Source organism: Sorex araneus, chromosome 2, assembly GCF_027595985.1.
Source record: "Sorex araneus isolate mSorAra2 chromosome 2, mSorAra2.pri, whole genome shotgun sequence".
NCBI classification, from domain to species: Eukaryota; Metazoa; Chordata; class Mammalia; order Eulipotyphla; family Soricidae; genus Sorex; species Sorex araneus.
Window position 1 is genome coordinate 289,027,944 of NC_073303.1, and position 144,179 is coordinate 289,172,122.

A 144,179-nucleotide genomic window follows, 5' to 3' on the forward strand; every position below is an offset into this window, starting at 1 on the left:
TCATGCAGTAAACACGAATAGATTTGGCCCATGTAAGAAAAAACTTATGAAGTTTTAATACTTTTAAGGAACACAGAAGAGTTTTGAGCTCAAAATCTCTTAGTTCCATCACTGCAAATAATCCTAAAAGAAAACAGAGAAAAATCAATATTCACTTACTAAGCGCGTCTAGAATAGGCATGGCTTAGTGCTAATACTACAAGGTATTCATCTCATACAGACTTTACAATCTGGTAGGAAAATGAGCTGCATAGATTAGTAGCTACACTAAGTATAGAAAGTAGTGTCCCTGGAAGGAAGAAATCAAGTACTACCAGGGCTCTGCTTAGGGTGAAGGGAGGATAAAAAGAAACTGCATCGAACAAAATGAAAAAGAAAGCAGAGTATTTATTTATTTGTTTATTTTTTATCTTTTTTTTATTTTAATGAATCACCGTGAGATACAGTTATGGACTTACACAGTTTCGTGATTACATTTCAGTCCAACAATGTTCAAGTATCCATCCCTTCACCAGTGCCCATTCTCCACCAACTGATGTTCCCAGTATCCCTCCTGCCACCCCCATCCCTTCTGAATCCCTGCCTATGCGGCAGGCACATTCCCCCTTACTCTGTCTCTCTCCTTTTGGGTGTTATGGTTGCAGTATAGGTACTAAGAGGCCATCATGTTTAGTTCATAGCCTACTAAGAAAGTAGAGTATTTAAGGAGGAATTTGTGCCTGTCACACGGAGGGAAAAACATGGGGACAAGTCAGCAGAGGGTGTGTGGAATGGAAAACAAGTGTTGCATGAGGCACGATTTTGAAGAGTACAAAAAGACACATAGGAAAAGTTTTATATAATTGTGCTCAATAAATGTTTGCCAGATGAATCTGTGCATGAAAACAATGAGTTAGTAAACTGTGATTGTGTTTTGTGATTTACATTTCCCACCATATATGTTTTAAAAAATTGCAAATGAAGCTGATAAAGGCCAAGAGAAGTGAATGATTCATACAAAGTGTAAATCGGTGGCAAAGCTGGACCCTGATCGAACTCCTTGCTCATGACTTCAAGGTCTCCTTCACTACATAATTCCTTTTCAAATCAGCCTTTGACTGAAATGCCTGTATTCCAATGTAAGAAGAACACTGAATAGATAAAGGAAGACTAGCACTAACTTGGAAATTTCATCATCCAAGGCACTTATTCTGAATACTTACTTCCTGACTGAAGCAATGAGAAATTAAAAATGAAAAAGATGGTATTCTTTTACGTATGGTCTCTTGAATAAAATAGTCTGTAAAGAGAGACCCATGTAACACTGACTGAGATAGTATAGTAATACTTCAAATACAGAGATAAGTGAGGAAATCCACCAAAAAGTAGATGAAGATTTTGAGAAGGGATGGAGATGTCTGTGATCAAATAAATCTATATTATATCTAAAGGATCACTGTATCACTGTCATCCCATTGTTCATTGATTTGTTCAAGCAGGCACCAGTAATATCTCCATTCATCCCAACCCTTAGATTTTAGCAGCCTCTCCTTACTTGTCTTTCCCAATGATGGGGAATGAGACCTGTTATTGTTACTGTATTTGGCATATCGAATATGCCATGGGGAGCTTGCCAGGACAAGCATACTTATTTTTCTCAGCCTGACTTATTTTATTTAGAACAATGCCCTCATCCGTGTTGTTGAAAATGGTAGAATTTCCTTCTGTTTTATAGTTAAATAATATTCCACTGTAAATATGCTCTAGACTTTCTTTATCTATTCAACTATTATTGATGTTTATTAACATTTTGATTATTATTCCTCTTACAGTTACTCTAAATAATGCTGCAATTAAATAGAGAATATGAATAGCTCTTTAGGATAGTCATTTTATTCCCTTTTGATAAATAACTAGAAATAAAATTCTAAGGCATATGGTAGCTTTGCTCTTAACATTTTAAGATATTTTTCATAGTGGTTATGCCAATTAATGTTCTCTCTGTGTGCACAGATATACCAATTCTCTATCATTCACAGGCTTATTAATTTATTTTATTTTAATACTATCCATAATAAAGGTGTAAAATTGATATTTTTTTAGTTAGCTTTGCATCCCTTTGGCAAATAGTGAAGTTGATCATTTTCTCATAAACCTATTGGCCATTTCTAAAATCCAATAGCAGGTAGTCTCATGAAGGTAGTCACATGAAGTAGTCTCTGCTTTATGATTCCCACTCTTGCCTCCCCTAATTTCTGGACAATCCTCCCTTAATCTTATCATAATCGTTATCTAAATCTGGACCTGGTAGGCAACTTCTGGACTGGCAATCAGACGGTAAAAGGTGTCCTGTTTCACGGCAGTCAAAGTCTGTAGGTCCCTAGAACAAAGAAGACAGTAATCGCTGAAAATCAAGTTTATTTCTTCTTCATACAGTGTCTATTTCCACCCCCTCATGGCACGCAGGGACCAAAAGGATTGCATCGGTATCCGAGTCGTGATCCGCACTCTCCTCATAATCAATACACATGACACAAGACAGATACGATGCAGTGGAACCGAGGGAGCTTCTGCAAAACTGATGCCAATCATTTCCTAAGGTCTTACATTAGGCTCCTCCAGGATGGATGATCTGCTCCCTGCCTCAACCAGAGCAAGGAGGAAGGCCCCCGTGATGGATGACAGCTAGGGGATTATCACCCTAAAGAAGGAGAATTATGTAGATCTCTCACCACTGCTATCACATTGTCATGCACGGAGATTCAGCTCAACCCATCATCTCTAAAAATGTCCATTTTTAAAGCACTTCCATTTTGTGGGATTAACTGCCAATGTAAGTGGCACCATGAGAAAATTAATTACGCCTGGGTGAACTTTCAGGACATAACTCACAGAGCTGCATTCGTCAAAACAAATGACGCAAACTTCAGATGCAAGCATGACTCTGTGAACTATGAAAGGATTTCAGCAGGGTAAATAGTAAGTACCATTCCAAATTCAAGGATTTGAAACAGTCTGGTCACCCCAGAATTACCTAAGCACCATTAAAAGAAAACAATCTCTGCTCAGGGAAATAGCCCAGGGTTAGGGGCACATGATATTCTTGCCAAAGGACCTAAGTTCTGTCCCTAGCATTGCATGGCCCCTAGAGCACTGTTAGGTGTAATGCTGAAAGACCCTGAGCACTGCTGGCTGACTTCTGTATCTCCCCACACCCTGGGCCTAAGTGTGAAATACCACTAGGCCTTATCAATGAAACATGTGACAAGACAGGAGAGAGAGCCCTCCCCAAAAGAGAACTCTGAATTCACTTTGAATAGATATGTTTCCACTACAAAAAAAGTTTTGAATGTAGGAGATTCAGAAGATAGTGGAGTGATGAGAGAAGGACAATTACTGGAAGTTTGAAGAATATGTCAAAAGGATAATGGTGTTAGAAATATCAATTTTTTAGAATTCTGATGAAGGTTTAAATATAGTAGACTTACACTTGTTTTTTCCACTTATCTCACAGGATCTTCAGTATATCGTGCTGTTTTTGTACATACTATGTGTTGAGAGAATGTATCCAAATCTCTCTATAGAATTCTTTTTAAAAAAAATATCGGGTGGGGGGGCTTTTGGGACCACACCCAGCAGTGCTCAGGGGTTACTCCTGGCTCTGAACTCAGGAATTACTCCTGGTATGTTTGTGGGACCATATGGGATGCCAGGGATTGAACTCTGGTAGGCCTCATGCAAAGCAAATGTCCTCCTCGGTGTACTATCACTCCAGCCCCAACTTTCTACAGAGTTCTGAAGACCGCTGATTTCTAGGTCTTGGGGGAATAATATTTCGTCTCAAGACTCAAGCCAAATTCTTAGACAATGACAGGAGCTCAGTATACCTTTACAGGCTGCATTTGGAATGAAAATCAGATGACAACTGAAAAATGTAGGTGGGCTTAAACACAAGCAACATCCCAAGGGATTCCCTACGTTCTTTTAGCGGCACAATTTACTTTACCAAGGATAATCCAAACTGCTCTGCTCTGCTAGGAGCAGAGATCCTCTGCCTGCTTCCCCTAGTCTCCGGTCACCCGGGGGTCACACCCATATGCCACCTCCTGCTAGTGCTAGAAAATCTCCTCATCGGCCACCCTCCAGAACTCACGGCTGCTTTTCCCAGAAAGGAGCAAAAATTGAGTCTCCCATAACCATGCCACAGGACCACGTGCCAGTGGCTCTTTCCACTCGGGAGCCCCAGAGGGGGGTCGGGTGAGAGTACTCACCGGCCCAAGGGACCCAGCCCCAGCAGCTGATCTCCACTACCCAACCTTTGCCACAATCCAGGTCACGTTCTACATGCTCGGGCCGAGCCTCAAGCATGAATGAACATATTCCTGTCACATCATAAGATACTTCCTACCAATTTTCATAAAATCATAGAGGGAAATATATGTATATTTATATAATAATATAATCATAGAGGGAATAGTACACACACACACACACATATATGTATATATACGGGCCAGAGAGATAGTACAACAGGTAGGGTATTTACCTTGCATGCAACATACATGGATTCAATCCCTGGATTCCTATATGCTCCCCAAGCCCAACAGGAGTGAGCCCCCTACCATACCCTCAACACACACACACACACACACACACACACACACACAGTAAAAGAAAAGAAAGACTCTTGAAGGAATACTGAATATGAAGTCTAGAGAAACTAATGCTGATAAAAATAAATTTTAACAATTGAGATTTTTTATTTTCTTATTTTCTTTGCAAAATAAATACATTTTAAGATGTGGCAATATTTTTAGGAGTATGGCCTTCACCTTGAATCCAAGTTTACATAGAATCAGTACACTAAGAAAGAGTTTCCTGACCCCAGACTTCAACTTTCATCTGTATTTCCATTGTTCATCCACATCCTGAAATTATAGGAAAATCATTGACATGGATGGCGTTAATCTACAAATTTAGTTAAATCATATTTTACGACTTCTCTGATTTGCTCAAGCAGGCACCAGTAACGTCTACATTATGAGACTTGTTACTTTTTTGGCATATTGAATATGCCACGGGTAGCTTGCCAGGCTCTTCCATGTGGGCGGGATACTCTCGGTAGCTTGCTGGGCTCTCCGAGAGGGACGGAGGAATCAAACCTGGGTCTGCTGCGTGCAAGGCAAATGCCCTACCTGCTGTGCTAGTGCTCCAGTCCAGGACTTCCAGAATCCCACTAAATAAGAGGCCATTTTATTCTGTTCCCAGAAATAGTCTGTACAACACAAAATAAGTTGTCTACAATAAACTTACAACATTTTTTTCTTTATGTGAACCCAAATTAATATTGGTCCCATTCTCCTGGGTTTAGTCTGTAAGGTCATTGCAGCCAACGCTCCCTCTGAATGTTGAAGGCTCCGCAATTAATCTTTTTTGCAGAGACTTGAAAGCATTTAATGGAAGGTCAGAAACTAAAACCAAACACAAGTACAGCTTGGGGACAACTTGTCCCGTGCTCTGCAAGTTGTACCATTGCACCTGCTCTCCTTTACCAAGACTCTTCATTACCCCTCTTTCTCTGATGGTTTTTCCTTCTCTTCTTTCCCCCTGTCATATTACCTCCATTCTTTCTCTACCCTTCTAATATACAGATTTGACTTTTATTTATTTTGTTATTTTCTTATGTTTTTTCAACTGAGTGACCATGAGGTACATAGTTACAAAGCTGATCATGATCAGATTTCAGGCATACAATGATCCTACACCCATCCCTCCACCAGTGTCCATTTCCCACCACCAGTGATCCCCGTTTGGCTGTTAGATATTTTCCAATATCCAATTGGAATATGTGGGTAACTTCAATACAATATTTGTATGTCCAGCAACTTTTCAGGTACCCACAGAAGTGCAGAAACAAAACAGGGTTTGATTCAAATAAGATCAATTATTGTTTCTCAATCTAAATAAGTTGGATGGTACTAAAAACACAGAGAGGAAGAGTCCATGTGGTTTAGATTTGTCAAATATGGCAATTTTCACTATAAAATCAGTTAATACATCTATAGCACTTATAGTAAGACCGTGCATGATGTAGGAACTCCAAATTATTAATTTTCTTATCTCTGTAATAACAATAAACACTGACTGTGCTGGTTGGTCTTACCTAAATAATCGGTAGCAGAGTTTTTCACCATAGATTAAAACACTGAGTGAAGATAGGTGCAGAATCCAGCTAAGTCACCATGTGAGTCGACTGAGTAATATTCCAACTCTGCACACACAGTTTAGCAGTGTATATGTAATGGGTCACTTTAGAAAACATATAATTTAAGTATTTATTTATTGTTGTTGGGGGGGGCACATCTGGCATTGCTCAGGGACTATTTCTGGCTCTGTGCTTGAGTGACTTCTGTTAGTATTCAGGGGATCATATGTGATGCTGGGAATTGAACCAGGGTCAGCCACATGGAAGGCAAGTATCTTACCTCCTTACTATCTCTCCAATACTAACTAATGATTTTAAAAGAAGGAGAATATCAAGAAGTAAAAAGAAAGAAAAGAAAATCAATTTAAGAAAACCAACACCAAAAGAGAGAAGTCACAATCTTTACAAATGTAAGTGAATAATTCAAGAAGAATTAATGAAGGATACAGAGGAAGGCATTTTAGATGAATGATTATGTCTTAAAGATAACTGAAGAATATATAGCCTTACTTACTGGGACAATGTTCCAATTTCTGGGTATTAGCATAAAAGTATTTGAAAGAATTGTGTTAAGAGTCTCTTGCCCCTGCGCCTGGCTGTCTTCACTGGGGCCCCTCCGAGGGGGTGGTTTTCAGTTTCCATCCCTGCCCCAAGCAGAGCCCCTGCTACCAAACACCCAAAGACCTCTGGAGCCTAGCCATAGCCATACTCAAGGCCCCTCTCCACACATCTGGATGAGCCTCATGCATGAAGGTACCAGCAGAGGAACCCAGGTGTGTGCAACCCCGGGCTGAGACCTCCAAGCCTACTCAGATTGGGATTGGGCCTCTCCGGCCCAGATCCCCCATTTTCCAGTAGCTAGACGGTCACACCCAGGGACTGCCCCAGCTCTGTGTAATCCCACCAACGACCAACATCCAGAGACTATAAACACAAAATCCCAGAAGCTATCTGACATCTTATAGCCTCATTCTCCCTCTCGGAGACCTTGGCAAGCTACCGAGAGTTTCCTGCCCCTATGGGAGGGCCTTGAAAACTCCCTGTGATGTATTCATATGCCAAAACCAGTAACAATTAGGGTCTCATTCTCTTGACCCTGAAAGAGCCTCCAATGCAAAACCGTTGGAAAAGACCAGTAAAGAGAGGCTTCTAAAATCTCAGGGCTAGGACCAATGGAGACATTACTGGGACCACTTGTGAAAATCGATGATCAACAGGATGATGATGATGATGATGTGTTAAGTAAGCACAAAAAAAATAATAATTGCATAATATGCTAGAAACAGTGATGAGTAAATTAAATGAGTAAATGTAAATCTAAATTATAAATAAATAATGTTGTGTGCATATTTTTACAAATTTCATAACTAAATTTTTGCAATTAAAAAGATTAGATAATGTAAAATGAAAGGTGGCATAGAAACAAAAGAAGAAGGAAGGGGAAAAAATTCAAAGGTTTGTGTCTCTTAGGAGAGAACACATGTATTTAACTCTAGATACAGGGGCCAGAGTGATAGCACAGCGGGTAGGGCGTTTGCCTTGCACGCGGCCAACCTGGGTTCAATCCCTGGCATCCCATATGGTCCCCCAAGCACCGCCAGGAGTAATTCCTGAGTGCAAAGCTAGGAGTAACCCCTAAGCATCGCTGGGTGTGACCCAAAAAGCAAAAAAAAAAAATAACTCTAGATATAAAACTAAATATTTTTAATATATAGGTCTTATAAGAATTAGCTCATTAATATGGGCTCATTAATATGAAACTCTAAGGAAAAATAAACATAACTCATGATGACAAAGAAGCATATATCATGACATAAAGCATTTCAATAGCAATAGTTACCTACCTGGAATTGGAGAGGGACATGGAGGATAGAAGATATATTTGTGAGAAAATAATAAAAGATAAATTTTTGCATGACAAAAAGTATTATATGTATTGAGATGATTAAATGAATATTCAGAATTGTCTAAATTCATCAAAATATGTCTTTAAAGTGGGTATTTAATATTTATGTATGCAATTCACTAAGGTTGATTTAAAAAATATACAAATCACCCATTTACAAAAGTTGATGCTGAGGGGCTATAGAGATAGCACAGTGGGTAGGGCGTTTGCCTTGCACGCTGCCGACCCGGGTTCAAATTCCCAGCATCCCATATGGTCCCCTGAGTACCACCAGGAGTAATTCCTGAGTGCAGAGCCAGGAGTAACCCCTGAGCATTGCCAGGTGTGACCCAAAAAGAAAAAAAAAAGTTGATGCTAAGTAGGGGAGATAGTATGGACGTTAAAGGACATGCCTTGCATGCAGTTTATGAGGGATTAATCTGTGACACTGCAATATTCACAAAACATCTTTAATGTAGCTCTGGAGGCTTCTGATCACATCTGGGTATACCACTGGGGACCCCAGGACCATCAGGCCCCAGTATACCCCAGTATAACCTTGTTAGTTCCAGTAATCCCCAGCTCTGTGTGCTTGAGGTTGCCAAAAGTCACCAGAAGTGAACCACAGGTCCAACAAGTACCACTTGGGGGCAGGGCAAAAAATACACTTAAATATAAAATAAATCATTAATATTTATTATATACAAATAAATAATGAAGTTTTAAAAACACTAAAAGAAGAAAGGTGGTGGGGGAATGTGATTAACTTGGGAAATATCACTTGTATCACTTGTTATCACTTGTCATACTGTTGCTCATTGAATTGCTCAAGCAGACTCCAGTAATGTTTCCATTCATCCCTGTCATGTGTGCTAGTGTAGCCCAATGGCGTATGCTTGCTCTAGGAACACGAAGAGTCTCAAACCGTTCATTTAGGATCTTGAGGAAGAAGTCTGACCATCTCATAGGTGGGTGGCCACGTGTTCTTTTGACATCCCATGGAATCCAGTCGGTAACAGCTCTAGTCAACAGTTGTCTCCAAATCGAATTACATGTCTGGCCCATCTGATTTTCGACACCTTGGCAAACGAGATAGCAGTCCCTGAATCTCGATCATCGATGGAGGTCGAAACTCCGGATTTCTTCTCTCACTTGAGTAAAATGTGATACTCCAAGCATAGCTCTTTCGATTCCTCTTTGGGATACCTGAATAGCGTTGTCATCCTGTTCTCATAGGGCCCAGGTCTCTGAGGCATATGTTAGTATAGGAAGAACAGTGCAGTCGAAAAGATGTGCCTGAGCTGGAGGTTCTTCATCCTCTTAACCACTTCTTTGATGCTCTTGAAGGCGTTCCACGCCAATCTCAGGTCATTCACGTTGAGTTTTTTACCTAGGTACACATAACTACTGCATTCAGAGATGTCTGTACTGTTGCCAGGTCATTCACGTTGAGTTTTTGACCTAGGTACATTGAGGGTGGCACTGAAGAGTTTTGGTGAAATGGTATCATCCTGCCGAACCCCTCTCTTTACATAAATGATTACTTCCTTGTAGAATGGTGAGATCCTGGTGGTGAATCTGTAATACAGCTCTCAGAGGATCTTGATGTACTGAGTTTGAACACCCTGTTTGGCTAGTTTGGCTAGGGCTTTGATGACCGCTTCAGTCTCAATAGAATCAAAGGCCTTCTTTAAATCGATGAATGTTAGACAGAGCAGCATCTTGGACTCGCAAGAAACCTCAATGAGCTTGGTCACCGTGTGGATATGGTCCATCTTGCTGAATCTGGGAAATATAAGAGAGGTAAAATAGCATTAATGCATCACTGTTTTTCTAAAGCAAAGATTTAGGAATTTATAATAATTCCTATAACCCCTACAACAATTTCAGTGAATTAAGAAAGATTATAGCCATTCTAACTTTGTTGATGAGGACACTGAGCAGAAGGATTTATATTGCTCAATGTCAAACATCTGGTGTTTGACAAGAAAGCCAGTAATCCATATAACGTTCTGCTATACTGCTTTTAATATAGGTAATATGAAGTGAAATAGAGGCAATTGCAAGTCTTTCGTTGATCAAAACAAAAGAAACAATGATCATTTGAAAGTGAGACGCTAAGAAGTTTCAGTGTTTTGCTTTTTATAAAAATGGTGCTTAAAGACCAGGGAGATAGTACAGGGGTGAGGTTTGATTCCAGGTAGATACAGTCTCTTTGGTGTTGTTGGATGTAGCACTGGATGTCCCTAAGCATCTTGTATGTGTGTGTGTACTTGTGCTAGTTAAGATGCTAAAAAATAAGCTGTATTGTTAATATAACATACAAAATCTAAGATGATAATTTTTTGAGTATCAGAGGAATATTTTATGAATAAAATATAAAATCAACCAAGAAAATTAAACTACTCTTAATTATTTATGCATTTAATTGCTCAAATTCATAATATAGAATACATACAACAGAACAGATATTTATTGAAATATTTTAGTAATTTCTTTCAGTAACTGAGTTTTTAGGTCAATCAAAAACAAAGACCTGAAGAATTCAACCAGAAATTACATATTATTTTTTTTTGTTGTTTGTTTGTTTTTAATTAGAGAATCACCGTGAGGGTACAGTTACAGATTTATACACTTTTGTGCTTATACTTCCCTCATACAAAGTTTGGGAACCCATCCCTTCACCAGTGCCCATTCTCCACCACCCGTAAACCCAGTGTCCCTCCCACCCTCCCCAATCCCATCTCCCCCCCCACCCCACCCTGCCACTGTGGCAAGGCATTCCCTTCTGTTTTCTCTCTCTAATTAGCTGTTGTGGTTTGCAATAAAGGTGTTGAGTGGCCGCTGTGCTCAGTCTCTAGCCCTCATTCAGCCCGCAACTCCCTTCCCCCACATAGCCTTCGACTACAATGTAGTTGGTGATCGCTTCTCTGAGTTGACCTTTCCCCGGAACGTGAGGCCAGCCTCGAAGCCATGGAGTCAACCTCCTGGTACTTATTTCTACAGTTCTTGGGTGTTAGTCTCCCACTCTGTTATTCTATATACCATAGATGAGTGCAATCTTTCTATGTCTGTCTCTCTCTTTCTGACTCATTTCACTCAGCATGAAACTTTTCATGCCCATCCACTTGACTACAAAATTCTTGACCTCCTTTTTTCTAACAGCTGCATATTATTCCATTGTATAGATGTACCAAAGTTTCCTCAACCAGTCATCCGTTCTGGGGCATTCAGGTTTTTTTCCAGATTCTGGCTATTGTAAACAGTGCTGCGATGAACATACATGCGCATATGTTGTTTCGATTGTACTTTTTTGCCTCTCTGGGATATATTCCCAGCAGTGGTATTGCTGGGTCAAATGGGAATTCAATATCTAATTTTTTGAGAGTCGTCCAAATTGTTTTCCAGAAGGGCTGAACCAGTCGGCATTCCCACCAGCAGTGAAGAAGGGTCCCTTTCTCCCCACATCCTCTCCAACAGCGGTTGCTTTTGTTCTTTTGGATGTGTGCTAGTCTCTGTGGTGTGAGGTGGTATCTCATGGTTGTTTTGATCTGCATCTCTCTGATGATTAGTGATGTAGAGCACTTTTTCATGTGCCTTTTGGCCATTCGTATTTCTTCCTTGGTAAAGTTTCTGTTCATTTCTTTGCCCCATTTTTTGATGGGGTTGGATGTTTTCTTCTTGTAGAGCTCAACCAGTGCTTTATATACCATTGATATCAACCCCTTATCTGATGGGTATTGTGTAAATATCCTTTCCCATTCTGTGGATAGTCTTTGGATTCTGGTCACTGTATCTCTTGCGGTGCAGAAGCTTTTTAGTTTAATGTAGTCCCATTTGTTGATCTCTGTTTTTACTAGATTGCTTAGTTCCGTGTCACCTTTGAAGATACCTTTATCTTCAATATCGTGGAGGGTTTCGCCGACCTTGTCTTCAATGTACCTTATGGTTTGTGGTCTAATGTTGAGGTCTTTAATCCATTTTGATCTGACTTTTGTGCATGGTGTCAGGTCAAGGTCTAAACCCATTTTTTTGCATGTGGTTGTCCAGTTGTGCCAGCACCATTTGTTAAAGAGGCTTTCCTTGCTCCACTTCACATCTCTTGCTCCCTTATCAAAGATTAGATGGTCATACATTTGGGGTTGTGTGTAGGGATATTCCACCCTGTTCCATTGGTCTACGGCTCTGCCTTTGTTCCAGTACCATGCTGTTTTAATTGTTACTGCTTTGTAGTAAAGTTTGAGGTTGGGGATGGTGATGCCTCCCATCATCTTTTTCCCAAGAATTGTTTTAGCTATCCTTGGACGTTTGTTATTCCATATGAATTTTAGGATTGCTTGATCCATTTCTTTGAAGAATGTCATGGGTATATTTATAGGGATCGCATTGAATCTGTATAATGCTTTAGGGAGTATTGCCATTTTGACAACATTGATTCTCCCTATCCACGAGCAGGGTATATGTTTCCATTTCCTCATGTCCTCTTTGATTTCATGGAGTAGCGTTATGTAGTTTTCTTTGTAAAGGTCTTTTACTTCCTTGGTTAAGCTGATTCCGAGGTACCTGATTTTCTGGGGCACGATTGTGAATGGGATTGCTTTTTTCATGTCCCTTTCCTCTGCCTCATTGTTTGCATATATGAAGGCCATGGATTTTTGGGTATTGATTTTGTAGCCTGCAACTTTACTGTATAAGTCTATTGTTTCTAAGAGTTTCTTAGTAGAGGTTTTAGGCTTCTCTAGATATAGTATCATGTCGTCTGCAAATAGTGAGAGTTTGATTTCTTCCCTTCCTATCTGGATGCCCTTAATCTCTTTTTCTTGTCTAATAGCTATCGCAAGTACTTCCAGTACTATATTGAAGAGGAGTGGTGAGAGTGGGCATCCTTGTCTTGTGCCCGATCTCAGAGGAAAGGCCCTTAGTTTTTCCCCGTTGAGGATAATGCTTGCCGTAGGCTTGTGATAGATGGCTTCGACTATCTTGAGGAAAGTTCCTCCAAACCCCATTTTGGCGAGGGTTTTCATCATGAAAGGATGTTGGATCTTGTCAAATGCTTTCTCTGCATCTATTGATATGATCATATGGTTTTTATCTTTCCTTTTGTTGATATGCTGGATTATGTTGATTGATTTCCGAATGTTAAACCATCCTTGCATCCCTGGGATGAATCCCACTTGGTCGTGATGTATGATCTTTTTGATGAGCTGTTGGATCCTATTTGCTAGTATTTTGTTGAGGATCTTCGCATCGGTGTTCATCAGGGAAATTGGTCTGTAATTTTCTTTCTTAGTGGTGTCTTTGTTTGCTTTTGGTATTAGGGAGATATGTGCTTCATAGAAACTGTTTGGGAGAGTTCCTGTTTTTTCAATTTCCTGGAAAAGTTTGAGGAAAACAGGCAATAGGTCTTCTTTAAATGTTTGGAAGAATTCGCCAGTGAAACCATCTGGGCCTGGGCTTTTGTTTTTGGGGAGGTTTTTGATTACCGTTTCAATTTCCTTAACATTGATGGGTCTATTCAGGTATTCCAGGTCTTCTTTCTTCAGTCTTGGGAGATTGTAGGAATCAAGGAATCCATCCATTTCTTTTAGGTTCTCCTTTTTTGTGGCGTAAAGACTTTCAAAGTAGTCTCTAATGATCTTTTGAATCTCACTGGTTTCTGTTATGATGTCCCCCTTTTCATTTCTGATTCGATTTATTAGAGTTTTCTCTCTTTCTTTCTTTGTGAGACTTGCTAGCAGTTTATCAATCTTATTTATTTTCTCAAAGAACCAACTCTTTGTTTCATTGATCTTTCGGATTGTTTTTTTGGTTTCGATGTCATTAATTTCTGCTCTAATTTTTATTATTTCTTTCCTTCGGTCTGGTTTGGGGTCCTTTTTCTGGTCCTTTTCTAGGGTCTTGAGTCCTGAAGTCAAGCTATCTATGTGGGTCCTTTCTTCCTTCCTGAGGAATGCTTGGAGAGCTATAAATTTTCCCCTTAACACGGCTTTAGCTGCGTCCCATAGGTTTTGGTAGCTCGTGTCTTCATTCTCATTTGTTTCTAAGTATCTTTTGATTTCTTCCTTGATTTCCTTCTTGACCCACTCATTGTTCAACATGGAATTGTTTAATTTCCAGGTGTTTGATTTGATTTTCCGTATTTGTGGGTGGTTAGCTTCTATCTTCAGCGCATCGTGGTCTGAAAAGATGGTTGATACAATTTCTATTTTTCCGATTCTATTGAGGTATGTTCTGGGGCCCAGTACATGGTCTATTTTTGAAAATGTTCCATGTGCACTGGAAAAGAATGTGTATTCTTTCTTTTTGGGGTGTAAGGCCCTGTATAGGTCTATTAGGCCTCTCTCTTCAATTTCTTCATTCAGGGTCAGTGTTTCCTTGTTGAGTTTTGTTCTTGTGGATCTATCTAGAGGTGATAAGGCCGTATTGAAGTCTCCGACTACAATTGTGCTGTTAGTGATGTCCTCTTTGAAGTCTGTTAGGAGTCGTTTTAAATATTTAGCCGGTCGTTTGTTAGGAGCATATACGTTTAAGAGTGTGATTTCTTCCTGTTGTACATATCCCTTGATAAACAGAAAATGACCTTCGCTGTCCCTTTTGATCTTTTTCATCCTGAAATCTATGTTGTCGGATACCAGGATGGCCACTCCAGCTTTTTTAAGGGGGTTGTTTGCTTGGAGGATTGTTTTCCATCCTTTGACTTTGAGTCTATGTTTACTCTGTTTGTTCAGGTGTGTTTCTTGCAGGCAACAGAATGTTGGGTTTAATTTCCGGATCCATTTAGCCACTCTGTGTCTCTTGATAGGTGCATTTAGGCCATTGACATTGAGAGAGATGATTGTGATGTGGTTTTGTGTCATCTTTCTGTGGGATTTGTTGTTCTTATGGGGCTCCTCCTTGTCTTACAGTAGCCCCTTTAGACCTTCTTTCAAGATTGGTTTTGAGTCTATGAAGGACCTGAGCTGTTGTTTATCCGAGAAGTAGTGTATGGTTCCTTCGAGTTTGAGTGAGAGTTTAGCCGGATAAAGTATTCTTGGTGAGGCATTCATTTCGTTGAGTTTTTTCACTATGTCCCACCATTGTCTTCGGGCTCGGAGGGTTTCTTCTGACAGATCGGCCGTAAATCTGAGGGGTGCTCCTTTGTATGTGATTTCCCTCTTTGACCTTGCTACTTGTAGAATTGTGTCTCTATCTACAGCATCCGCCATTCTGACTATGATATGCCTTGGAGTCTTTTTATTTGGGTCTCTTTTTGCTGGCACTCTTCGGACTTCTTGTATCTGGACGCCTGCCTTCTCCAGCTCTGGGAATTTCTTAGTGATGATGTCTTTGACTATGTTTTTTTCATTGGGGTTATTTCCCTGTGGTTCTGGTACTCCAATGATTCTTATGTTGTTCCTCTTGAAGTCATCCCCCAGGGCTCTGATTCGCTCTATAGCCATTTTGAGGTCTTTCGCCATTATTTGTTGCTGTCTGTAAGCTTTCTGCAGCTCATCCTCAAGCTTGCTGATTCTGTCTTCGGCTGTAGTCATTCTGCTGTTGAGGGCATCTAGTGAGATTTTTATTTCATCTACCGATTGCTTTATTTGTGAGACTTCGGTTCGAAGGTTTGAAATTTCTGCTCTCATTTCTGCTCTCATTTCTTCCTGTATTTTCTTGGTAGACCGTTCCAGCGCTTGATTCATCTCCTCCCTTAATTTATTGGATGTCTGTTCCATAGTTGCTTGGAGTAGGTCGACTCTCCTCCATATTTCCTCTCTGAATTGTTTATCTGAGAGGTCGTAGATGTTGGGAGACTCTTTTGAGGTTTCTAGTATCTTTTCTTCTCCCTCTCTTCGTGGAGGGGATTTTCGCTGTTTCTTCATATTGTCACGGAAGTGCAGAGTTGGAACCTTGTAGTTATTTATTCCTCTTCCTTTTTTTGGGAAGAAGGGGCTCCGATTGTGCTAAACTTCCCTTATTCACTGATAGCTTTTATACTGTCAGCCTAAGCTAATGGCTATTTTGCGTAAATGTTTGAGATCGCAAAAGTGAGTTTTCAAAGGAATACACAGTACGGATTGAGCTGAGGTAGCAAAGAATAACTGCGGCCGCGTTAGCGTTGGCCGCTCTGAGAGGAGGCCACGCCCACTTTAGACCACGCCCACTAAGACACAGGCCACGCCCCCAGTGTCTTCCTGTTGATGGGGGGGACGTGCGCAGTTACAAGCCGGTTCGGGAGACGGGGTGCGCCGGGCGAGCAGGGAGTGACATCAGAAACTCGGGAGACAAAGACGGCAGCGGGAAGTGGGGGAAAGGGAGGGCGTGGCCGAGGGATGGTCCTCGTACCTGATGGACGTGCGCAGTTACAAGCCGGTTTGGGAGACGGGGTGCGCCGGGCGAGCAGGGAGTGACTTCAGAAACTCGGGAGACAAAGACGGCAGTGGGAAGTGGGGGAAAGGGAGGGCCTCAGGGAGTTCTTTGAAGGAATGAATTCTATCAATTGTGGCCAAAGGAGAAGGCATGGAATGGTAAAAAAAAAATGAGTGCGGCCGCGTTAGTGGCCGCCGCTCCGGAAAGAGGCCACGCCCACTTTTTAGGCCACACCCGCTGAGATGAGGACACGCCCCTAAGCAGCAGAGTGGGGATTGGTCAGGATCCGACGGCGGCGGCGGAAAGGTGCCAGGCAGGGGCTTCAGGAGAAGCCCCGAGCCGCGGCGGGCAGGGGGCGGGGAGGGGGCTTCTCCGCGCTGAGGCAGGCTCTCCAAGGGATTGCCTGTTTACCTGCAGGATGGAGATTGGTCAGGATCCGACGGCGGCGGCGGAAAGGGTACATATTATTTTTATAAACTTCATATATCCACAAATATAAACCATCTACTGGACCATAAATGAAACACAATAAATTCTATAAAACAAAAATAGTAATTATGATGATGATGATAATGATTTTGGGCAATATCTTATGATGCTCAGGGGTTAGTCCTGATTCTGAGTTTAGGGACCACTGCTGGTGAGGCTCAGGGAATCATATGGGGTTCTGGGAATTAAACTCTGACTGGCCACATTCAAGGCAAGTGAATCCCTGTCGTACTAGCCCTCAAGCCCCAAACAATAGTTACATAAACCTTTTGCTGATCATATTGAATGTTAGAAATTAACAACAAATGTTTTAAAGATGATATCCATAGAAGTCCTTAGTATCTTTTTAAATAATCTGTAATTTCAATTTTTTTAATGAGAATAAAAATTCTACATGCTGAATCTTGTGACTGTCCCTAAGCTAGGGAGAGAACACAGGTGGATAGGGCATTTGCCTTGCACACGGCTGACCTAGTTCAAGTCTCCATCCCTCTCAGAGAGCCCAGCAAGCTACCGAGAGTATCCTGCCCACACAGCAGAGCCTGGCAAGCTACTAGTGATATATTCGATATGCCAGAAACAATAACAAGTCTCATAATGTAGACGTTACTGGTGCCTGCTCAAACAAATCAATGAACAATGGAACAACAGTGCTATAGTGCTACAGTGCTACAGTCCCTAAGCTAACAGAATTATACTGAAAGAAATCCAGGTTTTAAATATATTCAATAACAAACAAGAAAATACTGAAAGTAAGTTTTATATGAATCCAGTTAAATTTTATAAAATAACACTAATTTCAAACACTGTAAAATCCTTTCCATCCTTCCTTCCTTCCTTCCTTCCTTCCTTCCTTCCTTCCTTCCTTCCTTCCTTCCTTCCTTCCTTCCTTCCTTCCTTCCTTCCTTCCTCCCTTTCTTTCTCCCTTTCTTCCTCTGTCTTCCTCCCCTCTCCTCTCTTTCTTCCTTTCTTCCTTTCTTCCTTTCTCTCTTTCTTCCTTTCTCTCTTTCTTTCTTTCTTTCTTTCTTTCTTTCTTTCTTTCTTTCTTTCTTTCTTTCTTTCTTTCTTTCTTTCTTTCTTTCTTTCTTTCTTTCTTTCTTTCTTTCTTTCTTTCTTTCTTTCTCTCTTTCTCTCTTTCTCTCTTTTCTTCTCCTATAAGTATTTGCACTGCAGTTAATAGTACTGTTGCTGATGGGTTTCATATATAACACTTTACGACCTTTCAGTACTAGCTTCTCCTCCAACTTGAATGCTTCCCTCCACCATAGATGTTCTGCCTCCCTCCGTCCCCATCCTATTCTCCAGCCCCCTTGAAAGGCATGTTTCCTACTGAATACCAGTTTTTGTGCTCTTTGTCTCCAGTGTCTTCATTCCTGTAAAATTATAATAAGAAAAAGAAAAAATACACCTTAAGAAAGGCAAAACAAAAAGTGTATTACCAATATGAAAGAGGTTTGGAGACATTAAGAATGTCTCCAAAAACTGGGTAAGTATACATCTTAGAAAAAACCGGGTAAGTATACATCTTAGAAAAAAACTGGGTAAGTATACGTCTTAGAAAATGTGATATTTTCTAAGATGCTTTGAAATATTATTTCAAAAATCTTGAAATAACCTTAATAGTCATGAAAAAAATGAAACATCATGTTGACAATGAATGACATAATAAAAGTGAAGATACCATCATTGAAACTTGTCTTTACGGTAATTCAAACCAAGGAACAATTGATTTATTGGATCAGTTTACAATTGTTACATTGATTTACTTTATTAAGACAAAAAAAAGATAAAATCAAATTTCTATTCTAACCATGAGATTGCTGTTTTCAACTAGCTTGCTGAAAGCAGTAACTATTTCTTCTTTTAAACTATTCATCATGGAAAAGTTTTCATTCTTATTTCTAGGCAGTAAAAGTCTTTTAACTATAAGGTCATGGGTGCTATTCTTGAGCTAGCAAGAAATCTACAATCCCTATCCCAGCATTAATATTTACTTATATTTGTCCACTATTTGAAGCCCATATTCCAGATGATATGAATAGATTAAAGAAGTCTATTCCCATTTATTATTGAGAGAAAAGAAAACAGTAACGTAAACCTTGAGCCCATCACCAGTCACCAACTTTCTTTTATGTTCAAATCTGTTGAAGCAGCAGTCCCAAGTTTTCGATGTTGAAAATATTTAATGCTCCAGTAAGTCCTTGGCAGGTGCATTACTCCTTTATACACTGCATATCCTCTAAGCCATGCCTCCTGTAAAATGGAATTTATATATACCCACTAATTAGTGATGCCTGCTATTTCTTATTTGAATTTTTATTTGAACAGGAGCAGTAATATTTGACAATTTATGTGCTTTGGGATTAAATCTCACTCCACATTGTGTCCTCATTGGTTGAAAAAATGTTATAATGATGTTCTCACAGGATGGCTATAATATAAAATCACGTGAAAAAAGGCCTGCAGCTGTGTTTGGCAACATGTGTGCACACACTATGTGTGTCTACTAGTTAACATATTTACTATTTACAAAGGATTAGAAATGATAGCATAAGATTGTTTTTCTTTGGGGAATACAAAGCCTCTCCTGAAACATCTGTGTAAGATCAGCGTTTGAATTTTTTGTAGAAACTTTGTAGGCTGTTACTCAGTACCTCGTTCGTTCTGCCAGACATTAGATAATGTGATAGAATTTTAAAAGACAGAAAAGCCACAGCCTTATAAGTCTGAACTGATATCTTTTTAGACCACTTTAAAGTACTCATACTGAGAAGTTGGAGTAGAAGGAGAGAGAGGTTTAAAACCAATGAAGTAGAAAGTCAGTCTGGAAAGAATGGATGAGAAGAAATAGAAACCCTAGTTAAGTAATAGCTTTCTCTATGGGATTCTTAGGATTGAATTCATCTCATTGAAGCAAAAGATTCTTTAATTAGGCTGAGGAATATTTGAATACAAAGCAAGGAAAGCCCTCAGACTTTCTTCAAATTTTTGTCAGAGGAGAGTACAAACAAATTTACGAAGACTTATGAAGAAGGAAAGTCAAGAAGGAATTCAGAGCCAAAGTTGGGTAATAACATAATGAAATGAGTCAGATAGAGACAGACATAGAAAGATCGCACTCATCTGTGGATTATAAAGTAGCAGAATGGGAGACTAACACCCAAGAGTAGTAGAGATAAGAACCAGGAGGTCTGCCCCACAGCTTGGAAACTGGCCTCACATGCTGGGGGAAATGGCAGCAGAGATAGAGAAGGGAACACCAAGTAGAGAATGTTGGGAGGACCCACTCAGGTCGAAAGATGTGTGCTGAAAGTAGACTATAGACAGAACATGATGGCCACTCAATACCTCTATTGCAAACTACAACATCCAACAGGAGAGAGAACAAAAGGGAGTGCCCTGCTGCAGAGACAGGGTGGGGTGGTAGATATTGGGGTGAGGGTGGTGGGAGGGATACTGGCAACATTGGTGGAGGAGAATAGGCACTGGGGGAGGGATGTAAACAAAATGCAGACATGAAAGTTCATAAGTTTGTAACTACCTCACGATGATTCACTAATAATTTTCTTTTTAAAAATAAAAGTAAATAAATAAATAAAATGCAGTTGATTTTAAAGACATTTCCTGTGTTGAGGAGGAGATGGTACACGGGTTAAGGTGAATGCCTTGCATAAAAACAACAGGCACCGCAGCTTTCCCCTAGAATTTCTGGCTGAGTTTAGGCCCCAGGAGGGGCCCTCAGTTCTGAACAGAGCTTGAAAGGCCTCCCGCAAATGAAAAATAAAAGATGTCTCCTTATTTTATGATAGAATATATCTGAAGAAAAAAACATTTTTTTATTTAGAAGGTCTTTATAAATTCAAATTCATTGATTGTTTCTATTTGACCAATTTATAAAGTTAAATTACTATTCTAGATTGAGAGTGTGTTCATAGAGAAGTTTAGTAATACAATAGCAGTGACACTATTTACTGACTGTGCCTGATTATGTTTGTCTCCATCAGAAAGACACTGATAGATGATGCAGCCATCCTTATGATACTGATGTGGAAGTTAAAGATGACAGAGGTGATTTGATGACTGTCCTGTCACAAATAAAAACATTCCTACAATTCTATTTCTAAGATTTGTCACTGTCACCTTAACATAGGTACTTGGAAACCACTTGTTCAATTAACAATAGAATAGTAACTTTAGGAGGTAAATAATGTTAAGTCTGGTAGGGGCCTTTCAGGTTAAATCTAGTGGCCTCATTTCTGAGACCCCAAACCTTAGATTAAAGGAAAAATGACTGGTCTGAGGCCATGAAATTAAGTCTGTGGCAATATAAAAAATGAAAATTTGTCTCCTGATCCATCCCTGTTTCAGATATTTCTGAGGGCCTTGGACGGACCAAGAAGCAGCCCCAGGATATAGCCAGTCAGCTACAGTGACCACAGGGGACCTATGCTGGCCTTCCCTCTTCTCTGGGCCATGCTAGGTCTCCTCCGCTGCCCAGAAATCCCACAGGACAAACCCTAATGCTGCTTCTCCAGCCTCATTAGAACCCCAAATCCAAGCCAGAGTCGTCAGAGTTTCCAGGCCTCTGGCTCCAAAGCTCTACTGGCTTTCGGGCAGCATCAATTAGAAGTGCTCCTCCCAAACTAAGTGTCACCCTTGGTCACTGGGCCCCAGCACTTCTACTCGTGCCAAGAATATCACAAAATATTTTTAAAACAGAGCCGCCAGCTTATGCCTGCCTTCTCTTACCCCTCAGCCCGGGCTAATAATAGGCATTCAGGCCCTGTCAATATAAAAATAAAAGAAATGAGCCAGGATATCTTTTCCCTTTCTCTCGTCTCTCTCTTTTATTCAAGCTCTGTGCACATAGAAACTCTCTCAAATACTGGTAAATACACGTTACTCTGGGTGTGGTGTGTGTTGTGTGTGTGTTGTGCAAATGCAGTGTGGATATTATAAGGAGTCAAACATTCTGATGTGCTTGGAATTAATCTTCTGGTCTTTTTGTCAGTGCTGCAGTGAATGGCTGCCACAGCTGCATTTATAAACGTTCTGATCATTGAAGTTTACCTCTCTGAGTGCAGAAATTCAAGGTCAATTATAAAGCTTGAACAGAATTTGGTAGTGAGTGGCAAGGCACCTGAGGGCATGTCTTTGTTGATTAAGTTAAAAATGCCACCGGTCTTAAATTGGATTTAAGAGGGATTCCACGAATAGGGACTTGTATAAATAAATTCCAGAAAACTTCCTGTAACTTCATGTTAGACTAGACAGAATTCACCAACTATTGTGTGGTCCTTTACATGTTTCTGGAGATTGTCTTCCAGAAGAAGTACAGCAAAGAAAATTAATGTCAAGAAGGTGCACAACAAGTAAAGAAACGTTGCGTGCCGTTTCATCTTTTCTTGACTAGGCTTCCCCCAAAAAAATCCATGTAAAGTTCAGAGAGGTAGTTAGTGACTTGTCCTAAAGCACTTAGCCAGGGATAAAAGACAAGTTTCACTACAAAAAGTATGTCTTGTATTCATACCATTTTCCATATAGAAGAAGACACATCAAGTTTTCACCTTGCATGTGCCTCGTCACTTATTACTGTTAGGCTTTTCCCCGAGAGGTCGATAGCTGTATGGTCAATTGAGCTGAGGTCAGGTAGAGTGCTTATTATCAGTGGTATTCTATTTATAAATGAGCTTAATCCTTTCCTAAATCGATTCTGAGATCAAAATAGAAATGAGTTGAGGGGATGGAGAAATAGAACAGTGCGTAAGACATTTGCCTTGCATGTGATCAACCCAAGTTTGATCTTTGGTACCACAGATAGTCCACAGAGCACTGCTAGGCGTAATCCCTAAGCACAAAGACAGGAGAAAACCCTGAGCACAGCCAGGTGTGTCCCAACCCCTCTCCCAGCCAAATAAAAAAGACAAATGGGGTTAAATACAAATGAATCTCAGGTAAATTTCAACTTTTATAAATGCATAAAAACATTACAAAATAAGAGTTCCATCAATATAGAATTATTTCAAAGGGAACCAGAAAAATATAAAGTCATTAGTATTTTATAACATATCAAAGAGCAAATAACAAAATAGGACATTACATTGAGCATGTGTGATGTGATGGGTTCATTCAATGTTGAGAAATACATCGTTACATTAAAGGTTATTTGAAACAGTGAGGATATTTTTATTACCGAGTGAAAGAGAGTAAACCAAATATGGTGTTTCCTGTTTCAATATATTCAACAACTTTCCTTTATGTTTGATTGCTTTGGGATCACACCTAGTGGTACTCAGGGTTTACTCCTGGCACCATATCCAGGAATTACCCTCGGTAGTGCTCAGGGAACCTTAAATGGTGACTGAGATAGAGCCAAGGTCAGCCATGTGCAAGGCAAGTGTACTACCTCATACTCTCTCTGATTCTGATTTTTCTGTTTTCTTTAACATTCTAATCTATGCTTTGTGTTTCTTGTACTCTTTTGTTCAATTTTGAGTTTTCAAATGCCCATTATGTGATTATATATTACCATTTGGACAGCATTGCCTGTACCTGCATGATATTGACTCCTTGGTGTTCCCTGTTTTATCTTTTCACTTTCCTTGAAATTTTACTTATTTTTCAATATTTGTATTATACTTTGCCCCCTTTAATTACTTCTCTTTTAGCGATAGCGCAGTGCATAAGGAGTTTGCCTTGCATGTGGCTGACCCGGGTCCGATTACTCCGCCCCTCTCAGAGAGCCCGGCAAGCTACCGAGAGTATCTCGAATGCGTGGCAGAGCCTGGCAAGCTACCTGTGGCGTATTTGATATGCCAAAAACAGTAACAAAAAGTCCACAATGGAGATGTTACTGGTGCCTGCTCGAGCAAATCGATGAGCAACAGGATGACAGTGACAGTGACAGTGATTGAGCAAATTGATTCTATGAAGGTTCTGATAATATAGCTATTTCAAGCATTACGTGCCCCAACAAAAATCTCACCACCAGAGTGGTCTTCCATTCACCAATGTCCCCAGTTTACCACCTACTACCTCAGCCTTCCCCTTTGCAGACACAAATAAATTTACTCCATATTATTTGTTATAACACAAAGGGAAATGGAATTATCCAATCCTTGACCAACAATAGTCGATCTGTGATCATTGTTATATCTCACAAGGATGTTACTAAAGTCATTGTTTAAAGATCCATTGTGCTGGTTAATGGCATTGAGTCTTCTGTGTTATTGTTTAGGCTCATTGAACTCAGTGGTCTCCTATTCAACCTTCCCATTAAATTTCCACAATCCTACTGGGCTGATAATATTATGAAATGTTGAGGTATCATGTGATCTAGGAGCTATAGATCTGGGACAATTTGATGGCTTGGCATTTTAATGAGGTTCAGGTGGGGTGCTGGGCTATTTCTATGTTGGAGACTGTTGAATGTAGTGATGGGCTGATATGTCTTCAGGCAGAAAGGGGAATCCGCCATCCCCCATTCTGAGAAGGCCCCATAGTTCTCAGTTCTGACCAGTCTACCTGGGAAAATTCGGCGGTATCATATTCTATTGGAGATGTGATGCTGGGCTGTCCCAATGACTTCTCTTTCACCCTTTGTCTCTCACATGGTCAAGAACCTTACCCAACAATAGTCTTGAGTTCTTGCAACAATCCTCTCTCTGTGGATTCTTTTCCCTCATTTGTTCACATAACTAGCTCATGATCTCCAAAGCCACAGAGCCACTTCTTTCAACTATGATCTTGTAATGTTCCATCATTATTTTTCTAGACGTTTTATGTTCATACATTGTCAGTATCTCAAGTACAATTCACATAAACTGTCTTTTCTTCCCAGTTCATCTTACTCATGACAGTTCTTCTAGTAATTCAGTCTGAAAAATACGTATCCATTTTAAACTCCTTCATGATATATGTCTTCTATAATTTGAAAATTTTGCTAACACTTGCTGTGTTTATTCCTATCCATACCCGCTGACATGATATTTAAAATATTTGCTGGACTGTGTGTGAATAATTACTGTGACATCCTGTAGAGCGTCTCTGTGTCTTGTTTCTTCTCATCCCAACCAACATTGTGTTCTGACAGAAATTCTTCTTTTGACATTGTTCTCATCATATATATTACTCCTGTACACAAATGCCTTATTCTGTCCAATGTTTAAGGTGTACCATGCTGTCTATTGTTAGAAATCCATGTGACTAGAGTTTAATACCAATTCTACTAGCATATACTTCTGAATATGCTCAATGTGGTCTTACTTTAATGACATGGATAATGTATTCTGCTTCTTTGTTTGTCCTCATTGAGGTTCCACTTTCTCCAAGGGCCTCATTCTTATAACTCCATGTCTCAAAATTTAATAACTTTAAAGGCCTATTCCATGTTCCTTTTTTAAAAAAAAAAGGAATTTCTGTTGATCAATTGTCAAGTTTACTTTCAGATGTTATATCTTCCTTTCTTCCCTCTGCATCGGTGTTATAGAACAAGCCTTTCTTACACTCCAGATTTTAGGCAGTGCTGGTTTCTAGAAAGCATAGAGAAGGTTCCAATGGTGTGCAGAAGACAAGTTACAGCTGTACTCACACAGCTGCCACATACCAACAACCTGATGCCACTACCTCACAACTAAACTCTGCAAAATGCGAAACTGCCAAAAATTTCAGGTACACAGGTCTTCATGCTGAGAACTCTGAAGTTCTCTTGGAGTGAGGGCAGGGAGCCTATCGCCTCTCACTTCCCCCATACTTCCTGAAGCCTTGGCAGCCACACTCACATCCCACAACCACGTCCATGTAAACTCTGGGACCAGTTAAATATTTGGTAGTTTCTAGAATGCATAATCACACTCACAGACACACACACACTTCCAAATTCTAAAATACTGACATCCCAGTAGGAGCATATCAGATTAGATGAGAAAGTAGCATAGACGCCAACTAAGCTCAATAATGACAAAAACATTTAACATGGAAGGCTCAACTAGAAACAAACATCTCAGTAAACCCTCAGAAAAGGACTTACTGATCCCATGGTGAGATGTAATAAATTTCACAAATTTTCTTTTACTGATGCATTTTTTTATAATTCCGTTAGCCATTGAGTTGTAGCAAGCAATATAAAATAAATTGTTTTGTGCCTGCTAAGGTTGCAGGTTTAGGGGCTTGTTGGGAAAATGGGAACAATGAAGGAGGAAAAGTTACTGTGTTAGTGAAATGACAGTGACAACGACAGATTAGACAAATACAGTTCTTTGTGAAATACTGTTTTCAAATGTCATATTAATACATAAATGTAGAGCTGTTTAACTATGGGTTACAACCATGTTTTTCTACGTTTGAAATTATAGAAAATTTCTCTGATTTAAGTATCAGATTGTACAATAAAATCAATGCATGAGAATTCTAGTCGCTCCATATCATCATTTACATTGACATTGGCATTCTTCTTGATTTTTTTGTCATTTGTAGTTTATTGTGCCATGGTTTTAATTTATAATTAGTACATAATGCTTAATCATGTGCTTCTAAGTTACAACATAATCTTTTATAAAGTGCTTGCTCATTTGCATAAACAATTTAAATCATTCACTGATGTCATAGCTTATAATATATAACTATTAATTTGATCATTTTTATCATTTGGTCAAGAATAATCTGTCCCGAATACTCATTTTAGATTTTCTATGATATATTTGCCAAGATGGTCCACGTGTGTCTTTTGGAACTGAGTATGCATGTTTTGCTTATTATTTACCTTATCACATCCAGTATTCATCTAAGCATTTAATTATTTCTTTTTTAGTAAAGTACAGTAACTTTATTTGGAGAAATTTACTCCAGAAATATAAAGAGAGAAAAAGAGAGAAATACATGTTCAAGAAAAACATGGGCTTCTGCAGAGGGATAAAAGCCTGATCTATGCATCTGAAAAAGGGGAGAAGGAGGAAGGAGGAAAAGATTATTATGCTAGTGGCTTCACAATAAATTTCATACAGAACCATTAAAACCCCTCACTCAGGGCTGGAGTGATAGCACAGCGGGTAGGGCGTTTGCCTTGCACGCGGCCGACCCAGGTTCGATTCCCAGCATCCCATATGGTCCCCTGAGCAATGCCAGGGGTGATTCCTGAGTGCAAAGCCAGGAATAACGCCTGTGCATCGCCAGGTGTGACCCAAAAAAGCAAAAAATAAAATAAAATAAAACCCCTCACCAGTCAGCTGCTCAAGGTGATGGGCCTATTTGGCTTTATTTGAAATAGTTCTTGGTAAAAAAAATTTAAGTGACAGATGATAATATGCATATTTTAAATATATAAGCAACATTTGATCAGCAACCTGCATCTTGCTGAAAATTGGTCAATCGAAGGCAACCATTCAGAGTCCATTACAGCTGAATGGGACATTAGAGCTCAACTCAGACAAATCAGTTCATGTTCTAGAAGATAAAAATCTGAATCCCAGAAACTTAACCAGTTTCCAGACAACAAAACCAAGTAATTTTATTTACAATCAAATGTCTCTTCCACCATATCATGATGTCTTTAGAGACAAAAAGGGCTCTCATCTCATCAACGTTCTAAATTACAAAAGGAAATTCAAATGTTGTTGATGTATACAAATATTCAATGGAAAATAAAATACCAAAGAAAGACTGTTTGCAGTCACTTGACAAAAGTATGAATATGAAACCAAAAAAATCTGAATTTGAGTCCTAGCACTTTCACTCATTAACTCTATGGCTATAAACATGCTATTTTATCGTAATGGTTTTAATGTTCTCCACAAAAACTTGAAATGAAGACCATAAAAATGTCGCCATATTCAGAGTGCAAACTGAGCAGGGGAAATGTCTCGCTGTGGCCCAGAACCAGAAGCTAGAAGTGGCAGCCATAGAATGGGCAGTCATAGAATGACAGGATGCAAGTGTTCCATGCAGAATGGATAACACATATTAGGCTCACTGCTTGAGGTTAGGAATTTTCTATATGTGGAGCATCTTCATGCATAAAGGAGAACAAGGGCAAAAAGGCTGCCAATTTTATCCCTGAGGCTACTGTTTATAGGAAGCTGTGAACTGAAGAAAGTAGGACTACAAAAACACAGCTTGATGTGGAAATGAGCTAGACAACCCACTGAGCCAATGATTGAGTCTCAATATATCTAAAATCACAGTACAGCTGAACCCCCAAATGTCGTTATAAATGAGGCTCGGGACTGGGGACACAGGGCGGTACTTACAGATTCATACAAAACTGAAAATCTACTGACCAGGGAGGAAGAGAGACCAAAATATTCCTTCTCACTCAAAATAAGCCAATTGATCCAAATTTTACAACTGGTGAAGAAATCTAGAGCTAAGAATGATAACCAATGAAGTCGGTAGTCAGGTAGATAGGGAAAGGGGTCCCATGATAGTAACTAGGGCATTTGCCTTGTAAGCGGCCGACCTGGGTTCAATACCTCTGTTCTTCTAGGAGAGCCCGGCAAGCTACAAGAGTATCCTGCCCACACAGCAAAGCCCGGCAAGCTACCCATGACATATTCGATATGCCAAAAACAGTAACAATAAGTCTCACAATGGAGATATTACTGGTGCCCTCTAGAACAAATCGATGGACAATGGGACAACAGTGCTACAGTGCTAAGTAACAAAATCAATAATCCCCAAAGTTGCAAAATCTACCTTGTGAACACAAGAACTAAGGCCTGATAAGACCTTTACTTAGTAGCAACACGGACTCAAGGAAAGCTGGACTCTGCTCTGAAAGAACTTCCAGCAAGAATAAAGTCCAAGAAAGAAACAAATACCAAAGAACACCATCAACCACTCCCAACTCTACCCCCCTTGACAAACACACTAGCAACGGACTCTTAGCTAGCTAGAAATCCCCACTTGGGGCAGCTTGGGAAAACGCTATAAAAGTGAACTTGAACAAAAGAAGCATGTGCATATGCTACCGTGTGTTGCCTGTGCCCATGTGTTGCTGCCAAGAGCATGTGGTGCCTGAGCACATATATTGCCCATATCTTCCCTCTTGAGAAGTGGACTTTTGATATTTTAATTCTGGGATGTGCACTGGGGCTGTCTCTCCACTCTGGAGAAGCCCTATTCTCACTTGAGGATGTTGTTCTCTCTCCCCCCCCCCCCAACCCATCCTCAAAACTTCCAAATAAAACCTGTTACACAGCACTGCTTATCTCCTCCTGAAATTCTTTTCTGTGAGGGTAACTCAGGGGCCTGAAAGACCAGGGTTAGGGTCTAGGACTAACTTTTCCCTGGAGCAAGGCTCACAGTCCTAGATTTTCCCAGCATTTCCGGGTGGCAGAGGTGGATAGAGAGGAAACAGCAGATTTCCTTCTCAAGGCTGCTGCCTTTCTCCTCCCCATTTCACATAGGTCTAATGGGAACCGCACTGACAATCAAATAAAATTTTAAAAAATCAAACATTTATAATTGTCATCAATGTGAAAGGGTTCCATTTGAACAGGTCAGACTTGGGGGGGAAACTCCAAATAATAACAGTAAGTTTTTGTTGAAATATTGAAGGTTCTTAATGTAACAGCCACCTCTGGACTATGAGCTAAGCAAAAGCCCCACGCTGGCCAACGTGGCGTGGAGTACACCATACTATGAGGCGCAGGAAGGGGGATGAGGGGGAAAAATTAAAAAAAAAAAAGGAAAAGGAAAAAGAGAAAAAAAAAGAGAGAGAGAGTTATGTCAACTATAGTGAGTTTTGTGTTGAATTATGGAATGTAATCAAGGTAAAGAAAAAATGAAGTGAAATTCATTAGTTATACAGCAGGGGGTAGGGGGTGGGGGCGGGGGGTAAACTGGGGTTTCTGGTGGTGGAATTTGGGCACTGGTGAAGGGATGGGTGTTTGAATATTTTATAACTGACATATAAACCTGAGAACTTTGTAACTTTCCACATGGTGATTTAATAAAAATTTAAAAAAAAAATCAAACGTAGATTTAGCCTTTGTAAAATTGATTTTAAAAGCAAATATAATAATAACTTTAAAATAATCTTAGCAATAAGTAAAGGAATAAAATAAAATCCAAATATAGGACAAAATATAAATAATAGATATGACAGTAGGATCAATAAATGAACATAGCAGAAGAAAAAACATGCAAAGATAAATAGGGAAATGAAAAAACAGTTTGAAAGAACAGTTAAGAAACATGCAGAATAAATAATCATAGAACTTGCACATTAAAAAATAGAGTAATTTTAAGAATAAAAGCACTGCAAATATCATTATGAATTAATAAAGACAAATATTTATCAAGTGCATGATAATAAATTGCAGGACCTGAAGAGCAATAATGAAGGTCAAATTCTACAAATAACAGTTACAATGATCGCAGATTACTCATCAGCACAGATAGATTACAAAATTATAAAGTGATATTAAAAGCACTGAAAAATTATTTGTCAATTCAGGATTTAATCCCAATTAATCTATCAGTCATGCTTAAGAATAAGTCTATAATATACAGTAAAAGCAGCATATTTTTATAAGCATAAAAAAGTGCAAAAGAGAATAGAGTACTTAGTTAAATTAGAGTATACATAATTTTTATGTATTTTGATGAGAAGAAGAAATAACATACATTTGTGCTTTTTTCCTTAAAAAACAGAAAGTAAGTAAGTTGTTTATTCATGGACCAGGGATATAGTTTAGAAGCAGAGTACTTACCCTGCACGTTTGAATCCCTACTTTTAATCCTCGGCACCAAACACACATTGTTTAGTTACAAGGACCATAAAAGGAGGGAAAAAAATGCTTCTATGCATATATTTTTGGCATATGCAAAACAAATATAATCATGTTAATAATCTGAAAATTCAAATCATAAAATTAGATCAATAAGAGTAGAAATGGAAACACTAAAATAACTACAAACACAGAGGTAAGTGATTACCCAAGATATAATATAACCAAATTAAATTGAAGAGAAGGAACTATTATAGTAACTTCCGATGCTATAGATTATCTAAATTTCTTCTGAGGAAAAAAATATACAAGCAAACCTTGGCTATTTTTAGTTGACTTCTTTTAGTAATATGATTTGTGCCAGCAATATTAAAGATATTTTCTGTGAGACAGGATTGAAGAAGAGTAAATATATTGATATTGTTGTGAACAGGTACTGAAAGAAGAACGCCTCAGTTTTGCCTTGCCAGCTGCTGTGAGCAGTCCCATTTTTTACTGGCCTCATGCTGCATTTTTTAAATTAATATTCAAATTAATTTTTAATAATTTATTTATTTTTAATTAGTGAATCAATGTGAGGGTACAGTTACAGATTTATACATTTTTGTGCTCATGTTTCCCCCATACAAAGTTCAAGAACCCATCCCTTCACCAGTGCCCATTCTCTACCACCAGTAAACCCAGCATCTCTCCCAGTCTCCCCAGTCCCGTCTCCCCCCACCCCACAATGCCACTATGGCAGGGTATTCCCTTTTAATCTCTCTCTCTCTCTGATTAGGTGTTGTGGTTTGCAATAAAGGTGTTGAGTGGCCATTGTGTTCAGTCTCTAGTCTATATTCGGCACGCATCACCCTTCCCCTGCATGACCTCTGACCACATTTTACTTGGTGTTCCCTTCTCTGAGTTGCCCAGAATGAGAGACCAGCCTCCAAGCCATGGAGACAACCTCCTGGTACTTATTTCTACTAATCTTGGGTGTTAGTCTTATAGTCTATTATTCTATATTCCACAGATGAGTGCAATCTTTCTATGTCTGTCTCTCTCTTTCTGACTCATTTCACTTAGCATGATACTTTCCATGCTGATCTACTTATATGCAAACGTCATGACCTCATTTTTTCTAACAGCTGCGTAGTATTCCATTGTATAGATGTGCCAGAGTTTCTTCAACCAGTCATCTGTTCTAGGGCACTCGGGTTTTTTCCAGATTCTGGCTATTGTAAACAGTGCTGCGATGAACATATAAGTGCAGATGTCATTTCGACTATACTTTTTGGCTTTTCTGGGATATATTCCCAGCAGTGGTATTGCTGGGTCAAATGGGAGCTCAACCTATAATTTTTTGAGAGTCATCCATATTGTTTTCCAAAAGGGCTGAACCAGTCGGCATTCCCACCAGCAGTGTAGAAGGGTCCCTTTCTCCCCACATCCTCTCCAACAGTGGTTGCTTTTGTTCTTTTGGATGTGTGCTAGCCTCTGTGGTGTGAAGTGGTATCTCGTGGTTGTTTTGATCTGCATCTCTCTGATGATTACTGATGTAGAGCACTTTTTCATGTGCCTTTTGGCCATTTATATCTCTTCCTTGGTAAAGTTTCTGTTCATTTCTTCGCCCCATTTTTTGATGGGGTTGGATGTTTTCTTCTTGTAGAGTTCAACCAGTGCTTTATATACCATTGATATCAACCCCTTATCTGATGGGTATTGTGTAAATATTCTTTCCCATTCTGTAGATTGTCTTTGTATTCTGCTCACTGTATCTTTTGCGGTTCATGCTGCATTTTTAATGTTCCTGTGAATATCTGGGTTTCTTCTGCGAAAAAGGGAAGTTAACAATTCTCCAACATCAAAAACTTCTGCCACAGACCTTAGACTCATGAGGACACTAAGAAAATAGGCAGTATCTGAGGGTTGGCGAGATAACACAGCGGGTAGGGCATTTGCCTTGCATACAAATCTACCGGGTTCGATTACTCTGTCCCTCTTGGAGAGCCTGGCAAGCTACTGAGAGTATCCCGCCTGCACAGCAGAGCCTGGCAAGCTCCCCGTGGCATATTCGATATCCCAAAAACAGCAACAAGTCTCACAATGGAGACGTTACTGGTGTTTGAGAGAGCAGATAGATCAGCAACAGGATGACAGTGATACAGTGTTACAGTGATCTATGGTAAATGACCAGACTACTCTGTAAAATCCTTGCAACAGTTTTGTCAATCTGAAACACAAGGAGCCAGATTTTCATTGAAAGGGCCCATACAAAGAGCCCTTAGGTTTAACTTCCCTGCATTCTCTGTTTTACAAAGACCCAGTTTTCTTATAACCCCCCCAAAAATAATAATCTGAGTTAACTTGATTCTATACTAAATTCCACCCCAGTTGGGGCCCACATGGGGTGTTTTCTTCACTTTCCCTTTCTCTTTCTTTCCAATAATCTGTGGTGGTAGATTCCTGTGTCCATCCATAGTTCTCAGGTTCTTTGATACTTTCAAGAATAAACATATTGAGTAATAAAGATGCTCAGACTCAGAGTTATAAAATGGAAGTGTTTATTGAAGAGTAAGTAGAAGAGAAAGAAACTCCCAGCAGGGGATAAACTTAGTATAGGGCTAAATTACCTTGTTATCTCTTAATTAGCTTGGCTCTTTGGGTCACACCCGGCTATCCTCAGGGCTGACTCCTGGCTCTGCACTCAGGAATCACCCGTGGCGGTGCTCGGGGGACCATATGAAATGATGGGAATAGAACCCGGTTGGCTAAGTGCAAGGCAAACGCCCTACCCACTGTATTATAGATCCAGCCTCTCTTAATCAGCTTTTATCGCTTAGTCTCCTTGACCCTAAGGTCTGGGGTAAAATCGATGATTTTGGATCATTGTCAACTTCTCTTTTATAAGAAAGAACCCAGGATTTTTTAGGAATGTTAAAAATGTAGGATAGGGTCAGTCAAAAATGGGACTGCTCATGGCAACTGGCAAGGGGAAACTGAGGCTTCCTCTTTTGATACCATTCCCACAATTTTTTTAAAAACCTCTTAGGAAAATAATTGAATTGAGAACTGGACAAGGGTAAGATTTAAATATTTTGTTATAGGAGATCCGGAGCAGCTGTGCGCAAAAACGACCCTTCTGCTCCTTAAAGACTATGATTCGGGAGGTCTACTAACCCATTTTGGCACAACAGTGGCTTCTTAAAGAAATGCATCTGGACTGTGAACTGAGCTAAAATATCAGAAATCCAAAACCCTGCGGCTGCAGCCGCGCAAGCTCATATAATCCTCATTCTCAGCAATGGAAAACAAATTATCAAATGATGCCTTTTCAGCAGGTTTGATTGTTGGGGGAAAATTCCAAATAATAATAGTGAGTTCTCTGTTGAAATATTGAAAGTATTCAAAGTATAGAGAGAATAAAGTGAAGATCATTAGCCACTCAGTTGGAGGGATGGGTGTGGGAGGGGGATATATTTGGGTTCTTGGTGGTGGAACATGTGCACTGGTGAAGGGATGGGGGTTTGATCATTATATGACTGAGACTTAAACCTTAAAGCTTTGTAACTTTTTTCATGGTGATTCAATAAAATAATTTTTTTTAATAAGGATAAATATTTTGTCATATATAAAAACTGGCAATCGGGGCTGGAGAAATAGCACAGCGGGTATGGCTTTTGCCTTGCACTCAGCTGATCTGGGTTTGATTCCCAGCATTCCATATCATCTCCTGAGCACCACCAGGGGTGATTCCTGAGTGCAGAGACAGGAGTAAGCCCTGTGCATCTCCAGGTGTGACCCAAAAAGCAAAACAACAACAACAAAAATGACAATCAATGGAGGAATTTTAAAAGCTATGCAGAAAGGGAAAACCTCTATGGTAAAATCTGCTTAAAAGGGTTCCCATTTCGAAATCTTAAATGGAGAAAAAACAAGGAATGTCTGCAACTCAGAGACTGTCAGCAACAAGAGCCTGTCTTACTCCAGAGAAGATTCTAAAATAATCATTTTGAAAGAAAAAAATAAATATTGGGTAGTGTGTACATCAAAAATAATAACATTAAAGTTGAAGATAAATTTAAAATCTATAGATAATATGAATAACAAACAGGTATATGGATAGTTACAAATGTATCAATTATAGAGGCAGCTAAGGAGAAAGATAAAGGAGAGGTTTATTTACAGACAAATGTCAATTTAAAAAAATTAGAAGAAATTATAACTTGAAAATTAAAATATTATTGCCAATCTTGTAAATTTTAGTGAAAAAAGCAACAAAGTATTATGACTAGAGAAACAAGGAACTAGGTATATTATAGAATATAAACATATCAATATAAATTACTTATATCACTGTGGGCATATATCACTGTCATCCCATTGCTCATTGATTTGTTCGAGTAGGCACCAGTAACGTCTCTCATTGAGAGACTTATTGTTACTGTTTTTGGCATAGTCAATATGCACGGGTAGCTTGCCAGGCCCTGCCGAGCAGGCGAGATACTCTCGGTAGCCTGCCAGGCTCTCCAAGAGGGGCGGAGGAATCAAATTCGGGTTGGCTGCATGAAAGGTAAACGCCCAACCAGTGTGCTATTGTATAAATTACTTATACATTTTTAAAAAATGGGAAGTAGTGCAGAAGTCAAACACTTTACAAATAATCAAAGTTAGCTTTACCAATGAAGGATAGCAGACATGATGTACTTTTGTATATGATGCCCCAAGAATGGCATGCATATTTTATAGAGTAAATAAACCTTGACAACATATATGTACTTATCATGGAAGTCAGAGGAATCTATTTTGAAGGCAACTATACCAAACCGGCACAAAGGCAAGAAGACCTTTGACACAAAGGACCCATTTTTGGAGCCTAGACAGCAATCGAGATGCAGAATTCCAGGCGCAAGCACAGAAGAATGCCTGGGAAGAGAGACACCAGGGAAGCATAGACAAAGGCTGTGATGAGAACTCAAGAATGAACCACCGAAGTTCAATGTTTTTCCCCAGGAAATGCCCCATTAACCCCTACTTGTGTAAGGAATGTTTAACCTTCTCCAAAATGCCACACTGGGCTCTTGCTACTCTGGGGAAGCCTGTGCTCTCTCTTGGGTACACATCTAGATGTATCTCTCTCCTTCCTTCCCTTTATTTCCCCAATAAACATGTTTTATTCCAAAAATGGAAAGGAAAAGATATAACACCAATATGCAATTCATGGACATGTGTTCAATCCTGAACTGGGAATAAAATGCAGGGCTATAAAAGACATTGTAGGTCAGATGACAACTCTATTGTCATCTATTTATCTATTTGATCAGTCAAATAGATAAAAGTGTATCAATGTTAAACATCCTCAAGACATTTATGGAAAGGGGAAACTTCTTGAAAGACAAACTTATTTATTAAGCATATTCCTCCATGTACTTGAAAGTCCAAATTCAGTGGGAATATTAAATATTTACTTTTCTCCCCTTCATCACTGTCCAGTTTGCCTCATGTTCAGCACCACAAATGTTACATTCCCTGATCACTACCCCTCAACTAATTGCAGCTTAGCTTTACTCCTCATGCATATGCCAAATAGAGAAATGGTATCAGACTCTAACATTCCGTCAACAGCATGAACCCAGCTCCAGGGAGACACCTTCATAGATATCCAGGTCCTGCCTGTGTTTGTGGAATTGAAGCGATATTGAATTGAACACATAACTCATTAGCAGATTCTGAACCTTAGAAACCTTTATAATGTTATAATCCCACATCATCATCTGAAGTTCAAACGAATGTACCTCTAGGTTCATGAATTTATTGAAAGAAGTGCAACATCTCTGCCTCTGAATACGCCGAGGCTAGTAATATGCCCAAAGGTGAGATACAGATGACTCATAATAGTTTTTCTTCTAGAGAGATTATTCCATATTCACAAAGGTAAGCCACCATGAATGTTTTTGGTTGTTCATTTTTTGCTTGTTTGTTTTTTTCTGTACCTATGTGCTTGCTCATTCAGTAATGTATGTGTGCTCGTGTCAGAACAAATGCCCATCAGTGTACTTGTGGGTCTGGGTTATCACAACTGTGGAGGTGTCTGCACATCACCATTTAGATAAATGTCAGCACTTCTCTGTGTTCATGACATAAATTGCACATTGCCAAGTGTGAAGTAGAAGAACAATGTATCTGTTAATGATCCTCTAATTGTAAGTGATAGAGAACAAAAATTAAAATGGTTTAAGTGAAAAGATTTATTGGTTCATTTAACTGAATTGTCCTGGGTTAGCTTTAAATTTCTTTGTGATGAGAGAAAGTGGGGAGCAATAGACATTGGGGAGGGTTCCTCAGCAGACATTAATGCTGTTGAACTCAGGAATACCTGAGTTTCCCTGACCAGGAATCCCTGATCAGCTGATGTAGGCAATTTCACTAAGGACTTGCCTTTTCTTATTTTTAGTCGAGTTTCTTCTAGCCAAATCCTGGTGTATGCAAGAAGTCTTATCATGTCATCATGTATTTGAACCCAGAAATTGGTCTGGGGATTTATGATTCCTAGTAGCAGGTTTCTCTTTATCCTGTTCACCCTCAGTTTTGTGCTCTGTGTCTTGACCAGTCAAAGGCTAATTTGAAACAATGCTTACTGGAGGGATTCAACTTCTCCGAATCCCTAATTCAATCTCCTTCTGTGCTTCTTGGGTCACTGCCTTTGTTCACACTAACTGCACTCTGCAGAAGAAGTGTCTGCTTTTCCAACGCTGTAAGATTCGGGAATACCTTCAGTACTCAGATTTCAACTTCTAGGCAGAAAAGACTTTCTTAGAAAAACCTGTATTGTTTCTCTTTTTTGCTGTTTTTTCAATCTAATTTCCATTGCAACTACTGATTCTCATGCAGATTTTAAGAAGGGACCACTATGGCAATGACAGTTGGAAATGATCACTCTGGACAGAAACTGAATGCAGGAAGTAGGTAAAGGGGTATACATGATCACCTCTCAATACCTGTACTGCAAACCTTACTGCCCAAATGAAAGAGGGACAGAGACAAAGAGACAGAGAGACAGAGAGAAAAACAGAGAAAAGAAAAATGCCTGTGATAAAGGCTGACTAGGGGCTGGGGGTGGTAGGAGGGAAACTGGGGACATTGGTGATAGGAAGTGTACACCGATGAAGGGACCAGCATTGGAACATTGTATGATCAAAACCCAATCACGAAAAACTTTGTAGCTATGTATTTAACAGTGGTTTAGTTTTAAAATGAAAATAAAAAAGTAATACAGAGAAAATTGTCAATTTCCCCATTACCTCTCAGTGGCGATATTTTACAAAATTATAGTATAAAATCCATACCATGATATATCACTGAATCACTGTCATCCCATTGTTCATTGATTTGCTCGAGCGGGTGCCAGTAATGTCTCCATTTGTCCTAGCCCTGAGATTTTAGCAGTCTCTCTTTACTCGTCCTTCTCAACAGTGCCACATTAGAAGCTCTTTCAGGGTCAGGGGAATGAGAACCATCATTATGACTGTTTTTGGCATATCGAATATGCCATGGGGAGCTTGCCACGCTCTGCTGTGCGGGCAGGATACTCTCAGTAGCTTGCTTTGTTTTATAGTCTCTGGATCTTGACCGTTGATGGGATAACATGGCCCCAGGGGCAGTTTGTGGGTGTGACTGCACCTAGATTCTGGAAAATGGGGGATCTGGGTAGAGGAAGCCCAGTCCCGATCCAAGCAGGCTTGGAGATCTCAGCCCCAGGTTCCACACACTTGGGTTCCTCTTCCGGTTCCTTCATGCATGAGGCTCATCGAGTGTGTGGAGAGTGGCCTTGAGGATGGCTGTGGCTGAGTTCTGAAGGTCTTTAGCTGCCGGGGCTCTGCATGGGGCAGGGAAGAAAACTCAATGAGCCCCCCCTCTGAGAGGCCCTGGTAAAGACAGCCAGGCGTGGGGGCAGGAGACTCTGCACCATGATATGTAATCTTCCAAATCTTATTTGTATTGCCACAATTTTAGTTGCAATTATTTGTGTAGGGTGAGGTGCAGATCATGAATGAAGTATGTATGTATATATTTATGAAATGATGCTCAACATCATATGTCACTAAGGAATTATAAATTAAAATATTATATTATAGTACCACTCTACTAAGAGAGTTGAAGTTAAAAATATTAACAGTATCATATAGAAGCAGGCTGGTATATAGGGAAGAGCCCCCACTGCAATGATTTCCTGGGAAGTAATAAAACCAATATCCCCAAGGCTGCAAAAACTCATCTGTGGACATAGTAACTTATAAGGCCTGATAAGACCTGGAACGAGAACAGGTCAGAAAAGGTTTGATTCCCTCTCTGAGAGAAGTTCCAACAGGAAAAAAAAAACAGGGAAAGACTATCAGAGAAGAGCATCAGCTACTCTCAACTCTACCCCTTGATAACCATCCTAGAAAGAGTCTCACCTTGATAGAAAAAAACCACCTGGGTCAGCTTTATGAAAATCCTATTAAAGCCAACTTGAATCAAAGAAGCCTGCCCATATGCTGCCTGACCCAATGTGGGGCCTCTGCACATGTGTTGCTATCAAACAGATGTGGAGACCAGACACTTGTGTTGTCCACATTCCCCCTCTTGAGATGTATACTTTCATATCTAATGTTGGGATGTGTACTGGGGCTCTCTGCATTTGGAGAAGCTTACCTTCTCCCTTGAGCATGTTACACTCTCTTTCTCTCTCTCTCTCTCTCTCACTCACTCACTCTCTGTGTCTCTTTTATCCCCCCTCCCTCTCCTTCTCCTTCCTCAAATACTCCAAATAAGATCTATTTTTCCACTTCACTGCTCACCTCCTGAAATTCTTTTCTGAGTCAAAGGCGAAGGAAACCACAGGTCTAGGTAAGGTCTAGGTCTTACTTCCTGATCCAACCTGAGTCCACAACTCCGTGAGGAGTTGGATGTGGGGATTAACTACCGTGCTGCACAGAAAAACTGGACATCAGACACAGCTTGACGGTAGGTCTGTGCCATGTAGCAGCCCGTAGCTTAACAGACTTTATCAGTGTTTGATTGCCATTCCCAAGGTGGCAGAAGTGGATTCAAAGAAAGAAACAGATCCCGTCTTGAGGCTGCCACATCTCTCCTTTCAGCTTCATATAAGTCACCTGGGGACCTCACCGGCATCAAAATGCTGGTGAGAATATAGAAGCAGGAACTCTCATTCATCGCTGCTGAGAAAACAAAATGGCAGACAGCTTAGTGGTTTCTCTATTAAAGGTGCCTGTGGCCCGTGCTCTAGGTCAGCTGAGCCAGTAGTTCCCTACAAAGACCTGAGGATGTGTTGCTTTTCAGGCTCTGTGATACCATGGGATTAGCCCAACCACCCAATAGGGCTCAAGGACCTCCAGGGCCATGCTTGTCATGCTCAGGACACCATGTGGTATTTGGGAATTGACAGAGGTAAGTCACATACAAGGTATTCTCCTTGTGTGATAGTATAATGCTAAACAAACTCTTACCATACAATCAAACAACCACACTTCTCTGTATGAACATTACTTGGGGATGCGGCTAAGATGTTTTTAGTGGATTAAACACATAAAATTCAAGGGGTAAATAAAATGTAAATAAAATGTAATACATCCATATGATGGAATATTATTCAGTTTTAAAAAATGAGTTATCGAGCTAGAGACATAGTACAGTGGTAGGACATTTGCCTTACATGTGGTCAAACCAGGATTGATCCTCAACACTCCATAGAGTTTCTCAAACCCCACCAGGAGTTATCCCTGAGCACTTCCAGGTGTTACCTCCCCTCTCCTCCCCACACGCAATCAATTATCATGCCTTGGAGAGGCACGGAGAAAGCTAAGTAAAAGAAATCAATTTGAAAGACTGCATACTTTATATCAATTATATGAAGTTATGGAACATATCAACCCATGAACTCTGTAAAAGTCAAAAGAACAGCACAGGGGAAATTCAAGGCAAAGTAATATGTTTGATATTACAGTGTTGAGAGAATGTTATTATACATTCGTTAAAACTATTAACTGTTGTGTTCTAAGACTGAACTTTAATGCAAACTATAGAATTTGAATAATGACAAAGTGTTAATATATGTTTCTATCCTCTCCTCAGGCATGCTGATAGTGCAGGGTGGGAGAAGGGAGTTTGTCCATATTCTCTACTTTCTGCTCAGTACTGCTGAACCTCAACATACTCTGAAAAACAAGGCCTATTTAAGAAATTTTCTGATCATGTTTGTAGAAATCTATTCCCAGTTGCTCTGTTCTATTTCATTTACCTATCTCTCTAAATGAAAGCCACCATGTACGGATTGTTAAAATATATCTCTATATTAGATATAATGGCTACTCTCACTTTGTTCTTTTTCAGATTATTGTAGATATTCTAAGGTTCATGTCTCACTATGTTAATTTTAGGACAATATAGTCCATGCCTATACCAGATACAATTGAAACATTGATAGAATTTGATTTTAATCAGTGGATAAATCTGGGAAGAAATAACAGCTTTGACTTAGCTAATTTATGAATATAATATGCCAAACCATTCATTTAGATCTACTTGATTACTTTCATCAACATCTTAAAATTTTATCATAAACATTATGTATCTATTTTATTAAATGTGTCTACTTCTTTTCTTTGGAGTTATTTTAATTTTAATCTCTGCCTGTCCTTTGTTATCATAGAAAAGTATAACTGGGTTTGAGAATTTTTATCATATATATGCACATATAAATATATAAATATATATATTCTGCAAACTTGTTGAAGATGTACTAGGAGATCAGGAAATAGGAAATACTGTTTTTTGTTGTTTATGAAAGGATACAAAGAATACTCTCAAGGGGCCAGAATGATAGTACAGCTGGGAAGGCTTAGTAAATATTAGTTGTTATTATTGCTATTGTTAAGACATTCTTATGTTCTGGAAGCTTGGAAATGTATCTTGTAGTATTACAAATCCATGTATAAGTTCATACAAATTTCAGACATTAGAAAAATGAACTTTGAAAAGACTAAATATCCTAGATTATAGACCTAGTGACAGAGCCAAAATCTCTACAGATCTGTATCAAGACACTCTAAAGAGTCTTAGAGACTTGGGGCTGGAGCCATAGTGCAGCAGGTAGGACATTTGCCTTGCACGCAGCCGACCCGGCTTCGATTCCCAGCATCCCGTATGGTCCCCCAAGCGCCTCCAGGAGTGATTCCTGAGTGCAGAGCCAGGAGTCAGCCCTGAGTATTGCCGGGTGTGACTCAAAAAGCCAAAAAAAAATTTTTTTAAAAAAGGAGTTTTAGAGACATGATGCTAATACTCAAAGGGGGGAAATAAATATTCCCACCGAATTGTTGTTATTTAAATTAAACTTTCTCAGTGTGAGTTTGTTGCATCTTGCCTATAAAAACCATATGGGTCTTTAGTATATATGGGTCTTTTTCATTGCCTGAGTGTGCTTTCTAGCTAAAATATTTTAAGGTCCATGTCACCACTTTAATCTAAGCAGAAAAATTATAAATCATACATTTATTCTCCAGACTTACTGGGAAAACCCAGGTGTGTGTTTTTAATACAGATGTTGTAAGTTAGCAACACCTTTGGGAAATCACCTTTACAGACAGCCACTGTCTTCCAAGGAAGCACAATCTCTAAAAAATCAACACTAAGAATTATTCTTTCTTAAAATTGTTTTATAATGCATATCTTCTTATTGGGAATTTTAATCTGTACATACAGTATTAGTCATAATGGTGCTTCAATAATTCCAAAGTTACTGAGCTAGTAGGGTGTTTTGTGTTCCCCACAAAGGAACATACACATATTTATAAATACATTGAATAAAATATGTTCAATTTGGTTGGGTATTTGGTGTTTTTTTACAATAAAAAGTTGTTATTTTTTAGACTTTCTAACATACTAGTAATATTTATGGCTAAAAATTACATTGTGGAGACTTTCAATGATTTTTGATCATGCTCTTTGATGACAAAGAAGAAATTCTTTGGTAAACTGGTCAGATAACACTTTAAAGTAAGCAAAATATAGTAAAATTGTCTTAAGACACCATTTTAAATCCTTTATAGCAAATATTAAATTGTTATTTGAGTTGACTTAGATCATATGTAAAGGACTTTTACTGGCCAATAATTGGTGAATTTCATTTTTCAGGTAACAGAGTGAAAGTCAACTTGATTATACAGTTATACATGCATACATACAAATACATACACACATATATGTATATATACATACACACATATGTGTATGTATGCATACACATATATATGCTTCAGAAATGAGCTAATATCTTTCTGTATTCAGAAATGAGCTAACACCTTCCTACCTTTAATAACAGGTCATTTTCTTCTGATGCTTTATTTATTTAGCTTTTTGTTTCAGCAAATGATTTGCCCACATTTGTGAACATCTTCCTTGTATCAAGAGTGAAAAGCAGGAGAGTGGGTGAACAATTTGCAGGATGTTATGGGCTTGTGCAAACAATGTCCCAGAACATGAAAAAAACAATCATGGTTCTGCGGCAAAAGCATTTTTTGCACGTGCTGTCTTATTATCATCTCTGATGATTTTCCTTCTTTTTTATTGCCTTTTGTCTAGACAATATAAAACTGCTGGAAGTTTACAAAATGATTTCCAATCCAAAAATTGTCTTTTTCATGTTACAGCCCAGAGGGGATATTTTCCACTTTAATGATTTAGACTTGAATAGATAGGGTACCAGAGCAAACACAAGCATGCACCTTATGGCGAGAGCATATATCATGTGCTGGCAACACAAGCAGGAATACGCCTAGGGCCTTGAAAGCCACTGGGTATGGAATAATTTTGGATTCAATCACTGGTTCGCAAAGAACATTTTCTTACTCAACCTGTGCCATGTTCCCAGCAACTCCCTAATCCTAATGGACCTTAGAGAGTCTAGAGAAAGCATGATAGATGTGATGTCAAGCCATTAATTTACTAATGTTTCAAGAAGAAAGCAAGAGTGATTAATTCTTACACTTCAGAAATTATCCCCCTGTGGGGAGAAAATACCTCAAGATGCTATTGGAAGAGTAAAGGATATGTGAGGGCAGAAAAATCACAGGCACTTGGGATTGTATATCTTCTTCTATATTCACACAGCTTTGAGGCCCTCTTAAAGTTATGTCATCATGTTGATTAGTAGTCCAAGAAGCAGAGCCCCAGAGGAGTGGGAATAAGCAAGAATAAAAACATAAATTTCTACTCTGGCCCAGGACTTAGTATTCAAGCTGTTTATCTGTCAACACTGTGAGAATGTTTAAACCATTTCAATATGTACTGTGTGGACCCCTACCATGTTCAAAATCCCCTACTAGGCTCTGTGGTGGGGGATCCAAAAGGATTCTTAATGTCAAAGAACTTAATAACTAGCAGGGAATTTAGCACATGGATCAAAATAATTATGTTTCAAAGAAAAATCATATTATCACAGAGAAAATCATAAGAGTGAGAGATTCTTCAACAGAAGGGAGCCTTGACACTCCACTCATGCAACTCAACACTTATTAAGGCCAATTTGGACTCTATAGGAAGACTGGCACCTAAACGAAGGAAAAATAAGTTTCAAGAAGACATGAAGTATGCTGGCTTGATTTCCTTTCCCTTCTGGTCCCACTTCCCTGCCGTCCTTCCAATAGCTTTTCGTAAAACTTGTGTAAAACCAACTTTCGTATCAATTTTTGTCTTAGGATCTGCTTTGCGAACCCCAGTCTAAGTGGAGAATTTTAGGAAGGTTTTATGAAAAAGATGAAATGTGAGGTGACAGTAGGAGGCAATTCTGATCTGACAGTGATGTCTTCTATTTGGAATTAGATGTCATCCCACAGCTAATTGGTAAACTTGGAGAAGCACTCCCTAATTCTGGCTTAAATATCTATCTAATGTTAATTTGGTCCAAAGAAATCATTTAAATAAATCCCTGGTAATATTTCACTTGAAAAGTTACTTTCATTAGGTAGATATAAATTTAAACATATATGTGTTTGATTATGCATTCATTAATTAACTTAGCTTGATATCAATTTTTATTCTGTATCTTCTTATTCTTTGCCAAAAGACTTTAATCTGTATTTTTACAAAAATAAGTAGATAAATTACCTGGACTCTAAGTTCTTTCTCTTCTCATATATAGGGGACTTACTAGATACAATCTTTTTCTTATTCAATACTTATTCCATTTGAATTTAATACTTATTATATACTTTTATTATTCTTATGTTCAAAACTCATAAGTTTTTTCAGTCTCTATTGGTGGTAATCCTAAGTAAATTGAAGAAGAAAATTGAAAGAGTTCACTACTCCTTCTCACAAAAATCATCTTTGCAGGGCTGGAGAGATAGTACAGCGGGTAGGGTGTTTTTGCCTTTCACACAGCCTACCCAAGTTTGATCCCTGCCACCATAGACGATCTCCAAAGTTCCACTAGAAGTGACCCCTGTCCACAGAGCCAAGCATAAACCCTGAGCACAACTTGGTGTAGCCCAAAAAGGAATCCAAAAATCACCCTTGGAACAAAGATGGTACAAGCATTAAGGTATTTGTCTTGCATGCAGCCTGCTCTGATTCCATCCCTGGCGCTACACATGGTTTCTTGAGAACCCGCAGGATATTTCTTTAAGACAGCATGAGGAGTAAGATCTGAGCACTGCCAGATGTGACCCTAAAACAAACAAACACACAAAAAATAACTGCCTTTACAGAGAACCTTCCACTACAGGAAAACTTTTCTTTGAAATGGTTTTAAAATAAACCAGTAAATCTTACAGAGAAACTTTAAAAACCCTGTTGTGATATTTCTGTTCACAACCTTTCAATTTCCCACTTTTTCAGATGATTCATTTCCTTGTGAGATATTTAACTTAAAGAATTACTTGCAAAGCTTTCCCCTGTAATTCAGGCCAGGAAATATTCCTAGAAATGTCCAAGAAGAGAAATTAATAGTCTCTAGGTTTAATTGTTGGATCTTTGCAACAGTCCTGAGAAGCAGTTCTTTCAGACAACACTGTGTGCTCTGAGTTCACACCAGGTGTGTGTGATTCTTCAAAGAGCAAATGATTCTTATAGATGCTTAACTCAGTTTTAGTCCCTGGCACCATAAGGACTCCTGAGCCCAGCCAGATGTAGACCAGAGGATCCTGAGTACTATTTAGAAGGGCCCACAAAGTAAAATAAAATATAATAAATAAGCAAAGTGTTTACTAAAATTCTCTGCTTACCAACTAGTGGAGCCTGTAGTTAGCTTTTGGTGTCCTTAAAGTAGAAATTGAGTGTGTGTGGGGAGAAGCTTTGATTTACAACTTAATTTGAACTGGACTTTTTCCTCAGTTCCTCAAATTTCACATTTTTGCAACCTCCCTTTCAGTGTGACCCTGGAGCTTACGAACCCTTTTCAAATTTCATTTTCACCAAATGATCTCCCAGTTGAGGTCCCAGATGCTCTGGGTTCCTACTTTCACTCAAATTTGAGTAATGTCCTCTTGCTACTGGATTTTTCTTTACTCCACCCAACCATCACAACAAATCTTGTCTGTCCTACTTCAGGCTCTGCCCCACTGTGGTGTGGATATTGAACACTTGCATATGTCTAAGAGCCTTCTCAAAGTCAAGTTCTTACAGTAGGCAAATATTCTCAACTTCCAATCTGTTGAATGCCATGCTTGTCTTCTTCACAGTTCAGATTACTATGGCTTATGTATATCCAGGAAGAAGGCATTGTTTCCTAAAATATTCTGGGACCCAACATTGTTTCATATTTAATAAAATATTAAAAATATTTTATTAAATATATTAATAAAATATTTTAATATTTATTTAATATTTAATAAAATATTAAAAATAATATTTTATGGTATAGATATGTACTCAGGAGTGAACATATATGTATGTATATAGTTAGTAAACATAATAACTGAACTAATGATATTTTAATAGATAGTTTACTCTGACAGTTTCTATTGCATGCATTGTAGATGTGATTTTTCATTACATAGATTAAGAACTGAGGTTTAAACAGAGTCAAACTTGAATTGATACATCTGATTTCAATATATTCCCTTTTCCACTTGCATTATGCTATTACATACATAAATCTTTATCTCATTATTTAGGGAAACATTTTCAAGATATATGTGCTTCTTTTTCTCTAGTGACAAATAGCAATTACACAAGTCATTCACCCATGCAGGTGAAATGGAAAATTGGACCTGGACATAAATGAATTGACTATAATTTACATTGTAGAGTTTTATGCACTTAGCATTGCATAAATTATTAAAATAAAATTATACTTTTGAAAAGTATTTTAGTGCTCTTATAACTGAAATACCATGTTTGACATACAGAATGCTATAGATATTATATATTACCATTTATGTATTATATATAAATGCTTCATAATGTTTGGTGGAAGCAGAAGGTTGGAAGAGCCCAGGTAATCTAATAGATTTAGCTGATTCCTATAAATCTCACTACTGAAAAGATAGCTAGTCAAAATAGATCATGGAATGGCTGGTGAGGATAGGGGCACTTTTAGAAATCAAAGGAAACCCCTAGCCAGGCAACTTCCTCTTTTTGATAGCAGCTCTCTTTGACCCTTGACTAGCATCAAAAGTAAGGTAGCATTTTTCACTGATGTAGCACAGGACCATGGACCCAGGGAGAGACCAAAGGAAAAGAGGAACCTTTCTACAAGCCATGACAGATAAGCCTGGGAGCCCCAAGAACAAACTACAGAGCATCAGAACAGACCAAGAGACAGTTATGAGCTTCAAAAGAAAGGACCAGTAAGTGAACACTGTGGACTTCAGGGGACAGAATTAGTAAGGAATCAAGTGAGGCCAAGACTGACCATTGGAGGATCCAAAACTCAAGACTAGCTTCCTAAATTTACTAAATAAATAATACTTCATAAACAGTTGGAGTGTGGGATACATACACTACTGCATACACTACTCAATGTTTTGTGTGCAAGTCCTGCATACACTACATAATAACCCACTCAGAAATAAGAGCATTTTGCTTTGAAAAGACATTTTCAAAGTGTGTGAGTGTGCATTTGTGTGTGTGTGCAGACATGTGTGTCTGTGTGTGTGCAAAAACAGATTTAGCTAAATAGAACTAAATCAATGGGCACAAGTGCCTTGAAACAGATGACTGGTTAAAGAAACTTTGGTACATCTACACAATGGAATACTATATATGCAGCTGTTAGGAGAGATGAAGTCATGAAATTTGCTCATTGTCACTGGATAGACATGGAGAGTATCATGCTAACTGAAATGAATCAGAAAGAGAGGGACAGACATAGAGGGACTGCACTCATTTTTGGAGTATAAAATAACATCACATCAGGCTGACACCCAAGGACAGTAGATACAAGGGCCAGAGGGATTTCCCCATAGCTGGAAGACTGCTTCATGAGCAGAGGGGAGAAGGCAGATGGAATAGAGAAGGGATCACTAAGAAAATGATGGCTGGAAGAACCAGTTGGGATGGGAGATCCATGCCGAAAGTAGCTAATGGACCAAACATGATGACCTCTCAGTGTCTGTGTTGCAAGCTGTAATTCCCAAAAATAGATAGAGAGTATGGGAAATATTCTCTGCCATGGAGGCAGGGGGAGGGTGGGAAATGGGGGGTTTACCCCGGATATTGGTGGTGGGGAATGTGCACTAGTGGAGGGATGGGTGTTTGATCACTGTGAGATTGTAACCCAAACATGAAAGCTCGTAACTATCTCACAGTGATTCAATAAAATTTAAAAAAATAAATAAATAAAAATAAAGAATAAATAAATCAATGTACAGATCTAAACAAATTCCCCAAGGTTTACATTTCTGGTTATGTTAATCAAATCATTCTTTCAAAGTATCAATACTTTATTTGGTCATCTTCCAGGAATATTATTAAATGCTTTGATAAAGGTTTTAAAATTTTATTTTCTTCACTGAAGACTAGTATTACTCTTTCAAATAACAACTCACACTTTAGCATAAAATATAATGCAATGAATGGTTCTTTTAAGAGTGCTATTATTACATGTGTAAATTAACTCTAATATTTTGCTATTAATCACGTCATTCTCCTCAAATCGTCCTTAAGATGTCCAAAACTCTTCTGCACATTATGAATCCTCTTAGTTCTTTTCTACCTTAGGTAAATTCTCCTTATTTTTTTTAATTAAAAGCACACGGGGAGGTTCTGTTCAAATTTATTTTTCATGATGTTCTCTCTAATTTCTCCATGACATACTTAATTTTTTCTTATAGCACAGATTCCTGACTAGTTTGTGCTTACTCACTGATATACAAATCTCTCTCTCCCTCTCCCTCTCTCTCTCTCTCTCTCTCTCTCTCTCTCTCTCTCTCTGTCTCTCCCCTCCCTTTATTACTCTTTACTGTTAATTCTCTGAAGAAATAACTGATTTTAGACATCAAGATTCATTTATCTACTAAAATATTATTCCCTGGACATATACCCGATTCTTACTATTTGTAGAAGATAAGAGACACAAGTAAAACATTGATATTGGCTTATTAGGAAAAATATTCAGTGGTTTGTATAAATCCCTAGCACCAATGCTGTCGATAGCACTCACCACTCACAGAACTCACAATTCTGAAGAAGCACTCTCTCCTCTGATAACAAAAGTCATTTCTTCTAATGACTGTGGAAACATTTGGCTCCAGTGAGCAGTCAACTTTGGATCACGACCCAATTACTAGTTTGAAGAGTGATTCTAACCACTAGCCTCTAGCAGGAAAGCCAATGTCACTGTGCCCTTTTTCAACTCAAAAGAGCGGGTGTCACAGAATCCAGTGCTTTTCATTCCATCACCAAAATTGAGGTGGTTTATGGCATGTTCTCAACATACACAAGTCGATCCCCAAGGCATTTTGGGCACAGGCAATTTTAATGGGATAAGTAGAGATTGTTTTTGGTGGTGGGTCTGCTCTTCAATAAACAATTTGTTTTTTTTTACCTAAGGTGCAAAGAGAATACTATGATATGATGCTATGGAAGGTCAAATCTAATAGAACAAACTGATATGCTTGCTGCTTCATTACGATATTATGTTCCTTGTAATTGACCTATAGGAAAACTGAGGCTCGCAAGGAAGTTACCTGTGTAAGAATGCTAATGGCAACGTGTCAGTTTCCTCACAACTTGGCAACCCTACCTCCCAGTCTCCTGGTTCCTTCAGTAACTTTTTTGTGCCTCCTTTTAGTATAGTTTTGTTTTTTCAAAGTTTCTTTGAAGATATGGCTAATAAAAACTGGCACTAGTGAATATTTATTGCATAAACTTGCACATATTAACTAAACATGTGAAGAAGTGAAACAGTCTCATTTTTACAAAAATACAGACACATCATTGACCTCTGTCTTCAAATCAGTAGTTTGTGCCTCAAATTTATCTTTCCTCTTGGTATCAAGTCTGCTTTTGTTTTGTTTTGTTTTCTGAGTTGGATTTATTCAAAGTTAGGTGAAAACGAAAAGGTTAGGTTAGTAGATGGCATGGCATGCTCAGTTGTTTTCCAAAATATTTGAAGAATTCATTCAGCAATGAATGCGCTTGAAAATCAGTGTCATGGATCACAAGTCATGTCAGGAATTAGGCTGACTTGGGCTTCCACCACGTTTCTACTTTGGTGGGTCTCTGGGTCAGGCCAAGATTCCCATAATTCCTGTTGGTCAATCTGCACACAAGCCTCCTGGGAGTAAGGACCACTCTCCCTGAAAATCAGTTCTCTCCTCTGTGAAACAGTGTGCCTCTTAACTTCAAAGGTATGCATCATGATGACTTTCTAAATACCAAAGAAATCATGTTGCTTGCAATTTTGTAGCTCACATTTTTTCCAAGACAGATTTCTATTTCACTAGAAATGATCAATTGTGCCCCAAGGGTCTGACACATAGCATAGAGAAGTCACTACACCTGAAGATGAGGGACGAGTCTGATACAGCCAGCAGTGGTTTAGTAACTGACCAAGATTCTACTTTTTCATAATAATTCTTTGCCATTCTGTGGATTCTTCTTAATATCCAGGATATACAAGACACTAGTAGAATTGTAAAACTAAAAAACCTCCAACTCCATCAAAAAATGGGGAGAAGAAATAAACAGAAGTTTTCTCAAAAAAGAAACACAAATGGCCAAAAGGCACATGAAAAAGTGCTCCACATTGCAAGTCATCAGGGAGATGCAAATCAAAACAACAATGAGATATCATCTCACACCACAGAGACTGGCACACATTCAAAAGAACAAAAGCAACCAGTGCTGGTGTGGATGTGGGGAAAGAGGGATGCTCTTTCACTGTTGGCAGGAATGCCAACTGGCCCAGTCTTTCTAGAAAACAATATGGACAGTCCTTCAAAAACTAGAAATTGAGCTTCCATATGACCCCACAATACCACTTCTGGGAATATATCCTGAGGATGCAAAAAAAGCACAGAAGAAATGACACCTGTACCCATCTGTTCATTACAGCACTGTTCACAATAGCCAAAATCTGGAAACAACCCAAGTGCCCTAGAACAGATGGCTGGTTAAAGAAATTTTGGTACATCTATACAATGAAATACTATGCAGCTGTTAGGAGAGATGAAGTCATGAAATTTGCTTTTAAATGGATAGACATGGAGAGTATCATGCTAAGTGAAATGAGTCAGAAAGAGAGGGACAGACATAGGAAGACTGCACTCATTTATGGAGTAGAGAATAACCTCAAATGAGGCTGACAGCCAAAGACAGTAGATACAAGGGCCCGGAGGATTGCCCCATAGCTGGAAGACTGCTTCATGAGCAGAGGGGAGAAGGCAGATGGAATAGAGAAGGGATCACTAAGAAAATGATGGCTGGAGGATTCAGTCGGGATGGGAGATGTGTGCCGAAAGTAGATAGTGGAACAAACATGATGACCTCTCAGTGTTTGTGTTGCAAGCCATAATGTCCAAAAGTAGAGAGAGAGTATGGGGAATATTGTCTGCCATGGAGGCAGGGGGAGGGTGGGAAAGGGGGGGTATACCCGGGATATTGGTGGTGGAGAATGTGCTCTGGTGGAGGGATGGGTGTTTGATCATTGTGAGATTGTAACCCAAACATGAAAGCTTGTAACTACCTCACAGTGATTCAATAAATTTTTTTAAAAAAATACTCTACCTTTTCATCTGATGTATATAGTGAATACCCAGCTCCATGCTTTGTAATTCAAAAGTCATTTGTTGAAAACTAACAACAGGCCAGCATGAACATGAGGTTTTAAGATGTAACTGCAAATCAGAAATCTACAAATTATGAAATACTGCAGAGATGAAACCTATTACTAATACTTTTATTTAACTCTAACTTATTTATGTTTAGAAAACCTAGATTACCTAAAGGATGATTAAATACCAGCTAAGTAAGAGCCTCGGAAACTTAAGACAACTTAAAATGGTTGGACTAGCAAATAAATTTATTCTTGATGATTCAAAAATAGATAAAATCCATGATGATGGGACAAAATCTCATCTTTCTTTTATTTTCTAATACTTTTTTATGAGTTATGTTTAGGGGATTTAAAAAAATAAACATAAGATTATTATGTCTTTCAGGGTTAAGTTTCTTTTAAGGATTAGGCAACTCTGATATCAAATAGGTAACACAATTAATTCCAATATTTATGGAGCACCCTGTCTGTCCATAAACAGGTCTCTTATACTAAGTAAGGACCCAGAAGGAGGTCAGCGATGGGGAAGGGAGGTTTCATTTACCGCATAAATGAAACTATTAGGTTTGCAATTTTTTTCTCAAGTTATATTGGCATCCAGTATTCCAAAAAAACAAAATTAAAGTTAAAACGGTAGCAGTTCGGAGAGACGCTCATTGTATGAATGTGAGGTCTTTGACAGGGGCAGTTAGAGAATCTAATGGGTTCCTCCCTCATTTAAAAGAAAACCAAGAGTGAAAAACCTGTTCAAAACAAACTATACTCTCCTCCACCACCAGAGGGCCCCATCACCAGCTAATTGGACAGAAATTGTTAAATCAGAGTGAATGACAAAGAACAGGAAGCTTCCACCTCCGCACTTACAGGACACTACCCAAGGCAGGAGCAGCATTTCAACACTCTGTGATTGGGGGTTGTTGCCTGATTAGTAAGAGTAGCAGCTCCCCTACTGTGAATCATAATAACACGTTCCTTGCTTAAACCTGACAAAATTCCTAGGGAAATAGGTACTAGTGTTTTTCTCATTTTTCAGATTAGAAAACTCAAACTGAAAATAGTTAAGCAATTCACACAAATCACACATCTGAGAAGAGGGTCAGAATCAGGATTTGAACCCGAAGTTATCAAATTTGAATTCTTAGCTGCAATATTTTGTTTGTTTTTCCCTGTAACCAGATCATTTGAGCAGCTGTTGTTTTGTTTTGGGGTCCACACCCGATGGTCACCTGTGGCAGGACCCCAGAACCATATGGGATGCTTGGGAGAAAACCCTGGTTGAGCCTGTGCAAAGCAATCACTTAACTGCTGTATTCTTGCTCTGACCTCCAGTAAAATAGCTTTCTATTCATTGTCTTGAATAGTGTGTTAGGGAATGGAATGGCTACACAAAGTGAGAATCCAGATTATGAAATGATTCTATTTTTTAGGGGAAGGTGTAATCCTACTTAGCTGGGTGAGAGAGGAATAAGGACAAGGGAGAAGGAACAAAGTAGAGATGCCTGTTGTTGCTTTAAAATGACTGTGGTCGGCAGCATTTCTCCCACCCCCCAATTCTGTGATGTTAATGCTTCCTCATCTAACCTTGTGACATGGGGACTGGAGAAATAGTACAGGAATTTATAAAGGCAGTCACCTTGCACAAGATTGACCCCAGTTGGATCCCTGGCAGCACATCTGTTCCTCTGAGCACCACCGGAGACGATCCCTGAGTCCAGAAGCAAGAGTAAGTCCTGAGTTCCATGAGGTATAATCTCCAAATAATTTTTTTAATTATCCTGATGAAATGCAAAATGTCAAACAGTAACAGCTCTCTGGCTAGAATTTCAAGTCTAGAAAGGCTGGGGGGATGGGTGGGGGCGGGGATTGGGAGGAGAGCTATTCGTGGAAAGCTCAGGAATAAACAAACCCGAGACATCTCCTGGGAAATTAGTCTCAGAAATAGCTTCCAAACTCCAGGCAGAGATGCTTAAATCTGAGCTAGATAGATGCCTGATATACAGAGAAGTAGCCAATGTTTTCCAGTTTGATTCCATCCAGATGAGTCGGTAAGAACTTTTATGCCCTTATCCTACATAAAGAAAACTTGTCAATGAGACCGGACTGGAACATTTCACCATTTCAGAAGGACATTATGATACCATTGACACATGTCTAGAGTCTTAGTCACAGCAGGAGCAAAGTAATGATCTGAAGTGATACTAATCAAAAAGAGAAGGGGCTAAGCAGGCCTTGTATTTCATCTCTGCATCCTCATGGCATCCTGTATTCCAAGCATCATTGGACCTTTGGGACCCTTCAGCATTGCCCGAGACACACACACTACACCATCACCACCTACACAAAATAAAAGAGGGAGAAAAAGCAGAATCTTTGGTAGAACTTTCCTGTCCTAATCCATGGGCATGCTGGAAGCATGGACATTGATTAAACTAACAGAGAAAGAAGCACTGGCACTTTGACATGCAAGACTGAGGAGGTATGTTTGTATATTCAAAAATACTCCTCTAGAGGGGCTAGAGCAATAGCACACTGGGTAGGGCCTTTACCTTGCATGCGGCCAACCTGGTTTGATTCCCAGCATCCCATATGGTCCACTGAGCACAGCCAGGACTAATTCCTAAGTGCAAAGCCAGGAGTAACTCCTGTGCATCGCCAGGTGTGAACCAAAAAGGAAAACTAAAAGAAGATAGAAAATATTCCTCTAGAGATAGCTGATAGAAATCGCCAGAATAGATTTCTATAGAAAATAGGCCCAATATTTTATTATTTCTTTAATTTTATTTTATTGGTTTTGGACCACAGGGCTTAGTCCTGGATCTATGCTTAGAGATAACTCAGAGTGGGCTCAGGGGACCATGTGGGTTTCTAGGGATTAAACCATGAGCTATGAGCAACCTTTACCCCCTGTACTATCTCTCTAGCAAAGTTCTTAATTTCTATGGAGAGAGAAAAGCCTACTAAATTCTCATTCAAATGAATTCATCTTTTTGATAATTGATTTTATTCTTTCACCACAATGAGGGCATCTAGAGAAGTCCCTATTTGTGAGGGGCATGATAATTTCTTCCCATGCTTCATGGAGAGTGAAGAACTCCCAACAATATTATCTGGCCTAGGACATGAGGGTGAGGGTTTTCAAGGCACAGCTTCTATCAAAAAGAGCCTGCATCATTCTCTTGAGGATGAGTTTCTGTGCCTTAAAAAAATAAACTGGTGGGGCTGCAGTGATAGATAGTATAGTTAGTAGGGTGCTTGTCTTGTACGAGGCCTACCTGGGTTCTATTCCCAGCATCCCATATGGTCCCTAGCACCACTAGGAGTAATTCCTGAGTGCAAAGCCAAGAGTAACACCTGTGCATCGGAAAGAAAGAAAGAAAGAAAGAAAGAAAGAAAGAAAGAAAGAAAGAAAGAAAGAAAGAAAGAAAGAAAGAAAGAAAGAAAGAAAGAAAGAAAGAAAGAAAGAAAGAAAGAAAGAAAGAAAGAGAGAGAGAGAGAGAGAGAGAGAGGGAGGGAGGGAGGGAGGGAGGGAGGAAGGAAGGAAGGAAGGAAGGAAGGAAGGAAGGAAGGAAGGAAGGAAGGAAGGAAGGAACTGATAAACTGATTATAGTATACTTTAAAAGTTAACTTATTAAGGAATAGATGTTTTTAGAAAAATTCTACAGATAATTTTGCAAACTTTTTGGAAGTTCCTTCTAGCTTTAATGTTCTGTGTTTTTTGGGAAACTAAATAGAAAATTAAAAAGAAAACAAAACAAAACAAACAAAAACCCAGGAATGATAAGGAAATATCTGAGAATGATTTCAGAAGTGAGAAGGAAAAACCAGAGCATGATCTAGATCTGAGTTACCATGTGGATTGGGACAAGACTCACCTGGTTTCTAATTCCTGAAGTAACAGGATAACAAATGAACATTCTCTCAGTAACCTAGTCTTAAAAAACTGTACTTCTGCTAAAACTATGAAGAGTTCGTGGCTCTTGGTGTATATCTTCACTGTCATGTTGCTTTACAGGGTTGTTTCTCTTTGTTCTGCAAAGTGAAAGAACAGATGCAGTCTTCAGATTTTCAGGGAGCCTCTAATGTCTACACTCAATGATATCATGGATTTTTCTCTCTGGGTCCATATACTGAAACCTATATTTGATCATGTTCCTCCCTGGTTAAGAATTGCCCTCATCTTTTGTTCCAGGGAATGTCTAGTACATCTCGTGTATTTTGTTTTATAGGTACTAAAAAGCTTAGAGCATCAAAGACAAAGAAGTATCTGAACCTTGGCCATATCCTAGGATGGAGGTACAACAGGAGAATCACTGCTTCTTAAAGAAGATTTGAGATGAAAACCAAGCCTATAGATACGGAAAACCAGGTTTAGCTTTTCTATATCCCTTCTACTTTAGAACGCTTCCAGAGAGCAGTATCTCCTCTCTAAATTATGATGCTATAAACATATAATGGTATATAAAAATATATCATTGTAAATGGAGATGGATAGACAGGTAGAAAGAAAGAGTGAGTGAGTGAGAGAGAGAGAGAGAGAGAGAGATGATACAGTAAATTTCTCTAGGGCATAGATCCAGGTGAGGAAGGTCATTGTCATGGAATTTACTAACTGTTATGGCAGATCACTCCATGCTAAGTCTCATCAGTTTGCATTCTCACCTGTGGCACATGAAGACTCATTGCCCACATCTGTGCCAACAATGGTACTGTTTGACTTCATGAGTACGTAGGTAATTTGGATTTCCCCTTCTATGAATTGCCTGTTCATATTCTTTGCCAATTCTTCTTTTTTCTTGTTGACTAGCAGGAATTGCTTAATTATTCTAGATATTAATCCCTTGTCAGTTTTAAATGCTGTAATTATCTTCTCTCAGTCTGTCTCCCATCTGTTACCTTTATCTACAGTGTCCTTCAATGAACAGAAATACTTAATTCTTACAAAGTCAGATTCATCCATTTTTTTTTGTATCATGGTTTGGCTTACTCTCATTTGGAATACTCTCAAGAAATAATTTCCCATTTCACAATCACTATGGTTTTTCTTAAAACCTCCTTACAGTCTTAGGTATTTTTAATGCATTAGAAAGCTTATCACTTTTTATTTATTAAGCACTTATGGTAATACTGTATGCTAAAAAAATCATATTTCCTCCATTACTTTACTATGTCCATCTATTATTACATGTAAAGAAGCCTTATAATTTATAATCCCAAATGTAATATATATTCGAGGGGGGAAATTGACTATTGTTTTTAACGTTACTAAAACCAATAGGCATAAATTAGAACCTTGTCAGGCAAATTGGAATAGCTAACTCTTTCTTCATTTCATACCACATTCCAGACAAAACTGTTTATAGCTCTTTATTTTATTCTTCTATTATTCTATCTTTGTACTTATTCATTTTATAAGAAACAGTGTCTGTTCTGTGGCTATGTGCAGCATATATAAAGTTAATATTTTCCGAAACTTTTTCCGAAGTTATCATTTACTCATGGACTTTAACTTTAGACCTAGGATTTCAGGATCCTTTTCAAAATTTTTCATTGATATATGAGCATTTATAAAATTTGTTGTTTTTCAAATGTTAAGTGGACCATCCATGAACATAGTCTATCTCTACATAAATTCATTTTTGCATGAATTTTGATGAAATAATTTCTTCATAATCATTGTGGACAAGTAGGTAAATACATTTATATTTTAAAGTTTAATGATATTGTGAATGATTAAACATTTGATTAATTTAACTATTGTAGAGAATACTGTTAGTTATTAGACCATCTTACATTGAGTACAGTTATGTGCCAAACACTGATGATTCTGTTAGTTTCCACAAATGACTATGTAACTCTTTTCTATTACTGATACCTCATTCTTTGTCTTCTTTTATTATATATATTATATTACTTAGCATTTATTATATAGAATTTGTTCTTTGTGTGTATTTGCTTTATTATTAGAGTTTAAGTTACATGGCTGCAATTGTTAAAGTCAATGCTATTAATGTACAAACTTACTTTACCCCCTAGACCAAAGTGTTCAAAGTCTTGTTCCTATATCGCCTTTCATGTTAAATTTATTCATTAGGATTAAGTTAGCTGACACGGTGATATAAAGATTTCTTTTTTTTTTCTTTTGGCTTTTTGGGTCATCACACCGTCTATGCTTAGGTCTGACTCCTGGCTCTGCACTCAGGAATCACTCTTGGTGGTATCGAGGGACCATATGGGATGCTGGGAATCGAACCTGGGTCAGCTGCGTGCAAGGCAAACGCCCTACCCGATGTGCTATCACTCCAGCCCCAAGCTTTCTTGTCTTAAACAAACATATATATAATTATTTTTTTGGTCATCTATAAATAGGTAGGATGGAGCAATAGCACAGTGGGTAGGGTGTTTGCCTAGCACGCAGCTGACCTGGGTTCCATTCCTCATCCCGTCTTGGAGAGCCCGGCAAACTACTCAGAGTATCCTGCCTGCATGGCAGAGCCTGGCAAGCTACCCGTGACATATTCGATATGCCAAAAACAGTAACAACAAGTCTCACAATGGAGACGTTACTGGTGCCCGCTTGAGCAAATCAGTGAACAATGGGGTGACAGTGTGACAGTGCAGTGCAGTGAGTGCAGTGCATATAAACTTTAAATAGTTCCAGAGGTATCGTTCTGTTCTTTGAAGTTTCAAGAAAAAGTGCTTTTAAGTAGACTTGGATTTTATAATAATTTTCTATACTAATTGAATTAGGCATATAATTGATCTCCTTAATAAATGAATATGGGAAGATACTTTAGGGTAGGGCAGTCATACCCAGTGAAGCTCGGGGGTTACTGACTCTACTCAGGAATTATTCCTGGCAGTTCTGGGGGACCATATAGGATTCCAGGGATGGAAACTAGGTCAGCAGCATGCAGAGCAACTGTCCTATCCACTGTACTATCGTTCTAGCCCTGGCACTGGGAACTCTACCCTGTTAAAGGGATGGGTGCTGGAATACTGTATGACTGAAATCCAATCATGAACAGCTTCATAAGGTTCTATCTCACAGTCATTCAATTAAAAAAGTTAAAATAAATAAATAATTTTTATTATTTTTTAAAATTTTTATTGAATCACCGTGAGATAGTTACAAGTTTCATGTTTGGGTTACAATCATACAGTGATCAAACATCCATCCCTCCACAAGTGCACATTCCCCACAACCAATATCCCCGGTATACCCCCCATTTCCCACCCTCCCCCTGCCTCCTTGGCAGACAATATTCCCCATACTCTCTCTCTACTTTGGGGCATTATGGCTTGCAACACAGACACTGAGAGGTCATCATGTTTGTTCCATTATCTACTTTCGGCATGCATCTCCCATCCTGACTGATTCCTCCAGCCATCATTTTCTTAGTTATCCCTTCTCTATTCCATCTGCCTTCTCCCCTCCACTTGTGAAGCAGTCTTCCAGCTATGGGGCAATCCTCCTGGCCCTTGTATCTATTGTGCTTGGGTGTTGCCTCATGTGTTGTTATTTTGTACTCCACAAATGAGTGCAGTCCTTCTATGTCTGTCCATCTCTTTCTGACTCATTTCACATAGCATTAAATAAATAATTTTAAAAAATAAATGAATGTGTTCTATTATACTGATAACTACCCTGATATGGAAACTTTACATGCGTTGTTGAGATAAACTAAATAAGAAAATGATGCATTCATTTTTGAAAAATAACATTCGGGTTGAATAACTATTACAGGGGCTAAGGTGTTTGTGTTACATCCTGTCTTCCAAACAGATCCCTTGATCTAGGGATTAGTCCTGAGCACAGAGACAGAAATATCCACTGAGTATCACCAAGTGTGGCACAAACAAAAAGAATACTATTTAAAAATAATATTCCTTTTTGTCTTTATTTTAGTCTTCCTGGGCTCTTTTACTTAACTGTAGCTTATATAGATAACATAAGGGGACACTCTTTTCAATATGTAATGTAATGTACTTATGTAACGTAAGAATTTAAAATCTTCCCAAAAATTCTGTTGGGGGGATGTAATGTTTTTATATTACTATTTTGTTAGAACCTGATTGTACCAAATAGGTTTTTAACGTTTTACATATTTACATCTTTAAAATTCATTTGTCCCCATCCACACCCAAATATACCATTTATTTTTATCATATTTTCTTCTGGTAGCTTAAAAATTATACACTATATTATGGATATTTTTAAATTATCAATATTTAGACTGATATCACAAACCTTTTAAAAGCTAATCAGTGTCTATACATATTTTTCTCAACAGACAAGTGACATACAGGCCTTCATTTATTTTTTCCCATGTCTTATTGATATATGGTAATCTATAGCATAGATTAGATTAAGAGAATCTCTTGCCCGCACACCTGACTGTCTTCCCTGGGGCCCCTCAGAGAGGATGGACTCTAGCTTCCCTCCCCACCCCGAGCAGAGGTCCTGGCGGCCGAAGACCACCGGAACCTATACACAGCCATGCTCGAGGCCGCTCTCCACACGTTCGGACAGGCCTCATGCATGAAGGTACCAGCAGAGGAACCCAGGTGTGTGTAATTCCATCAACAGCCAACATTTGGAGACTTAAAAGCAAGTTCCCAGAAGCGCACGGCTGCGTGGTGGCCACACAATATCTTGTAGCCTACTTCTCCCTCTGGGAGTAACTGGAAAGCTTCTGAGAGTTTCCTGGCCACATGGGACAGCCTTGCAAGCTTCCCATGGTGTATTCATATGCTAAATCCAGTAACAGACTGGATCTCATTCCCCTGACCCTGAAAGAGCCTCCAGTGCGACATCCTTGGGAGGGCAGAGTTGAGAGACTTCTAAGGTCTCAGGGAAAGGATGAATTGAGAGGTTACTGAGGCCACTCGAGAAATCAATGATTAACGGGATTTTGTGATCATGATAGCATAGATTTTCAACACAATTTTTTATTAAGAGTAATTTTTGCTGTTACTTGCTTCATTATTCACTATTTCCCGTTTTTTCTATACCTCAAGCCCTAGATTTTAGTTTAGCATACTACTATCCAAAATTAAAACTACATTTTTCATCTCTTTTAACTTGTGATAAAGTTCTGGTCAGATATGTGGGAAATGATGTGTGTAATTTGGAGAACATTTAATAAAGAGAAGGGATGTGATCTTTCTTTTCCTCTTCTTTATCTGCAGCTTGAAATACTTGTGGAATTGTGAGATATTTTTGACCACTATTTATTAGCGCACCTTTAGGAGGCAAAATTAACAAAATACAAGTTAGGATACTGGTAATTTGGGAGAACAAAACCCTCCCACTACCCCTGGAATATGTAACAACAGATTCTGTGAGAGAGAAGTAAATTATCTCCTGTGTATTAAGTTTCCATTGCTTCTACAACAAATTACCACAATCAGAGTGTGTTAAATAAAAGTAATGTCATACAATTTGGATGTTGGAAGTGTTAAGTTTAAGAATACAGGCTGTATTTTTTTCTGGAAGCCATAGAAAACAATTGACTTCCTCAGATTTTCAAGCTTCTAGAATTTTCCAGCATTCCTTATAACATGACCTCTTCCTTGCATCATTCCTACTTCAACTTCAGCCACCACATCTTTCCTGACTCTTACCCTTCTTCCTCTTTGTTATAACTTTTAAGTTGCATTGGACCCACCCAAAACAGCTCATATTGATCTTAAAATCTACAATTTAACTGTGTATGCAGATTTCCTTTTGTCATATTAAACTACTTATGGATTTTATTATTTATCATTACTTCACTTTATTATTATACCTTATCTACTTTGAATCAATTATACATATTTATGCATTATTAAATATAAATTTTAGTCTACTATTTTCTTACTTCATAAGGTCTATTAGTCTCTATCTCTCTCTGTCTCTCTCTTTTTTTATGACATTGTCACATCAGCAGTGCTCAGGTGATACTTCTGACTACGGCTCTGTGTACCTTGTAAGCTGCTCCTTTGTGATACTCAAGAGTCCATGTTGGTGCTCAGTATTGGAATCAGGCCTCCCCTATGGGAAGCAGGAGACTCATTGAATGATCTCTTTGTGCTTCTTTTAATTTCTTCTTCTATTTTTTTTATTTCTAGAAAATGATTTTGTTGAAGAAAGCCTTTACTTTCTTATTTTATTAAATTAAGTTATAAAAATGTAAGATATTCAACAGCAAAAATTAATCCTGCATATATTACACATTAAGTTTACTACAAAAGTCAAATTTTAATGCTTATTTCCTTATTGAAGCACTTGTTTCAAACGTGCTCTCAAAAATATTTTTTTTTAAAACTCTTCTTAATGTGGGGCTAGAGCGATAGCACAGCGGGTAGGGCATTTGCCTTGCACGTGGCCAACCCGGGTTTGAATCCCAACATCCAATATGGTCCCCCGAGCACAGCCAGGGGTAATTCCTGAGTGCAGAGCCAGAAGTAACTTCTGTGCATCACCGGGTGTGACCCAAAAAGAAAAAAAAAAAACCACCTCTTCTTAATCATATTAAGATATGTTAAGTTCTTAACATATCAGTTCCCAAATACTGTCTGAAATTTCTCTTGATCTCAATTATCTTTAACATAGAAAGAATCAACAATGTTATCTAACACCCCCTTTTTGAACATTTTTGTTCAGAAAACAAAACATGCCTAAAAACATGCCTACTTTATAATGTTTGTTCAATTAAATGAAACCTTAGATTGCTATTTATGTGACAATCACAAAAACAAAAATGACAAAGTCAGTTGCATGAAGGAAAAGACACTTGAGAAAATATTAATTCTTTTTCAGTCTTGCATATATTAACCTCAAGAGATATTCTATTCAGATACCAGGAGATAACTCAAAGTACTGGAAAGCACGCCTGAATGTACAAGACCAAGAGTTATTCACTGCTGTCTTCTACCCACCCCTCTCCCTGCCCTGAACACTACTCAGGTGGCCCAAGTCGCTGCTGGCATCACTGTATCACTAGACCCAGACATTGAGCTACCCAGCCCTGTTTTGGAGAACCTCATCTCACCACACACACACACACACACACACACACACACACAGACATACATACACACACGCTCACACTCACACATCTATATTAAATAAGTCTGACACATTTGTGTGAATGTATATATGTATGTATACATATATATAGAATCGATCACTCATGCAAAATATCCTATAACGGGGCTGGAGTGAAAGCACAGCAGTTGGGCATTCGCCTTTCACGCAGCCGACCCGAGTTCGATTCCTCCACCCCTCTTGGAGAGCCCGGCAAGCTACTGAGAGTATCGAGCCCATGCGGCAGAGCCTGGCAAGCTAGCCGTGTGTATTGGATATGCCAAAAACAGTAACAAAAAGTCTTTTAATGAGAGACGTTACTGGTGCCCGCTCGAACAAATCGATGAGCAACAGGATGACAGTGATCCTATAAAGGCAATAGAAATTATATTTTCCATTTTTGAAATTTGCATGTGTTTTGGTAATTGTTTCAATGTTTTATTGAATATCTTTTTCTAGCAAGTGGAGATTGACTGATCATTTTCATTACAAAGATCCTCTAATTTTAAGATAAGGGTACAGGTATTGAAGACAGATAGACAGGAATAGTCATTGTTTTTGTCCCTTATCATTCGTATGATCTTAAACAAAGTACTGGATATTTTGAGTCTTGTTTTCCTTATCTGCAAAATATAACTATAATAATAAAAACTAATTTTCAGGCTTGGTAGATAAATAAGTTACTAAACATAAAACACTTGAATTTTTTTTTTTTGCAAGTAGAAATCTAGAATATGCTAATGTTTTTAAATGATACTTGGGCAGCCTTCAGTCAAGATAGAATTACTATGGTCCAGGTCAGACATAGGACTCAGGGGTAGAACACGTCAGACCCTGAGGCTCTGAGTTTGATCCCCAGCACCACACACACATACACAAAATAAATGAGTAAAATTAATATTGTTTTTCTCAGGCTGGAGAAATATTAGAGTGGTTAGGGTGCTTATCCATTCTTCCCTATGGTTCCCCGAGTCTCAGGGGTGATGTCAGAGAGCACAGCAGGAGTAAGACCTGAGAACCACTTGGCATAGCCCTCTTGTTCCCCACCCCGCCCCTCCAAAAAAACCTTTCTTTCCTCATACTTTATTGTGAAGTATATATAAACGGTAGCAAACTAAAATCTTTCCCACCTAAGAAAGATAACTATTAATAGTTGTCTGCCATTAACAGTACCTCGTGCTTTTTGGAAAGACAAACCTCCACTTCTTCAAGTTAAGTTGAGTGAGGTAAGTGAGGACAGAATATTAGTACTACCAGCAACTCTCTTACTTTCCTCCAGGAGAATTGTCTGCATATAATTTTTAGTGTATTCACCTGGGAAAATAATTGGAAGAGTGTGACACCAAGCATTGGGACACCTTTTCTTAAGTGAACATAAAGTCAAGATTATTCGGGTGAAAAAAAGCATTCATGAAAAAAGAGGAAATATCTCTTGCTCCTACCCCTTGATCCAGTTCCATAAAAATATATATCATAAATATTGAACCCAGATTTCAGGGCATTTATGAAATCCTAACTTACTTGAACAATTGATTGTTGTTCCTGAAATCATTGACCTATTAAGATTGTATTGGACCCGCTCTGGAAGAGAGTATTGAGTTGCCTTTGTCTCTTTTACAATAATTGACATCTCAGAGGCAGGTTGACATTAATTATGTTAAAGCACTATTCATCTATGTGCACATGGAGCTTTTAATAGCAAGAACATTTGATTTGTTTATTTCCTGATTTTTTTTATCTGAAGCAACAGCATCCAAAGCATTGCATTTCCAAATAAACTAGATTTTCACATGCCTGTTCTTGACGGTGGCAGTCACAACTCAAACAACATTTGATTTTCTTTTATTTTCCTTGATAAATTTAGTGTTTGATGAGAGGAATTCTTTTCTTCTGGCTTCCTCGACACAATATGTTGGACACTATCATATTAACAAATTCAGGATTGAAAGAAATGTTTGATTCTCTTTGAGCCCTTTCTCAAATTCTTCAATTTACTTAAAATAAATTCTCACATTCAACCCCTGAAATCACTTTGTCTGTTTCACTGAAAATACTTATTTAATAATATCATCAAAAGAAAATAGACTATGATTTACCATAGTAAAAAATAATGTTAAATGAGTCTCTCTTGCTCTTTTATTCCAAAATGCTTGGTATTTCACTAAAATGTTTATCATAGTCTGTTCAATAGGCAAATAATTAACATACAAACATCTGCCTGTCTGCTGAATCAGATCCTCCCTGAGGGCTGGAACTTCACTGACCTTCAACAGCTCCCTTAGTAGTAAATTGCTAGATTTGTTTAGCTCTTTATTATTGCATAATAAAAGATAAATGACCATGCTAACTGCCATTTCCAGTTCTTGCCATGCTTCTGAAATGTGCATACCTCAAGCCTAATACATCACCAAACTGCTGAGAGTATTTGTTGATTTAAAAATGAAAACAAACAAAAATCAGAAGCGAAAGAAACAGTAGCCCAGGGCCCAAAGCACTATGTCAAAAAGACATGGGTTCCCCTTTTTCTTGCACACTACTCACAACAGCTAAGATCTACAAAACAACTCAAGAGCCCAAGAATAGATGAGTGGTTAAAGAAATAAAAACATATAGGCACCGTGGAATATTACTCTGCTATAAGATGAAACCGTGCGATTTGCCACTACTACGTGAAAAGAACTAAAGGGTATATGGATGAATGAAGTTATTCAGGAGAGGAACAGATGAAATATTATCTCTCTCATACATGGAATGAAATAAACGTTGTAAGGGAGCAACAGATGACCAAAAACAACAGAATGGAAGAATTGACAACAGAACTGAGATCACGTGGAGGTTGGGGAGGGAATGGCAGAGATCTGAAAGGTGATGTTGGGGGCCAGAGTGATAGATCAGGGGTTATTAGGGCCTTTGCTTAGCATGCAGCAGACCAGGGTTCAATCCCCAGCTGGTCCCCTGAGCACCAACAAGAGTAATTTCTGAGCACCACCAGGTATGTATGACATGTAAAGAAAAAAGGTAGTAATAATAAGTAAATAAAAGGTTATGTTGGTGGAGGGAAGAAATCACTCTAAGTGTAGGTGTGGTGTTGGAATAATATACATATGAAACTATTATTAATAATATTATAAGCCATGGTACCCCAGTAAAAATCTAGGCAAAATCAGCTGGGAAATAGTAGAAAAGGAATTTAAATCTTTATTTCTTGGCACTTAAAGGTCCCCATTTTCTTAGTGACTAGCTATAATGGACGAAGATCTCAAATGTGACATATTATGCTTTTGATCTTCTTCATGCCCCACTTACTCCCAAGAAACTGATAAGGAAAGAAGATATCTCAATGAGTAATGTGAATGATGTCTTAGGGTCAAAGGTCCTCAGGAGTTGGTAGCATAGACTAATAGAGCACCTGACTAGGATAGGGGAGCCTAAAGTCTGTTTCTGGCACTATGGTCATTAGAAATTAGATCTCACTTCCTCTCTCTGTAAAATTATGAGACTGAATTTTATCATCAAATTTCCTTCTTCCTTTAGCTTCTACAATCCCTGGGAATATGTGCTTCCTGAGAGACTTTGGCACCTGGCACCCAGTAGTAATTCTCAGTAATAAAAGCTTGGTGAAATAAGAAAAAGACAAATAAGAAAAAGGAAAAAAAATAACTCCTTGAGTTCTCAGGAATCATAATAAAAGGTATCCCTTCACTTCAAAGTATGAGAGGATCGCAAGCTCCCTTTTTGCAATGCTTGCACAATGAATGTTCCAACACGTTTCCATCTGGCTCTGATTTTCCATTTTTCCAATTTGGAACAACTTTCCTTATTCCCATTGGAATGACTTCTTTTCTTATGTTTACAAAACAGATGATTTGAGGAGTTTACATAATTCATCCTAAACATAGACTAACTCAAAGGGAGTCCAAGTACCATCCACCAGATGAAGATAGAAAAACATAAGATAGAAAAACAAGATTCTCTGTATCTTTGAAAACTTAGTGGAAAACTTCAATACGACAATATTTTTAACCTCAGTAATGTTGCCCTGTAGATTTCCCGCTGTGCACCTATGCAGGATTTATGGTCTTTGAGTTTATTGCATTCTTATTTTTCATATGAAGGCAGAATAAAGAGAGATGGCTTTTTTTTTTTTTTTAGCATAGTTTGGATTTTCTATTTACGTATCCTTCTTGGTCAAGATGTAAATTTTTAGAACAGCTGCATCCCTTAGACGCAAAGGATCTGTTGATTGCGTACAAACTCTGAATCTGCTGGGGTATTTTCGGTTTCTCTTGGCATGGGTAGCAGAGGCAGACTGAGGCAAGCTGAGTGGAAACCTAATTGTTTGCAAAAATAATTCTGAGATACAATGTGGTGGAAACCACAGAAATTATTAAGTTAGGCAATCTTATTTTAAGGTTCGTAAATGAGTGGAGAAAGCGTTGATTTGGAATCACTGTCCAGTGCTTTCCCACCTTCATTATGTGAGCGGTTTATGCAGCACTTCATGCCAAGTATTTTTCTAAGCACCTTTCATGCATTGACTCATCTAACACTCAGACACTCTCATCAGCTCCGGATTATTTACAAAGAAAAGGTAATCCAGAGAAATGAAGTCATTTGCCTCAAGCTATTCATCTATATAAGTGGCACAAATTAAGTTTGAAACCAGCTAGCTCTGAAGTCGATGCCTTTCTCCCCACTGTCTGTTTAAACGCCGTGTTGACAAAGTTGTTCACAGCGCATTTGTTACCGGAATTCAATATTCCATCATCAATCCCGTCACCACTGTGACTTCCCACTATCCCATTTTCCCAATCACCCCTCGGACCTTCCCCCATAGAAGGCCCCAAATAATTTATGTTATCTTGCTTGTTACTACTAATTGGCTAAGGGAATTATCAAAAATATTTAGGTAAAAGGAAATTTGTAAAAACTGTTCAGTCAGTCCTCATCTGATTCACTAAACTGCCATTGCTAGTTGAGTCTCTTGTGTTAATGTTTTTGTTGAAGCCCTAATCCCCAATATGACTTTATATGGACAAAGGCCTATGAGGAGATCATTAAAGTTAAATGACATTTTAAAACATAGCTTTTTGTTTTTGTTTTGTCACACCCAGCTTTACACAGGGCTTACTCCTGGCTCTGAGATCCAGCATCACTCTTCTAGCTTGGGGGACCATTTGGGGTTGTTGGGATTGAACCGGGGTCACCTGCGTACAAGACAAATGTCTGACCCACTGAGCTATCTCTCCAGCCACAGTTAAATGATACCTTAACAGTGGGTCTTAAGGCAATGGTTAGGGTCCTTTTGAGGGAAGAAAGAAACATCAGCAATGCATAATAAATTCATATCAGGACACAGAAAGGAGTCAACTGTCAATGACTTGGGAAGTGTCACCAGCAACCAACTAATATGGGCACCTTAATTTTCTAGCCTCTAGAATCTTGAAAAACTAAGTGTTCTGTTTTTATAGCGTCATCTATGGCCTTTCGTTATGGCAAACTGAGCTGACTAATACTCTCCCCCTTGCTCCTAAGGGTAACACATCTCAATTTGTGTTCAGTGATTGTTTCAGAGCCCTATAAATGTTGGTAATGCACTAAAAGAAAAAAACTGAAAATTAAAAGAAAAAACCTTTCAGTGGTAAAATATTTGCTGCTAAAGAAGAGCACTACCTCAGTGTTTAAAAAATCACCCGCAGTTATTACTTTTTTTCCTGGCCACTATACAGGACAGTGCTATAATTTTTTTTTAGCTGTAAACATGGTGACTGTTAGGCTAGTGCTTTTAAAAATATTTCCAAGACAACATTCTTACATATCCTAGAGAACATTCCACAAAGCAAGCACAGGCTTGGTTATACCCATCTCTTCCTTCACGCTGCCGGGAAGCTACTCTCTCCTTAGGTCCTTTATTTCGGGAGCTTTATCACTGGAGTATGCATGCTCAGTCAGATCACGAGTTAGTTTAATTTGTTGGTACTCTGAAAAAAGTGAAGAATCAGAAAAGTGGGAATTACAGTACATGAGCATTGACTATCTGGGAATCATAAGAGATTCTGTCACTGTCACTGTCATCCCGTTGTTCATCGATTTGCTCGAGCGGGCACCAGTTATGTCTCCATTGTGAGACTTCTTATTACTGTTTTTGGCATATCGAATACACCACGAAGAGCTTGCCAGGCTCTGCTGTGGGGGCGATATACTCTCAGTAGCTTGCCAGGCTCTCTGAGAGGGGCAAGGAATAGAACCTGGGTCTGCCGCGTGCAAGGCAAACGCCCTACCCACTGTGCTATCGCTCCAGCCCATAAGAGAGTCTATCAATAAATATTAAAAGCAAGTATTATTTATTTCTATTAACAAAAGACTTTGTGATACATAGTAACTAGAAAGAATCAAGAAACTAAATATTATTGGTAGTTAAGAGAAAATAACGTAAACTATTTTTCAGTTTAGATACTTAAAAAAAAATATTTATCTGCACTTCCAAAGTTTACTTGATGATCACACATTACTTTTAGAAGTTCTCACTGAATACAGTCTCGACCAAACCAGTTTCACAGATGCCTCCCTAGAAGGTCTCAACAGAGTTTCACTCTCTAACACAAGTTTTGTCCTGTTCCTGGTCCAGAATCTTCTCAGCATATGTACATTTGAAGCAGTTTCTCAACTCCCTCCCCATGGCAATCAAATAAAGTAACCAAAGTAGTGACGGAGAATAAATTAATAGCACTGTAGCACTGTCACTCATCCCATTGTTCATCGATTTGCTTCAGTGGGCACCAGTAATGTTTCCATTCTTATTACTGTATTTGGCATATTGAATACAGCATGGGTAGCTTGCCAGGCTCTGCCATGCAGGCGAGATATTCTCAGTAGCTTGCCGGGTTCTCCAAGAGGGATGGAGGAATCAAACCCAGGTCAGCCACGTGCAAGGCAAACGCCCTACCTGCTGTGCTATAGCATCATTTAATCCTATTTAATTAACTAATTCAAACCCTAATTCTGTCACTATCACTGTCATTCCGTTGCTCATTGATTTGCTCGAGCGGGCACCAGTAACGTCTCCATTGTGAGACTTGTTACTGTTTTTGGCATATCGAATACGCCATGGGGAGCTTGCCAGGCTCTGCTGTGTGGATGAGATATTCTCAGTAGCTTGCCAGGCTCTCTGGATCGAGAATCTAGAATAGCTTGCCAGCTACTCTAGATCGAGAATCTAGAGTAGCTTGCCAGGCTCTCCGGATCTAGAATCGAACCCGGGTCAACCTCGTGCAAGGCAAATGCCCTACCATACCACTGTGCTATCGCTCCAAGCCTAATTTTTAAAAAAAGTTATGCTTTCAGAAAACATCTATAAAACTTGAACTCTCTAGTCATGGTTGTCAGCCAGTGTACCAAAAAGAAGAGCCAAAAACAGCTTTCCAGTCATTAACCATAATGTGATAACTGATTCAGTGCCCTACTCCACAGTGGAGTCAATAATCAGTACTGTGGTATCAGAAAGGCAGTTATAGCAGCAAGGAAATTGCAAGACTCTTCCCCACACCTCTCTCTGCCACCCTTGTGCCTGGGAGAGTAAAGGATTATTAAAGCAAACGAAATGATTTATTGATATTCCCATGCTATACATTGTTGGGAATTAATAAAGGGATAATGTTGAAAGATTTGATGTAAACAGATATTGTTTTGTTTTATTTAGCACACTATAAATTCAGTAGTGGTTGCAGCAATGAGTCCCAGGGGAGCAGCTATTAGGAGTCCAATAAATTTCAGGAAGCACTGGATCAGTGGAGGAGCACTGGAACAGGAGCATCACCACTTCTGGCAGGAGTACTTCAGCAGGGGAATGCAGCCATTCTCTGGTCAGGTTCATCGGCAGTCATAGACGTGCAACCCAGCTTTAGTTGGTAGTTGGCGCCTGCTCCAGGGACACCAGTCATTATTCCATTCTCTCCCCTTGCCTGTCCCAGTCTCTCTGAGCCCCTCATTCCTCCATCTCTACTGATGCTGTTACAGGAACAACTCCTCAGTTTTGATCCAGGCACTTCATTTCTTCAGAACGAGACTAAATGACTCTCATAGGTGACTCTCATCCTGGACAGTGCAAGACAATTGGACGTTTTACTACAAGCACTGCTCTGGGTCCAGGGTTGGACTGAAATCTTAGTATAACTAACAAAACTGCATTGTGATTTGGAATTGTGTTGTGATTTGGAATTGCTCCTCATTTTCAAAGTTTGTGTTTTTGCATGCCCCTGGTGCCATGTAATCCCATCAACAGCCAACATCCAGAGACTATAAAACCAAGCTCCCAGACATCTAATAGCCTAGTTCTCTCTCTTAGAGAACCTGACAAGCTACAGAGTCTATTGCCCACTTGGGAAAGCCTGGCAAGATCCCCGTAGCATGGTCATATCCAAAATACAGTAATAGATATATACATATCTCTTGGAGAGCCCAGCAAGCTACCAAGAGTATACCTCCCGCACAGCAGAGCCTGGCAAGCTACCCATGGCGTATTCGATATGCCAAGAACAGTAACAATAGGTCTCATTCCCCTGACCCTGTAAGAGCCTCCAATCGTTGGCAAAGACAAGCAAGGAGAGGCTGCTAAAATTTCAGGGCTGAGTGTAATAGAGATGTTACTGGTGCCCACTCGAGTAAATTGACGAATAATGGGATGACAGTGATACAGTGATACTATAAATTAAAAATTAACTTACTTCAAGATTGTTCCCTTTTCCTTACACATTTGATGCCTTCCCAAGTCCATAAACTCTATAATTCATTGTAGATGAAGCAAGAATAATCCCTGACAGTGAAGCAAACACAAAATAAGGATATCATTCCTTTAAGCTTCCCAACCATGTTCCAGTCCAAGAAAGACAGTAAAATGTCTTGCTTTGGATGCAAGAATGTATAGAACAGTAATTAATTTCTCACTGAGAACCTCTGAAATTTAGTTAAAATAAAACAATGCCAGAACTTGGGTTAGAACTATATTTCAGAAACCCAGGCCAGGGTTATTTCCACTACATGCATGGCTCTGAACCTTGGCTGCAAATTGGAATCACCCAGAGAGCTTTAGTAATTATCAACGTCCAGTCACACACCAAGAGATTCTTATTTAATTTGTCTAGAGTATGCCCTGTGCATCAAGAGTTTTCAAAGATGCCCAGATAATTTTAATATGCGGCTAGGTTTGCAAAGCACTGATCCTGCCTTTTCTTGTAAATAATGACCAACCAGCTGGGTCCCTGGACAGAGAACAAAAGAAAATGATACTTACCCAGTGTTCACCCAGTGTTAGCCCGGATTCACCTTTCTACTTGCATGCTATTGTGCATAAAAATTTGTTACATAACTAATGACCACCATCTTTTCTCACAGTAGTAGTCTTTAAATGTTTTCTTAAAAGGCTGGTGAGCAAATATTTTGGGTGCAAGTTTTAAGTTCTAGATCTGTGTATATGTAGTAACTGCAAATTTGCCCCAGTGAAGACACCCAGGTATGGGGGCAAGAGACTTTGTCAATCTCTTCCGGCAGCTTGATCTTATAGGCTCTGGATGATGGCCGTTGGTGGGATTACACTGGTGCCCGGGGCAGTTTCTAGTGTGACCGCTAGATACTGGAAAATGGGGAATCTGGGCAGAAGAGGTCCAGTCCCAATCCGAGCAGGCTTGGAGATCTCACCCCCGGGTCCTGCACACCTGGGTTCCTCTGCCAGTTCCTTCATGTGTCAGAGCCTCTTGCCCCCACACCTAACTGTCTTCAACAGTGCCCTTCAGAGGTGGTGGGCTGAGTTTCCCTCCCTGACCCCCCCGCCCCGCCTCCAGCAGAGCCCCGGCAGCTGCAGAACTCCAGAACACAGCCATAGCCATGCTCAAGGCTTCGATCCACATGTACAGACAAGCCTCACGCATGAAGGAACCTGCAGAGAAACCCAGGTGTGTAGGACCGGGGACTGAAATTTCCAAACCTGCTTGGATTGGGATAGGGCCTCTTCTGACCAGATCCTTCATTTTCCAGTAGCTAGGCACTCACACCCAGAAACTGCCCCTGGTGCCCTGTAATCCCATCAAGGCCAACATCCAGAGACTATAAAACCAAGCTCCTGATTTTATAGCCTAGTTCTCCTTCTCAGAGAACCTGGCAAGCTACTGAGAGTTTCATGCTTGCAAGGGAGAGCCTGGTAAGCTCCCCATGGCATATTCATATGCCAAAACCAGTAACAATGATGGGTCTCATTCCCCTGACCCTGAAAGAGCCTCCAATGCAACACTTTTGGGAAGGATGAGTAAAGAGAGGCTTCTAAAATCTCAGGTCTAGGACGAATGGAGACGTTACTGAGACCACTCAAGAAAATCAATGATCAACGGGATGCTGCTGCTGCTGCTGCTGCTGATCAATTGCATAGTGCTTTACAACATTTTTAATTTTAATTTAACTTTATTAATTTTGTTAAATTTGAACTTATTAATTTTAATTCAATTTTAATTATTTTATTTCTACTAGCATTTATGATGGGCTGGAGCAATAGCACAGCAGATAGGGCATTCGCCTTGCATGCGGCCAACCCGGGTTCGATTCCTACAACCCTCTCGGAGAACCCAGTAAGCTACTGAGAATATCCCGCCCGCACAGCAGAGCCTGGCAAGCTCCCCTGAATATGCCAAAAATACTGAATATTTTTGGCATATTCAGTATGCCAAAAATAGCAACAAGTCTCATGATGGAGATGTTACTGGTGCCCTCTTGAGCAAATCAGTGAGCAACAGGATGACAGTGACAGCAACAGCATTTATCATGAGAGTAGCCTTTGTGATAAAGAGGAGAGCCATGATGATTATCACCTGGATAACAATATGATTAAAAATAAGACTTAACAAGACTTCTTTTTTGTGGCAAACTGCATGTAGCATATATTTACGTTGCTTTCTAATGATGCACTCCTCAACACAAAAGCTATAATACAATAGTACTTTAAAAATTACTACTGAGAAGAGGCAGTCTAAATTTGAATCCAGATCCTCCAACTGCCAGAAGTTGTGTTTAGTGAGGGTGAGGAAACTGTCTTTAGAGAGCCGTGATCAAATTTACTTTGTGATGAAATGACCAAGAAGAAGGCAGAAAAGTAGAACATTCATTCATTGTGAATATTAACATCAATGAGCTAGATCAAACAGGCTATGAAACTCTATGGCACTGACATGACTAAGGTCAACATTTCAATGTCCTCAACATTACAGACCTACCTAATGTTGTAGGTCTGTAGAGAGGAGAAACGCACATGTGCTACTGGCTTCTGACCATGATATTTTTGATATTGCAAACATATTGGAATCAACAAAATTGACTCCATGTGCTAATTCTAAATGTAAGTATTTTTAACATAAAAAAATAAATTTGACTCGTCATTTTGTAATCTGGAACAAGTCATTTAATGTTCCAGAATTTTTAACCATAAAACATGGGTAGCTATTAAAAACAAAAAGACATATTTCTTTTTTACTGATTTTGAGGATAAAAGACAGTCTGATTAAACTTTCGGGTATTAATAATTACTCAATAATGGAAAATATTGTTACTTCAACCATCACTAATATTGTTGCTAATTATCCAAGCCTCTTTCCATTTTATATGTCCTTCCATTTGTTGTTACATGATACAATGTCTTTAAGGTAATAGGTATTAAGGTTAATTAATTAATTGAATGCTAGAACTTTCGATATATAGGTCTATATTTAAAAGTTGCTACCACAAGAATACATTTAAAGGTAATGAAAATATTCTCAAAGGTATAGGTAAATTAGATCATCTAGTTTTTAAAAAGATTACTTACAAAGAAAATTTCCTTCATAACTCAAAGTGAATTTCCTCAGCAAAGTATATGTGCCCAGAAACATATTTGTTTAGGGGGAAAAAATGGACATAACGCCCAGATGATTTTTCTTCCTCATGAAATCATTAATGCCTGAAAGTCAATAAAAGCAAAGATGTCAGCAGTATTTAATGGATTAGAAGATGTTCAACTTTAGCTGAATCATCAGTAAAAAAGGTCATTTCCCCTTGGTTTAAATTTTTCTTGGAAGACACTACAGAAAACTCCTGGAGAACTGTGGGGAGGGTGAAAAGTTCATTCTCAGAGTTTGATTTTCAGAAACTGTAATCACCACTCATCTGCTCCACTGGGAAATCAGTGACTTGATTAAGACATGCTGAACCCCCACTATGTATCAGACTGCTACTGAGCTCGTGTGAGAAGCAAAGACAAAATCTCTGAGTTCAAGAAGTAGATAACCTGATGAGTAAGAGCAAATGCACAATTTTAAAAGACTAAATTGCAGGACAAGATGTTTAGAGGAAGCTTCCAGAGCATGAAAATTCCCTATTCAAGACTTTTAGTAGCATCTGGAAAGACATTTGACAATGGCTACGAGGGAAAAAAAAATCTTTACCAGCTGGCTCACAAGAAGGTCATAGAGCAACTTTCAAAAGAATTCTGCCCCATGCTGTCACTGAGAGTTCACGTTCTTCTGTAACTTTGTCCTCCTCTATGCTTTTGGGGTCCTTACCGTTCAACTAGAGGGTGAGTGCAAAGTGATAAAGGATCATATGATGAATGCTTCTATAGGTTAAGTCTAGAAGTGGGCACATCACTTAATTTCATATCCACTGATAAGATATTTTCTGTGTGATAAACCTAAGGCACAGGGACATAATTCTAGGTCTATCTTTATGCTCAGGAAGAAGAGAATAAATCCATATTTAAAAACACTGGCAGCTTCCAACACAGTGTGCCACTCTGGCTGTCAAACTTTTGATTCATGTTTTTTCCCCAATGCATCAACACTTTTGTCCTCCAAAAGGATACAGCAGAATGTCCCAACCAGTCACTGCACCAAAGTCAAAATACAGAACATCTGAATCTGTTCCCTTTTGACACTCCCAGAGACACATCATTATGGTATAATGACAAGCTATGTGCAATACATACTAGCAAAAAAAAAGAAAAAAGAGGAAAGAACAAACAAAAACTAGGAATACTTATTTAGAAAAGGAATGGAAGGGCGATACATAGAAGTGATTGGCATACATCAATTCCTAACTCCTCTGGGAAAACAATTTAAAGGGTAGCATTAATGTGAGAATAAAATATTGGTTAGACACCAGCACTGATGTTGGATGAATTCACTTGTCTATTTGGTTCTATAGTTAGTTTCCCCTTGGGGACTTCTTCCTTGTCCATTATGCTCCGTGGTGATTTTGTGATTGTGTTCTTACTCATCATTTCACATTTCAGTTTATTTTCTACTGGTGAAAATAAGAGAACCTGAGCTCTTACTTGAAGTATTTTTAGTCCTAGAGTATACTTTCTTTGATGCTACAATGCACAACAATATTTAGTAGGTTTGTGATCTATTTGCTACTTGTTAGCTCCTTATGCAAATCACTCAAAGTCTTTCCTAGACAGAGGACAGCATGAATATTGGAGAGCATTCCTGGTTTCTGCTACAGCAACCCAACCCAGTATGTTTAAAAAGGAGAGAAATAAGAATATGCATTTATATTGCTTGTCATTTTAAAAATAAATAGTGGAAGGATAATTAGAGTGAACAAGGGAAGACAGTGAATAGAAGCAGGAGTGGGAGCCAGATTTTCTGCACATAACAACTAATATTTTTTTAAATCTTTGAACCGCATAAATGTATTTTCATTTCTACAAGATGACAACATTGTCACTGAGCACAAAGCAAACATAAGGCTCATATACATTCATGTAGCCTGTTTTCTTTCAGGCCCTCAGCAGCATCAGATTTCTTTACGTGCTTCATGATGGTGTTTATTTTCACCAAATTCCCTGACATTAGATCACATGACAAAAAATGTGATCTAATCGGGATCAAAAATCATCTATAGGAGGAAATCCTTCACATAGTATATACCTCCCCTACTCCCCAGAAAAGGAGTGTCAAAAGCTGGATATATAGTTATAGCAATGTTTTCTGCTACAATAAAGCGTTTTTATAAAAGTGGCATTTAGTCAAGGAGAAGAAAAGGAGAACAGCTTTTTAGATCAGCATGTAACATAGAACTGTGATACCAACACGTAAAGTAAATCTGTAATTTATACTCGATACAAAAAAACTATTCTCTAGAAAAATCAGCTACTATTGGCCTCCATTAAATTTCAAGGGATATTAAAAAAAGAAGAAGAGGAAGAGGAGGAGGACGCTGGAGTGATAGTACAGCCGGTAGGGAATTTGCCTTGCACACTGCCGACCTGGATTTTATTCCCAGCATCCCATATGGTCCCCTGAGAACCACCAGGAGTAATTCCTGAGTGCAAAGCCAGGAGTAAACCCTGTGCATCTCAGGATGTGACCCAAATAGAAAAAAAAGGAAAAGAAAAAGAAAAGAAAGGGAAAAGAGGGAAGAACTTTGGCCTATTTAGTGTCAGAGAACAGAACTAAAATTCTAATTAAAAATTCAAACATAGGGTCCAGTGCAATAGTACAGCAGATAGGGGGCTTGCCTTGCTTGTGGTCAACTCAGGTTTGATCTCAGCACCTCGTAGGTATAGGGATGATTCCTGACTGTAGAGCCAGGAGTGTAGAGCCTGAGTACTGATGAGTAGAGAAAAACATTCAAACATACATTTTGTTTAAAATTCAACTATACAAAGATGAAATGATCTGTTTTGTTATTTTTAGGTTGGAGTGTTGCAGTCCATGCTTCACTGGCTGAAGGGACTGTGGGAACCCTTGGGGCTAGATGCAGGAAGCCCTTTGTCTCAATGCCCTAGGAATAACTTTAGTATTCTCTCATTCTTTTTTTCTTTGTGCCACTTCTTGATCACGCTGCATGGAATATAGTGTGGAACAATGGTAAAGTAGGAGACAATTACAGTCACTGTCTAAAAATCACACCTGCAGGGAACAGTGACATAGGATAGAAAATGTATTTTGTGGGGCTGGAGCGATAGCACAACAGGTAGGGCGTTTGCCTTGCATGCGGCCAACCTGGGTTCGATTCCCAGCATCCCATATGGTCCCCTGAGCACTGCCAGGAGTGATTCCTGAGTGAAGAGCCAGGAGTAACCCCTGTGCATTGCCAGGTATGACCCAAAAAAAAAAATGTATTTTGTGGCAGGCTTGGGTGGTGGTGGGCAAATTCAAAACAATGGTGGTGGGAAGGTGTAATGGTGGTGGAATTAGTGTTATAATATAGAGTGCAATGAATTATAAAAAAAATAAAATTCTTGAGCTGAAAAATTTTTTAAAATGTATTTGTTGTGAGCCTGGAGAGATTATACAGCAGGTAGGGTACTTGCCTTGCACATGGCCAACCAGGTTCAATCCCCAGGATACCATATGGTCCCCTGAGCCGCGCCAGGAGTAATTCCTGAGCCCAGAGCCAGGTGTAACCCCTGGTGTGGCCTTAAAACAAAACAAACAGACAAGAGGAAAAACAAAACCACAGAGTTGTAAGACACATGTTACAAAGCTTTCTTTGAAAGATTCAAAATCTACTGAAAAGATTTGAGGTAGAAAGGAATATTTTATTTTATTTTATTATTATATTTTTTTGCTTTTTGGGTCACACCCGGCGATGCTCAGGGGTTACTTCTGGCTCTGCACTCAGGAATTACTCCTGGTGGTGCTCAGGGGACCATGTGGGATGCCGGGAATCAAACCCAGGTCAGCCACGTGCAAGGCAAATACCCTACCCTCTGTGCTATCGCTCCAGCCCCTGAAAGGAATATTTTAATCATGGTAAATTATGGCAAATAGATAATGACATTTATTGAGCTTTCACACGTCCATTTTATTTTTTTTTTTTTATTATAGTTTATTTTTAATTAGTGAGTCAACGTGAGGGTACAGTTACAGATTTATACATTTTTGTGCTCATGTTTCTCCCTTACAAAGTTTGATAACCCATCCCTTCACCAGTGCCCATTCTCCACCACCAGTAAACCCAACATCCCACCCCCCCTTCCCAGTCCCGTCTCCCCCCACCCCACACTGCCACTATGGCAGGGTATTCCCTTTTGTTCTTTCTCTCTGATTAGGTGTTGTGGTTTGCAATAAAGGTGTTGAGTGGCCATTGCGTTCAGTCTCTAGTCTATATTTGGCCCGCATCATCTTTCCCCCACATGACCAACAACCACATTTTACTTGCTGTTCCCTTCTCTGAGTTGCCCAGGATGAGAGAACAGCCTCCAAGCCATGGTGACAACCTCCTGGTACTTATTTCTACTATTCTTGGGTGTTCGTCTTATAGTCTATTATTCTATATTCCACAGATGAGTGCAATCTTTCTATGTCTGTCTCTCTCTTTCTGACTCATTTCACTTAGCATGATACTTTCCATGTAGAACCACTTATATGCAAACGTCATGACCTCATTTTTTCTAACAGCTGCATAGTATTCCATTGTATATATGTACCAGAGTTTCTTCAACCAATCATCTGTTCTAGGGCACTCGGGTTTTTTCCAGATTCTGGCTATTGTAAACAGTGCTGCGATGAACATATAAGTGCAGATGTCACTTCGACTATACTTTTTGGCTTTTCTGGGATATATTCCCAGCAGCGGTATTGCTGGGTCAAATGGGAGCTCAACCTCAAGTTTTTTGAGAATTGTCCATACTGTTTTCCAAAAGGGCTGAACTAGCCGGCATTCCCACCAGCAGTCACACGTCCATTTTAGGTGAGTGTGATGTGTGAAGATATTTCATCTTCATGGAGGAGATGAACCTTGCCTACATGCTTAAAAAATAAATTAAACCCTGGCATGTCAATTTACTGGATGGTGATAACATAATGGTTGAATTTACCTAGTAGGTGAAGCCTATATTTGTACAGAGTGGTCTCAATAATGTCCTCAAACTCTATGGTACTGCAGAAATCTAATTCAGTGTTTATCAGAAGAAACATTAGGTCTGCACTCATGAAAGACAAAGAGTCAGAAGGCTCCTCGGGGTAATCATTTATCAAAATACAGCTCCAGGGAGAGTGGGATGAGAACATTTTTGTTTTAAGGTATGAAGTTTGGAGAGGATTTTGGTATTAATTAGTCTGTTCTATAGCTGGAGTTACTAAACATTCAGGATAAACTGCTTGGCTAGCTCCGTCAATAGAGCATGAGACTCAAACATTCAGAAATAGACTTAAATAGTTTTTGTGGTGGTGGCCGGACATGAAGATAAATGGATTGAGTCAAACAAACTGGCAAGACTGTCCACAATTCAACAACTCATACCTAATAGTCTGAAATAACTCCTAAGTCACAAACTCCTATGAAAGATATTGAACTCCAGCGGCAATGAAAAAAAAAGGTAAAGGTGGGAGTGAAAAGCCGAGAAAACCTGGCTTCAGGTTCAAGCTTTCTAACATCTGAAATGGATAGCACTTGAACACAATTTCAATCCTCACACCCAGCCATGGTCCTGAGGATGCTCGTGCTGTAGCACCATCTCAGTCACCTTCCAAGCAAGATCTTTTCTAACCAGTTCCTGGAATTGCTATCTCAAAGAGCATTCATCTGTCCATCCTTCAAGTGTTGCCGAGAGCATAATTCTTTACCCAGATTTATTCCTTCCTGTTTTTTTCACAATAGGCTTTAATTTATCTTTTAAAATATGTATTTCTTTCCTAATGAAAAATAGGCATATTGCATACCATTTTATTTCAGTTTTTCATATTTTGAGTGATGGATTCTTTTGTTACTTGGTATTTTTAATTATTAAAAATTATGCATAGGAATACCAGTATTGATTTTGCCATGATTCAACCTACTATTGTCCATTCAGTGGAGCATTTTTGAATGTCCATAAAGAATAATTCCAACCTCTCTAAAAAGTTTGAGATGTTTTTCTTTGTAGATGTTTCTCTTTTCTTTTCTAGGACTTTGTAGATGTTTTTCTTTTCTTTTCTTTTTTAATCAGCCACAAAGATTTATTGGAGTAGCATTTGTCAATGAAGAAAGCAATGTGATCCACATTATTCTATGCACCATATTTTACCATGTAAAAGCCACTGAATTTACATCAGTTCATTTTGCAAAATATTGAACAATTATTATGTGAAACAAACTTTTTCTTTTTCTTTTTTTTAAGGGTTTAACTCTCCTTTGAATTTTAGGTATTTTCTTCTTTTATCAAAATATTTTGTCCACAATTGAGGACAACTTGGTTCAAATGAGCTTCTTAACTTCTTGCTAGACGTGTCTTCGATGTTCTCATCCTAACACTTGCAGTTACTCATCCTGAGCTCTTTTTTTCTTCCATAGAGGAAGCTGCCATTCCTGCCGGGATGAAGGAGGGAGTGTCATGTAGCCCAACAAAGAATTGAGCGTACCGTGCAGACTGCTAGCACCACAGGGTCACCCTGCCAGAGTGAGATTTATAAACTACCACACCCTCTTCCTGTGTTTCACAGTTAGGAAATGATGGAGACTCAACCACAGAAGTCAGGCCACTGTAGTCAAAATGGAACAAATCTGATTCACTGTTAGCTCCAGAATTTCCTATGACATGAATCGAATCTATCGGGCAACTGAGTTCCACTATGACAGCTATACTTCTCTTCTCATCCCACTTCTATTTCTCCCCTCATTCTATATTTTATGATCTCAGTGATGTTTTCCCTGTAAATACTCTGCACAATAATAATCTCTGTATGAATGCTTCTGCCTTCCACACCTCACCTGCTACTGAACTAGGATTCACTTGGATTCTCTCTCAACAGAACAATGCATTAGCATGGAGTGAGCTTGAAAACAAGCTTTACCTTCTGAAGCATCAATTCCCCGCCCTATAAAATGGGAGGACTGCACATAAGGCTCTTCTATATCCGAAGCCTAAATGTTATATGGAATTAGTCTGTGGCCAGGCAACAGGAAATCCCTAGCAACAATGGTGTGAATTCAGAAACCAAAAACTTACCATGATTAAAATATTCCTTTCTGGGGCTGGAGCGATAGCACAGCGGGTGGGGCATTTGCCTTGCATGCGGCCGACCCGGGTTCGATTCCCAGCATCCTATATGGTCGCCTGAGCACTGCCAGGAGTAATTCCTGAGTGCAGAGCCAGGAGTGACCCCTGTGCATCACTGGGTGTGACCCAAAAAGCAAAAAACAAAAAATAAAATAAAATATTCTTTTCTATCCCAGCTTTCCGTTGACTACAGTGTCAGATTTCTGCCGAAGATTTAGATCTTTGGCTTGCTAACACTCATGACATCCTTGTGAAATTCACAAATCTATTCATTCCTTTCACAAGAATAAGATTTAGAGGAGGAAAGCCCCCCGTCCCCTCAAAAAACAAAAACCCCAAACAGTGTAAGATCTCTGGTGTCTGTGAAGAGAAAAGAAAGGATTTACTTTTGTAATGTAGAAAACAAAGTTATTTCAATCAGGTATGTTCTTTAGGGGAATCTGATGAGGTGCTCTTCAATTTAAATCCACCCTTATCTTCATAATCAGAATCTGAGGGGTTCAGTAAAGCATATATTAGAATTCAAAACACCTCATCTTCAGTCCATGTCTACATTAATATTTAGTGTATTATGTTGCCTAATATTCTGAAGAATTCATTTTACTGTTAACATCATCCCAGTCCAAATTCAAATGTCATTTTGAAATGAGAGTAATTTAGTGGAAGCACACACCCAGATATTAAGTGAGATTAAAGAATATGCCACAATTATTTAAATAGTGCTGCAGAAAAATAGTGGTGATGAAATGGAATGGAGGAGAATCTCACAAGAAAACACACATGGTCATTTTATACATTAAAGATTGTATGAATATGCTCACTTTTATAAAAGACACTCATCTATACAAAACTAAGCTTCCATAAATACATTTCAATGATTTTTTAAGGAAGATATTGAATCTAGAGAGGAAACAAAAGACTAATTAATTTAAAGACAATATTTAGATAGAGTATATTCAAGTAATTTAACTATTTTAAAAAACAAAAGCCATAATACCATAAGCTGAATTTCAGTTTGAGTAACCTTCCATATGATAGGTATTTATATTATGTTGCACTGTAGCAATGTTGTCCCATTGGTCATCAATTTGTTCGAGTGGGCACCAGTAATATCTCCATTATGGGACTTGTTACTGTTTTTGGCATATCGAATACACCACAGGTAGCTTGCCAGGCTCTGCCATGCAGGTGGGATACTCTCAGTATCTTGCCAGACTCTCCAAGAGGGACAAAGGAATTGAACCCGGGTCAGCCACGTGCAAGGCAAACACCCTACCCGCTGTGCTATAACTTCAGTCCTATATTATATCATTGAATAAAAAATGAGCTGATCAAGTAAATTATATTGAAGCATAAGTAGCTGGTAAATAGCTGTTATGTATTAAAATAAAGTCAACTACTCCAGTAAGAAAATAGTCACTGGCTGGAGGAATAACAGCATGAGTAAGCTTGCCTTGCTTGCAACTGACTCGAGTTTCATCCCTGACAACATGTATGATTCTCTTATTCCTGCTGAGTCCACCCTGTGTAGAGCCAGGAATAATTACTGAGTACAGCCAGGTGTGACAGAAGGAAAGAAAGAAGAATTTCCATATAAAGCTTTCGATCTATTTAATGATTTTAATGCTATGGACCTTGCCCTGCACATAGCCACGCTGGGTTTGATTTCCCCCAATTTTCCCCACTGCATATGGTCTCTTGCTCCATCAAGAGTGCTTCCTAAACCCGGTATCAGGAGTAATCTCTGAGCACTTCAGAGTGTGGGCTCTCCCAAACCAATAATAATAATGGAAATTTAAGTGTCAATTTAAGCTAAAAGACACTTCTTCTTTTTCTTTTCAAACATTTTCTTTTTATGATAAAATCCAAATTCAACTACTAGGTGAGAAAAGATGCAATCCCTGAGAGTAAAAATTGATCTATGCTTTAACAATATGTAAAAATATATGTCTACAATGTTGACCCTTCCTGGTCATTCAATTGAGAAAATTCAACTATAGACTTTTATCTTAACTATGGAATACTACTCAGCTGTCAGGAAAATGAAGTCATGCAATTTGCCTATAAATGGATGCATTTTGGAGAGTATCAAGCTGAGTGAAAATGAGTCAGAAAGAAAAAGACAGATATAGAATGACTGCATTCACTTGTGGTATATATAAACATTTATATATATATATATACATATATATATATATATATATAGAGAGAGAGAGAGAGAGAGAAAGAGAGTAGAAGACATATTCACAGCCAGGGAAAAAGGGTCTAGGAGGACCCTTTTATATAATATGTGTATATATATATATACATATTATATCTCACTTGTATCATTTGTCATCCCATTGATGGAGTGTCAGTAATGTCTCCATTTGTCCCTGTCACTTGCTAGTGTAGCCCAATTCTCACGAATATGCATAACGTCCACAAAATGATGGCAATGAATTTTTCATTTCAATAATCTGTCTCAGCTTAGACACATGAAGAAATATACTGACAACACAATAGTAGTAGGAAAGCTTAGCACTCCTATATTTCTGCTGGTTAGATCAACCAGACCAGGAAAATCAACCAGGAAACACTGGTATCAAAGGAAGAAATGGAAGGAATAGGTCTTTCAGATACTACATATATGTATGTGTATATCATCATCCCGTTGATCGTTGAATTTCTCAAGCAGTCTCAGTAACGTCTCCATTCACCATAACCCTGAGATTGTAGAAGCCTCTCTTTACTCGTCCTTTCCAATGGTGCCACACTGGAGGCTCTTTCAGGGTCAGGAGAATGAGACCCATCATTGTTATTGGTTTTGACATATGAATATGTCATGGGGAATTTGCGAGGCTCTCCCATGTAGGCAGAGTAGAGAGAGGCTTCTAAAATCTCAGGGATAGGACGAATGGAGAGGTTACTCAGATTGCTCCAGCAATTCGACGATCAACAGGATTTCGTGATTTGTGGTGTGGGCAGGAAACTCTTGGTTAAATAGGTCTTGAGGCCGCTTTGCGCGAGGTCTTTGGAGGTCTCACCAGAGAGCCTCTTTCCCCCCCCCCCCCGCTTGCCCCGGGGCCCCTCAACTACCCACCTCCCCCCCAGCCTCGACCTGAGCTCCCACAGTCAAAGACCTCCAAAGCCTAGCCACAGTTATGCTCAAGGCCCCTCTCCACACATTCGAACGAGCCTCATGCATGAAGGACCTGGCAGAGAACCCAGGTGTGTGGGACCAGCAGCTGAGACCTGCTCAGATTGGGACTGGGCCTCTTCCACCCAGATTCCCCATTTTCCAGAAGCTAGGCAGTCACACCCAGGGACTGCCCCCAGCACCATGTAATCCCACCAATGGCCAACAACCAGCCAACAACCAGAGACTATAAAGCCAAGCTCCCGGAAGAGAGCGATGCAGAGAGTCTCTTGCCCGAGCACCTGGCTGTCTTCCCTGGGGCCCCTCAGAGGGGGTGGGCCTCAGCTCCACCCCCCCAGCCCCCGGCCCAAGCATGGCTCCCGCAGCCATATATAGATAGATATAGATATAGATATTTGAAATAATATTTATGTGAATATATAGAGAGCAGTGGCCCTTCATCCCCCCACAATTGAGTACACATTCTTTCCCATGCAAATAGTATATTCTCCAAGATAGACCTGTCACTGTCACTGTCATCCCGTTGCTCATCAATTTGTTCGAGTGGGAACCAGTAACGGCTCTCACTGAGAGACTTATTATTACTGTTTTTGGCATATCCAATATGCACGGGTAGCTTTTCAGGCTCTGCTGCACAGGCTCGATACTCTCCGTAGCTTACCGGGCTCTCCAAGAGGGGTGGAGGAATTGAACTCGGGTCAGCTGCATGAAAGGTGAAAGCCCAATTACTGTGCTATTGCTCCAGCCCACACACACAAAATTCTTCTATAAATCCAATATGATAGATCATATCAACTATCCCCTTAGAAAACATGCTTTGAAAATGGAAACTAGTCGCAAATAGAAATAGGAAAAAATTTCAAATACTTGGAAGTTAAGCACAAAACAAATTAAAAGGATTTTCTGAATTAAAAATAAATTATTAAAAACAGAATCTCTGAAATTTAAATTTTAAAAAAGATATGTAGTAAAGGGAGCCAAGAATGGCTAAATGCAGTAGAACTGGAGACTTGGGCTACAGAAGAATTTAGCTAGGGGTAGTGGGGGATGGATGGGGAGGGTTTTTTGGACATTTGTGGAGGGAAGTAGGGACGACTTTAGTGGTGTCCATGGTATTCCAACATGTAATGGAAACCATATCTCATTAAGAGTACAGTACAAAATAAAAGTATTTTGTTACTCATTAATGTGTGCTAATACAAAATAAAAATATATAAATTGTTAATGAAGATAGAGTTGCTGAAGGAAGGAAAAAACTGTGTGGGCAGGGAAAGAAAGGGACGGGAAAGGAAGATAGGGGAAGTGAAGGAAAGGGAAAAAAGAGAAGGGAAGGGGAGAGGGAGAGAGCAGACAGATGGTGAAGTGAAGCAGGCAGGTAGATGGAGCAATGGCACTCGGGAGAGAGGGGACCTAGAAAGGACTTTCTCAGAAAATAAGAAAACCTAGATGTGGATTTTTCTGATCAACCCTAAAGCATTGAGACTGGATCACTGGATCACTGTCATCCCGTTGTTTATCGATTTACTCGAGCGGGCACCAGTAATATCTCTATTGCTCCTGCGATTTTAGTAGCCTCTCCTTGCTCGTCTTTCCCAATGATTGGAGGCTCTTTCAGGGCCAGGGGAATGAGACCTATCGTTACTGTTTTTGGCATATCGAATGCCACAGTTTGCCAGGCTCTGCCTGTGCGGGCTGGATAACTCTCTATGATTTGTTGCCTACTCTCTGAACTCCATCAAATATGGTGTGGTAATTATGGAAAATGGGTAGGAAGTCTCTTATGTATTGAGAGGTCCAGAAAGCGACCTAGAGCATGGCAGTGGTTGGGTAGTGGAGGTCGGCTGCTGGGCTGGGTCCCCTGGGGTGGGGAGGGTTCTTACCCTCCCCGCTCTGTGGCGCCCCAAGTGAAAACAGCCTGGCACAGAGTCTGGTGGCCTGGCTAAGGGAGGGGGGGGCATATTTTATACTCTCGTCTGAGAGGAGCAGCTGTTGAGATCTGGAGGGTGGCCAATGAGGACGCAGGGTGTGGCAGGGTGTGGCTTATGGGTGTGATCCCTGGGTCCCCGGAGATTGGATGATAGCAGGCAGAGGATCTCTGCTTCTAGGCCCCATTGAACCCAAAGTCCACGGTCACAAAGTTCCGCATTATCCGGTTTTCATGGGACTTCATCCATGTGTGAGGCTCTGCTAGAGCGTCTGGAAAACGGCCTGGAGCGTGGCGGTGGTTGGGCAGTGGAGGTCCGCTTCTGGGGCTAAAACAGCCTGGCGTGGAGTCAGGATACCCTTTGAAATGCAGAAATGAAAATGAGATAAAATTTTAACCTATACCAGCATTAGCGTTGAGAAAGCTGAAGCCCAGCATTCCCTCTTGAATGCATTTCTTTCTTGTTTTTTGGCATTGTACTTCCCTGTTGGCCTCCTCCTGTAATGATTGTCTACAAGGGTAGAAAACAGGCTTGAGAATCTGGCCGGTGATCAGGGCTGACTTTTCTCTTGCAAAGAATTCTTGCAAAGAATTCTCCCTGGCTCAATGCTGGGGCCGTGGTTTCAGAGAGAATTTGGATGGTGGGGATCAGATCCGAAATCATAAAGATCAAGTCAACCTCAAGTGCACCTTGACATCTGCCTGGTGGGGTTCACCAGATGCCAGCTTCCATGCTGTATTGGAGCTCATGTCAGGGTTTACCAGTCTGAAACCACCAAGCACACCCATGAGGTAACCAAGATGGACTAAAAAGAACTCAGTTGCCCTTCCTTAGCACCCTCTTTTCTCACCTACATCAAAAGAAATTGGAAGAAAAGGAATTAGATTTTCCCCAGTAGATTGGGGAAGAGGCCTTTATGGAGAAAGCTCTTTTTATCATCCACAATTTTTTCTTTTCTTATAAATCACCATGAGATACAGTTACAATGCTTTTATGTTTGAGTTTCAGTCATAGCACTGTAGCACTGTCCTCCCGTTGTTTATCAATTTACTCAAGTGGGCACCAGTAACATCTCCATCGTGAGACTTGTTGTTACTGGTTTTGGCATATTGAATATGTCATGGGTAGTTTGCCAGGCTCTGCGGTGTGGGCGGGATACTCTCGGTAGCTTGCCCGGCTCTCCGAGAGGGATGAAGGAATCGAACCCAGGTTGGCCGCATGCAAGGCAAATGCCCTACCTGCCATGCTATCGCTCCATACAATGATCAAACACCCATACCTCCACCAGTGCACATTTTCCACCACCAATGTCCCCAGTATCCCCAGCCCCCAGTCCCATTCCTCCTCCCGCTTCTATGGCAATCAATTTTCCTCTTACTCTTTACTTATGGGCATTATATCATCCACTTTTTCAAAGGCAACTTCTGCCAAGACTTCAAAGAATCTCCCATTAATTTTTTTTTCAAAAATCTCATCTAGGATACCAGAGTTTTGGTGCTCTACACTGTCTCTATTGTAGTAGAATAATATTTCATACTTTTCAGAAATGCTTTGCTTACGTCAGAAATGCACCACTTTCTATAATTTTTAAGTCATGCTGCTACGTATCTATGTATCAATAGTCACTTTATGCATATACCAAAATCCTAAATGCTATCTTTAATATTACTTTTTCTCAACTCCACCCCATGCAGTTCTACAGCAAGACCTATTATTCTGTACCTCTAAAATAAGGCTGGCCATTATCTCCTTCCTCCATTGTCCTTTAAGCAAAAAGACCATTATATTCTCCTCAAATATCTTTAAAAATCTCATGAGTTTCTTACTACTCTTAACTCCTACGATCTTTTCCCATGTCACAGTCCAAAATCCAAGGAAAACTTTTCTGTAGTGCACAGAACATATGGAACCTATTTTGAGTCTATCTGTTTCCATTTTGACACTAAATACTATGTTGAGACTTCCAGGAAAAAGCATGCAGCCTGACTTCACTCCCTTTCAGGGACGAAGGAAAAAATATCCACTCACTGATTTCTTCTCACCATTGATTAGGAAAGAACATCCATATTCTGTTCTCTCCTCTCCATGATTAGGAAAGATACAGGAACCCTATTTTGATATATTCTATTGAAGATTCTTTGAATTTTTTTCAAACAAATAAATTATGCTTAATAAGACCACACACCACTAGGTCATTTAACACTCCCCTATAGTGGAGGTGTCAGAGCATTTGCTTTTCATGCAGTTGACTGCTTAGGTCACTGCCCTTCATGTGGCTCCCCAAGCACCTCCAAGAGTGGTCCTTGAGCATAGAGTAATCCCTGAATATAGCCAGTAACAAATGTCCCCAAAACATATTTTTATTATTATTTTCTGAATGAGGAATGAAGATTCAGGAGACTCAGCAGACGTCTCAACTATGCTCAAAGGTAGTTAAAACTATGCTCAAGGGTAGGTACATAATAATTCTGGTAGAATGTATTCTCATTTCTCTGCTGAATACCAAAATGTGCTTTGGTTTAGAGATCACATGTATAGATTCCCTGGACTGGCATACCTTATCCACTGGTCATGGGTTTTAATTTACATTATTAAAACTGTGTCATCATGTAGATCTAATGATTGTGCTAACTGATAATGGCCATGGAAACACTTCAAAGAATCGTTATTACTCTTCGTGAATGATCACTTTGAAACCCCCCCCAAAATTATTTTCTCCAGTTTTCTTGTAAGTCTAACAACAAAAGAAGCATTTGGCATATGACATTCATAAGGCGGATAGGCAAGAGCAGATAAAAGAAGACTGGATGTCTAAAATGTGTCTTAAGTCTTAATTTTTCAATTTAGTTGGTGATAACTATGAATTCAGAGGGCTGGAAAGATTAAAAGATGTCATGGATCATGCAATAAAGATAATTTTCTTATGCAAAAAACCCATATTTTTAAAAAGAAAAAATAAATAACTTCTCTATTCAGTTTCTTGATAGAATTCACCTTGGGATTCCTCAAATGTATACCTGAACTAAAATCCCTATTCTTGGATTTATTTAATAAATTATTGCACCATGTGATTATTTTGGAGTACACAGGAGACAGTTGAGTGTGGATAGCCTGACAATGGTGATGAGAATGCCATGAGAATGCACTGAAGCACTGTCTTCCCATGGTTCATCGATTTGCTTGAGCGGGCACCAGTAACGTCTCCATTTTGAGACCTGTTGCTACTGTTTCTGGCATGTCAAATACACCATGGGTAGCTTGCCAGGCTCTGCCGTGTGCGCGGGATACTCTTGGTAGCTTGCTGGGCTCTCCGTGAGGGGCGGAGGGATCAAACCCAGGTAGAACTCGTGCAAGCCCTACTCGCTGTGCTGGAGCCATGAGAATACAGTGGAAAATGACACATAATGAAATAGATCCTTGGAACTGCTCTAAAACTTACCAAAATTAAAATGGACATAAGGAGAGTGGAAGGAAAACACGCGTGATTGAATTGGAAGTCACTTCAAATGGGGTCTAATGAGCCTCAATTGCTCTGAGGGTTTTTATTTTCTAGCAATGAAGGAACTTATGCCACTTATCCATCCTTTCAAACCATGTCCCTTTGTGACCAAATTGTTCACTAGATCAGCAAAATCACTTTCTTATTTAAAGTTCCATTTCAGCAGAACACATATTAAATAGATGTCAACATATTTTCCATATTAAAAGTTATAAAAATAGAAATTAAAAGGTGATAATTATTTAATTTTCCACCTGCTATGTGACATGTCTTTTCAAATAGATTTTAGAAACCTGTGTGTATTCAAGTTCTTCTGAGTATTTTTCCATTCACTGGGGTAGACCAACAACTATAGCTCCAATCTAAAGAATCATGCCCTGTGGGTTTGGGAGATATCAAAAAATTATGGGGAAATTCTTATGCATTGTGTCCTCCACTTCATTCTGGTATTTATTCTCAAGTTCCTAGCAGTTAGATTTTGAAGCATATGGCTTGACTTTTAGATTTTATATTTTTCTCTCTCATTAAACATATCTCTGTGTAGTCTTATTCTAAGTATGGGATATCTCTTTTTGTTTGACATTCCAGTTGTTTTTCAGACACTTTTATAACTAAAATTTTATTTTCTAAAAGTTCTGATTTGTTCTCTAATATTGTTTTTGTTTTGTTTTTCAATGTATGAAACATCTTTTTATTTCCAAAATATTTTATTTTGACTCAGTGAGAAATAAATGTTTATCTAACTTTATTTCTTCCATGACATATGCCTTTTCAAATATATTTTTAATTGTAATTCATTTATTTAGTGTGTTTTACAAGTCTTTCCTCAGATATTTTTTTCCTATACTCATCATTTTTGTTGCTCTCACAATTTTTCTTGCTAATGAAGAACTCTATATAACAAGGAGGTTAGTTCTATGGTTCACTGAGGTATTTTCCTAGCAACTTATTTATAAATTTATAAATCTAACTTAAACATCTATGAAGAATATTTGATCACCTTGTTAAATTCAGCAACTTAATTTTATTAAAAGGTTTTGGTTTATTAAGTCAAGTCTCCAATTATCCATGATGGTATTTTATATAATGTTTCATTTTTTTTCTAAATTTTTTTGCTTATATTATGCTCATTTGGGGAAGAATTTAGTATAAAAAGTAAGGGTCAAAACTGCTCTCTTTTGAAGGCCTGGATAGCTGGTGCAGGCATTAAGTCACTTGTGTGTGTTACTTTCGGCAGAGCCTGCTTTAATTCCAGAAACTCATATGGCCCTTTGAGCACCACTGGGGGTGATCCCTAAACACAGAGCCAGGAAAAAGCTCTGAGCCCCACATCTTGTGCCCCTTCAACCAAAAAATAAAAGAGCTCCTTGACTTTCCCATATAGTTATATACTGACCAGATATAGTTTATAAATAAATTCACTGTTTTGAAATATTCCTGGTATGTGATTAAATATCTTAATAACTTGATCAAACTGATTAATTGAGTAGATTGATTTCCCCACACTTAAATCATGAACTTAAAGATGAAAAATCTGGGACTAAATTTAATCACCTGTATCATTCTGTCATCTCGTTATTCATCAATTTGCCAGTAACGTCTCCATTCGTCCTGTTAGTATATCTCTCTCAATTTTTGGTCATAGTTGCCATATGGCTTATGATTGTTTCTGGATACCTTATACAAAATAAGTATAGTTAGGAGGAAAAAACTAGAGAGATGAAGAATGAAGAGAGGTATATTAAGAATAATATGTTAAATGAGCAATAATTTTGTAAGAGACTTATAAATAAAAATTTTTATGAAGTATGAAATTATACAGATCACTATATATATCACTTCCCTAGATGAATATATAATGCTTGTATTTATATAAAGGAAAAGGATGTATTTTTTTAAGTACCCATTAAGGTAATGGGTACTAAATTGTTATTTAGGGGACTTGATGTATGATTTGGTCACATGACTGTGTGACAATACAATGTATTTTATGAAAGTTTTAGAGCATGTGGGGACCACTTATTAATCATTTGAAACAAAGAAAATTATCAGTAACACAATTTAAGCTATAGGGGAAGTAAAAATCAACGGAAGTTCAATAATCATTATTTATTATTTATCTCATAGGTAAAACTTACTTTATAACCATACTAAAGAAACCAAATCCTTTCTAACTTATGAAGTGAAGAAAAACTATTTCAAGCAAGTTTTTTTTATAATGTAGGAGTACTGCTATTTATTCAGCCATTGATTAAGCTGATTGAATTGGGCATGAACTCCACATTAGTTCTTTTTTTATTCAGAATGTTAGTTATATTTTATTATTTTATTATTATTCTCCCCATTTTTTTATTCTCCATGAGATACAGTTACAAAGCTTTCATGTTTGAGCTTTTGTCATACAATCATCAAACACTTATCCCTTCACCAGTGCACATTTTCCACCACCAAAATCCCCAGTATTCTCTCCTCACCCACATTCCAACCCTTTGCCTGCCTGTGTGGCAGACAACTTCCTCCATACTCTCTCTACAATTTAATTACATTTGATATTTTAATACCAGTCCCACCACCTCTCAAACCTGCTGAAAATGCAATGCTAGACGATTCCTTTTATATTCCTTGTTATGGATAGAATACAATGTCTAGGAAATTCTGTGTTGTTCTCTTCCTGGAGCTTTAGTTTGTAGTCTATGGGTCTTGGCTGTTGATGAGATTATGTGGCAAATGGGCCAGTATGTGGGTGTGACTGCCAAGCTACTGGAAAACTGGGGACTTGGGGGGAGGAGCGCCATTCCTAATCTAAGCGGGCTTGGAGATCTCAGTCACCTGGGTTTTTCTTTCAAGCAGTTTTTGAAGTTTCCATTATTCCATAGTTATACATCTCCTGGAATCCAGGTTACAATGGATATTATTCTTAGTATTAATTTCCCCTCTAAGGATATTAATACTAAGAATAATATCACAAATATTCTTGGATCAAGTCTGCTTCACATGGATTAGGACTACTCTCCAGTTTAATTTTTCTCTACAATATCACTGCTAAGTGTTGGCTTTTGCTTTATCATATTCATTGTCAGGAAGCTCTCATTGTCAGGAAGCTCATCACACTCTTTCAGACAGTTCATTCAAATTCAGTGAACTCTAATCACTACATCAATTAATATAATTCAAATAAAGCCAGCCAAACTACTCTAACTTTATTCTATAATTGTATTCTATTGCTCAAGTCCCACTCCCTAAAATCTAGCAGAACATACTGAATTGCTTTCACAAGAAAATTTTCAACAATGTAAAAATGAATGTAAAGTTCCTATCTCATGTCAAATTTTTCTCAAGTCCTTTAATTATTTTTAAAGGAATAGATCACCGTCCGTTGACTTTTGGGGTATCTTTTGGATGAATTTCTTCTGGTTAATGTTTCTCTTTAAATGCAGCACCAGAACAGAACACTTGATTGCTAGATGAAGTGGGGGAAATATAAAAAAAAATTCTGAATTTTATAATTCATTAGGAGGTCCTTTGTGTTATTTTCTTTTGAAGCATTCAGGCAAAAGAGAAGACAGATAGACTTCATAAAATATTTTTTTTAAAAAAACTATTCATTCCATCTCCTAGTCAGCTTCCAAATACACGTGTCCCCATTCACTAGCCAAAAAATTTTTAATGTTCCAAAGTCTAGGTGGGAAATAACAGAGAATGGGATCTAGGTGAGCTCTCCTCTCTTTTAGAACTCAAAGAAGAAGAATTTTAGCTAAGAGCTTTTTTTAAAATCTCAAATATCAAATAGCTCCACAGTGAGATCTTTTTCCAATACACTGCCCTTCCCACAAGGAGAATATGTCCCAATTTTCTGGATTCAAACAGCCAGACTGCTTCAGATCTGTAATCTCTGTCAGTATTCCTTTTCTTCATGTCTCCTCATTCCTCTTCTTTATACTCATTTAGAATACACTAATGGAAGTAGCCTGCCATGTGGTTTTTCTTTTTGCCACTTTTGCTCAGGAAATGTGATTAAAGAACTTGGAGTGGGCTATTTTACGCACAAATATTCAGACAGTCTCTTAGCAATAAATGGCTGTCGCTTCTATTATCTGTCTGGCTTTGAGTTCTATTATCTGTTGTGAATTGGTGCAGGGCTCTGTAAAATAGTTTTTAGGCAGCCTCATTACTCCCTTCCACACCTTCTGCTCCATCTGAGAGTGCTGCTGCTGTGATTGCTGGGTAATGTTTGCCATTAGACAAGGCACATAAAAGAATCAAGCTATGACTAATTCACTTGATGGCTGTGTGCCCTGTGTCATGCTCATTAACACCTCTCAACTCCGTTATTAAAGAGAATCATAGAGCAGATCTCAGCGGGTTCACATTTAGAGTATGGGCTGCTTTATTTTTCCATCAATGCTATAGCTTTATCACCAGCTTGTCCTGACCACCTTTACTCCCTGTCCAGACCTATTTCCCCCAGCCACAGTTAACTTCCCCACTTAACTCAGGCCTTTCAGTGAATAAATAAGGGAGTGTGCTGCTAAGAGAGGCCTTTGGAGTGTTTAGAAATGGGAATGTACGCTTTCTGAAGAATAAACCAATTGATTTTCAACTGAAAAGTCATCCAGAGATGCTCCAGATGGAAATCCAAACAGAAAACAAAAACATCTTCAAATATTTGCACAATGCATTAAAATATCCCAGTCCTTTTGTAACCATTGTATCATTGAAGTTTATAAGAACACTATGTGGTAGGCTGCCTAAATAAAACTACCACCGTTACCTTTCATGGTAGATTTCTTTGTTGTTATTGTGGTAGTGTTATGGTTTGGGGCCACTTTTGGCTCTGCTCAGGCCTTATTTCTGGCTCTTCTCTCAGGGATCCCTTCTGGCGGGGTTCTGGGTTCCACATACAGTACAGGGCTTGAATAGCAGATAGCAAGGCAAGCATGCTATCTGCTATTCTATCTCTCCTGCCCTGCAGTAGATTTCTAAGTCATAAGAGATGTACAAAAACATAAGAAAATTGTCTATAATTCTGGGCAAAATGATATACAATAGTATTATTTAAAAATAATTTTCCCAAACTTAGTGATGAAAGCGAGAGAGAATGAAAGAATTTGTTTTCTTTGTACTAACTCAGTGTGCCAACTATCAGAGCACCATTTTAATTACCTTAACCATTAATTAATTCTAACTGAATAGTCATAATTTATGTGAATTGGTCTCCAGGGCTGGAGCAATAGCACAGTGGTAGGGCGTTTGCCTTGCACACGGCCGACCTGGGTTTGATTCCTCCGCCTCTCTCAGAGAGCCCGGCAAGCTACCGAGAGTATCTCGCCTGCATGGCAGATCCTGGCGAGCAACCCATGGCATATTTGATATGCCAGAAAGAGTAACAGCAAGTCTCTCAATAGAGGCATTACTGGTGCCTGCTCAAACAAATTGATGAGCAAGGGGATGATGGTGATACAGTGATACAGTGATCCAGATACCTTCTACTGTTGAATATATGGCAGATTGCTCTACTATGCCCATTTGTGGTGGGACATAGTCACATGACTTGATTGATGATCAACCGTGACTAGATATGGCATGTGTATTTTCCATGTGTTATTACTTAACTACAGTGTTTTGACTCCATCTTGGCACTTTTATTGCTACAGAAATACAGAAACAAGTATCCATACTGAAGCACCCTAGATTCTAAGCAGCTCTAGTCACTGAATAACATATAGGGGAGAGTTAAGCTGAAGAAACACTCAGACTGCCAGTGGAATTTGAACAGACATTAGATACATCATGTTGTCTACAATATGTTTATATTGGAGTTATTTTGTTGCCAAACACAACCCAATACACACTGACTTATATAGTCTTTACTTGATGTACATATATCTTAAAATTATGTCAACTGTGGCAATGGAAGCTAGATATTGTGCCAACACTATTTACGGTTCATTGGCAGAGGCCCTGGAAGAAAGAAAGAAAGAAAGAAAGAAAGAAAGAAAGAAAGAAAGAAAGAAAGAAAGAAAGAAAGAAAGAAAGAAAGAAAGAAAGAAAGAAAGAAAGAAAGAAAGAAAGAAAGAAAGAAAGAAAGAAAGAAAGAAAGAAAGGGAGGGATGAAGGGAGGGAGGGAAGGGGGAAGGAGGGCTGTAGAGAAGAAGGAAGGAAGGAAGGAAGGAAGGAAGGAAGGAAGGAAGGAAGGAAGGAAGGAAGGAAGGAAGGAAGGAAGGAAGGAAGGAAGGAAGGAAGGAGGGAAAAGAGGGAGAGAGGGAGGGAGGTGGGAAGGGAGGGATGGAAGGAGGGAGGGAAGGAAAGAGGAGAAAGAATGAAAAATTCACCACATAGTAGACTCATTCAATCCCCAGAAACACATATGGTCTTCAAGCACAATGGTCTTCAAAAGAACACTGCATGTATGGTCTACAGATATGTTCTCCTGGATTACTTTTTAATTTTATGGTAGCTTTTCGTATACATAAAATAGTTTTTAATTTGATGAACTGCTTATTTACTCTAGTTGTTGCTTCCCTTTCCATTGAAACTGAGTTTCCAAATACATCTCTGATGTTTAGATACTGGAATATGCTAGGTTTTATTCTATGTATTTTATAGTTTTGATCATACGTCAAAGTCTTTAATCCACTTTGGATTAACTTCCATGTATGGTGTTAGATCATAATTGTTTCATAATTTTGTATATGGGAATAAAGTATTTGTATTGCTACTTGTGGAAGAGATTTTCCTTTATCTATTTTATGGACTTGATTATTTTATCATAGATTATATGCCCATGTCTGTGAATCTGTATTCTATTCTAAACCACCAGTCTGTGTGTCTGTTTCATTTCCAATACCACTCTGCTTTGATTACTATGGCTTGTCATGTAATTCTCAGTCAGGTTCTGTGATGCCTCCACTTTTTGTTTTTCTTCTCCTTCAGAATTGCTATAGATATTTAGTCTTTTGTGGTTTTTTATTAGTTCTATTTTCTTGAAGAATTTCATTGATGCATTGATATTATCACTATTTGGAATCTGTATATTATTATATGTAAGATGGCATCTATTCATAATTTTCCAGACATAAAATCAACCTCAATGCCCATCAACAGGTGACTGGAAGAAGATATTGTCATAAGTATATTCAGTGAACTTCTCTGTCACTAAAAAGATATTGCCTTTGGGGACAAGATTGATTATACTCAGGGTTATTATGTTAAGTGAAGAAAATGAAAGACTGGATAGCTTCACTGATGTGGAGCATAATAACCAAAGCAAACAAACTGGCAAGAAACAACAACACTAACTTATAGACTCAATATAAACTATGATAATTAATATAGGGAAAAGAGGAGGGGAGAAAATAAGGGGATATTTTTAGGACATCAATGTAGCTTTAATGACATAAGTGATGACAACTATACACACTTAGAGGTATGAAGCTAAACTTCTGAAATTTTTTACCAATGATAAGCCAATTAAACGGTTTATATTTCAGTAGGGTTATTTGTCTGTTTTACTGTTCTGGAACCCACTTCCCGTGGTGCTCAGGGTTTACTCCTTCCTTTCAGGGGTCACTCTTTGAAGTTGTCAGGGAACCATATGGGGTGCCAGAGAATGAACCTGGATTAACTGCATGCCAGGCAAGCACCCTGTCTGCTACACAATTTTTCAAGCCCTTATAGTTATGTGTTTTAATTTATTGAGCATTCTCATTATTTTCATAATAGCAAAATCAGTTTGTATTCCTGCCAACAAAGCACAGCAGTTCTCTTTATTCCCACAACCTTGCTAACATTTGCTTTTTTCTGTATATTTTACTAATTTCCATTTATTTTGAAAGTTGTTTATAATGTTCCCACCTCCAATACCAATACCATGGAATCCCACCCCTTCATACATGACCAGATATTTCCAACCACCCCTTAACCTAATTCGTTTATATATATATAAAATTTTATTGATTCACCATAAAATTTCATGTCTGAGTTACAATCACACAATGATCAAACACCCATCCCTCCACCAGTGCACATTCCCCACCACCAATATCCCCAGTGTGCCCCCAACTTTCCCACCCTTCCACTGCCACCATGGCAGACAATATTCCCCATATTCTCTGTACTTTTGGGCATTATGTATGCTTTGCAATGCAGATACTGAGAGGTTATCACGTTTGGTCCTTTATCTACTTTCAGCACACATCTCCCAGCCCGATTGATTCCTCTAACCATTATTTTCTTAGTGGTCCCTTCTCTATTCCAGCTGTCCTTTCCCTGCCCACTCCTGAGCCAGGCTTCCAACTATGGAGCAATCTTCCTGACCCCTCTATCTTCTGTCTTTGGGTGTTGGTCCTGTGTTATGTTATTTTATACTCCACAAATGAGTGCAGTCCTTCTATATCTGTCCCTCTCTTTCTGACCCATTTCACATAGCATGATACTCTCAATGTCTATCAACTTATAGGCAAATTTCATGACTTCAGAGAGATATATTTTTAATTTAGTTACTATATTTTTTCTCATGCTTTCTATAGTGTTGGGTCTAGTGGTCAAAAAGCTATCATAGATGTTAAGAGTTCTGGAATTTTTCTAAACAAGACAATATTTAACTCTTTCTTAATTATATTTCAATAAATCTAGAAATAATTCTGATTGTCATGTCTGATCATGCACCCAACTTTACACAGAGGAGGAAGATATGTCACCATGTTATGTTCAGCTTTGGCATGCTGATGATTCTGAACAAAAAGTAGTTGAGGAATATCTGCTATAAGGATGACACTCTGGCCCTCCTGGTCTCCATGAAATGAAGAAATAAATATCCTCTATGAAAGATATCCTCTTTGTCCCAGTTAGATGGAAGAGGTTCTTATCATCAGAGGTAAGGTATTATGACCCGAGTCATCACTGTCATCACTTCATCCCTTTGTTTATCGATTACTTGAGCGGGCATCAATAACATATTCATTCGTCCCAGGCCTGAGATTTTAGCAGCCTCCCCTTACTCATTTTTCCCAATTATTGGAAGTTCTTTTCAGGGTCAGAGGAATGATACATGTTATTGTTACTGTATATGGCATATCGAATACACCACGGTATTCGATGTCCCAAGTACACTGCATAAATATACCTGATTACAACTCCAATTTACTCCCCCAAACCCAGACCCTTTTTATTGTAAACTATTAATGCATAGTGGGAGACTTGGGGTCACACCTAGCAACGTTCAGGGCTTGCTCCTGGCTCTAATTAATTCTGGTGGTACTCTGGCAACCCTATGGATGCCAGGAATTGAATCCAGGTCAGCTATATGCAAGGCAAGCACCCTACCTGCTGTGCTATCTCTACAACCCTCATACTCATGAATTTACTTATTTTTTGTCTAAATGGGGGTGAAGCTATATGCCTTGATCAGTACTTTAAGTCTCAAATTTTTATGAGACTCCATACATGCAAAAAAGATTTTTCTTTCCTCCTGTTAATTTGTCTTAGCCCTCATATGCCAACTCAATTATAAAAGTAGCCCCAAAATGTAGACGGAAAAAAAGTTTTTCCATTGCTGAAAGACCAATGAACTCTTTCCAAAGGACAAAATTGCCTGGTTGGCACAACTTGAGTAATATGTCACCCATAGGCCAAATAACATGGAAAATCATGGTAGCTCCATCTAAATCAATTTTTTTTGGAGTAGGAGAATGAACAATTTTCAATAAGATAAATTAAACAACACTTTAGAGGCCTTCTTGAGACAATATCACAGAAGAATCAGTTGGGAAAATAAAAGCGCAAAGTCACCATTATGTTGAGAAAATTTCTAATATGAGGCCTTGTCACATAAATTAACAAATTAATGTTTTCATTTGGGGGAAGGGGTTGAATCACACACTGTGCTTCCCAGGGATTACTCCTGGTTCTGTGCTTAGGGATCATTCCTGGCAAGCTCTAGGATCATATGGGGTACCAGGGACAGAACCCGGGTCTGAAGCATACAAGGCAAGCACCCTACCCACTAAACTATTGCTTCAGCCTAACAAAATATTTCTAACTATCTGAGTAATTTTCCAGAGAGTCATATTGCCTGGACCAGCTAGATGCCTCCCATTAATGACTGCTCCTATTAAAAAGTACCATTTACTCATCAGGGAAATGTAGACAAACTACCATGTGACTAGAGTGCCCACAGACCTTCTTGTTTTATGATTCTAAGTCAAAGTTTGCTAATAATAAAAATTTGTATGATATTTTCAAAGGCAGAGGTGATCTGGAAGGCAGGTAGGTCAAGGTGGTCACATATGTCAGAAGGTTATGTAATTTCACCAAGATAATTATGTATCTTGGTTGAAAACTGTACTTGAAACTTAAGAGATACAGCAGTTTCCTGGGATTTTTTGTTTGTTTTTGTTGTTATTGTTGTTGCTTTTGGTAACTCTTCACTAAGTTATTTCTCTGTATTTTGTATTTTGACTTTACTTTTTCCGAATATTCCTTCTCCCAGGCAATGTCTAATTTCTGTATTAAATCCTTCCATTCCTGCATTAATTAGAATCTTTATATGGTCTTATTTTTTTAATTACATTTTCATGTAGAGATCTAGTTAAATAGAAATAGAGTGATGCTAGCCTAAAGGTAGTCTGACAAAGTATCTTAAAATGTAAAAAATCAGTATGAAGTTGGTAACGGGGGGGAGGGGAGCTAAAAAAATAAACAAATACAAACAAATAAAGAACAAAAGTGATGCTACCAGAAATTTCAGGGATTGTCTAGCAAAATAGCGCAGCAAAGTCCAGGGTCCTATTAAACATAGTTCCTTATAAAATGAGATAAATTTCTTTCTTGTGTTGTAAAAGATTAAATAAGACTATTAGTAATTATAAGATAAAATAATATTGCCTTAATTTATACTTCTTCATTTAGAAGTTATAATATGATCATGGGCTGATGCGATAGCACAGTGGTAGGGCATTTGCCTTTCACCTGGCCGACTCGTGTTTGATTCCTCCGCCCCTCTCGGAGAGCCTGGCAAGCTACCGAGAGTATCACGCCTACATGGCAGAGCCTGGCAAGCTACCCATGGCATATTCAATATGCCAAAAACAGTAACAATAAGTCTCACAATGAGAGACATTACTGGTACCTGCTCGAACAAATAGATGAGCAATGGGATGACAGTGACAGTGACTGTGACAATATGATCATATAAAAGAATATTCTTGATTTTAAAGACATGCTTATATTGGGTTTTGCAGCTTCTCTTACTAGGTAAAAGACATTGGGCAAGAAGGGGGGAAGGGAGTAAGGGAGTAAGGGAGAGAAGGAGGGAGGGATAAAAGGAGGAAGAAAGGCAGGGAGGGAGGGAGGGAGGGAGAGCGGAAGGGAGGGAGGGCATACCAGTTTTATGTTATTAGAGGTTAAGCTGAAAACTCAGATTCCAGTTTACTGCTGCACCTGGGAGTAGTAAATGATTTTCTCTCCTTCTGTCCTTCAAAGTGAGATGAGAAAAATCGAAATAAAGCAGAAAAGTTGGATATCCTATATTCTCTTAGCATAGCTTGTTAAAACAGAACACAATGTCAGGTTTCAATAACAATGCACTTAGATCAAATACCTTGAATATTTCTCTCCTTTTCTTCTTTCTCCTCTATCTTCTCCTTTCCTATCTCCTCCTTTTCCATCTTCATCTTGCTGTTTTGGCCATACCCAGCAGTAGAAGAGCGCTACTTTTATATCAGTACTTGGGAGATGCTTCCTGAAATATTCAGGGACCCATGCAACCATGCATTGCAGGGTTGCACCTTGTGGTTCCCACATGCAAAACACATGCTCCAGCTCTTTAAGCCATCTCTCTGACCCCCATCTTAAAGAATTCTAATTGAATTAAGAATACAGTAAATAGAGGTCCACACCAATATGTTACTTATGTTAGAAATATCCAGTAAACATCTATAGCAGTCATCACAGAAATGCTTCAGTAGGCAACTATGTACACAATTGAGGCAAATGAAAAAAAATTCAAAGTCAAAAGCAGAGAAACAGAAGGCCTCAGAAAGAATTTAAAAGAACACAATGGACATTTTAGAACCCAACAATACAATAACTGAAATTTCAAAAACATAATGAATGGGTTCAATAGCAAAATGGAGGGAAAACAGTAATTAGCCTGCTTTGAAAACAATAGAAATTATACAATCTAAACCATAAAGAAAAATGGGCTGAGGAAAGGGACAAAAATCTGTTGGAATACAACAAAAAACCTAGCAATTGTATCATTAGAATAATAAAATAAGGACAGAGAAATAGTTGTGTTAGAATTGTACTGGAGAGGGAAGGGAGATTGCTTGTCGGGGCTGGAGTGCATGCTTCGTGAACTGGATACCTAGGTTAAATTCTCAGCACAGCATCACCGAGAGAAACTTTTATGCACCAAGTCAAAAGTGGTCTTCAAGCACTGCCTAATGTGGTCCCCAAAATATGTATACAGGAGGCAGGTAGGTGTTTGTTTTGCATGTGCCAACCTGAGTTCAATTCCTGACATTCCATTTGGTCCTCTGAGAAGAACCAGGAGTAATTCCTAAATATAGAGCCAAGAGTAACCTCTGAGCATTGCTGGGTGTGACCCCTCCCCACCCAGCATGTGTGCATGCACATTCACACACACACACACACACACAAACACACACCCCAAAAACTATATACAAAGTCAACAAAAATATGTAAATCAAATAAAAAACAAACAAAAAACCCATAAATTTTAAAATGCTGACTGATTGCAAAAGAGGCAAAGACCAAAGATCCAGGAAACTTACATCAATCTATAATAAAGTTCTGATAACAAAAAAAGACTGGAGATTCTCATCTCTTCCAGCTAGTTCCAGGTGGTCCCCAGGCCTGACCTCCACCATGTTGTCGGGACCAGTGTCACATTTGGAGGACAAGGTTGTGAATGGGGCCCTATGACAGCTCCACTGATCAAATTTCACAGTGATACTTCCTGCTGCCTGTGAAGACAGGTAGGCAAGGAAAACAGCAAATCCCAGGCGAATTCTCCAGTCTCCCAGGGGTCTAACGACAAAAACTGCTGTAAAGTCACTTAAAGGTTACACTGGGCTCATCCCATTCAGGTACCTGGCCCATTTCAAGGCTCCTTCTAACTAGCCACGATTCTAACTAGACCCCAGGGCAGCCAGTTTTCATCCTTGATCTGCAGGGGATGGGAATTGATGCACCCAAAGCTGCAATGCTCAGGGAACCCTCTGCTTATCCCACTCAGGACTGGGCCCATGTCAGGGCTCTTTCCCAGAGCCACAGCCGCGTTATTCTCCCCCTCTTATATCCCATAAGAACCATCAGTTACCCTCTTAGTTGGAACTTTCACTAGGTTAGCTTCACCACCAGAAACACATTAGCCAACAACTCATTAAGCCCACTTCAATTAATACTGCATCATAAGCAGAATAGTAACAGTGAATGTGAAGGGTTAAACCACATAGGTCACAATGGGAAAACAACACAGAAGCCCACCAAGCTTACTTATTAAAGAGGCTAGCCCAGAAGACCCCAACAGCAATGAAGTGCTAGACAACCTCCCTGACAAAGAACTTAGAAGGGAGCTACTGAGGATGCTTAGGGAGCTAAAAGAAACAATGGAAAGCAATGCCAATAAGATCCAAGAGGATTTGAAGGTAGAAATATGGAAAATGCAAACAAAATTACAAACAGAAATGTCGGACCTGAAAACTCTGGTAGGTGAATTAAAAAACTCAGCAGCAGAGTATCAGCTGCTGAGGACAGAATCAGTGAGCTCGAAGATGAAGGCCAGAGACTCTTTGGAAAAGAGCAGAAAATGGAAGAGACTCACAATCCGGGAACAGATGGCAAGAAAAGATTGTAATGAAATGGAGAGGAGTAACATAAGAGTTATTGGAGTCCCAGAGAAAACTCTGATGAGGAAGAAACTGTCAAAGACATCATTGCCACGATATTCCCAGAGCTGAAGAAAACATGCAACCACATTCAGGAGGCCCAAAGGGTACCAACTAGAAGAAATCCAAATAAAAATACCCCAAGGCACATCCTGATCAAAATGACCAAAACCTTAAGTAGAGACAAAATCCTGAAAGCAGCAAGTTCAAAGAAATAAATTGCCTGTAAAGGAGCATCCTTAAGATTCACAACCAACTTGTCTGATGAAACCCTCATGGCCCCAAAACAGTGGTGAGATATAGTGAAAAAACTCAATGAAATAAATGCCTCACTTGACCCAGTGAGAAAAAATATTTTTTAAATTTAATTTTGGTTTAATTTTAATTTTATAATTTAATAATTAATAAATTATAATAAAAATAATAAATTTTAAAAGAGTCTCTTGCCCGCATGCCTGGCTGTCTTCCCCAGGGCCCCTCGGAGGGGATGGGCTCCAGCTTCCCTCCCCACCCTGAGCAGAACTCCCGATGGCCGAAGACCACTGGAACCTAGCTACAGCCATGCTGGAGGCTCCTCTCTACACGTTCGGACAGGCCTCATGCATCAAGGTACCGGCAGAGGAACCCAGGTGTGTGTAATTCCATCAACGGCCAACATCAAGAGAGAGACTTAAAAGCAAGCTCTCAGAAGATATCTTTAGCCTACTTCTCCCTCTAGGAGAAACTGACAATCTTCTGAAAGTTTCCTGCCCACATGGGACAGTCTTGCAAGCTTACCATGCTGTATTCATATGCAAAATCCAGTAACAAGCTGGACCTCATTCCCCTGACCCTGGAGAGCCCCCAGTGCAACATTGTTAGGAGGGCCAAGTCGAGATAGACTTCTAAGATCTCAGGGAAAGAACGAAATGAGATGTTACTGAGCCCTCCGAGAAATCGGTGATTAATGGGATATTGTGATTGTGAATAAATAAATAAATACTTTACCCAGCTAGCTTCTCATTCATAACAGAAGGAACAATATAGTTTCACAGATAAACAACAGCTCAGGAACTTCATAGACTCAAAACCATGGTTACAAGAACAATTGAATGGGCTACTTTTAAGACAAGACAGGCCCCTCAAATACACCAAATTTCAGCAGAAAAAATGGAACAAAACCCATAACAATAATCTCTCTCAATGTCAATGGGCTAAACACACCAATTAAAAGACACAGAGTGGCAGGATGGATTAGAAAATTGAAACCAACATTTTGCTGCCTGCAAGAAACACCTCTCAACAGTCAGAGCAAACACAGGCTCAAAGTCAAAGCCTGGAAAACAATAGTACGGACAAACAACTCCCATAAAAAAGCTGGGGTAGCCATTCTAGTATCAGTCCATATTGATTTCAGACTGAAGATGTTCACAAGAGACAATGAATGTCATTTCTTATTGATAAAGGAATCTGTACAACAGGAAGAACTTACAATACTAAATATATATGCACCTAATGATGAACCAGCAAAGTATTTTAAACAACTACTCATAGATTTGAAGAAAGACATGGATAGCAACACAATACTAGTGGGAGACTTCGACACCGCTGTATCACTTCTTGATAGATCAACCAGACTCAAGCTTAGCTAGGTCATACTTCATCTGAGAAGATATATACAGGACACATCATCCTCACAAACCTGAAAACACATTCTTCTCAAATGTGCATCGAACATTCTCCAAGATAGACCACATGCTGAGTCACAAAACATACCTCCATAAAATTAAGAAGATAGAGATCGTATCAACGATCTTTTCAGATCAGATGCACTGAAAGTAGAAGTAAATCACACACACAAACAAAAGACTAAATCAAACACCTGGAAATTAAACAGCTCACTATTGGGCAATGAGTGGCTTAGAAATGAAATCAAAAGATTCCTGGAAATGAATGAAAATGAGGACACGAGTTACCAAAACTTATGGGACACAACAAAAGCTGTGTTAAGAGGAAAGTTTATAGCTCTACAAGCATTCCTCAGGAAGGAGGAGCGAGCCCACATAAGTAACTTAACCTCACAGTTTAAGAGCTTGGAGAGTGACCAACAAAAGGAGCCCAATCTGAACAGGAGGAAGAAAATAACAAAACTCAGAGCAGAAATTAATGAGATGGAAACCCAAAAAACAATCTGAAAGATCAATGAAACCAAGAGCTGGTTCTTTGAGAAAATAAAGATCGATAAACCTCTAGCAAGACTAACCAAAAAACAGAGAAAGAAAACCCTGATAAACAGAATCAGAAATAAAAAGGGGGACATTACAACAGAAACTACAGAAATTCAAAGGATCCTCAGAGATTACTTTGATAATCTTTATGCCACAAAACACAAAAATCTCGAGGAAATGGATAAATTCCAAGATTCTTATAGCCTCCCAAGGCTAAACCAAGAAGACCTAGAATACCTGAACAGACCTATTACCATCAAGGAAATTGAAATGGTAATGAAAATTCTCCCCAAGTATAAAAGATTACAAAGGTGTGTGGGCTCGTGGGAGGGTGTGGTGAGGTGTGTGTTGTTGTGTTCTGTTGTCCATGGGCTCTCGAGGCAGTTCTCACTCATACACACTGCTCGCATTGGGTGCTCTCGAGCTGCTGTGTATGGACCAGATCAGGATGGCTCCTCCTTGTGCTCTGCTTCTGTGTGTGCCGCTGTGCTCTCTTCTGTCTGTCTCTCTATCTGTCTCTGTCTCTGTAGTCTCTCCTCTGGTCTCTTCCGACCTCTCTCTGCCTCTGCTTCTGTGTCTTCTCTCCACTTCTGTGTCCTCTCCTTTCTGTGTCTTCTGTGTTGTCTCCCTCTCTTCCCCCACAGACTTAGTTTATATAGCAATCACATAGGGCGGTAACACAAAGGTGGGTTGAGCATTAACAAATCAACAAAGAGGGGTAGGACCATTTCTCCAGGAGATTAACAAAATCTCATCTAAGGAGATCTCCAGAGATCTGCTCAAGGATGGGGTCCAAACAAGGGTGTGTCAGGGTGTGTCCCTTTCTTCCTTCCTCAACTAGTAATCCATTTAAATAGTTGTAGTAAATCTACTTCAAATATCTCTAGTAATGTCATCCTGTATGATCACAGTAAGAGATGTATCAAACTTAAAGTTTGGTTCTTTCTGAGGACATCTCACTATATATTCCAGACCACAGTCCTCAGGTCAGGTTAGTCTTCCTAACCCCAGCAGGGTCCTGGTCTCGTTGTTACCTTTGGATCATGACAGCATTTGTCTATGATCATGTTCTCAATTTTAGCTGAGTATTGTGGCACTTTGGCCTGGCCCATTTTGATGCCAGAGTAGCTCACCGCTTACCCTGAGTCCATTCTGTCCCTCATCGGGACCCTGCTTTTGGGGTGCTAGGAACTAAGGGCAACTGAGTTGAGAAGCAGATGCCCAGGAATAAATATTACTGGATTCAATCAGCTCCCAAGTTACAAAGCATAATATTAACTGTCTTCCTGTGTCCATACAGAAAAGCCATTGCTCTAAGGTAAACTAAGTTCCCTGTGGCAAGGCTGAAAGGACAAACCCAATGTTATCCTACACCCAAGAACAAAAGTCCTGGCTCAGATGGATTCACTAGTAAATTCTTTCAAATCTTTAAAGAGGACTTATTCCCAATCTTCTTTAAGCTTTTCCAGGAACTTGAAGTATCAAAAACACTCCCAGACAGTTTCATGAAGCAAATATCACTCTGATACCAAAAGCAGACAGAGATATCACAAAGAAAGAGAATTACAGACCGATATCCCTGATGAACACAGACGCAGAGATCCTCAACAAAATATTAACAAATAGAATCCAACGACTCATCAAAAAAGATTATAAACCATGATCAAGTAGGATTAATCCCAGGGATGCAAGGATGGTTTAACATTCGCAAGTCAATCAACATAATTCATCATATCAATAAAAGAAATAATGAAAACCATATGATTATATCAATAGATGTAGAGAAAGCATTTGACAAGATTCAGCACCCGTTTATGTTGAAAACTCTTAGCAAAATGGGCATTGAAAGAACTTTCCTCAACCTAGGCAAAGCCATCTACCACAAGCCCATGACAAGTATCATTCTCAATGGAGAAAAACTAAAAGCCTTCCCTTTAAGATCGGGCACAAGACAAGGTTGCCCACTTTCATCACTCCTATTCAATATAGCACTGGAAGTCCTGGCCATAGACAAGAAAAATATATCAAGGACATACAGATAGGAAAGGAAGAGGTCAAGCTATCTCTATTAGCTGATGATATGATACTATACTTAGAAAACTCTAAAGACACCACAAAAAAAGCTCCTAGAAACAATAGGTCTATATAGTAAAGTGGCAGGCTACAAAACCAACACCCAAAAGTCCATGGCTTTCTTATATACAAGTAATGAAAGAGAAGAATGAGACATTAAAAAATCAATCCTGTTCACAATAGTACCTCAGAAAAATCAAGTATCTTGGAATCAGCTTAACCAAAGAGTTGAAGGACCTATACAAGGAAAATTGCAAAACATAACTTCAAGAAATAAAAGAGGGCACTAGGAAATAGAGACACAGCATCTGTTCATGGATAAGGAAAAATAACATTACCAAAATGGCAATACTGCCCAAAGCAATATACAAATTTAACGCAGTCCCTATAAGGATATCCATGGCATTTTTAAAAGAAATAGACAAAACACTTCTGAAATTCATATGGAATAATAAACCCTCACGAATAGCTAAAGCAATACTTGGGAAAAAAGTAGATGGGTGGCATTACCTTCCCCACTTCAAACTCTGCTACAAAGCAGTAGTAATTAAAGTAGCATGATATTGAGCTAGAAACAGACATGCAGAACAATGGAATAGAGTTGAATACCCTGTCACAGACTCCCAAATATATGGCCACTTAATCGCTGACAAAGGAGCAAGAAACATGAAGTGGAACAAGGAAAGTTTCTTCAACAAATGCTGCTAGGGAAACTGGATAGCTACATGCAAAAAAAAAAAAATGAACTCTGACCTCTGTCTAATGCAGGCACAAAAGTCAGATCAAAGTGGATTAAAGACCTCAATATCACACATGAATCTATAAGGTACATAGAGGAAAACGTGGGCAGAACTCTCCATGACATTGAAGTTAAAAGCATCTTTAAGGATGAAACAGCACTGACCATGCAAGTGGAAGCAAACATAAACAAATGGGACTACATCAAACTAAGAAGCTTCTGCACTTCAAAAGAAACAGGGACCAAAATACAGAAAGAGCCCACAGAATAGGAAAGAATATTTACCCAATACCCAAGTGATAAGGGACTAATATCCAGAATATACAAAACATTAGTAGAATTGTACAAGAAAAAAAACTCCAACTCAGGGCTAGAGTGATAACACAGTGGGTAGGGCATTTGCCTTGCATGAGGCCGACCCAGGTTCGATTCCCAACATCCCATATGGTTCACTGAGCACTGCCAGGAGTACTTCCTGAATGCATGAGCCAGGAGTAATTCCTGAGTGTGACCCAAAAAGCAAAATAAAAAAACCCTCCAACTCAATCAAAAAATGACTCAAAAAAAATACAAATGGCCAAAAGACACATGAAAAAATGCTCCACATCGCTGGTCATCAGGGAGATGCAAATCAAAACAACAATGAGATATCATCTCACACCACAGAGACTGGCACCCATTCAAAAGAACAAATGTAACCAGTGCTGGCGTGGATGTGGGGAAAAAGGGACACTCTTTCCTGTTGGTGGGAATGCTGACTAGCCCAGCCTTTCTGGTAAACATTATGGACAGTCCTTCAAAAACTAGAAATTGAGCTTCCATATGACCCTGCAATACCACTTCTGGGAATATGTCTCGAGGATGCAAAAAAGCACAGTAGAAATGACATCTGTGCCTATATGTTCATTGTAGCACTGTTCACAAAAGCCAAAATCTGGAAATAACCCAAGTGCCCTAGAACAGATGACGGGTTAAAGAAACTGGTACATCTGCACAATGGAGAGATGAAGTCATAAAATTTGCTTATAAATGGATAGACATGGAGAGTATCATGCTAAATGAAATGAGTCAGAAAGAGAGAGACAGACATTGAAAGACTTCACTCATTTGTGGAGTATAGAACAATATCACATGAAGCTGACACCCAAGGACAGTAGATACAAGGACCAGGGGCATTGCCCCATAGCTGGAAGACTGCTTCATGAGCAGAGGGGAGAAGGCAGATGGAATAGAAAAGGGATCACTAAGAAAATGATGGCTGGAGGAACCAGTTGGGATGGGAGATGCATGCTGAAAGTAGATAATGGACCAAACATAATGACCTCTCAGTGTCTGTGTTGCAAGCGATAATGCCCCAAAGTAGAGAGTATGGGGAATATTGTCTGCCATGTAGGCAGGGGAGGGTGGGAAAAGGGGGGTATACCAGGAATATTGGTGGTGGGGAATGTGCACTGGTGAAGGGATGGATGTTTGATCACTGTGTGATTGTAATCCAAACATGAAAGCTTGTAACTATCTCACAGTGAATCAATAATTTTTAAAAAGTTATACAGAAAGATAACATTAAAAATGTGTATTAATAACTGCAAATGGAACTCTAAGAAATATTCAAATAACCCAAACGATGACTGAAAAAAATAATCAAAATAGCAGTAAAAGTGAAACAAAAACTAATATGACAAATTAACCTAAGAATATCAATAATTATATCAAAAGTTGATGGTTTAAATACACCAGTTAAAAGATAAGGATAGAATAAAAGAAAATTTGGTAGAAATAAATGTATCTGCTAATTAAGGCTTACTATATATATACCTGTTGTAATCAATGCTGTTTGGTATTTGTGAAGAAATAAACACATGAACCAATGACACCCTTCAGAGAATCCAGAAATAGAGTTACAATTTTTTTTTTTATTTTTGGGGGGGGAGGGGTCACACCTGGCGATGCATATGGGCTACTCCTGGCTCTGCACTCAGGCACTACTCCTGGCAATGCTCAGGGGACCATATGGGATGCTGGGAATCGAACCTGGGTCAGTCATGTGCAAGATAAATGCCCTACCCGCTCCAGCCCCTATAGTTTCAAATTTAAATGCCAACTGACTTTAGAGAAAGTGGCAAAAATAATTTAACAGAAGAAAGGCACTCTGTCTAGTAGATGGTGCTAGGATAATTGAACATAAAAAATAAATTAACTCAAATAAATCATAAACTTTTATTTAAAATGATAAATTATAAAACTTTTATAAATGTAAGAAATGAGGACTGGAATGATAGTACAGAGGGTATGTGGTGCGTGTCTTGCATGCAACCAACTTAGATTTGATCCCTGGCATCCTCAACTCTTTCAGGAGAGATGCCTGAGTATATAGCCAGGAATAAGCCCTGACCACTAGTGGGTGTCACCCAAAATACAAAACCAAAACCAAAAAATTGTTGCATTGGGCTTGGCAAGAATTCTAGTGGACAGTAAAAGTTTGGCCTATAAAAATAAACACCTGATAAATGGGAACTGCATGAAAATTAAATTTTTGCCACCAAAGACCCTATTAAAACAATCATAAAATAACTATATGCAAGGAGAAATTATTTGTGAATCACATATACAACAAAGGAATATTACCTAGGATATACAAAATATACTGCAAACTCTCTCTAGTATGAAGTAAAAGCAAATAAGCATATGAAAGGAGCCCATCATCATTTGCCAGTGGAGACATACAATTAATACTGTAATAAGATATCACTATACATTTATTAAGATGGCTGAAATAAATTATAGTGACAAGACCAAATGTTGGGGAGGCTGCAGAGAAATGAATCACTCATAAATTACTGGGTGCAATGGAAAATAGCGCAGACACTCTGGAAAAAATTTGACTATCCCTTTAAAACTCGCACATGCAATTACCACACAAAGTAGTAATTGTACTCTTGAGTCTTTATTCCAAAGAAATGAAGATTTGTATTCAATCAAAAGCCACTGAAAAATGTCTATGGCTTTGTAGTAGTTTCCAAGTGCTGCTTTAACAAAGGGTCACGAATGAGATGACTTAAATAAAACACATTTGTCTCATGATAATGGATGTTGAAAATCCAAGACCAAGATGTCCACAGAATTGCTTCCTTCCTTCTGAAGGCCCTTTAAAAGAATGGTGTGTTCTGACTCTCTAATTTCTGGTAATTCCCTTTTGATTGTTCCTTAACTTGTCAAACTATCTGCCCAGTGACTTTGTTTATACATGGTGTCCTTCTGTGTTTGTCTGTCTTTAAATGTATCCTTTTCATCAGAACAAGAGTCATAATTGAATCAGGGCCTCTCCGAGTGATTTCATTTCAGTTTAGTTACCTTTACAAAGAATTTATGTTCAAATAATCACATTTTGTTTATAAGAATTTAACATGAATTATTGTGAGACACAATTTAAGTTGTAATAAGCACCTTGACGTGTGATATCACGGAACTGGAAACATCCCAGATTTCTTTCAATGAGCAAATATTTAAATTTTGATACATCCTTACCATGGAATATTAATAAGCAATCAAAGGAAACATTGTTTATACATGCAACAAACTGAATCGCACTCCAGGAAGTTATGCTGTTTCGAAGACAATCGCCAAAGTTTACATAGTGTATAATTCCATTAAGATGACATTCTTGAGGGTGGGGGGAGATAGTTTGAAGGACTCAAGAGGATGGTCAGCATGTGGAGACCCCAGGTTCAGTAATTAGAACCACATGGCCCTCTGAACACCACTGAGATGACCCTGTGTCCCCCAGAACTGCTGAGCCCTAACAGAACTAGGCTGAATATCACCAGGAGTAGCTCCTTTAAAGAAGAGTAATAAGTGGAAGGGTGGGGGAAGGACAGTTAGTATAGAGAAGGGACCAGTGAGACAGCGATTGTTGGAAATGATCACTCTGAACAAGAACTGAATGCTAAAAGTAGAGAAAGGGATATCCATCATAAACACTCAGTTCTTATATTGCAAACCATAATGCCAAGAAGGAAAAAGAGAGAGAGAAAGCAGAAATGTGCCTGCCATAAAGGCAAGTTGGCTGAGGCGGGGGAGGAGTTGGGGGGAGGGCAGGTATGGATGATTGCAGGAGGGAAACTGGGGACATTGGTGATAGAAAATGAATATTGGTGAAGGGATAGGTATTGAGGCATTATATGACTGAGACCCAATCAATAACAACCTTATAACTGTACATCTCATGTTGATTTGAATATATACATATATACACATATACATATATATAATTGAATCTGTAAAAAAATAAAGAATTTGTAAAAATAAAAAATGAAAAAGAAAGAAGAAAAACGTTTTTAAATGCAAAAATTACGTAGATACTACAGGCAAAGCAAAAGTTAAGAGGGGGCAAGGCTGTCAGCCTTTCATGCAACCAAGCCCAACTCTACTCCTTATACTTAAGATCCCCAAGTGCCAATGGGTGGCGCAGGTAACCCCTGGTAACACAGGGCCCAGACAGTAGCCCATTCGCAGGTCCTCATATTGAACCATCAACCTGGCTGACAGAGAATTTCCAGGAACGGTCTCTAGATCAATGAGCACTGTTAGGAGTCCCTTAGCCCCTCAAAAATTAATAAAAATTATATATAAAAAGATATTGGAATATCAATATTCTAACCTAATACAATCTATTGGTATCCTATCTGGTAGATAGTCAGAGGTTAAGGAGGGGGTGGAACAAGAGAAAAGTGAGTGTTGGTAAAAGCAAGACGATCCTTGTGGTGATGGTCTGTACCCTGACTACATGAAAGTCAACAATCTGATGGTGATGTGACCTCTAGTTTTGCAAAATATTCCCACAAACAGATCATGGACATATAGAATCTGGATAATGAATACATAGGATCTCTGTTATTTGTACAATCACATATCAATTTACAATTACCTAAAAAAATCTTTTAAGACAAATAATATACTTTTAAAAACATATTTGTGTTATTTATCACCAATTACAAGAATCATTAATAATAAAAACAGAGGACTTAGAAAATAATGCATACAGATACTTTATAAAGTCAGTATTTAGCATAAGGTATTTCCAAAAAAGAAGTTACAATTTATATGTAAGCTAGATATCTGGAATCCTGTGTTCCCTAAAATAGAGGCAAGATTGTACCAAAGATTCCCTACTCTGATTATCTCTTCACTTCTATAAAAACTGAAAGTCTCTCTAGATTTCTGTTCTTACCCAGAGGAAGGAGTAAGAAATGGTGCCCTTTCTAGGTACTTGTATTTCTGAAATGCTGCTCCCATTGAAATGAATCCATTTGTGAACCTTCTATCAAATCTCACGATATTATCTCATGCCCTTGCAGCCTAGCCCTCTTCCAAAACTCTATCTTGAGTTAGATGTTTGACTGACTACTGAGAAAGGAGATTGGAGAGAGAACAATCTTAAACTAAGATTACACTAACAAAAAAGATTACTCTACTCGAACTCTATCAGAGTTTTTAATTTTGGGAAACCAAAAACAAACTTGCCCACAAACAAGCACTGGCATATCCGCTTTTATTTTTCTGGTGGTCTTCAATTTATAGTGTCTTCCATCATCTTTTCTTTTCCCTCTAATTCCTTCACCTTTCTCCCTCTATGCCCTCATTTCTGATTATGATGAATTCAAAAAAGTTTAGCTTTCTCTTTTATCTCCTGAGCTTGCAACCTCTGAGAATCACTGCCCCACAAAGCACCTTGTCAAAGGTTTTCTAACAAAACATTTTAGTTCTTAAGAATCTTTATTTCTTGTGGCATTTGTTAATAATACAAATGTTAATAATACAAATAAATACATTTATTCTCACTTGCTTATATATATATGTATATATTTACACAGATACAGTCTCAGTGAATACAAGTCAAGAAAACATCTAGAGAGAGAAGTGATCAATTACCCTGAGCTGCATTTTATCATACTCTTTCATAATTTGACCTTTTCAAAACTGATTATGTTTTGGGAAATGAAGGTATCTCAGTTATTATATTAAAAACTGTAATAATATAAAAATGAGGGTATTTGTGGAAGTAATCTTTTTCTCTTGTGAACCAAACTCTGAACAATAGGCAAATGCTAGAGGCTCAGTTATGATGCTGTCAACTGAATTGTGTTCCTCCATCCCAGAGCTTATCTGTGAGAATTTCTTTTCTTTATCTTTTTTCTTTTTGGGTGGGAGGCACACCCGCTGTCGTTCAGGAGTTCCTCTTGGCTCTGCACTCAGAAATCACTCCTAGCTGTTTTGGGGACCATATGGGATTCCAGAGTTTGAACCTGGGTCAGCAGATATAAGTCAAGAGCCTTACCCCCTGTACTATCTCTTCCTCTGTGAGAATTTCTAAGTCCCATTACCTCACACCATGACTATATTTGGTCTTAGGGGATTATGATGACTAGTTTTCTTATAAGGAGAAGAGATCAAAGACATAGATGCATATACAGAAATGATCAGGTGAAGAGGTCTGTAGAAAACAGTCATACAAACCAAGATCAAACAAACCCTGCTGACACCTTTATCTTAGACTTTTGGCCTCCTGACTCATGTGGCAATAAAGTTCTTTTATTTAAGCATCCCGTGTGTGGTCCCTTCTTATGGCAAACTCAGGAAACACAGAATGGCTTCAAGTCTGTCACAGAAATTTGTTTATGGTCTGAAAATTGAGATATGAGAGAGTCTTTTTAAAAGTGTCAAAAAAGTAGTCCCTCATGTTGTATTTCAAACTCTTCTATGAACCATGGCATCCATCTTTAAAACATGAAAGTAAAAAAAAGAAAATTTTAGAACCGCTAATCTCTGAATATCTTTTTTTGCTTTATTAATAAATCTATATTGTGTAAATTAGTTTTGACTGGTACTCTCTTATTTGTTGCCAAAAGTATTAAAGCTGTTACACCACCAAACATTGCACTAACTGTTTTCATATGAAGTCAGTCCAATTATTTGCCTGAAATCTGGAAGATTCATTGTCAGAAGAAATAGTAGTACAGCAATCATAAAAAGAAATTTCGTCACATCATAAAGGAGGTGGAAGTGGCTCGTAGTACACAAGCGGCAAGCCAGTCGTTGGACTTAAAATCGTTTGGTAGAAAATATTCCACCCTAGATTTGGTATATTAATTCCTTCATTCAAAACATAAATCTCATCTATTTTTAGTGGGCCTGGTGTCGTTTTTCATTGAAAGGAATATTGAACCTGTTTTCCTGAATCCAATTTAGTGTGCATATGGAGGCTACAATATTTGAGCCAAACTCATTTGGTGGATGATGAGGAACCCAAGGAGTGAGGTAAAACTTGGCCTCTTGCATCTGGCTCGGAAAGGATCAGACACCATCGTTTCTACTTTCTGCCTCCCGTGATAACTGAGATCCTCCCTCCGCAACCTGTAATAGGAAACCACTGTTCACATCGCATAATGTCAGAAGAAATGGCATCAAATAGCACAGTCAGTGGGTCGCTGCACAAGGTCTGTGCAACTGCAAGGCTCTGCCCCAGAAAGCAAACCACTGGCACAAGCTGCTTTGCAGAGGGCAAGGGAGTTTGTACAAGCCTGCTGGCGCCACGCGGGCATGGTCAACCGCCACTCTTTTTTGAGCATCGCTGCTCCAGAGGTGGTAAAACGGCTGACACAATTGGTGGGAAGTTAAATCCTCCTCCTCCTTCTGAAACGAGCAATTCATAACCGGAGCGAGGAGGGACAAGCAAAATAAACCTTGGTTTTTGTTTTTGTGTGTATGTCTGTGACGAGAGCCAAGGAATTATTATTTTTCCATCCAGGTACACAGTAACTGAAAAGCCACTTTTGAAGGCGCCAGCGCCACCCTCTCGGTATTGTTGTTGCCCCACTGAAGTGTGGGGGCTGGCAGCAAGACAGACTGTGTTTTAATTGGCCTCCTCCTGGAATGGAAAGAGCCAAACGTTTGCGGGAGGCTTATTCGAGCCAGTTTCAGAGTAATAAAAGTGCATCTTTGATACACAGAGAGTTTATGTTCTTCATAAAAATGCTAATTGCAATCTTTGCAGAAAGGAGTGGCAAGAATGCTTTCCCACCCCTAGGCTTTTAAAGATGAAAACGGTTGCACTAGGTAGATGACCCTGTGTTCCTTAAAGAGGCCAGGGCTTAAGTCCTCTCTCCAGTTTTCCAAAACCCACTTGAAGGATTCCACCACACTGAATCGGAGAGCATTCAAGGCTCATGGAAAACTGGAAAGCAATCTATTTGTTTCTTTTTTTAAAATCTCAATACGAATACACAGAGGGAGTCTAGAATATTTTTTCCTTTAGCGCGTATGTTTTTCCAAGGTCAATTTGGAGGTTCTTCCTATTTGGCTGAGAAAAACCCGGAGCCCCAGTAAACGCGTTCGCAGCCCTCTCTGTGGCTTGGAAAAATTCCCCACCTACAGATGCTACAAGAAGTTTCTGATGTTTTTCTAGGGCCCCACTGTTTGCTTCTCTAGCTACGGAGAAGGAAGACTGGGTGATGAGTGAGGTTTTGTTTGTCCTACGGGATGATTCATTCTGCAAGAGTTTCCGATGCAGAATTCTTGTCTTCCCTTGCTCTATTCATTCATACACTCACCAGTCTCTTATTTTTCACTTCTTTAACAGGTTTTTGTTCATCCTTCCCATCTCTCCTCTCCCTGAATTTAAAATCATGGTAATAATGATGATTATAATAATAATAATAAAGATGTTTTAAATTAAACTTTCACAATTGCATTCAATTTGCTCTGGGAACTTGTTTGAAGGGCAGGGATTTTAAAACATGTTCAACAAAATAATCGGTTCTGGGTTACATTAAATAGTCCAATTTCAGACTGAGCCAAGACTTGAGAGGGAAGACAGCTCCCTTCAATTCCTTCCCTCATGAATGGGACTCTGTGTCTCAAAACTTTTTATTGAATGTTTCCCAAAATGATGGCTGTCTTTCCAGAAAGGAGAGAGCATGTTGTGTTCCTCCCAAGACAATTTCATCCTTGGTCCAGCTACAAACAGGTGTTACTCCATAGCCTTAGGGATGCTCTAGTGCTCACATTATCAGCACAGCAAATGCATTCTCTCTTTCTCTCTCTTTCTTTTTCTCTTTCCTCTTTCTCTCTTTCTCCCCTCCTCTCCTTCTCTCTCCCCCCTCTCTCTCTCCTCCTCTCTCTCTCAAAATTGAGCAGAGTCCCTCTTCTCTCTCTCCTCTCTCTCTCTCTTTCTCCCCCTCCTCTCTCTCTGCCTCTTTCTTTCTCTCCCTCTCTCTCTCTCAAAATTAAGCAGAGAAAGAAGGAACACAAGATCAGAAGATGCTCCTGCCTATTTTTATAGGCTACTGTTCTTTTATTCTAGACCACAAAAAAGAGCCAGAGGGAAGTTCTTCTGCATTTTCTAAATGTGGAGAACTGCAGTTCTGACCAAGAAGCCCAAGTTAGTAATAGCCTGTGTGGACTGCAGCATGCAGGAGGCAGACTTACCCTGGGCAAGAGTGACCAAGGCAGAAGGAATTAGTCAAGTCACAAACCTTGTGCTGGGGATGACAGGGGTTTTTAACGCCAGGGAAGCATGCTATAAACAACATATTCGGGTCAATGCTAATGTCACAGAACTAAGAGATCACAGCCTGAACTAATCAGTATCAAACACTAGGATGCTTTTCGAAATATATGAAAAATGAACAAGTACTTAATGAGTGGAATGCGCCACCAGAAATAGGAAGGAAGTTGTTGAGTGTGCCCCGCTCTCCTGAGTTAAGGAGGGCTTCCTAGAAGTGTTCCTATCCACATTACAGAAGGTGCTACATCGATTAATCAATAGGGGAATGAATAGCTGATTTGTGGGACCTGAAGTGGTGTCAAAGGAAGACAAAAAGCACAATAGTAAAAGAATTGAGACAATTATCAGTGTGGCAAAAGGGAGATGTTGAGGAATATATGAAGATGTCTGAAGGAATATATAGATAAATAGCTTGTGGTGGGTAGCAAATAGCACAGGGCATAAAAGCATTCAAATAGGAAGGTGGCACTGTCAGAATAGTAAAAATAGTAACAGAATGTTGCAGATCTTCAAGGAGTCAGAAGGCAAAGAACTATGATTCCTTTTTTTTTTTTTTCTGTTCTCATTAGACGGGTTTTAATTTTTTTCACATATGTCCCTCAATCACACCCCATAAGAGCACAGACAGAATCATTTTTGACCACCTCTCACTAGGTAACATAAATGAAGTGTTTAGCCATGTTTAGAACGAACATTCGTTGGAATAAACAAATGCCTAAGGAAGTCTAGGGCAATGTGAACTAGATTAGAACCTGAGGCACTCCCACGCAAATATTCAGGAGGTGTTAGTCATTAGTTGCTAACTGATCGTGTTCTGGAAAGTGGCCTGATTTGACAAGAAGTCCAAGAAATACTCAAGAAAAGAAAAACCTTGTAGCAGCAGCTGGATCCACGGGAGTGTAAGGACTCCTTCCAACCCGGACAACAAATTTGGAAAGTAAAAGGTTTTTTAATGTTTTCTAACTGCCATACAAGTCATCAGGTAACTTTTCCGAGAGTCTCAGATGGGTACCTGTTGGTGGGCAAAGTGCAAGAACTTTGATATTTTTCAAAGATAAGAAGCACGCATTACATGAGGCTGACACCCAAGGACAGTAGATACAAGGGCCAGGGGGATTGCCCCATAGCTGGAAGACTGCTTCATGAGTGGAGGGGAGAAGGCAGATGGAATAGAGAAGGGACCACTATGAAAATGATGGCTGGAGGAACCAGTTGGGGTGGGAGATGCATGCCGAAAGTAGATAATGGACCAAACATGATGACCTCTCTCAGTGTCTGTGTTGCAAGCCATAATGCCCCAAAGTAGAGAGAGAGTATGGGGGAGAGAGTATGGGGAATATTGTCTGCCATGGAGGCAGGGGGAGGGTGGGAAGGGGGGGGTATACCCGGTATACTGGTGCTCGAGAATGTGCACTGGTGGAGAGATGGGTGTTTGATCATTGTGAGATTGTAACCAAAACATGAAAGCTTGTAACTATCTCACGGTGATTCAATAAAATTTTTAAAAATTAAAAAAGAGAAGCATGCATTACTTAAAAATACCCAAAATCAACGGAAACAAAGAAGATGAGAACTAGTATTTATTAGTGAGACACTTGAGGGGACTAGGGATAGGATGGGGAGGAGGCAATGTCTATGCTACAGGGAAGAGTTCAAGGTGAGAGGTAGGGGGATAATAAGTGTCAATGAAACCCTACCAGCAACAATGCAGTAGACTGCAGTGCAAAAACCTTATTAAAAAATATAAATGCCCTTTGGACCCTGCTGTGGAGCGAGCATGATGGAAGAGCCCAAGGAAGCGCCCTTGGACTCCAAACAGCCCACTGAACTAATTCTGGCATGGGACCAGAGACCCCACGGTGCGCTGAAACAGTGGGAACCGGGCATCCCCCAATTCTTTTAACCTCTCTCTCTCTCTCAACTCCTCCCTCCTGAGCACAGCGCAGGATTCGCGGTTTTCCTGAGCGCAAAATGGAGATGCCGAGCCTCTCTCTAGGCTTCTCCATCTTATGAGCACCATAAAAGGGTAAAAGTTTGTAGTGATGTTATTTCTGGTTGTACTTTCCCTGGACTTTATACAGAAACCCAAAACCTAATGACCTAATGTCATCTTAGCATCAGCAATATGTAATATGTCCCTTTTTAATGGGTCGGACTTTTGTGGGAGATCCTAACAAGAATAGTAAGTCTGTTGCTGAAATATTGAAGGCAATCAAAGTGGTAGCCATCTCTCTAGACTGAACTAAGCTATATCCCCACGCCGGCTGAGAAGAAATTTTCTTCTTTCTCGGGAAGAAACGCGGCGTGTCGTCAACTACAGTGTGAAGTCCATTAAGCAAACAGACCTGGTGGCGTGGGAATGGGATATAAGGGGAAAAATTATGTACATGGAACAGTGGGACGCTGGTGGAATCTCGAGCCGGAGCCGATACCAGCACAAGCCCTTCGGTTCCAGAAACTGCTTGCAGACACTCTACTAGTCTATCAACTAAGCCAGAGCCCCACGCCTGCCGATGACGGGAAATAACCATCCTTTTCGGTTTTTTTTCCCTTGTCAGGCAGCGTGGCGATTACTAAACAGGCGTGAACTCGGTGGCGCGGGGCAAGGGGGAAAAAGAAAAGTTATGTAACAAACAGCGGGACTTAATATCTCTATATTCTTAGCAGTGGAGAACTATCAAATGCCTCCTTGGCAATAGGACTGCTTTCCTTTTTTGGGGGAAACCCCAGCAACGGTAGTGAGTTGTGTGTTGAAACATGGACTGTAACCAAGATAAAGCGTAAATGAAGTGAAACTTATCACATACAAGGGTGGGGACTGGGGAGGTGGGAGGGGGCGGCAGGTATACTGGGGGGGTTGGTGATGGAAGATGGGCACTGGTGAAGGGAAGGGTGTTTGAGAATTGTATAACCGACATAATCCTGAGAACTATGTAACCCTCCACATGGTGATTCAATAAAATTTAAAATATATATATATATATATATATATATATATATAAATGCATTTCACATAGAGGCAGATTGGTGGGTAGGAGGGAAATGGTGTGAGTGGGTGTGTAGCAGGGGGCAGGTGGTATTGGTGGAAGGAGGTGGACACTGGTGAGGGGATTGGTGTTGAAGCACTGTATGCCTGAAACTCAATCATGAATAACTTGTCATTTCACCATGACTAATTTTTTTTTAAAAAAATTAAGAAGAAGAAAAAGAAGCATTCATTACATTAAGTGAGCCCTGAGGCCAGAAATTTCTTATTGTAGTGCTTATCTATGGTTTTTCCCCTAGGCTGAGGATTTGACACCTTTCACAAACAAACAGAAACCCAAGGAAGGGGGAACTCACTGTGACACTATCCACCTACAGCAGCAGAAACCTGAAGAAAGTTTTCTACAAGCTGTCCTTTCTGTTGACCCCCATGATTTTTTCCTAGATGATTTCCCCCCAAGATAATCGGGATGGGGCAAAAGAAGGAGAGAGGCATCTGTGGAATATAGAATAATAGACTATAAGACTAATGCCCAAGAATAGTAGAAATAAGTACCAGGAGGTTGTCTCCATGGCTTGGAGGCTGGTCTCTCATTCTGGGTAACTCAGGGAAGGGAACACCAAGTAAAATGTGGTCGGAGGTCATGTGGGGGAAGGGTGATGCGGGCCGAATACAGACTAGAGACTGAACACAATGGCCACTCAACACCTTTATTGCAAACCACAACACCTAAACAGAGAGAGAGAACAAAAGGGAATACCCTGCCATAGTGGCAGGGTGGGGTGGGGGGAGACAGGACTGGGGAGGGGGGGAGGGATGTTCGGTTTACTGGTGGTGGAGAATGGGCACTGGTGAAGGGATGGGTTATCGAACTTTGTATGGGGGAAACATGAGCACAAAGATGTATGGATCTGTAACTGTACCCTCACGATGACTTTCTAATTAAAAATAAACTAATAAAAATAAAAAATAAAAAAAAAGAAGGAGGGAAGGGAAAAGAAAAGTGACAGATTTAGGAACAAGGCGTCGAGACAAATATTGCTGGTTTGAGTGCGGGAGAATGTCTATATCCATCTGAGCAAGACTGGGACATGTCCAGGGGGAGACAAGATTGCCTTTGGACCTGCCCAGAAGTGATGGCTATCTTGCAGAAAATATAGAACCTGGCTCAGAGAAGATGCCGAAGCTAAAATGACAGCTTTGATTTTTTTTTTTTTAACTGTAGATAGGCATCTGTTAAAGCAGTGGGCAAGGATGAGCATGTCCAGAAGGCAAGGCAGAGAAAAGAAAGTAAATAAAGGCACAACCTTAGGGAGGGTGGCAAGATGTGATGTGCCTGGAATTGGAGAAGCACATCTTAAGCTCCCGGTCCAGTTTTCTTATCTCTTTTCTACTCAGCCTCCCCAGAAAACATCTCAGATCCTTGTCCTGCCTAGGGAGATAAGGACTATATATGCATGTTGCATTCCACCCATTAACCGCAATCATCAGTGCCTGTACCAACCATTAACAGCCATGGAGCAGCTCAGAGATTGCCACTTGAGGCTGTACGTTGCAAACTTATTTCTCCCTTTGATGCTATTGAGTGTCATATGATGTTATTAAAATGAAAGGTTTTTTTTTTTTTAAGGAGCTGAGAGGGAATCCACTTCACCAAATTGTTTGTAAAAGGAATAAAACACATCAAGACTCTGCACCAACCGACCAATATCGAATTCTGCAAGAACCTTCTTTTGCAAATATTTACAAAAGTGAAAAAGGGAAAGTGATTTGGGAAGCCACCAGATGGAATAACACAAGAACAAACTTGAATATAGTCAAAATAGGCTTCCACAACAGGGCATCTTCTCAGGAATTTATCACTGCCTGGTGGGTGAGAAAGGAAAAATACAAAATTAAAGAGAAAAATGGCTTCTGGCAGAGTATTCCATGGGCCCTTATTAAAGTTAATCTCTGAAAACCAGGTTTTTGCTTTCAGTAGAGTCTTTGAAAGCATTATAATCAACTAATAATAATGTTTCTGAATAAATTCCATATTGTGTCTCTTCTCATTTTAATTTAACCTAAAGACTACAAAGAAGCTGCATAAGGCCTTGAAGGTATATAAGCAAGAGCGTTGTCCTGAGTTGTCCTCCCCAGATTTCCAGGCCGGCCCCTTTGTACTTCACTTCTGGGGTTGCAGAGTCTATTTCTGCTGCCCTCCCGAGTTGATGATGCATTCTCAGTTTTCCATCTGCCTTGGGTAGATCACTGATTAAAAAGAAGAGATCATTAACAGATAGCTCAATTATAAAAGGGTTTTGGTAACTGTTCTCCTAGCCTTCCCTTACCTCTCACTGGGCTCCACCGTGAAACCCTTTTCTAATTCAAAGCACATTTAAAGCAAACTTGGCTCACAATGCGTTTTGCAAATAAACCACAAAATAACATGATTGTAAAAATGTTAGTTGCAAAAGTAATAAATAAGGAAGTAAAGAAGTGTGTAACCACAGACATTGTCTGCCTCTGTGACCTTTGACCACAGAGGCCCTCTGCTGTCGATCCTCACTAACGGGGAGGCCAAGAAAATGGGAAGACGGGGGCTGGAGCAATAGCACAGCAGGTAGGGTGTTTGCCTTGCATGCAGCCGACCCAGGTCCGATTCCCAGCATCCCATATGGTCCCCCGAGCACCTCCAGGAGTAATTCCTGAGTGCAGAGCCAGGAGTAACCCCTGTGCATTGCCGGGTGTGACCCAAAAAGCAAAGAAAGAAAGAAGGAAAGAAGGAAAGAAAGAAAGAAAGAAAGAAAGAAAGAAAGAAAGAAAGAAAGAAAGAAAGAAAGAAAGAAAGAAAGAAAGAAAGAAAGAAAGAAAGAAAGAAAGAAAGAAAGAAAGAAAGAAAGAGAGAGAGAGAGAAAGAAAGAAAGAGAGAGAGAGAGAGAGAGAAAGAAAGAAAGAAAGAAAGAAAGAAAGAAAGAAAGAAAGAAAGAAAGAAAGAAAGAAAGAAAGAAAGAAAGAAAGAAAGAAAGAAAGAAAGAAAGAAAGAAAGAAAGAAAGAAAGAAAGAAAATGGGAAGACAATTTATCTTTGCTTCCCGGGGTCTCATAGGTGGAAATTACACCTTGGTGAAGCCCAGTGATTCTGTCAGAGCTCTGCAGCAATTACAGACATCACCAGGAAAGGGAGAGGAGAGACTTTGGCCGTTGTATTTTTTGTTTGTTTGCTTTATTTTTATAAAGCTGTTCACAGTATTTGATTACATTTCATATTCAAACACTAATCCCACCACCATTATACCTTCCCACCATCATATTCCATCCTGAACCCCAAACTCTGCCCCCAAAGCAGAACCGAAATAATTTATTTTGTATTCTTGTTATGAATAATCCGCTAAAAATGAGACCAAAAGAAGGTTTCTTAATGTAAAATGTTTGAAGATTGTTGTATTTCACCTACGAGCCATTAAGCTCTTCTATAAGAGATTACTAACATGTTGTTAAAGGTTGAGCCTTGCGTGCATATATGTATAAATATATTTTCCCCTAAGATTGGTTGCCTTCTTCTTTAAATCCAGTCAAATGTGGTGTGCCACTCTTGGTGTATTGGTGGTGTAAAGTATGAGCTGTCGCGAGGCCACGAATGCAGTCTGTCCACTGTCTTTTAAAGTTCACCTACCGCTTTTGAACACAACATAGGTGTCAAGTTTGTGTCTGAGTACATTCATGTGATCACTCATGAATAATCCTGTGAAGCAGATCTGATTAGTACGGAGATGCAGATGAGGAAACTGAAGCCCATCAAGAAACAAGAAGTTTTAGTTTAGACTACATCAGCTCACAGACGCTAAGAAAAATATCCAACATAATTTGTTATGTAAGGATGGATGGGAGAGAAATACAGGTGATTTGTACCCCCCAACTTTCAAGCCTAGCTATTGCAACTATTCCATTTTTCTGGTGAAAACCCTGGCTTGCCATTTCTCAGTATACATTTACTTTGAAATTCTGATACCAGAACTAGCCTTTTCCTTGTAGCATCTGTGTCTCGAGGATTCTGCCAACGGTAAGATCAGCGTTGTTCAGTGGCTGGAACGATAGCACAGCAGGTAGGGCTTTTGCCTTGCATGCAGCCAACCCAGGTTTGATTCCCGGCATCCCATGTGTTCCCCCAAGCACCACCGGGAGTGATTCCTGAGTGCAGAGCCAGGAGTAACCCCTGTGCATCGCCAGTGTGACCTAAAAAGAAAAAAAAATCAGCATTGTTTAGTCAAAGATAAAATGGGGGCCATCTTGCTGGATCAGAAACAACCCAGCATCACATCTCCAAATTTTTCCAGGTAGACTGGTCCAGGCTGAGAACCCTGGTTCCTTATTGGAATGGGGGTGGGCACATTCCCTTTCCTTCCTGCAGCCATACTCAACACCCTCTGGCATAGAAATGGCCCCGCTCCACAACTGAACCTCATCAAACTACCAAGCCACCAATGGTTCCACATCTATGGCTTCTAGACCGCATAACACCTCCAAAGTTCATGGTACTGTCAGCCCAGCAGGATCACAGCAAATCTGACTGGAAAGTTGCATAGAAGACCACCACACTCAATGAGCCTAAACAATAACACAGAAGGCTCAACTAGCACTAACCAGCAAAGAGGGTCCTCAGACAATGACTCTAGTAACATCCTTGTGAGATGTAATGATTATCACAAATCGACAGTTATTGATCTGAATTATAATAAATTTTATACCTCTGTGTTGGGCTGGAGCGATAGCACAGTGGTAGGGCGTTCACCTTTTACCCGGCCGACCCATGTTCAATTCCTCCACCCCTCTCGGAAAGGCTGGCAAGCTACCAAGAGTATCGTGCCCACATGGCAGAGCCTGGCAAGCTACCCGTGGTGTATTGGATATGCCAAAAACAGTAACAATGAATTTCCTAATGAGAGACATTACTGGTGCCTGCTCGAACAAATTGATGAGCAATGGGTTGACAGTGACAGTGACTTCTGTGTTAAAACAAACATGAAGTAAATATGTCCAGACCTACAGAAAGGCAGGCCGGGGGTGTTGGTGAGAAACTGCAGACTTGGGTGGAGGGAAGGGCACGTTGGTGGTAGATTTGGTGATGGGATTGATGCTGGGACATTTAATGCTTGAAACAACTATATTATGAGCAACTTGGTAAATCACGGTGCTATAATTTTAAAATTTTTATAAAAATAATTGCAAAAAAAGATGAAAGAGAAATGGAAATTTGAAAGCTGGAATATGGGTCTGAAATGTAGAATATAAAATGTTCAGTTTAGAGACTGGAATAATAGTACAGCGGGTAGGGCATTTGTCTTGCACGTAGCTGACCCGGGTTCGATTCCCAGCATCCCATATCGTCCCCTAAGCACCGCCAGGGATGATTCCTGAGTGCAGAGCCAGGAGTGACCCCTGTCCATCACCGGGTGTGACCCAAAAAGCCAAAAACAAAAAAAAACCTTCAGTTTAGGGCACAGAATCCGTTATTAAATATTTAACAGTTTCTTCTGCCACGGACCAAGGTTTAAATATTCAGGAATATAAAAGACTACTTAATATTTAGAGAAAGTAGCATGCTAGGCACTTTCAGCAGTACACAAGCATAGAGAATCCTTTTCATACTTACCACTTACCATTTACCTGAGTGCCAAGCCCAGTAATGTGTAGAGTATATGGCCTGCGACCAGTTCAAGAAAGCCTTTCTTTCTTCAGGGACACAGATTTAAAAATCATGATGATTTTTTTTTTCTTTTTGGGTCACACCCGGCAATGCACAGGGATTACTCCTGGCTCACGCACTCAGGAATTACTCCTGGCGGTGCTCAGGGGACCATATGGGATGCTGGGAATCGAACCCGGGTTGATGGCGTGCAAGGCAAACGCCCTTCCCGCTGTGCTATTGTTCCAGCCCCAATCATGATGAAATAAAACAACCATAAAGACAACGATCAGGGCCATATAGATTTTATAGCAGACAGGGCACTAGCCTTACAAACTGTTGACCTGGGTTCAATCCCTGGTACCACATATGGTCTCCCGGCCTTGACAGGAGTACCCCTGGGTACAGATGCAGGAATAAGTCGTGACCACAGGTGAGGTCCCCAAACAAAATCAAACAAACAAACAAAAAAAGATAACAGTCAAATAAGGGAAGCAGCTATGTTGGAAAGTGGCCATCGGGGTGGAATCGCTCTGAGTGCAGTGTGTAGGTGCAAACAGAGCCAGTGTTTTCTTTTTTTTTTTTTTTTTTTTTAATTTATTTATTTTTAATTAGAGAATCACCGTGAGGGTACAGTTACAGATTTATACACTTTTGTGCTTATACTTCCCTCATACAAAGTTTGGAACCCATCCCTTCACCAGTGCCCATTCTCCACCACCCGTAAACCCAGTGTCCCTCCCACCCTCCCCAATCCCATCTCCCCCCCACCCCACCCTGCCACTGTGGCAAGGCATTCCCTTCTGTTTTCTCTCTCTAATTAGCTGTTGTGGTTTGCAATAAAGGTGTTGAGTGGCCGCTGTGCTCAGTCTCTAGCCCTCATTCAGCCCGCAACTCCCTTCCCCCACATGGCCTTCGACTACAATGTAGTTGGTGATCGCTTCTCTGAGTTGACCTTTCCCCGGAACGTGAGGCCAGCCTCGAAGCCATGGAGTCAACCTCCTGGTACTTATTTCTACAGTTCTTGGGTGTTAGTCTCCCACTCTGTTATTCTATATACCATAGATGAGTTCAATCTTTCTATGTCTGTCTCTCTCTTTCGAGCCAGTGTTTTCTTAATCACATACATTAAAGTCCTTAATCTTCACAATCTCATGAATAGAAAAGATTCACATTTAAGGAGGAAAGTGATTTCTCTCAAATCTTCAGCTCTGATCAAGTCTTCGTTCTGGAAATGCAACCATTCTGGATATCCACGTTTCTAGCCCTTCTTCAGAGCTTGTTCCAGTCACCATGCTGGAGATGTCTCAGGCAAGAGTTCTACGGCCCTCGGCAAGCCTAGCTCAGCAAGCACAGTGGCCTGCTGAAGCCCAGTCAGGGAATCAGGAAAAAAGGCATAGATCATAAAGGAGGAGATGAGAAGAGGGGTGAATGATGCCAAATAACCAGTGAATCTTGAGCTTATTCAAATTAGCATGCCCGATGTTAAAAGTTTATGATTGTTACACACATTACTGTGATTTAATAGGGATGGAACTCTTAAAATTGATCAAGCATCAGTCTATATTCTAAAACAAAGTGTAAAGAATTCTTTGACAGGCTGGATTTCAGACAGTCTCTTTGTTCACTGAAATGAAGAAATAATAATAGGATGATACTGTAGAACACGCTCCAACTTTAAAGGTCAGCTTGAGTCACACATTCAGTTCAGCTTGCTAGGATATGTTTCCTTCATTCTTGAGGGTTTGTGGTAGGGTAGAGTTTGGTTTGGATTTCTGTCCCTGTTCTTATCATGAATCTTGTACTTCATTACTACATTTGCTTGAGAATCTCTTCTTCCACCATTAATTTGCTGTTGTTGGCCTGGGGTGTGTGTGTGTGTGTGTGTGTGTGTGTGTGTGTGTGTGTGTGTGTGTGTCTGCTTTTTGAGTCACACCAGGAGATGCACAGGGTTTACTCCTGGCTTTGCACTCAGGAATTTCTCCTGGCGGTGCTCAGGGGACCAAATGGGATGCTGGGAATTGAACTCCGGTCGGCCACATGCAAGGCAAACACCCTACCCGCTGTGCTATCGCTCCAGCCCCAGCCTTGTATGTTTTTAAATAGCCAAGTTTATTAACAGTCTATATTAGCAAAAGTTAATCAAGTTCTAAGTTATTCACAATCAATTACATATGGTATACTAGGCTTGAGTCCCTTCTATTGTCTGTGTTTATATTTTTGCTTATTTTTCAGGTTTATTAATTGGGTTATTATGTCTCAACAATATTGTTCAATTTTGTATGTATTAGATGTATGTATGTATTAATGTATGTGATTGAGAAATAATATTGTTTCTCAACGATCCCTGGCAATGACCAGCACTGCTGGATGTGACCCCCCAAAACAACCAAAACTTTATAAATAACTCTCTTTATAAACTCTCTTTATAAATAACATAACTCTCCCTGCCTGTTCACCCCATCCCCAAATCCATTTATTTTCTTAGTGTTTCAGAATGGGCTGGATCGATAGCACAGCAGGTAGGGCATTTGCTTTGCATGCGGCCAACCCGGGTTCGATTCCTCCCCACCTCTTGAAGAGCCCGGCAAGCTACTGAGAGTATCTCACCCACACGACAGAGCCTGGGAAGCTACCTGTGGCGTATTTGATACGCCAAAACAGTAACAAGTCTCACAATGGAGATGCTACTGGTGCCCGCTAGAGCAAATCGATGAGCAACAGGGTGACAGTGCTACAGTGATTGTTTCTCAACAAGTGGCTTTTAACACCTAACACAAGAAGGTTTTAAGCAGCAGTACCTACTTCAGAATATAGTCCATGAAACTTAAAGAAGGTTTTAAGAAACAAAATCAGATTTTAGTTTGTGAATTCCCTCCAGCAGAAATTACTTCTATATTTAAACTCCCAAACTACCAGAAGTGCATTTTTTTGGTGGACAGGGGCAGGAAACAGAGGGTCACCATAACCTACCTCTAATTTGTTGTCAGTGACATGTTTTCTGTATCACAGTGACAGTTTAAAGATAGGATCTGGATTTCATTTGACAGGCTATCTTTCCTAAAACCAGAGATCTGTCCACAATGTATCTATGCATACTGAGCTATATAGTTCCCAAGAACGTTTCATCCTAGAGAGGCAGAGAAGGAGAAAAGGTTAGTGGTGAGGAAAGACAAGGAAGAAGGTCGGTCAGAAGGAAAAGAGAAGAAGAGGTGAAAAACCTTTGTCCCTTAGCTCAGCACTCTTCCCAAAGAAGGCGTAGTACAAAATCAGAGATGATGTCTGGTATTTCTTGTGTCCCTAGCTAGATTCTGCCTGGTGACTGCTCAAAAACAGAGGCCACTGCCACTGGGGGTAGGACTGAGGGTCTGAATACGGGCATCCAGATGATCCTACCACCGTGCCCACCAGAAAGAACACCAAGAATGAGAAGGCCAGGCTTCTGGAGACTTGGCGGAAGCAGCCTTGGCTCGCTGGGGACAATACAATCCCTGTCCAGGCTCTACCCTGTCTCCTGCCTCCCGGCAGCCTGGCTCCATCGCACTGAGCTTGTCCTGGCGTGAACTCATGAGAGGTCTCCTGCTTTCAGACAGGTATTCAAATGAGTGAATGTTTTATTTTAAAAGACTTTGTTTAAAAACACGGACTCAGAATGTTCTCAATGTTCTCTGTTCCCCTTCCTCTCATGCTCACCGATGCCAGTCAAAAAAAAAAAAAAAAAACTAGGCCAGTTAGAAAAACCACAAAATTAAAGCAATTAAATATCAGTTGGACTTCCAATATATGCTCATGTATACTGCTGCTTTGCAACTTCCCACAACCTGCCTATCTTCTTTTAGACTTGGCTGATCTCTAACTTAATGTGACATCTACTTCTTTGCAGTCTCTTCCCATTGTGTGCAGCTTTCCACGAATCTGTGTTCGCTCTTTTCTAAAAATCTTTATTAATAAAGCTGCCGTGATGGGTGCTGCGTAGCACTTCTGTTGTTCTCCTTGTGATAACTCCTATTTTCTTCTCTTCCTAAAAGAAGTGTTTAATCGTTCCCTTTAGGGGACACCCCTTCTACTATCAATCCCTCTGATTTACTTCCTTCTCTCTGTGTGTGGTATACAGCAACATCCACAGTGGCTGCATTAGAAATATCACTCATGTTGCCTTTATAGCAGGTAGAGTGTTTGCCTTGCACATGGCTGACTCAGGTTCGATTCCTGCATCCCTCTTGTAGAGCCCGGTAAGCTACCAAGAGTATTCATCCCACTCAGCAGAGCCTGGCAAGTTGCCCATGGTGTATTCCATATGCCAAAAGCAGTAACATCAAGTCTCACAATGGAGACATTACTGGTGCCCGTTCGAGCAAATCAATGAACAACGGGAAGATAGTACTACAGTGCTACTCATGTTAGTCAACTGAGAATTTGTGAAACTTTTGCTAAAGTTCCTTGTGAGTTGGGGGAAAAACTTTTGACAGTTTTTGAATTGATAAAATATAAGTATAGCGAGTTACTTAAGAAGAAAGAAAGAAAGAAAGAAAGAAAGAAAGAAAGAAAGAAAGAAAGAAAGAAAGAAAGAAAGAAAGAAAGAAAGAAAGAAAGAAGGAAGGAAGGAAGGAAGGAAGGAAGGAAGGAAGGAAGGAAGGAAGGAAGGAAGGAAGGAAGGAAGGAAGGAAGGAAGGAAGGAAGGAAGGAAGGAAGGAAGGCACTAAGGAAAAGAATTCAACACGGAGAAAAACAGCTGATAGAAGAAAAGCACACTTCTGATCATGAAAATAGGAGTTTTTATTCTATTTAGCTTTGCCCTATCTATTACAGCTCTTGTTTATAACAGAAACTCACCTCGAAACAGGTAAGGTGAAAAACACGGTTATGTGTTTCAGACACATCACTGAGTAATTACCACAAAATATCAAGTAATCAAGACTGCTATCTCACTGAAGCATCATAAGAAATCCAAATGTTGGTTATTCATCATGCCTCCTATTTAATGCATGCAGGTTAACTATTATACCCAGGCTCGAGTAGCCAGGAGGCATCAGAATCAAAACAGGAATAGTGTCTGCCTGCTCTAAATGCAGCACCATTGTACATGTTCCAGAGTTTACAATAAAAAAGATAAGCAAAGCTTGTTTTTAAATTAAACAACACAAAGTCCATACATACAATGATGGAATATACCAAATTGGGCAGTACTTGTCTGTAAAATAGATGATCCTCACTGTAAATTATTAGTGTGTTCAAAGAAGAAAGTGATGCTATTTGACTGGGACTAAAATAACATGTGGAGTAAAAAATATTGCAATATCCTTAAACTTTTCTCTGAGAGATCTTGAAGGATCTTGGAATATCAGAGCAGAAGAAAAAGCTTTTATGAATCTCGTCCAACCATAAAAGTAGTAAAGCCATTGGAACCCAGTCTGAAACAGTAATTTTTATTTTGGTACTCACTAAAAATGTATATATGCACACATAATCCATGCATATACTTAGTATCAACTTTACCAATGCCATTGATATGTAGCATACATTTTATAAATCCTAATAAAATATAGGGGCTGGAGCGATAGCACATTGGGTAGGGCATTTGCCTTGCACGCAGCCGACCCGGATTCAATTCCTCTGTCCCTCACAGAGAGCCCGACAAGCTACAGAGAGTATTCCGCCCGCATGGCAGAGCCTGGCAAGCTACCCCTGGCATGTTAGTTATGCCCAAAGCAGTAATAACAAGTCCCACAATGGAGGTGTTACTGGTGCCCACTCGAGCAAATTGATGAACAACGGGACAACAGTGCTACAGCGCTACAGATTTACAAATTACTGCAGCCCACTACCAGAAAAGTGCCCCCAATCTTCCATCATTGTCCCTAGGTCACCTCTACTCTGGTCTTCTTTCTTTTATACCCTTCCCCCACTTCCTGGTACTGGTTTGCATTACAATGACAAGAGTTTGCCACTGTTAGGTACTTTCAGTTCAACTATCTCTAAATCTCAAGGACAAGTGAGATTGTTCTTGATTTCTCCATCTTCCCCTGACTTATTTCACTCAACATGATACCCTACAGTTTCATCCATATTGCCACAAACAACATGAATTCACCTTTTCTTATAGTTTTCCATCATGTGTATTTATACCACAACTTCTTTATCTGTCATTAGATATTTGGGGTGTTTCTATATCCTGGATATTATATTCAGAAATGAACATAATGTTCAATACAATGAACATAAGGGTGCCTACTTTTTTTTAAAGTTAATGTCTCTGTATTTGGGGAGGTAGATACCAGGAAATGGGATAGGTAGGTTGTATGAGAATTCTATCCTTACATTTTTAGAAATCTCCATAAAATATTTCTTCATAATTTATGCATTTATGGAAAGCATAAAGATTGCTTTCCATAGACCCATCTTTTACCAAAAATATCTTTAAAAGTAAACAGTATTGGTAAGGAAAAGAGGTATATTATTATTGATACATTACTAATTTAAGCTTCTATATACTTGTCAAACCAATTCTCATATCAATATTACAAAAAAGTATCATATTTAGAAAACAAAACCCAAAGTTTTCTCACTCAGTTGCTTTATACAAACTATGCTTTCATTTCAAATGCTGCCTTTTCTTATGGAACAGAGATCACCTACATATCCTCTATGACATCACTGAAGATTCATCCATAGATTTGTCTGCCCTTTAGTCTAACCATATGCTCCTCCAAGCTGCAACATCCTATTAAAAAAATTCTTTACAAATATCTTATAATCTATTTCCCTGCACTAAGTAATACTTACTTGAGGTTAGATTATATATTTCCTTTGACTTCTTGTACTTCATGACCAACATAAAAATTGGCACCAGTGAAAGAGAACTTGAGTCATTCTGATCAGAAGAGTGGGAGAAACAGAGAAGAAAAAGCAGAACTTAGTCTTAGGGAAGTGTTCAGTGATGAAGCTACATACAACTAGAAAAGGGGGACTGGTGAAATAACACAGTGAATAGGGCATTTGTCTTGACCCAAGCCCACCTGGGTTTGATCCCTGTCATCCCATATGGTCCTCCAAGTACCTCCAGGAGTAGTTCTTGAGTGCAGAGCCAGGAGTAACCCCTGAGCACAGGGGTGTGTCACCCAAACTCCCTGCCCAAAGGGAAAAAAAAATGAAAAAGGCTGCACGTTTGTGCAGCCTCTCTGCAGCTGCATGAGCGTGACTCCAGAGGCCAGCTAAATTTTTCGGCATGGGCAGCTCCTCACAGAATGTCTCCAGACTGAGAACTAAGCTGCAGCCCCATGCCCGCCTAGGAGGGGAAAGGTATCTCTCTCTCTCTCTCTCTCTCTCTCTCTCTCTCTCTCTCTCTCTCTCTCTCTATCTATCTATCTATCTATCTATCTCTCTCCCCTCTTTCACGGGGTGAAAGGCGTGGTGACCGCCATATTATGGCAACCACAGATGGGGGTTTACAAGCTTGCAATGATCCAATACCTGGAAGAAATCTCCCTGGACTTAGTTGCTAAGGTACAGAAATCCAAAACCTCATATCTCTTCACAACAGGTCTGACTCTAGTGGGGTACTCCTAACAATAATAGTGAGATTTGTGTTCAAATATTGAATGTAACCAAAGTAAATAGAAAGTAAAGTGAAATTATCAGTTACAAGGCGGGGGGGAGGGGGGAAGTGCGGGGGGGCGCGGGATGGGAGGTGTACTGTGTTTTGTTTTGTTTTTTTGGTGGTGGGATATGGGCACTGGTGAAGGGATGGTTGTTTCAGCATTGTATAACTGAGACTTAAGCCTGAAAGCATTGTAATTTTCCACATGGTAATTCAATAAAAAAATAAAAATTTAAAAAAAATGAAAAAGATCAGGATGGAATCATAAAGAAAGCAACAAAGTTATATTTGTCTCCAGAAACAGGGAGAAATAATTTTTCAAATTATGCTATGCTGCTAAGAGATAGAATAGATTGGGATTAGAGATCAGGGATGATTAGCCATTATGGCTTCACAATCTAAAGGGATTTACTGAGAGGTAATTTCAGATTTTAGATAATTTTATATTTATCAAAATTGTTTTCTCTGAAATTAAGCATGGGGTAATTATACTTCTTTGTGTGATTTACATAAATTACATAGGTTGAAAGATACCCAAACTTTTGTTTTGCATCTTCAGATTGGGAGCTGGTTACAGCAACTTCAGAGAAAATCAAGCACCATGATGAAGCATGTTTTGTACGTTAAGAAAATTTTCTCCTTCAAAGTGAAAGGCTCATTGTTTTTTGTTTATTTGGTTTTTGTGAAGTATTCTCTCATCCTTATTGAGGTACTGTGATTTACAATATAATTCATAACAATTTTATGCATGCATCCTTCCAACACCATACCATATGTAGGTTTTAATAGATGGCTCACACTTCTTCAAATATATGTTTCCATACCCACCACTATAATATCAACTATAATATCAATATTCCTCCACACCTTCCATTTGACATCATTGATATTATTTTTATTGAAACGATGCTGAGTTATCACATTACATAAGTTTCAGGTGCACATCTCTAAAAATCAGCACATTTATCTACCACATCAGGGTTTTTTCCCTGAAAGTCCAAATCACCATATTTTCATCTCCTTTATGTCAGTTCACCCTTCCCCCTGCCCCAGCCTAGTTTTTTTTTTATGGAAATTCCAAGAAATAAAGAGATATTGAGACGACTCCCTTTATTGTGGTTGTTGCCATCAAGGAAACCAACCTGGACGTTTTGCAAAAACGCTCTCTGTGGCCACTATCAGGGATCCAGTTCCGGAATGGATTTGCCTTGGCTCTGTTCCCAGCGGGCTGGGGAGAACAATGAGCCCAAAGACCAATGCTTAGATTTCAGTGCTTCTACTTCCTAGATGTGTGATGGTTAGGCAAGACATGTCCTTTCTCTGAACCTCGATGTTCTCATCCCGGAAATGGAGAGTAAAATAATACTCTCCCCATAAAATTTCAGTGGGAAGTCAGTAAGAGCCTAACTGGCCCGAGAAGTTATCTCTAGCTCAGGGTCTGGGAAAGACCATGTTCTCAGCCCCTCCCAGTGAACTGCCAGCTGGGTTGGCCAAGAATCCCCGTGAGGAGAGCTTCAATCTCCTGGGCACCTCCTAGTAGAACCCCCAAATGATTAGTAAACTATAGAATACTATAAAAAGCATCATTTTCAATCATTTTTTAATGGTAGGAGGGTTCATCTTATCAGTAAAGACAAGAAACGGAAATCATCAGAATTTTCTCTCCTAACGTAACCACACAACCAATCTGTTCCATATAAATATATTCTTTTGCTTTTTGGGTCACACCCAGTGATGCACAGGGGTTACTCCTGGTTCTGCACTCAGGAATTACTCCTGGCAGTGCTCAGGGGACCATATGGGATGCTGGGATTCAAATGCCCTACCCGCTGTGCTATCACTCCAGCCCTTCATATTTTGTTTATGTTTTGCGTTTATAAATCTCGATATTAGTATCCGGTGGGGTAAGTAGTGCAGCAGGTAAGGTGTTCTCCTTACATGCCACCTACCTGAGTTCAATTCCTCCGCCCCTCTCGGAGAGCCCAGCAAGCTACCGAGAGTATCTTGCCCACACCGCAGAGCCTGGCAAGCTCCCCATGGCGTATTCGATATGCCAAAAGCAGTAACAACAAATCTCGGAATGGAGACATTACTGGTGCCCACTCGAGCAAATTCATGAGCAATGGGATGACAGTGATACAGTGATCCTTTTTATTGTATACTTTTATTTTCTCTTTTTAAAATAATATTTTATTGCTGTGCCATATCTTTACAAGATTATCAAACTTCTCTTGTATTCTTTTATGATCTATTCATTGAATATCTGTTACGTCAAAACATTGTTCTAGACATGGAATGATATTTAATACTTAGTAGTCCTTGACCTCCACTACCCAGCCACCACCACGCTCCAGACCACTTTCCAGACACTCGGGCCAAACCTCACGCATGAGTGAAGCCCCACAGAACCAGGTAAAGCAGAACTTTGTGACCTTGAACTCCAGGTTCAAGGAGACCCGGAAACAATATCCTCTATCTGCCTCCTCCAATCTCCGGCTCCCCAGATGCCCCACCCTACCCTCACCAGATAAATACCTCATTGGCCAACCTCCACCATGGGAACACCTGTAAGGGCTATTGGAGGCCACCCTAAAAGCCTCCATCCCTCTCAGAGAGCCTGGCAAGCTATAGAGAGTACCCTGCCCCCATGGCAGAGCCTGGCAAGCTACCCGTGGCATATTCGATATGCCAAAGACAGTAACAACAATGAGTCTCGTTCTCCTGACACTTAATGAGCCTCCAATATGGCAGCATTAGGAAGGATGAACAAGGAGAGGTTGATAAAATCTCAGGGACGAACTAGACTGCCAAAATGAAGGAGGACAAAATGACTGTCTGTACTTTCAATGCGTGTACGCTGACATTGGAAGCATCCATCTAGGACCTGATGATGCAAATGCAGAAGAAAAAGTACAGCATCATTGGTCTGACAGAAACAAGAAGGCATCGATCGCATCATGCCATTTTCGACACTGGAGAACTGTTCTTGGAACATGCGACCTATAACAGAGGCATGGGTGACATCGGTGTCCTTATCAACATGAACTTGGCCATGAGCATTGATTCATTCAAATGCCTAACAATCCGAATCAGACAATTACGCTTAAATTGATGTGGCTCACTGCTGGCAGTTTCTATCTTCGTTGTCTACACACCACATCAATATCCAACTGTGATGAAGAAGAAATTGAAAAGTTCTACATGGAGCTGGAGAAGTTTTATAAAGAAGACCACACCTTCTACAAGATCATGGTCCGTGACTTTAATGCCAAGATAGGACTAAGAAGGTTGCCTGAAGAACTCCACATTGAGACCCATGGCCTAGAATGGAACGAACAGGGTGAGAGACTGTCTGAGCTCATCATGTTGACCAAGACCATCCATGGTAACTCACAGTTCCAGAAGGCCAAATCTAAACGTTGGAAATGGGAGTCTCCCGGTGGGCAGTTCCACAATGAAATTGACCACATCAATTGAAAGTTTTGCCTGACCAATGTGGCTGTTGTCCCAAAATTCCAAACAGGAATTTTCCAAATGTCTTCTTCATGCAAAATTCTACTCCACAGAGCGGGGAGAAAGGACTGCAAAGTTTAAGTTTAAGAAGAGAACTCCCAGAATGACCACCAACTGGGAGCTCTTTGGCACTATTGTGGCAATGTGGGAAGATGTCGTCATTGACAACATCAACGAGGAATACGATCAACTGGTTCAGCACTTCCATGACTGCTTGAGGAACTCCAAGAGTGAGAAAGTCACAAACAGATGCCTGTCTTCAAAAACTCTCAAGCTCATTTGCCAACATGGCTTGGCACAAGCCTCAGACAATCACAAGGTAACATCCAAGCTCGAAAAGCTATGCAGAGAAGCGATAAAGGAAGACCTCAAAGAGAGAAGAGCAGCAGTGTTGGCCAATGCAGCAGAAGCTGGGAAAAGTATTCGCAACACTCGCCTGAACTTCACCTACAAGACCAAGATGACTGCCCTCCGATGTCCTGATGGATCTATCACATCTTCCAGAAGGGCAATGGAGAGGATTTTTTACGACTTCTACTCAGATATTTTTGACAGCCACATCCATCTGCCCACATACCAAATTCTGCAGGATGGATATGCATTCCCAACGTCCTCTGTTTCAAAATCCGACATGCCATTTCATGGGGAAAGACGCATACAGCACTGGTCCAGACAAGGTCAGACCTGAACACCTGAAGAATCTGCCATCAGTACTCATCAATACACTTGCTCGTATCTTCACACGCTATATGTCCATATGCAAGGTTCCATTCCAATTGAAAACCAGCAGGATTGTTCTGTTGTATAAGAAGGAAGACATCCACTACATCAGCAACTATCGCCCAATCTGCCTGTTGTCCATCATCTTACAAGTTGTTCACTCGAGTCACCCGGAATAGAATAGGCAGAACACTAGCAAAGGACAATCATGTGAGCAAGCTGGGTTCCAAAAAGGATTCAGCACAATCCACCATATCCACACAGTGACCAAGCTCATTAAAGTTTCGTGAGAGTTCAAGATACCGCTCTGTCTAACATTCATCAATTTAAAGAAGGCCTTTGATTCTGTTGAGACTGAAGTGTTCATTGAAGCCCTAGCCAAACAGGGCACTCAAACTAAGTACATCAAGACCCTCCATGAACTGTATTACGGATTCACCAACAGGATCTCATCATTCTACAAGGAAGTGATCACTGGCGTAAAGAGAAGGGCTCCACAGAGTGATACCGTTTCACCAAAACTCTTCAGTGCCACCCTCGAGAATGTCATGGGATGACTGGAATGGGAAGGAATGGGAGTGGAGATAAACGGTTGGCAACTACACCACCTCCACTTTGCTGATGACATTGTTCTAATAACATCAAACATTAGCCAAGCGGCACAAATACTGGTCAACTTCGACTGCAAGTGTGGAAAGGCCGGACTGCAGCTTCTCAACAAATCAATGGCCGAATCTCAGCAAAACAATGTTCATGAAAAACAAAGTAGTCCCTAATGTTCCATTTGCTCTCAATGGAACAAACATCTCCGAATGCAGCAGCTATGTGTACCCGGGTTGAGAACTCAACATGAGGAACGACTTGGCACTGTGCAGGAGGAAGAGAGCAGAGTGGGACGCCTTCAAGAGCACTGAAGAATTGGATAAGAGGATGAAGAACCTCCGGCTCAGGGCACATCTTTTTGACTCCACAGTTCGTCCTGCACTAATATATGCCTCGGAGACCTGGGCCCTACCAAAACAGGATGCGAACGCTATTCAGGTATCCCAAGGAGGAATTGAAAGAGCTATGCTTGGAGTATCTCGTTTCCCTCAAGTGAGAGAAGGAATTTGGAGTTCTGACCTCCGTCGATGGTCAAGAATCAGGGACGCTGTCTCATTTGTTGAGCATTGAAAATCAGATTGGCCAGACACGTAATGCAATTTAGAGATGACTGCTGGACTAGAGCTGTTATGGACTGGATTCCACGGGACATCAGAAGACTGCATGACCGCCCATCTATGAGATGGTCAGATTTCTTTGCCAAAACCCAGAACTAATGGTTTGAGGCTCTTCATGTTCCTGGAGCAAGCAAACACCACTAGGCTACATTAGCACAAGACAGGAACAAATGAAGCCATTACTGGTGCCTGCTCGAGCAAATTGAAGATCAGCAGGATGACAAGTGATACAAGCGGAGTATCCCTTGAATACTTCTATGTTCCAAATTTTATTTTAAGCTCTGAACATGTATTAACTTTTATCAAATCTTGTCAATGACACTATAAAGTAAGTATATTTATTTCATCCGTGTCACAGATGAAAAAATTAAGAATTGTTGGGGTTTGGTAAGCTATGTGATATTTCCAGTGTTAAAGCCAGGCTCACAACTGGGACTGGTTCAGATTGTCTTTCCGTAAAACCTGAACGTTAAACTATTGTGCTAGATCTCCACAAGAGTACATCTTCACTTACAAAGAGCTGGCTGACTAACCATGTGTGCAGGCAGGTCAACAGGCAATTGCAATAACCTCCTTAACAGAAGAGCCCCCTTGGAAGAATAACTCATCTCAGGAAATGGTAACACATCCAGCTGTTGATCAGTACCAAGGACCTGGGGTTGGATGTATAAACGAGCATGTAGCACTAAATGTATGCTTAGAATATAAATGCTTTTCTCTGAACTAGTTTAATCATTTACATTCAATCATGCTACTATACCTCACGATGCTTTAGAATTATATGTATGCATATAAGTGCACACATATATGTGTATATGTATGTGCATATGTGTGTATATATTATACATATCACTCTATCACTGTCATTCCGTTGCTCATCCATTTGTTCAAGCAGGCACCAGTAATGTCTCCATTGTGAAACTTGCTGTTACTGTTTTAGGCATCACACCAAATACGCCACACATACACACACACACACACACAGACACACACACACATATCACTGTATCACTGTCATCCCATTGTTTGATTTACTCAAGTGGGCACCAGTAATGTCTCTTTTACACACAGCCCTGAGATTTTAGCAGCCTCTCCTTACTTGTCTTTCCCAAAGATTGGAGGCTCTTTCAGGTTCAGGAGAATGAGACCTATCGTTACTGTTCTATGGCATATCGAATACGCCACGGGTAGCTTCCCAGGCTCTGCCTTGCAGGCTGGATACTCTCCGTAGCTTGCTGGGCTCTCTGAGAGGTATTTCTATATCTTTTACATATATACATATTCCCTCCCCACCCCAAGCAGAGCTTCTGGCCACCGAAGACCATTGGAACCTAGCTACAGTCATGCTGGAGGCCCCTCTCCACATGTTCGGACAGGCCTCATGCATGAAGGTACCGGCAGAGGAACCCAGGTGTGTGTAATCCCATCAATGGCCAACATCCAGAGAGAGACTTATAAGCAAGCTCTCAGAAGTGATATCTTTAGCCTGCTTCTCCCTCTGGGAGAAACTGGCAGTCTTCTGAGAGTTTCCTGCCCACATGAGACAGCCTTGCAAGCTTCCCATGGTGTATTCATATGCAAAATCCACTAACAAGTTGGATCTCATTCCCCTGACCTTGAAGAGCCACCAGTGCAACATCGTTGGAAGGACCAAGTTGAGATGGACTTCTAAGATCTCAGGGAAAGGACGAAATGAGATGTTACTGAGCCCTCTGAGAAATAGGTGATTAACGGGATTTCGTGATTCGTGATATTCTGATATATATTCTAAGATCACATCCAGCATCAGGGCTTACTCCTGGCTGTGTGTTCAAGGATAACTCCTGGCAGAACACAAGAGTGTCAGGAATAAAACCAGATAAAACCAGATCAACTGTATACAAGGGAAGCATCTTACCGACCTTATCATCTCTTCAGCCCCTGATTTATAAAAATTTTTACAAAATATTTTACATGTGAATCTTACTTAGTTCTCCCAGTAGTGATGTGATAAAGACAAGCCTAAAGCTATTATCCCAATTTTAGTGTGAGGAAACTGAAATCCTATGAGAGAAAATGATGTGTCTCTAATCATTCATTTAGTAAATGTCAGACCAATGACTTCACATCATATCGTAGATTCAAACACAGGATTAATAATAGATATCTCCCAGAAAATATCTACTATTTTATTCCAAAATTTTTGTAAATTGAATGACCTCTCTGGTCATATTTGCAATTTTAAAAGAAGTCTCAAATTGGGATTTTGAAGTTCTGCTATTTTTTCTTTAAATAAAGAAATTTGTTTTGTTTTATTGTTTTTAGACTCTCATCCATTTTTTGTAAATACTTTCAGACCCAGGGTTCGGAGCATTTTGTATCATTGGGATTAGTCATTGATTTTAATACCCCTGATTATGTTTAACTTGATCATCAAATATAATTTTGGTCACTTTGATGTGCTGCTAGTCACAATTTATATACATAGGGAGGCCAAGTATATCAAAACCACAAATGCACTATATTTCTTTCCCAGGGCTAGAAAAGAGATTCCACCATATACATACTTCTACAGGCCACAGCTTATGAAAAGATATGATTTTCAAAAAATAATGAAGAGAGTCCTCAGAAACTTCAAACACATTTTCTACTTGCTGGGTACTGTTGATGTAGTTTTTTTTTTAATTGTTTGTGGTACCAATGACAAATCCGAAGGACTCACACATGCAAGGCATACCACATTACGACTGAACTACATCATAATATTCAATATACCTTTAAATACCAGATATATAATTTTTTATTTCCACAATGTCTCTCTTTTCCATCTTTACCATAAGGCGTCCAGTCTTCTAGCTTGGGAAAGTTCACGCAGACAGTTCTAGTAATTGATATTTGGTCTGGATCAGAGATTATCAAAACAAAGTTTTTATGACAGTGATATAAATACTTAAAGACATTATAATTGTTTTGCCTCAATTACGTGGGATAAGTTATAAATTATTATATTTTATAGAGATGTCTAAAAACTACTTATCATTCAAGGTCCATTCTCTTGAATCCTCTCTGGCTTTGTGTATATAGCTAAACATATTTGAATTAAGTTTCTAATATTCCTGGGAATACTGTAGAATTTCAGGGAATAATTAAATCAAACTATGGACACTTTATTTAAGAAATGCTCAGTAGGTATATGCTGAAACCTTATTTATCAAGCTCAAAATTTGAATATGAAATCTGAAAGCATGATTATCTTTACAGTAATAAAAGAGGCAAAAAATCTGGTGTAATCAGTAAAATCTTTGGCTACTGAAGGTCACCAGAAGAGGTGAAAAAAAAGAAGGGTTAGTTAGACTGTCATTTGAATGTATATCTTGAGGACTCAAAAACATCAGGATAGCAAAACTATATCATCGAGAACTCCTGAAATCCCTACTCTAATCACCAGCATTATACTTTGAACAACAAAGCTCTGGCCAAAT